This window comes from Schistocerca serialis, chromosome 4 (genome assembly GCF_023864345.2).
Source record: "Schistocerca serialis cubense isolate TAMUIC-IGC-003099 chromosome 4, iqSchSeri2.2, whole genome shotgun sequence".
Classification (NCBI taxonomy): domain Eukaryota; kingdom Metazoa; phylum Arthropoda; class Insecta; order Orthoptera; family Acrididae; genus Schistocerca; species Schistocerca serialis.
The window spans coordinates 862,986,163-863,130,341 of record NC_064641.1 but is presented as its reverse complement, the minus strand read 5'-3'; the positions used below and the strand labels follow the sequence as shown (position 1 = coordinate 863,130,341).

At 40.1% G+C, this 144,179-nt stretch overlaps 1 protein-coding gene across 1 annotated transcript; it reads left to right on the top strand.

The window, feature by feature from the left end:
• The first annotated feature begins 58,096 nt into the window (after nucleotides 1-58,096).
• Nucleotides 58,097-128,579, top strand: LOC126473515 (eukaryotic translation initiation factor 3 subunit A). The gene is made up of 18 exons (XM_050100617.1): nucleotides 58,097-58,473; nucleotides 62,921-63,117; nucleotides 72,306-72,454; nucleotides 80,285-80,435; nucleotides 84,889-85,085; nucleotides 87,242-87,454; nucleotides 88,072-88,243; nucleotides 88,443-88,757; nucleotides 89,460-89,645; nucleotides 89,965-90,312; nucleotides 93,105-93,281; nucleotides 93,518-93,682; nucleotides 95,255-95,487; nucleotides 98,473-98,726; nucleotides 101,006-101,481; nucleotides 125,723-125,799; nucleotides 126,540-126,715; nucleotides 127,476-128,579. The coding sequence occupies exons 1-18, from the start codon at nucleotides 58,425-58,427 to the stop codon at nucleotides 127,556-127,558; spliced, it is 3,618 nt and encodes a 1,205-aa protein (XP_049956574.1). The 5' UTR covers nucleotides 58,097-58,424; the 3' UTR covers nucleotides 127,559-128,579.
• The last annotated feature ends 15,600 nt before the right edge of the window (nucleotides 128,580-144,179 follow it).

The window sequence follows — 144,179 nt, the reverse complement described above, 5'->3', positions numbered from 1 at the left end:
GTTGCATCCTCCAACGACACACAAAGTATTGGATATGCAGTATCTTCCGTTCTGTTGAACTCTGCTACATATGCAGACGGTTACTTCTTTAAATCTTGGAAATCGACAAGCAAGGCTCTTGGTAGATGAATTTCATTTACGTGTGAAATAGGAGCCTCGGCCCCTTGTCAGTCTCTCTTCTAGTTCCTTTCTTCTTCATTTCTTCGCGGATTCCTTTGCGGATCCGGGCCGCGACCTTCAGAAATACGCGCGCCCTCTCGCCATTGACCATCGCGTCCTCTGTGATCTCTTCCGTAGTTGGTTCAATACGACTGCACTCACGAATTGCGCTGATGATTTCTATTCCACTTGCTATCGTTCTTTCTGAGCGGGTCTCGGCCAATGTTGTGGCGAACCGTAGCGCTTTTGCACAAAGTGCACTGGTTCTCCGTCCTCGTTTTCCGGATTGTAGCCAAGTTCACCAAGCAAAAACAAGAATGCACTTGTATCAACCGTATCACGAACTGCCTTCGTCTCAAAGCGGTGTGTCCAGAAATCCGATTCACTTAACCATTTCTTTGCAGTAGTGCGCTGGACTTCGAAACTGTGAGCTCACTTAGAGCGTCATCATTTAAATGCCTAATTTGACACATTCCTGTTTCTCCTTTGCCCAGATTCGTGCTTAAATGTGTCTGTAAATTCCTCAAAGTTTTGCACTTCGGCGCAATCACTTCTTCGCGTAATTGTGCATTAAAGAAATTGATGTTGTAACCTTCACGCTAGAAACTGAGCTTTACTTCTTGGAGCTGCTCAGTCCAAATGTTGGGATGTAGACTATTCGATCTGTCTGGAAACAGCGCAGAACTTTAAACTAAGATGCGCTGATAATGTATGCCTACGATTCCATGTTCACTGGAGGTGGTACTAAATCCGACAGTCTATCAGTTAAATCCTGCAATTCTTGTTCTTCAGCTAAATCCTGCAATTCTTGATCTTCCTTGCACCTGCTTTCTTCGCTCATTAATATTTCCCCGATTCACGTACTGATAGCCTATCCACTGTTTCGCTAACTGCTTAAATAACTTCACCAATGCTTCACGATTGCCACGATTCGCATCGGCTTGAACTTCCTTCAGTTGGAACATAACTTTAATTTCTCCTCGATCTTTTAGACTAACTGGAATGTTTCCACCTGAACCTGTGCCATTCTGCCTGCTCCTTAACTTGTGTAACATAGGCTGAGACGTTCCATTCCTTCCTGCTGTCAACATTCTTACGTAACTCCCTTGTTGCTTCATTACCTCTCGAGTTGCTGTGCTATATTTTTTCTCGCAACTGTAAAACTGATGCTCAATGACCGATTTCGTCCTCTCTTCCGATTTCTTAACTGCTTCCCCGATCTTTTTGTTTGGTTTTTCCATCCGTTCGACACACCTTTCCACATGAACAGTAACCTGTTGTTCTAAACTCTTAACGTTATCACTGTATTCCTTATATTGATCTCCAATATTTTTAAAACGAGCCTCATTTTTCTTGTCTGCTTTCCTGTCTCACGCAACCACCTTTCTGTCTATCCCATCCAACCTTGCAAGTAATAATGACAGCATGTCATCGAGTTATTCTGTAAGTTATCTGATTCGCGGTTTGTCGTTAATGACTCGTCAGTATTACTATCCTGACTTCTATTACCTCATAACTCTACAAACTGCTTTGTTCGATATAAATGTTAAGTTCGAGATATACAGAATCACTCGTTTCCTCTCTATCTACTGAGCTCATTTTTCCTAAACTGTGTGCACACGCACGCATTAACGTTGGCGTTACCAAATGTTGACATGGAGATCACACTCTTTTCTCCAAATAACCAAAATTCTACCCTACACTTCACAAAACACAATGCAGTTCCTAACCATAAACATAAACATATAAAGCTATTTCCCTCAGAATTTCAACGATGAGAACTCAGGACAACGGTGGACTTTTACTCATCGGCATTTCGTTGTCAGGTGGGAGGAAATCCAAATTAGTAAACGTGCATGCGTATAAAATTAACCTGCCAGGTTAGCTGAGGGCGCCAATGCACTGCAGTTTTATTTACAAAACAAATATGAACACCATAAGATTGCCAAAATGTGCCTTGAGAACATCAAGGTCGATGTGTGACTTTAACATTGCGTATTCAGCTCCTGAAAGGCATTAACTAACTTCACATACGAACGACGACTTCATGTGCAATAATCACTCATCTTACCAAAATTTGCAGAGCGTGAACAAAGTAGATAGCTGCTACAGTAATTGGAGAATATAGTTTCTATTCTATCTTTGTACTTAGTGCTTAAGTACAGACTCCTTCTTGTGGTAGCAATATTTGTAACTCTCTGGAAATCTAATGTGAAGTCATTACTCTACAAAATACTTGCAACCAGAAACTCGGTGGCCAGTGTTGGCAAAGATTGCGAGTGCTTGCCAGTAGAACTCCAGCGAAGATGTTAAACAGTTCCCACTTTCGTATATTTTCTCTGTGTTGAACCAACAGTGTGGAGGAAGGCAGAAAATCGCTCCCATTCATTGGCACAGTGCTATAAAACGCTGCCAAATCTCTCCATGTAAGCAAAACGAAAAAGCGCGGTCTCTTCCAGATTTAAAAGTGTAACCTGTTCAGAGAGCTGGATACTGAAAGCTTAAACCGAATGTTATACCGAGACGTCTCAACGAAAATTCGAACAGCCTGACGGAAATATCTGGCTAAAGGTCTTTATCTTACTAAAAAGTCAACTGTGAAGAATCCCATGTTCCTTTCAACAGAAAAAGGTATGTTCTGTAATCCTCCTGGAGAGCGAGCCAGGGAATGGGGGGGGGGGGGGGGGGGGGGAGAGGGGGGGGGAGGGACGACGACAAAGAATGGGAATGCCAATCTGGCCACCTGTGGCAGCGTTTCCGCCCAGAGCTCAATGTTTTCATGTGGGCAGTCTCCTCTTGAAACAATTCCTGCCTTGTGCATCCAGCTGTAAGCTTTCAAGTCTTCGAAACCTCCACCAAACTACATAGTGAAAGCAGAAAAAAACAATCAGTGAAATGAAAACAGCATCTCAGCACACTAATCTGTATTAGTGTCTGCAGTCACAGAGCAGTGTAATTGAACTACTACGTGATGAGGGGAATTTGTATATCATCCTCCGAAATATGGTAGTGGACAGTTTCAGAGAAAAATGGACGTGTTACATCACACCCTTGTCGGGAATGAAATTGAACGTTGATGAATTTGTGCTAAAGCTCACCTGTAGCAGAACATCGTGAAAGACATTTTCAAACCGTTTTGGGGTTGATGACCTCTGTAACGACGAGCATGCAGGACAGAAGGGTACGGCGGCGGCCATAACCTGATCAAGTGCCCATACATTCCTTGGAGTGGGGTGTCACCTTGAGTGGAGCAGTCATCCCTTGGAGTGGGGAAAAACTGGTGATTCCAGTGGCTCATCTCTACCTGGTTCTAGCACGTGTTGGCTAAGGAAAAGTCTTTCCAGACTAAGGAGGGGCTAGAGCCAGCCCATAGTGTGCCCAACGAAATTATCTCAGCAGGGCGTCCTCCACCACTTTCTCAGAGCTGCATGCTTCCATTCCCATTAGCTTTCGCTGACCCAACTCAAGCCTCTAGTCTCCGTGTCCTCGCGTTGGGTACAATCGCCTTTGAAGAGTTGTGCAACTTAATATTAGATATACAGTATACAAAGTTTAAATAAACCCGTTGCACAGAAAAACCATGTGCTCTCAATCCTAGCAAACAAATTGGCTGTGATGCTAATAATGGCTCTGTGGCCAGCACTGAATTTTACATTTGAATAAGAATTCAGGAAAAGATAATTTTAATCACAAGTGTGAACAACAGTGCCAATTATGGTTAGGTGGCCTCAAAACCCACAAAACTTAAAAATAAAAAAGTACTTTGGCGATAAAACTCGGAAGTTGCTTTGGCTCTATGGCCTATGAATAATCTAACAATTGACAAAGTATCTACAGCACAACTCTGGGTTCCATAGCCTTGCAAGAGCTTCTAATCATAAACAGATTTGGAAATGCAGTTCAGTTGATGGCTTCGTGGCTTGAATAGTGGCTGGGGGGTGGGGGTAAAATGTAATATATAATGGAAAACTGATTGCTGCTTAAATAATTAAAAGGGATTTCTTAAGAATAATTGAAAGAGGGAGACACTCAAGACAGAGCCTTGTGGGACTTGGGAGGAAATATGGCAGGAACCAACTAGCATGTGGAAGGAACGAAGCAACAGAAAAGTTTGAATGAAAATTGGGAGTGGGCCCGAAGACCCCACCCATGAAGTGTGGTGAGGATGTGATGTCGCCATGTGGTAACGTATGCCTTCAACATGTCAAAAAAGATGGCAACCAAATGCTAATGGTGGGCAAATGCTGTATGGATGGCAGACTCCAGGCAAACCACATTATCAGTGGCAGAGTGGTCCTTACGGAGTCCACCCTCAGACGGAATCAGAAGGCCCCGAGACTCAAGTAGCCAACTCAACCTCCTTCTCACCATGTGTTTGAGCAACTTGTACAGAACGTTGGTGAAGCTAATGGGGCGGTAGCTGTCCACCTCCAGTGGGTTCTTGCTAGGCTTCAACACTGGTGCGGTAGTTCTTTCCTGCCACTGAGACAGGAACTCACCCTCAACCCGGATACAGTTGAAAAGGTCTACGAGGCGTCGCTGGCAGTTCACTGAGAGGTGTTTGAGCATCTGATAGTGGATGTGATCTGGCCTGGGAGCTGTATCAGGACAAGCAGCTAGGGCACTTTGGAATTCCCACTCACTGAATGGAGCATTGTTTGATTCAGGGTGGCATGTGTGGAAGGAAAGACTCTGATGTTCCAATCACTCTTTGAGGGAGTGGAAGGCCATCGGGTAATTCATAGAAGCAGAACTCTGAGCATAATGCTCCACTGAGAGTTTTGCAATTGCACGCTGATGGGGGTCCAATAGCCATAGAGGCGCCTAATCTTGGCCCAAACCTGCAATGGAGAGGTACGGAGGCCAATGGTAGAGACATACCTTTCCCAGCACTCCTGCTTGCGTTGGTGAATAAGGCAGCGGGCTCAGGCATGGAGCCATTTAAAGGCGATGAGATATTCCAATGATGGGTGCCACTTATGATGTTGGAGGGCCCGCCTTCGATCTCTAATTGCCTCAGCGCTCTTGGGTGACCATCAAGGCACAGTCCACCGCCGAAGGGACCCAGAAGAACGGAATTGCAGATTCCGCAGCAGAAACGATGCTGATGGTGATAGTGTGAACCATTACATCAATAGCGTCATTAGGAAGAGGCTCAATAGTGACAATGGATGCGATCAAGCCCAAGTCAGCCTTATTCATAGCCCATTTGGAGGGGCGCACAGAAGAGTGACGCTGTGGTAGTGACAGAAAGATCGGAAAGTGGTCATACAGCACAATTCATCATGCACCCTCCATTGGACAGATGGTAGAAGGCTAGGGCTGCAGACAGAAAGGTTGATGGCTGAGTACATGCCATGTGTCACACTGAAACGTGTGGAGGCACCATTATTTAAGAGGGAAAGTTCGAGCTGTGCCAACACTTGCTCAACAACAGTGCCTTGACCTGTTGCCACAAAGCCACCCCACAAAGGGTTATGGGCGTTAAAATCGCCCAGTAACAGAAAAGGTGTCAGCAGTTGGTCTACCAGCACAACCAATACATGCTGTGGGACATCACCATCTGGTGGAAGATAGATACTGCAGACAGTAATAGCCCAAGCCATCCACACCCGAACAGCGACAGCCTCTAAAGCTGTTTGAAGAGGTACACACTCGCTGTAAAGAGAGTTAAGGATGTACAGGGTGTTACATAAAGGTACGACCAAACTTTCAGGAAACATTCCTCACACACAAAGAAAGAAAATATGTTATGTGGACATGTGTCCGGAAACGCTTACTTTCCATGTTAGAGCACATTTTGTTACTTCTCTTCAAATCACATTATTCATGGAATGGAAACACACAGCAACAGAACGTACCAGCGTGACTTCACTTTGTTAGAGGAAATGTTCAAAATGTCCTCCGTTAGCAAGGATACATGCATCCACCCTCTGTCGCATGGAATCCCTGATGCGCTGATGCAGCCCTGGAGAATGGCGTATTGTATCACAGCCGTCCACAATACGAGCACGAAGAGTCTCTACATTTGGTACTGGGGTTGCGTAGACAAGAGCCTTCAAATGCCCCTATAAATGAAAGTCAAGAGGGTTGAGGTCAGGAGAGCGTGGAGGCCATGGAATTGGTCCGTCTCTACCAATCCGTCGGTCACCGAATCTGTTGTTGAGAAGCGTACGAACACTTCGACTGAAATGTGTGGGAGCTCCATCGCGCTTGAACCACATGTTGTGTCGTACTTGTAAAGGCACATGTTCTAGCAGCACAGGTAGAGTATCCCGTATGAAATCACGATAACGGGCTCCATTGAGTGTAGGTGGACGAAACTAAAATGAGCTCTAACATGGAAGTTAAGCATTTCCGGACACATGTCCACATAACATCTTTTCTTTATTTGCGTGTGAGGAATGTTTCCTGAAAGTTTGGCCGTACCTTTTTGTAACACCCTGTAGATGCTGCCCAATTCTTATAATGACTATGATAGCCATGGAGGACGGGGGTTCGCATCGCCAGAAATCAAGTTTTCTGGAGAGCAATGCAGAAGAAAGGATGAAGTCTGAGAAGTAGTTGGAGCTCAGCAAAGTGGTGGAAAAAACCCCTGCAATTCCACGGGAGAATGACATTGTCCGTGGCCGAAAAAGGCGTGAAGGGACCAAGGAGGCAGATTACGCTGCTGGGTCACCTGCTGCCACCAACTTAGGATGCGTGCAATCGACATCCATTGTGTCTGAGGGTCCGGCGAGATCTAGGTCCTCAGAAGACGCCACAATCTCCACCTCATCCTCAGATGCAGAGCCTGTAGCGAGTGGTGGGGTGGGTGCCACTGCAAGTTCCTTGATCTTAGAGGTCTTCTTCTTGGACTTGTCTCCCTGCTCCTTGGGTTTCACTGGATGGGAGGGCTTCACTGATTCAGTCTCCGTGATGGAGGAGGATGGTGAAGCTCTACGACCAGCTGCTTGTGGGCACTTCAGCCACTGGTGGGTGTCATCTTTCCCACTGGTAGAAACCTGAGAAGGGAGGAATACAAGGGGCCACTTGCAAGCGAGAGGAGCCAAAGAAGTTGGACCCTTCTCCGGCTTAGAAGTGGGGATGGATGTTCCCGATGGGAGGGGTGGAGTTGCTCCCGAAGTAGGTGGCGCAGGAGCAACAGGGAAGGGTAGAACCCCCCCCACGAGCAAGGGGGCAGATCTAGTCTTCTAGCTCTGAGAGGTGACTGTTATAGGTGGAGCTGATGGGGCTAGAACAGTGATAGCGGCAGCATAAGAGGAGATCGTATGAACAGGATGGAGGACTTCAAACTTCCACTTAGCCTTGGTGTAGTTCAGTCGGTCCAGAGTTTTATATTCCATTATTTTCCGCTTTTTCTGTAAAATTCTGCAGTCTGGTGAGCAAGGTGAATGATGCTCTCCACAGTTCACACAGACGGGAGGCGGGGCACATGGAGTATTGGGATGTGATGGGCATCCGCAATCTCGTTATGTGGGGCTGGAAGTACAGCGGAAAGACATATGGCCAAACTTCCGACACTTTAAAGCACCGCATCAGGGGAAGGATATATGGCTTGACGTCACAGCGGTACACCATCACTTTGACCTTCTCATGCAATGTATCACCCTTGAAGGCCAAGATGAAGGCACTGGTGGCAATCTAATTATCCCTCGGACCTCGATGAACGCCCGGACGAAATGAACGCCTCGCAGCTCCAAAAAAATGGTTCAAATGGCTCTGAGCACTATGCGACTCAACTGCTGAGGTCATCAGTCGCCTAGAACTTAGAACTAATTAAACCTAACTAACCTAAGGACAGCACACAACACCCAGCCATCACGAGGCAGAGAAAATCCCTGACCCCGCCGGGAATCGAATCCGGGAACCCGGGCGTGGGAAGCGAGAACGTTACCGCACGACCACGAGATGCGGGCTCGCAGCTCCAAATTGGCGTGCACCACGTCATCAGACTGCAAAAGATGGTCCCTGGGGACTATAATACTCTAGACCATTTTTAAACTCTTATGGGGCGTGATGGTGGCAGAAACATCCCACCAACTTGTCACAGGCGAGTAATGCCTATGACTGGGCAGAGGATGCTGTTTTTATTAAGCCTGACCTAGAGCGCATTTTGGACAAGCCCTCCACCTCCCCAAACTTGTCTTCTAAATGCTCGACAATGAACTGAAGCTTCATCGTCGTGAAGGACTCCCCGTCAGCTCTCGTACGTACTAGGTACTGGGGTGAATCAGCTTCACTGCCAACCTTAGCCTATCGATCCTCCCATGGTGTGGCCAGGGAGAGGAACGATTTGGGGTCATACGTGTTTGCATTAAATTGAGCCCTCGAACGCTTAGAGACTGCTGGTGGAGAGCGACCAGCAAGATATAATGCACCACGCTTCATTGCATGTCATCTTCCGTGATGTCACCCACTCTGACCAAGGACCCTTCCCATAGGCGCCACCCAGCCGCAGCAAGGACCACCTGGCAGGATGGCCATTGCCGGGAGTCCCAATGCCCCAGTGAGATAGGCGTCTACTCCTTGGCATACGTGGGGAGTTAACGGCGCAGGCATCAGGACAGCAATCCCCGTGTTGTCAGGGGGCTACAACCAACAGGGTACATGGCGGCCCCACCACAACAGACTGGCTACAGAAGTACGTGGCGCAAAGAAGTACGTGGTCTTCGTCGGCGCAGAAACCGACACTGCATAGTACACGGCTTATCCTCGCTCAAGAGATGGAGAATGGGCGGGACTGCAATGTGACGACGAGAAAGGGGGCTAAAGATCTGAATACACGATGGACACAATGCACCAAGTAAGGCGCCCTTCCCCAATTGGCTCGCTCTTCGGAATAACTTTGAAGGTCAAACCCGAGAGGGGACCATCACATAAGTGCCGAAACATCTGAGACTCCTTTTAGTCGCCTCTTACGACAGGCAGGAATACCGTGGGCCAATACTAACCTCTGAACTCGCAAGGGGGTTTGTAGAGTTATGAGGTAATGGGAAGATGGGGTAGTAATATTGATGAGTTATTAGCGACAAACCGCGAATCAGATAACTTACAGAATAACTTAGAACATGCAGTAACAGATGGATTAAGTGGAGAGAACGTCACAGTGTCACAGGCAACGGTTGATTCCGTATCTGCTGACCTTGAAAACGTCCGCCCCAGTAGCTGCATGGTCAGCGTGACGGATTGCCGTCCTCTGGGCCCGGGTTCGATTCCCGGCTGGGTCGGAGATTTTCTCCGCTCAGGGACTGGGTGTTGTGTTGTGTTCATCATCATTTCATCCCCATCCGGCGTGCAGGTCGCCCAATGTGGCGCCGAATGTAATAAGACCTGCGATGTGGCGGCCGGACCTGCCCCGCGAGGGGCCTCCCGGCCAACGACGCCAAACGCTCATCATCATCATCACCTTGAAAACGTTACACAAGGTGTCGTGACAGCGTTCCAAAGTCATCTTCACTGGCACTCGACGACATACTGCCATTATTTCTTGCAGAGTCGGATGAGACGGGCAAAAAGGTGGATGAGTGAGACAAGAAGACAGACTTGAAAAATGTGACGCACTTTAAAAATATTGAAGATCAATTTAAGAATACAGTGATCAGCATAAGAGACTAGAACAACAGTTTAGCGGTCATGTGCAAGAGTGTGCTGAACGGATGGAAAAACTAGAGAAAAAGATCGGGGAAGAAATCAGAAGACGGGGAGAAACGGGCCTTTGAGGATCAGGTTAGCTGTTGCGGGGATAAATTAAGCATGGCAACTCTAGAGGTGAAGAAACGACCGTTGAGTTACTTATGCAGGTTGACAGCATTAAAGAACGAAAGGATGTAGTCATATGTTTCACAAGTTAAGAAGCAGGTAGAAGAGTAGTCATCATGTGATAATGCGAGTTCAGATGGATTCCAGTTAGTCTAAAAGATTAAGGAGAAATTGAAATTCTGTTCCAATTCAAAGAAATTCAAGCCGACTTCAACCGCCGTAATCGTGAGGCGTTGGTGGAATTATTTTAGCAGATTCAGTGTAACAGTGGTTCGGTCAACAGTGCGTATATCGGAGAAACATTAATGAGCGAAGAAAACAGGTCCAAAGAGGAACAAGTGTTTCCGGATTTAACTGAGAAGCTCTGTCGCACTTGCAATGATCCGGTACCAAGTCCAGTGAACATGGAAACATCGGCAACCATATGCATAAATTATCGGGACATGTACGAGTATGGAATACAAAAGCTTTTCGTCTTAGTTCAGAATTATGGATTGTTCCCAGACTGATCGAATAGTCTACATCCCAAAATTTGAACTGAACAGTTCCAAGAAGTTCTGCCAAGATCCTGGTGTGAAGGTTACATCAATTTCACTTGCGCACACTTACGCAAAGAAGTAGCTGCGACTACGTTCGTGATTGCGCCGAATTGCAAAACGTTTGAGAAATTTACAGACGCGTGTAAATATGCTTTTATGGTCATAGATCCCAAGTCATATTTGAGCATAATTTAAACAAAGTGATATTTAAAAGCCTAAGAATCCCATTTCTTAATATATTGTAAATTGTTGAAGTATGTAATGTATCATATTATTATTATTATTTTTCTTTTCTCTCTCGTTCTTTTGAACCATAGATAAAATGGGCATAGAAACAAAACAAGTAGAGATATGCTCTTCAATTTTTAATATTCATCTGTTCGTCCCTATAACTGACAGCGAGCCGTCGTATGAAGTGTTCTGCCGCATTAATATTGTTCAAAAATGTGTATTCTCGTCGGATATTAACGAAGTGTTTTGTTCATCATTCCAGGACGCACCGAGAATCCTGCTTCAAGAGGATCGAAGCAAACAAGAGGAATTTGCGTGAGCAGCGGAGGGGTAATCGTCATAACCAGCTCTATGCACAATCGCGGTAACGAGAAATACGTAAATTTAAATGGTGAATGTTGATCTTAAATGGATTGAATATTGAAGGTCTGATGATTTTTTCCTGTACCATAGCTCCACTGGCATTGTGGTTGCTGAACGGCAGCTACAGGGCGCTATCCACAAGGCGCAGTCTTGGGCCATCACACACAGGTTCCAGTTCTCAGCCACCAAGGCCTGCATCGTGCATTTCTGCTGGTATCACACTGTTCACTCTGAGCCACGGCTTCATCTTGGCAGTGAACCTCTTGCTGTAGTGTAGATGCACCGTTTTTTGGGCTTGCTTTTTGATACCCGGTTGACTTGGCTCGGCAGCTTAAACAAACGTGATGACGCCATCTTAACACTCTTCGGTGCTTGAGTCACACCAGCTGGGGTGCCAATCAGTCTACCCTTCTACAACTGTATCAGGCGTTGATTCAGTCCCGTCTCATTATCTGGAGCTTTCCACACAAGCCCTGTAAACAGCAAACTTGTGGAGGCTGGTGTCCCTCCATTGCGGATCCAGCGCCTACATCTACTGGCCGTTCATGCTGCACATGTTTGTAGCTTGCCCGGGCATCCAAATTACTGTCTCCTGTTCCCCAACTCGGTCGTCCATCTTACAGATCGGCGCCCCAGGTCAGGGTGAATGATCGTGGTTCGTGTCCGGGCTCTTCTCTCTGGGCTTGAGTTTTTCCCTCTCCCACCTCTTTTCCGGGCCCATATACATATACCCTCATGGTGTGTGCCCTACCCATGCCTTTGGCTGGACTTGGCACAGGGCCCGAAGGACTCAGTCCCTCCTGAGTCCCTGAGGCCCTCCGTTGACGCTTTCTTTCCATCCTTGCCGCGTTTCATGGCTCTGACGTGGCCAATACCGACGGTTCGATGGTTGCTGGTCGAGTTGGTTATGCTATTACTCTTGGGGATCATTCCAAACAACGCTCATTGCCGACTGGCTGCAGTGTATTCACCGCAGAGCTTGTCGCCATCTCTCGCGCCCTAGAGTATATCCGTTCCTGCTCTGGTGAGTCCTTCGTTATCTGTAGTAACTCCCTGAGTGGTTTACGAGCTATCGACCAGTGTTTCCCTCAGTCTCGTCTGGTGATGGCTATCAAGGAGTACCTCCCTACTCTTTCCTGTTGCGGCTGCTCCGTGGTCTTTGTGTGGACCCCAGGTCATGTTGGCATCCTGGGTAATGAACGTGTTGACACACTGGCCAAACAGGCTGTCGGTGCACTGGCCTTGGAGATTGGCTTTTCGGAGTGTGATATCCAATAAGTTTTGTGGCAGAAGGTACTTGGCACCTGGGGTGATAAATGGCACACCCTGCCTTCACCCAACCAACTTCAGGTCGTCAAGCAGACTACAGGTCGCCTTGCGAGCCTCCCGCAAGGACTCAGTTGTTCTCTGTCAGTTATGTATTGGCCACACCTGGCTGACACACAGTCATCTCTTGCACCTTGAGAACCAACCTCTCTGTTGCTGTGGATCAATGTTGACAGTGGTCCACATCAATGCAATACCTACAATAATTAACCTACCAAATAACCACACCTGTAGCTGAAGGGAAAACCATAAAGGTGTGATAATAATTCATCAAAAGCAATAACAGTGTTTCCTAACACAGAAGAAAGCAGTTCCACAACTGTTGCCATATTTGAGCAACAGGCAGAGGAATCTTAAACACATTCGCTTTTTAAACCAAAAATAATTCTCTTTATAGGAATATTAGAAAGTCGAGTGAAGTGTAAGAATGACCAAATCAATGTGTTACATATCATTATGAGAACAGATAACAACATGTATATACAGCTTCTCATGCATTAGATATGTTTACATTCTCTTCCTTTCACTAGAGCAATCTGCAATTATACACACATATGAAACTATTTCTTCATGAATAATTTGTAGCTTATATCACAGAATCAGTGAGATTCGGCATTTTTACATTTATTTCACGATAACTCATACCTCTTAGTACTTTAATAATAATCCATGGAACGCAAAAATATAATAATTATTTCGTTAATTAAGTAGAAAAGTAATTAAAAACAAACATTATCTTTGTAATGCATGTGACTGTGCTTTCTCAAGCTTCATGCGCTAGTGTCTCTCCATCTGTCTAATGGTAACAACTTTTGTGGCAGAGAGTGTCACAACTACATGTGTGAGACCGTGCACAACTGCTTCTCATGAGTCACCCCATGCTCACTGCTGCAAATCCACAAGGGTGCAACTATCCCACCCCTGGATAGCTTCTAATTGTGGTCACTGCTACGATCGCAACAGTCCGGACGATCAATGATCCTTTACTAACACCAGAATAAAAATTTTAAGTACAGTCATGAAAGTGCATTGGAACCTCTGTACCTCTTCAACATAAGGTTTCCCCAAAATAAGAAAAAATGTGCACAAAAGTTTAGTTAGACTGTAGATCCTCACAGTTTATATTTACCATTGCACTCATTCATACAAGAGATATATGATAAAACATTTCTCTGTCAAATGAAATGTGGCAATAAAATACAAATGAACAAGTGACCGTGAAAAAATAATGGAGCCAAGGTACATGGTGGACCAACAATGAACATGCGAATAAATTACTATCACAACAAATATGTGTTATAAGTGTGAAGATACATTTTATCAGAAAAAAGAATACTTTTAACTGTATGGCAACAGTGAGAAGATATGAAATTCGCAGATAATCTGAAACAGACAGAAATGTGTGTAACATGTGTGAAGGTACCTAAAATGAACAAACATAAAAATAATTTTAAATGTGTGGCAACAGGGACAAGATATGAAACTTATTAATTCTTTGGTCCCCAAGGCCAGTCAGAAACCACAAGAATATAAAATAATTTATCACAAAAGTGTCTTGTATGCAGATTCTGTGTGGACAAAATGTAAACATAAAAATGTATCATGTGTCAGATGAGTTACCAAATATGAAAACTTACTTAGTGTTCATTGAAAGAAGAGTGACATATAAAGACAAATTGCTACATAATCACAAATAGTATTATACACAACTGAAACAAGAAAAATCAAGAGGCGTTCATTGGATTTGTTGACTTGGAAAAAACGTTTGATAATTTCAAATGGTTCACGATGTTCGAAATTCTGAGAAAAATAGGGGTAAGCTATAGGGAGAGACAAGCAATATAGAATATGTGCGAGAGCCAAGAGGAAATAATAAGAGTGAATGACCAAGAACGAAGTGCTCAGATTAAAAATGGTATAAGACAGGGCTGTAGTCTTTCACCCTTCCCATTCAATCTATACACTGAAGAAGCAATGATGGCAGTAAAAGACATGTTCAAGAGTGGAATTAAAATTCAAGGTGAAAGAATATCAATGCTAAGGTGTGCTGATGAGATTGCTATCCTCAGTGAAAGTGAAGAAGAATTACAGAATCTGCTGAACGGAATGAACAGTCTAATGAGCACAGAATACAGATTAAGAGTAAATCGAAGAAAGACAAAACTAATGAGAAAAGGCAGAAATGAGAATAGTGAGAAAATTAACATCAGGCTTGATGATCATGAAGTAGATGAATTAAGGTATTCTGCTACTTAAGCAGCAAAATAACTCATGATGGCCAGAGCAAGGAGGACATCAAAAGCAAACTAACACTGGCAAAAAGTCCATGCATTACCAAGAAGTCTACTAGTATCATACATAGGCCTTAATTTGAGGAAGAAATTTCCAATAATGTGTGTTTGGAGCACAGTATTGTATGATAGTGAAACATGGACGGTGGGAAAATCGGGAAAGAAGAGAATGGAAGCATTTGAAATGTGGCGCTGCAAAAGAATATTAAAAATTAGATAGACTAGTAAGGTAAGGAATAAGGAGGTTCTACAGAAAATCAGCGAAGAAAGGAACATGATACTGAGCACCTGGTGGACAGCAGGGGTTGCATGACTCATAGGCTATTTGGAAGTGATGTTGTTAATGAGGGCAACCTTGACTCTGGTTTTACATAGCAATATTGTTGCCCAGCTGTCTGGAGACAGTGAGATGTGTGTGGCTTTATTATGAGGAAGTGGAGGTGGAAAATGGAATAGCACAACTGGTCTGTTGTTACCATCAACAGGCTGATTGAAGATCAGGTAATGTTGATCAATATTGTGATTATGGACAACAGCGGATTGGCATTTTCAGGAGGAGAAGAAAAAGAGGTAAATTTGATAGATGACTCCACAGTAAAAGACTGTATGGCAACAGTCAGGCCAAATGGTCGAGTAATGTGAACTCGAGAATCAAGAAGGTATTACAGTACATTGTAAAGTGTCACTTGTAATGTGACAACATGCCGTCTAGTGAATGCCAGGCATAGTCAAGGCGCAACAGTAGGGAAAGTGGACCCTTATGCCATTTGTGGGCCAGAATCAAAGGCAAAGACTGGGTGTTGCGTGATGTCCTTAGGTTAGTTAGGTTTAAGTAGTTCTAGGGGACTGATGACCATAGATGTTAAGTCCCATAGTGCTCAGAGCCATCAAAGGCAAAGCGGAAGTGCTTCCGCCTGGTGGCAGCTAAATTAAAGAACACTATGTGGGAGACAGTGTCTGGCTTGTGCTTCACTCTGACAGCGAAATAACAAAAGAATTAAACTAAATAATATTGTTACGTGTAATAAAAATATAAATGTAATATTACTTTAATATATGAAAATGACTGTAATTGAATATTGTAATGCTATGGTATGTTTATAAATGTAATATTACTTTAATATATGAAAATGACTGTAATTGAATATTGTAATGCTATGGTATGTTTAATTGTAAATAGAGAACTTGGCATAATGTAAAATAACGTTTTCGTGTGGGGGGAATCCCCGAGAATGAGAACAGTGTACAGGCTGGCACGTAATATTGTCAGTAGAAGTAAGTTGGCATACCTCTGAGACAGAACAAGTGGTAAGTGGCGTAAAAGTGTTGCTAACAGACCATTTAGAAGTGAGCTGAAAACAGATATGGACTTCGTTTATCGTATGGCTACAAGCTAAATGGACACTAAGGCTTGTAAGACGCGGTATTTCGTCGGAGATGGGCTGTGAGCGGCAAAATAGTACGGTTTCCCGATATGAGGTACATGGCATGGCATGGTGCAATGTTGTGTTAATTGCGACGAGTTGCTTGTGCCAACGGTGTGGTCTGAAGGGACCAGTAGCCGCTTCCAACGGCGTATTGTGATCTTAATAACTGATGAGGTCCATTGGTAAGCTCATTTCGGTAGCAACAAACTAGAAGTTATCTTACAAGAGTATTATTATGAACAGTGGTTTTTACACCGACGCCATGACTAGTACATTTATATTTTGTGACTCAATTTGTGTAATAGTCAAACCAAGTTCTCTACAGTGTGTAAAGTTTGGCGGCAATAATAATTTTGTGGTTTAAATTGCATTCCCTGAGTGTAATCAATTATTTAAAGGAAATAGCTCATTATTACCCCACATCCAGTGATATCTATGTGCTGCAACATCAGTGAAAAGTCATGGTGCTTGAGAATCGGCGTAGCTTTATTACAAGAAAAAATAATCGGAATTAACGGTGAAATAACTTCAGAAGAAATTTTTGCGAACTGCTTTCAGTTTCGTTACTGTCATTAGACGTTTGATTTTCTTTCTGTGTTAGTATTTTGTTATATTCTCATTTGTTGTTGATTAATACTGTCAATAATAGTAGTTACTTCCCTTGTAGAGCAAGTTTGTCATTATTGTAGTCAGTTTTTAACATCTTCTTATTGTAGTAGCGGAACTTAGATAAAGTTGTTTTCTTGTTTCAATAATTGTAAAATTTTACCATGAGTGAGAAGTGTGGGCTTTGCCGTAGGTTCGTGAGTAGTGGATTGCGGTGTGAGACTTGTTCGAAGTATTTTCACTGGGGGGAATGCAGTGGGGAAGCCAGTGGGCATTCTGGTGAGATCCTCTCCTGGAACTGCAGGTTATGTAGCAAGAGTAAGTTGATAGAGGAGCAGGAGCGTAAGATCTGTGCCCTTCAGGTGCAGTTGAAAAACGCACAGGAGGAGCTAGATAGGATGAGGAGGGAGAAGGGGGTTGGGGAATGGGAGCTGGCTGTTGGCAAGAGATCTGCTAGGAGAAGGAGATTTTCAGATAGTTTTACTATTGGTGTTTGTAATAGATATGACCAACTGTCAGAGTCTAGTGGAGAGGAATCTCTAGTAGCTGTAGATGTAGGAAGTATGCAGCAGACCTCAGCAGTTACGGTGGCTAGGACAGTTGCAAAGTCTAAGAGAAAGAAGAAGGTTCTGCTGTTAGGTAGTTCTCATGGTAGAGGTGTAGGCCAGCAGTTGCAGGAAGTTTTGGGGAGTGAGTACCAGGTCACCAGCATTGTGAAGCCTAATGCAGGATTGGCTCAGGTGACTTTTAACATAGGGGGGTTATGTAGGGATTTTACTAAAGAGGATCAGGTAGTGATTGTGGGTGGGGCTGGTAATAGTATTGATAGGGATGGGGAGTATGACATAGATGGTGACCTGGAAAAGATAGCCACTCAGACTGGCAACACGAATGTGCATTTCGTGGAACTGTTTCAGCGTCACGATCGGCCTCATCTTAATACAGCCGTCAGGCGTAATAACATGAGACTTGGGGGTGCGCTGATGACAGAAGGCATGAGTCACATTTCAGTGGTGTCGGTGGAGTCTATCAGTAGGACGGGTTTCACTAGACATGGCCTGCACCTCAACAGGTATGGGAAGGGGAGGTTGGCAAAACTTATAGGTGACAGCATAGGTGGGGGTGGTGGGATCACTCATGGGAAAATTCCGGTAGTTGTGGGTGTTAGAGCTGTACCTTTTTTAGATTGAAGTCAGCTGATAGGTATTCCTGCTTAAGGGAAGTCTCTCTAACAAAGAAACCACTCTCTACAAAGCTTGGGTATCCGATTAATGAGGGAATTAGTATATTTCATCAAAATATACAAGGTATTAGAGATAAAGTTAGTGAACTGCTTATAGATGTTGACTCTGAAATTATTGGTATATCTGAACACTTCTTAAATAAGGAGATAATTCAGAGGCTTCCTTTACCAGGATACAGGTTGGCTGGCAGCTTTTCTAGGAGCTCTTTGCGGTGTGGGGGAGTAGCCATGTATGTGAAAAACGGTATCCCATTTGAGTCAATTGATGTTTCAAAGTACTGCACTGAAAAGGTGTTTGAATGTTGTGCAGGTGTGGTTAAATTTAGTGGAGCTAAACTTCTTACTGTTGTTATTTATAGATCCCCAGACTCCGATTTCACAACATTTTTGCTAAAGCTAGAGGAGGTTCTTGGTTCACTTTATAGGAAATACAAAAAGTTAGTTATATGTGGTGACTTCAATATTAATTGTATAAGTGATTGTGCAAGGAAAAGGATGCTGGTAGACCTCCTTAATTCATATAATCTTATGCAAACCGTATTCTTTCCAACGAGAGTGCAAGGGAACAGTAGAACAACCATAGACAATATTTTTGTTCATTCGTCATTATTAGAAGGGCATTCTGTTAGCAAAAAGGTGAATGGCCTTTCAGATCATGATGCACAAATTTTAAGTCTAAAAGTTTTTTGTGCTGCAACACATGTTAAATATAGTTACCAACGTTTTAGGAAAGCTGATCCAGTTGCTGTACAGACTTTTGTAAACCTTATCAAGGAACAAGAGTGGCAAGATGTTTATAGTGCTGATACAGTAGACGATAAATATAATGCTTTCCTCAAGACTTTTCTCGTGCTCTTTGAAAGTTGCTTTCCGTTAGAACGTTCAAAACAGGGTACTAGCACAAACAGGCAGCCTGGGTGGCTGACTAAAGGGATAAGAATATCTTGTAGAACAAAGTGGCAATTATATCAAAACGTTAGAATCAGTCAAAATCTAAATGCAGCAGCCCATTACAAACAGTATTGTAAGGTGCTTAAAAAAGTTATTAGGAAGGCAAAAAGTATGTGGTATGCAGATAGAATAGCTAAGTCTCAGGATAAAATTAAAACCATATGGTCAGTCGTAAAGGAAGTGGCTGGTCTGCAGAGACAGGTCGAGAATATAGAATCAGTGCGTAGTGGGGATGTCCGTGTTACTGATAAGTCGCATATATGTACAGTACTTAATAATCACTTTCTGAATATAGCAGGTGAACTAAATAGAAACCTAGTCCCAACAGGGAATCATATAGCGCTCTTAGAAAAAAGTGTTCCGAGACTGTTACCTGAAATGCTCCTCCATGATACTGACAAGAGGGAGATTGAGTTAATAATTAAATCACTTAAGACCAAGAACTCTCATGGATATGACGGGGTATCTAGCAGAATACTGAAGTATTGTTCCACGTATGTTAGCTCAGTACTTAGCCATATCTGTAACTTTTCCTTTAGGAGTGGTCGGTTTCCTGACCGATTAAAGTACTCGGTAGTGAAGCCACTTTATAAAAAGGGAGACAGGGATAATGTTGACAATTATAGACCTATTTCTATGCCATCAGTGTTTGCTAAAGTTATTGAGAGGGTTGTATATACAAGGTTACTGCAGCATTTAAATTCACATAATTTGCTGTCAAATGTACAGTTTGGTTTTAGAAACGGTTTAACAACTGAGAATGCTATAGTCTCTTTTCTCTGTGAGGTTTTGGACGGATTAAATAAAAGGTTGCGAACGTTAGGTGTTTTCTTTGATTTAACGAAGGCTTTTGACTGTGTTGACCACAAAATATTACTGCAGAAGTTGGAACATTATGGAGTAAGGGGAGTAGCTTACAATTGGTTCGCCTCCTACTTTAAGAACAGAAAGCAGAAGGTAATCCTCCGCAATATTGAGAGTGGTAATGATGTTCAGTCCCAATGGGGCACTGTTAAATGGGGCGTTCCCCAAGGGTCGGTGCTGGGGCCACTGCTGTTCCTTATTTATGTAAATGATATGCCTTCTAGTATTACAGGTGATTCAAAAATATTTCTGTTTGCTGATGACACCACCTTGGTAGTGAAGGATCTTGTGTGTAATATTGAAACATTATCAAATAATGTAGTTCATGATATAAGTTCGTGGCTTGTGGAAAATAATTTGATGCTAAATCACAGTAAGACTCAGTTTTTACAGTTTCTAACCCACAATTCAACAAGAACTGACATTTTAATCAGACAGGATGGGCATGTTATAAGCGAGACGGAACAGTTCAAGTTCCTAGGCGTACAGATAGATAGTAAGCTGTTGTGGAAAGCCCATGTTCAGGATCTTGTTCAGAAACTAAATGCCGCTTTATTTACCATTAGAACAGTATCTGAAATAAGTGACATTTCAACACGAAAAGTAGTATACTTCGCATATTTTCATACGCTTATGTCATATGGTATTATTTTTTGGGGTAATTCTTCTGATTCAAAAAGGGTATTTTTGGCTCAAAAACGGGCTGTTCGAGCTATGTATGGTGTAAGTTCGAAAACCTCTTGTCGACCCCTATTCAATAGTCTGGGAATTTTGACATTGCCCTCACAGTATGTATTTTCTTTAATGTCGTTTGTTGTTAGCAATATTAGCTTATTCCCAAGAGTTAGCAGCTTTCACTCAGTTAATACTCGGCAGAAATCAAATCTGCATGTGGAATGCACTTCCTTGACTCTTGTGCAGAAAGGAGTGCAGTATTCTGCTGCATCCATTTTCAATAAGCTACCACAAGAACTCAAAAATCTTAGCAGTAGCCCAAACACTTTTAAGTCTAAACTGAAGAGTTTCCTCATGGTTCACTCCTTCTATTCTGTCGAGGAGCTCCTGGAAGAGATACAAAATTAAGCAAATTCCAGTGTACATTTTTGATTTTCTTTATTTAAACTAACGACTTGTCGCCTGAATATGTTTCTTATATTTCATTTTATCTGTTTCTACAATCGTGTTATAATTTCATGTATTGACTCGTTCCATGACCATGGAGACTTCTCCTAAATGTGGTCCCACGGAACAATAAATAAATAAATAAAAAAAAAAAAAAAAAAATTGCCAGCAGACGCCGCTTCATGCAACGGATGGAAGATGCCAGGTACTGTGCCACCTTTATTACTAACCAGGTCGATGTGGTGGCTTTTCAGTACATTGCCATAGTCAAAAATTACTTGGTTCCGTCCGAGCAACGTGATTCTCAATTAGTGTTTTCAGTAACTATGTTGACAAGCAGATCTATATTGTTCTTTAATTAAGCGTTCAAGGAAATTACTGCCACCACAGTACACATTGTGCCTTCAGCACAATGCAAGCTCAATAACATTAAATTCAGTTATTACAGTTTGTGTAGTTTACATTAACCTAAAACAAGTTCAAGTGTTTATCATGTGTGTTTCTGTATTGTGAAACGATTCCAGGCTGTGGTATTACTTTAAATGAATAATGTCCTCCTGCTAGGCAATATCAAAGATACAGAATTAAGTGCTTCCTGTTCCGTCACCTCAAAGAGATTATCAGTGCTACTAATAATCAAATATAGACGTAAAAATAAGTTTGTTACGCGCCATTGTCATTATTTATTCCAAAAATTCCGTGTAGTAGTTGGATCACCATAGAGTGTCTAATCAAACCGATTACACGCGAGAGCCGCTTGGAAAAAGTGCCCCCAGAGGACTGTTACTGGTAGCTAATATCAAAGAGGAGTCAAACCTCGTTTGTATTTCCTACTTGCTGGTGAAGCTTGGAGTGGCGCATTGAATCAGCACCCGTCCAGATGTCAGGCTATCTGCCGCCTTTCATGTTTACAAACACCCAGTCGCCATGTCTTGATGTTCTCCATCATTTGATCATTCCTATGTGAAACCAGCCAGGTCGGCGAGCCCCCACCCCAGGGGACTCCCGCTGATCCGACGGTTTCCGTAACCCAATTAGAATGCAGGTCGTCAGCTCTCCATATGCCTCATATGTGCCAAATCAATGATCGTCCAAAACTTTGTACAAGAGGCACATGAAGTACGGTAAGATAACAACACACAAAATCGACATGAACAAAAACATATTTGATAATATACATAGATACAAGTCACTCTACAAAGATTTCCTGTGTTATGTGAATATCATTTCAAAAGTCCTGGACTGTGCGTGTGCTACCATTATAGTGGCATGACCATGTAGAAATTCATGTCAGTTCTGAGAGAGACTTTAAGGGTGATGGTCATAAATGTGTTTTCCAGTTTGCCTTGCTGTGGCGTGAGTAATTCAGTTTTTAGATGGAAGCTGAAATCGAGTCAGGTCGGATTATATGTAGTGACCAGCGTTCATACATCAGAATCAAATCCCTATGAGTAAAGAACACAAAAGAAATTTTCAATGCTTTGAGAGAGGTTTGTGGAAATAGTGAAGTGGGTTGTAGCACAGTATTACAGTGGTCTGCTCGTTTTTGTGATGGTTGGGTAAGAGCTAAGAACAACTGAAGAAGTGGAATGCCATCAACTGTAACAGACTCCACCTCTCAGATGAAACTGATGATGATATTTGCATATGACATGAGTGGAGTCATAGCTACAAATAAAGTGTCCAGTTGGCATCTGTAACACGTGCATAATACAAGCTGTTTCTGCTACCGAAGATTCGTCAAAGATGACCTAACCTGCTTGTAGCTGGAGTCCTAATTTCGCACGGTAATGCAAGGCCGCATACTGCACTCACAGTGACAGAAAGCTTGATAATAGTGGATGGAAAATACAACCCCACCCACCATACAGTCCCAATATGAGCCTACCACACTATAATTTGTTTCCTAAATTGAAGAAAGGACTCTGTGGAAAACGGTTTAATGAAGCTTCTAGTGAGGTGACCAAGCAATCAGACAGCTTAACAATGAAGGTACCCTATCCGGAATACAGAAGTGCCAAACCGGTGGGAAGCAGTCATAGGTAGGAACGAAGACTATATTGACAGTCTGTAAAGGTATCTTGTAAAATAAATCTTTTTTTTTTTCAGTTTTATCTTACAGTGCACAGAACTTTTGAAATGATCCTCGTATGTAACGCATATTGATTGCTACATGTAATCTGTGGCCACACGATCAAAGAAAGTATGCATATTAAGTGTGTCAGTTAGTGTGTGACATGTTACTGTAAGTCAATATCTTAACAAACGCAAATAATCCTACTGGGTCAAACTACTGTCTTTGAAGCAGCGTTTATACATGCTCGCAAAGTACCTTATGTTTAATTACAACCATTACCTCCAAAGAGAACATAGCATGCTATGTTATTACCACTTAAAGAAAACATGGTTTAGCCTAATAGTGCTCTGATAAGATCTCCTTAATGCTGTAACTGGTGCCAGCATCATGATACCATGGGGCACGTCATTCATAATAGCACAGAAATATCTCAAGAAAATATCTAACACAGTGTGCTACTTTGCACAGTATATTCTACATAAATACCCTAGTTCTTTCAGTATTCACTCTGCTCTTCGAGGACGGCTGACGTGAGGCTATGTACATAAGTTCTGCGCTGCGCCTCTTCGATGTAGCCTTCTGTCTCTCTGAACGAAATTGAGGATTGTTCTCTGAAATCATGTTATCCACGTATTCTACTTGTGGCAAGAAGTCCTTGCGTAAAACTCTTGACACAGTCAAAGCCGTGGCCTCCTTCAGCGGCACGAGAGTGAGGAATTTAGATGTTAGCTCCTCAACTACTATCATGTAGCAGAATCCTCTGGGTGTGCATGGGAGACGTTCCATTAAGTCAGTCATGGCTAATTGTTTTAGTTTCTTGTGTACAATGGTACTTGTAGTGTTATTCGTCGAATGATTCACCTTCTGGCAGGATTTACAAACAGAAAAGATCTCTGAATTATTCTCTCCATATTATTAAAATAACTAAGCCTCCTGAGCTTTAAGAAAGTTTCTGGGTCTGAAACGACCATAACTAAGATGTGTGTACCAGATGACTTTGTTCAGCAGATCTTCAGCTATACACAGGTGCAAAGATGAATCTTCACATAGCTCCAGTGCAATAAAATTCCTTTGTGCAATAGATAAAACTGCCTAATGGCTACTTTGCTTCAGTCTTTCCACTCAAGCTTTAATGCAAGAATTGCTGCATCCCTGTCCCTCTCTTGACCAATTTCTTCCACACTGGTGGTCACATAATTTTCAAACATGGCCTTATTCGTATAAAATAGGCTGAAATGATTCCTCACAATCTCTTCATTTACATCCTCTACCAATCTGACAAGATATCTGCTATGTTAGTATTTGCTGATATAAGTGTGATAGTAAGCTCAAATTCATGTAGGTACCCAGCTGAGTAATGTCTTATGTGTCAATTTTGCTGTTAATGGGATCTGCAGTGCTTTATGTTCTATGAATGTCGTCATCTTTCTACCAAACAAAAAAAAAACTAGACTTCTGAAACCCCCAGACCACAGTCAGAGCCTCCAGCTCGGTGAATGAATAGTTCTTCCCACACTCAGTTAAAACTCGGGTACCCAAAGAAATCTTTTATCTATCATGCTTCCATTTTCTTCATACTCTTGAAAGATCATAACACGCAAACCAGTATAGGCACTGCAGTATATATGTTCATAATCCAGAATGTTGATTATACTCATCCCAATTACTGTCACAGGTGTATTATGACCCTTACCTGCATCTACATTCTGTCAATTGCAAGAAGGGCTATCATTGCATCACTCCCTCGTTGAATTTGGTGGCTGAATCTCTCCGATTTCTGCCAGTTGATTGCTCCTGTCAGGTTCTCACCAGTGGCCTTCAAATCGACGATTGTAGTTTTTCCTGTGAAAATTGTTAAAGTGGCTTGTCCTCTCTGACTGCGGTCGGACGTGGTTATACGCTCCCGGTGGCCCATTCCTGTCATTCCATCTGCCATTATTTCTGCGTGACGGTTCGCGAAAGTTTTCTTCATCTTTCTCCCCTTCTTTCTCGCATTATGTGACACATGCGCGAACTGTGACTCATGGAGAACACACTACAAAGCTTCTACTTTCTCCCCATCTGCCTGCGATTACCTCTTGGTGGTTAATGGGTAGCTTCTTACAGCAAAACCTGATAATTTCACTTGCGCTACACAGTGCGTCCAGGAACTTATTCTTCTTAACCAAAGACTCGAGAAGTTTCACTGGGCTTCTGAATCCTGACGATTCCAAATCTCTACACATCATAATTTCTCGTTTAATTCGATCCTGCATCTCACACAACCAATAGCTGTTGAGGAAAACTACTAGGAACACATTGTGTGACTTGGAGGCGACCACAATACTTCCCATCTTCTCCGCTACCGACCCTTCCTTGCATCTGCAAATAAATTCCCAGGATGCTGGTACTGATCTAACAAATCGGGTGATTCAAGCCTTTGGATGTAGTGTATTCCCACTATCCCGCGAATTTTGGAAGTTCTGCACTGATATAAATTGTTCGTCGTCGAATGCCATGTCCTCTCTTGCACTCGTTCTCATTCCTATTTCGGATGCTCTTGTGTTCTCCAGGTGATGTGCAACCTTGTGACTTGGGTTGCTACAACATTATCCTGCATTATTTTCGTAGCTGACATGCCTGTCACATCGTCTGACAGTGAGTGATACACAATTGTGCGACCGGTTCGCAGCTTGTGGAGCGCTGTCATGTGGGAGACACGAATATATAGTCCGACCTACCAGAAACCCTACCTTTGCAACTGCTCTATTATATCGGGCTGCGATACTCTCTTTCTTGTCTCCTGCTCCGTTCGCTTCAGTCGGGCGTCATTCTCTTTGGATCTTTTTCCTATTTCACCTTACACTTACTCTACTCGACCTCTCGTTTCTATAACATTGTTATGTGCTTCTGCTTGTTGTGTATCTATCTTGTCTACACTCTCCGAGTTGTTTGATGTTTCTTCCAGATTTTTTCTTCCACTATCTTCTGACCCCATTCTTGCAATATGGCTATAACTTTCTTAGTCCGACTTGCAGCACTGTCAGATCGCTTTGCATGTTTCGCTACTTGTTTCGCCTCAGCTGACATCATCTTAACTTTCGTTACCTTAACTTGCATCATCTCTCCTTTGATTTTGTTCATGTCTTGTGTCAATCTTCCTATGACTTCTTTAAATTATCTTTGCCTGATACTTTCTACCACTTCTTTCTGTCAGCCTCGTTTCGAAGTCCTTAGTTTCTTTTATGACCACGACTAGAACATTTGAAAAACTAGATCCAACACAAAGGCTTACTGACAATCATTCTTCCCATGCGCCATTCGCGAGTGGAAAAGGGCAGGGGAGATCGACTAGCGGTACCAGAAATTCTCTCTGTTGCACACCATTAGGTGGCTTGCAGGGTATGATGTAGATGTTCTGAGGCCTTAGCTTCTTTCTGCCTCCTTTAAACGCTTAAAGAATACATGGACAGTGCCCTTCTGAGTGTTTCCCCCGGTAGTCCATTCTGGTGACAAGGTACATGAATGCTCTGTGGAACAGCACTCAGGTATCGTGACCAACCCATCGTAATCCACTGCTGAAACGTTTCGTAATTTTTACCACAGGATCAACGTTTCAGAAATCGACTGCCGATCCTGACACAGTTATATCAAACAGACATGGAACAGACTGCACGAAACCAGAGGAAGAATTCAGAAATAAATGTACGTATTAGTTATGATCCACAAGGCCTCTTACTACAACTATTGCAGATCTAAAACGAAACCTTTAATGTTTTTAAAATATTAATTAATATTGTGGCAAATCAGAAGGTTTCGATTGGTGAACAATCCTGGCACGTGGTCTGCCAATATACACTCCTGGAAATTGAAATAAGAACACCGTGAATTCATTGTCCCAGGAAGGGGAAACTTTATTGACACATTCCTGGGGTCAGATACATCACATGATCACACTGCCAGAACCACAGGCACATAGACACAGGCAACAGAGCATGCACAATGTCGGCACTAGTACAGTGTATATCCACCTTTCGCAGCAATGCAGGCTGCTATTCTCCCATGGAGACGATCGTAGAGATGCTGGATGTAGTCCTGTGGAACAGCTTGCCATGCCATTTCCACCTGGCGCCTCAGTTGGACCAGCGTTCGTGCTGGACGTGCAGACCGCGTGAGGCGACGCTTCATCCAGTCCCAAACATGCTCAATGGGGGACAGATCCGGAGATCTTGCTGGCCAGGGTAGTTGACTTACACCTTCTAGAGCACGTTGGGTGGCACGGGATACATGTGGACGTGCATTGTCCTGTTGGAACAGCAAGTTCCCTTGCCGGTCTAGGAATGGTAGAACGATGGGTTCGATGACGGTTTGGATGTACCGTGCACTATTCAGTGTCCCCTCGACGATCACCAGTGGTGTACAGCCAGTGTAGGAGATCGCTCCCCACACCATGATGCCGGGTGTTGGCCCTGTGTGCCTCGGTCGTATGCAGTCCTGATTGTGGCGCTCACCTGCACGGCGCCAAACACGCATACGACCATCATTGGCACCAAGGCAGAAGCGACTCTCATCGCTGAAGACGACACGTCTCCATTCGTCCCTCCATTCACGTCTGTCGCGACACCACTGGAGGCGGGCTGCACGATGTTGGGGCGTGAGCGGAAGACGGCCTAACGGTGTGCGGGACCGTAGCCCAGCTTCATGGAGACGGTTGCGAATGGTCCTCGCCGATACCCCAGGAGCAACAGTGTCCCTAATTTGCTGGGAAGTGGCGGTGCGGTCCCTTACGGCACTGCGTAGGATCCTACGGTCTTGGCGTGCATCCGTGCGTCGCTGCGGTCCGGTCCCAGATCGACGGGCACGTGCACCTTCCGCCGACCACTGGCGACAACATCGATGTACTGTGGAGACCTCACGCCCCACGTGTTGAGCAATTCGGCGGTACGTCCACCCGGCCTCCCGCATGCCCACTATACGCCCTCGCTCAAAGTCCGTCAACTGCACATACGGTTCACGTCCACGCTGTCGCGGCATGCTACCAGTGTTAAAGACTGCAATGGAGCTCCGTATGCCACGGCAAACTGGCTGACACTGACGGCGGCGGTGCACAAATGCTGCGCAGCTAGCGCCATTCGACGGCCAACACCGCGGTTCCTGGTGTGTCCGCTGTGCCGTGCGTGTGATCATTGCTTGTACAGCCCTCTCGCAGTGTCCGGAGCAAGTATGGTGGGTCTGACACACCGGTGTCAATGTGTTCTTTTTTCCATTTCCAGGAGTGTATATAAGATGCCCAGTCCTATGGTAATCACCTGTGATTAATCCCTGCCCTGGAATGACCCTCAACCCAGAACCCCCCCCCCCCCCCCCGAAAAAAAACACTACTCTAATACGTGTACAATGAATTATATTATCTCAAATAAACAAATGTATGGCCCTAGCACCGAATCTTAAGTTCAGAAACTTGTGGTAAAACAATAAATAACACCTAATATCTCACAGAAAAAAGACTAAAATTTGTATACTAATTGACACAAAATGAAATTTTATTTGTTATCGAAATGGATTTATTGAATAAATCATGGACGTAACTTGACATTTAAACACAACAACAAAAAAGCAATGTGGAGTTGAAACACCTGTGTATTCATATAAGTGCCAATGAGGTCGACCAAGTTGGCCCGCACAACACCTTCCCATTTTTGAGTATCAATGTTAACTCTATCGTATTGTATCTATATTTAGCTGTAAGTGTGTAGTACATGCGCTAACTAACTGGCTGCTGCTGCAGGTGGAATGTACATGCTGCACAGTGTAATAGAACAACTGGAAAATTCCCAGCATGCTAGGCTGCAACGAAGCTCACCGTACACAACTGCCCCTCATTAGTAGTCCCATGCTCGCCACGCAAATTGGCAAGTGTGTGACTAGCGTGTGCCTGGACACATTTGAACGATGGAGCCCACAGCGATCGCTGCACCCTGGGTGACTGCTGTAAATTTCGATCCTCTCTCCACGCCATCCTCAGTCGAACTCCTCTGATTGGCATCCCCATACAAACTCCCCAAAATTCTCTCGGAAAAACCTACTCACCCAAAATACGCTCCAAGTGGATCACCACGGCATAGGCACACTACCAATAGACACACGGCAGGCCCTCTCTGCGCCAGTCACAGAAACATGTTCCGATGCACAGCCTCCCTCCATGAAACAGGCAGAATCACTCCCCCAACAGAGTTACTTGCCACCAAATATTACAGACGCTCACAGTACGTCTTCTGATATCACCGTCTGATTTCCGATCATGACATCTAGAAAATTGCTTTGTGTGGGAAACTAAGGAGATCCAAAAATACACAGGTATACTGGCAACACAGTGTCGGGCAACCAGTATTACACACTCTGAGAAGAAACGTCTGAAGATTCTGAAGAAGTTCTTTCTGTTGGGCTGATGTGCGTCAGGGACTGAAAGTGGTAAAAAATAAAGCGCTGTGGCTATCACTGGGAACAATGCACTATAGTGTATTAATGGCAGGACGTTCCTCACAGGCTGACTGACTCCCCGTCAGCATGGATCTTCTGCTAGCCACACCCATGATGTGAAATCAGTGACCGGCTCCTGCACTAATCCTGACACTGCATCTGCATTCTAGCACTTCCGTATTCCCAGAACTGCGGCCCGCTGAGACATCCTTGCGGTGACTCACCGAGTAGCGTTTTCTCTTCACACAGTGCAGCAAGAGCAGTTATCAAGATTACTCGACAGAAAGAAAGAACCATAATCTCTAATTACCCAGAGTACCTACATGCCGAGGCAAGCACTACATAATCACTGTCGAGCTACTTCTTTAAATGTCATACTGTCCAAGTGTCTTTCTAGTTAGTTATTTGTGCATTAAATACATATGAACTCGTGAGTGAATTAACCCTTCATGACTTACCCTCTTTCACAGGTATTGGATAGCACAGGAGATACATCTACATCTACATCTACATCCATACTCCGTGACGGTGTGAGGCTAAGGGTTCTTTAAGTACCTCTATCGGTTCTCCCTTCTATTCCAGTCTCGTATTGTTCGTGGAAAGAAAGATTGTCGGTATGCCTCTGTGTGAGCTCTAATCTCTCTGATTTTATCCTTATGGTCTCTTCACAAGATATACATAGGAGGGAGCAATATACTGCTTGACTCCTCGGTGAAGCTATGTTCTCGAAACTTCAATAAAAGCCCGTACCGAGCTACTGAGCGTCTCTCTTGCAGAGTCTTCCACTTGAGTTTATCTATCATCTTCGCAACACTTTCGCGATTACTAAATGATCCTGTAACGAAGCACGCTGCTCTCCGTTGGATCTTCTCTATCTCTTCTATCAACCCTATCTGGTACATATCCCACACCACTGAGCAGTATTCAAGCAGTGGGCGAACAAGTGTACTGTCACCTACTTCCTTTGTTAAGAAACTTCCTGGCAGATTAAAACTGTGTGCCGGACAGAGACTCGAACTCGGGACCTTTGCCTTGTGCGCGCAAGTGCTCTACCATCTGAGCTACCTAAGCACGACTCACGTCCCGTCCTCACAGCTTTACTTCGGCCAGTATCTCGCCTCCTACTTCCTTTGTTTTAGGATTGCATTTCCCAGGCCCCCACAACCGCACGAGTGGTCGACTGTGAAGAGCGGACAAATTGAATAGCTGGGCGGCGGCCATTAGAGTGGTAAACTGACGCGCGGAGTTCCAGTGTTTATACATCGCTTTTGGTTATAAAATGCCTTACCTAGAGTTAGGTCGCAAACACCATGCCTCATTTAAATACGTTACTACAATACACTTCTTAATTTATGAACAAACAGCAACTAGTCACTGTTTATGAATTTATCTTACATACTACATGGAATCTGCCGTAGCTAAAAGTTATGTACTGGACCCTAGCATTTTTCGTAGTTCATTTACGATAGATGTACGCAAAATGCGTCAAACTACTCGAAGATTTGCCCACTATATTAATAGATATTTTCTGACTCTACCTTGCTTTAGATTTTATAACGAGAAGTGCGTTATATATGGCATAGTGCTTTGGCAACTGACGACCAAATTATCAAGTTTCAACCTAATCTAGACCATGAAAACACTATCGATCAGCGAACTTTCTTCAAAATGATCAGAACATATAAAATGGTATTCTGTCGGTCGGAAATCTTGCCTCCTGACAGCGTGTAACCATTTTTGTAACAGCTGTCGTTTTGAGAAAGGAAACCTGCAACTAGATGCACAGCCATTATGCTAATACCGTGTTACAAAAACATTTATTAAGCAAGTGCACTGACATACAAAACAACTTAAAATATTCACATACCTGTGAAATGTAATATTCGTTCCTTTCTCGAATTTAATTGTACAATTAATCGCTGCACAACTCTTCACCATTGTACTTCTTTTGATTGGAACGCACAGACAGTAGAATTACGAGTAACAAATACTGTATGTACGCCCCAACAAATATACGACATTGAATCAGAGTCTTCATAAACAACAATATTAGACAACACATCAGACTACAACCACTATAATGGCGTCCAGCAGAAGGTTCAAATTATCCGGCGACTGCCGCGCCATCAGTGAGTCTAGTTATTTTTTACAAGGTCTTTGGCATTTCCTTAGGATTCTCCCAATGAATCTCAGTCTGGCATCTGCTATACCGACGATTAATTTTATATGGTCATTCCATTTTAAATCACTCCTAATGCCTACTCCCAGATAATTTATGGAATTGACTGCTTCCAGTTGCTGACCTGCTATACTGTAGCACATTACACTTGTCTGCATTGAGATTCAATTGCCATTCCCTGCACCATGCGTCAATTCGTTGTAGATCCTCCTGCATTTGAGTACAATTTTTCCATTGTTACAACTTCTCGATATACTACAGCATCATCCACAAGCCGCAGTGAACTTCCGATCTTATCCACAAGGTCATTTATATAGATAACATTATATAGATATTATATAGATAACATTCTATGGTGCGCTATATCCTTCAGTGTACATGTCCTTCAATTGATGTTGACAACAAGAAGCTCACCCTACTTACAATCCCTCAAGTTTTTTATGCTTTTGACAGACATAGTGTTACAATGCAAGTAAACTGCTAATACAATGTAACTCGGACATTACAACTATGTACATCAGTAATGAAGCTTATTTCCTCTAAGCTGTGTTTGCAGTAATGTAAAACATACTGCTGGTTTTTCCATAAAGGACTGCTCTTAAATATCTGCATTAAGTTAAAACCACAGTGTCTAGAAACAGGTCTTATTTAAGTGTTGCTCAAAAGAGAAAGCTAACACCTAATGAGATGAAGAAGTTGAAAGGACAATCAAGACATACACAATCTTGCAGCGATCAGCTACATGTCCAAAACAGACATGTGCTAAACTTAGTCATGTAATTGAAGTTGGAGAAAGTCTGACAATTTAAAAGTTGAAACTGGAAGTCAGTAAAGTTGCAAAAACGAAACAGGGGAAGTTTGTAACATATTGTATGTTTGTAGAGGACAAGATATCAGCTATGAAAATTAATTGGGTGTGAAATCTGTTGATGCGCAATTTGAAAATGGACCATCAGCAATAGATGCCGATAGACCACAAACAGGGTGTTCTTCTCATCTACTAGATAATCAGTAAAATGCACCTTTTAGCACTGATTATTTCAAGGAAAACTGATTGAGAGATTAAATTAAAAATTATAAGTAGCAGGTCCTACAAGCTACAGGGTCCTTTCCCTAGAGACACTAATAGCAAAAGATCGTTTAACTGCGATTATTATTATAATTGTTCCAAAAGGATCAGAAAGCTGGGGCAATGAAATTCCCTTCTTTAAAGCCAATGTGATGTGTAGTGTGTTGGTTATTCAGAGATGGAAAAAACGATTGGCGTGATGGACAAATTAATGAGTACATCAATACATGAGCTTGTTAGGCTTTTAACCTGATTTATGGCATGTGAATTGTAATGTTTTTATATTTGTTCTTTGAAGGTGTATTAGTGAACAAGAGCCCCAAAATTTATTTGCAGAGTGGGAGGGGGCAAAATCTTAGTTATGCCACTGCTTTGACTCATTTTAGCACTAACATAGCTCTTGCAACGTTCTAAAGTCTATCCTCACACCCTCTCTGTGTGACAAAGAGATTAACTAAATGTGCAACCTGTTACTAAAATTCGTTGGCTTTATATGAGTCTATGGGATGTCCACACACCTACATATTGAGCTGTTTTTATTCCGTTAACTTCCGATAAATTTAGAGAGTTGTAGACATTTCTCAGGCACTCTAATTATAAATCATATGTAATGATATCATTTTATTCAATGAACTTTTAATTACATTTAGCAGCTTCTGAATGAGCAAGAAGATATCGAATCACATAGCGATCATATATCAACAAGCAGGATAAAAAAGGTAATATAATACACAGCTGCCATCGAGAAGGATAGAAGCAGACTCTAAAAAATTACTATCACAGATTTAAACTGCAACCCCTGACACTCCTCCACTATTCAAATAACTCTCGACCTGCTCTGATAACATTTAGAATATCTTATGACTTTCCAGATTGTGGACCATTTTCAAATTGTAATCCCTGACAAAACTGCATTTAATATACATTTGTTTCATACCCCAGTGCTCCCATCTTCCATGTAAATGAATCTCAAAAACGGCATCTTCAAGAATCCTTACTGGGTAACTGACCTTGAGACGTATGCCTGTCAACAGTTGAGCTAACCACAGAAGTTCTGCTGCTGCTGTGCCCAAGACTACATATTCAGCGTCAGTTAAAGATAAGGAAACCCAACTTTGACACTGTCATTCAACAGACAGTAGTAGTGACTCGAGAATTTCGGTGTAAATTCTAGAGACACTCGGCCTTCCACCGTCTCGAACACCTGGTATCTTACAAGTAAGTAAAAGATCGGAAATGTATCTACTGCGTCGCCGGCTTCTGTGTGCAGGTTGGAAGTTTGTAATGAGAAGACGATAAACGGGGCCGTCGAACGACGCCGACAAGTGTTTGCCACAAGAGCCACAGATGCTGTGTGAGAGGACACGCAGTAATTAAATGCTATTCTTTGTTGTGTTAGTCAATGTGATTGTGGAAAAAAAGAAAAACGAACATTTGATTATAGACTTTTAACTTACTTCAAGTCTTAGCTCTGAACGAAGCAAGATGTGTGGGACGTCTACAAATTATTTGGTTTTTAAAACGAGTCAATTGTGATTATATTTAATTGTATTTAATGAGTATCGGTGTAGTTGACTTGCAAGAGTTTGTATGACTATATGAAACATGTGGAAAGGAAAATACACCTGAGCTGAATTGGAAGTACGAGAGTACCGAGTTATTTCAAGTGAGAGAGGTAGTAATTTTTTGGTTCCTCTAACCAGCATTATTTCTTCGGAAAAGACGTTATGGAGATCGACACAGCCACATATCCAGAGAAGAGGATCGGCTAAACGTTTCAAGTAAGGCAACTGTAATAAGAGAAGTGAGAAGTTCGCAATCCAGTTTTGCACCGCTTCTCTTGTCGCCAAAACCGTTAAAACGTGGCGACCGAAATGATCAGGACTCAAAGAAAGAGGAATTTTCGAACGAAATCAAGATAAAAAGATACTGTGAGTTGCAATAGCAACCAGTAGTAACAAAGTAGGGAAATTGTTTCGCAGAGTTGGATTCTGGATAAACGGTAAAAAAGGAGTGAAAATGAGTAAATATCATACAAGACGCAAGGAAAATCTCAACAGTTTAGACTAAGAAGAGTTACAACGAGATCTATTCGACAATGAAGATCCAATGTGGAGAGTAAGAAGCCCTCACACATATCACGGGGGCGTGGACCCTGCAACCAGAAACCAACGCCACTGACGCCAGCTGCTGCTCAGCGGTGGTGACTACAAATCCGTTCACGAACACCGACGCTGAAACCAACCTTTGATGCTGCTGGCGCCCGTGCTGTTCACTGGCGCTGATTCCACAGCTGCTCACCGACGCAGCCTAAAACTCTATGCCGGATGAGCGAAAGACAGTTAATTGAGTGTGAAGTTAAGGAAACTGTTCAATAATAACTGTTAGTATAGTTATTATACTCAGAGCTGAATTTTTTTAATGATTACTCCATATAAAAGTAAGAAAAATATGGATAAATACTCAAGAAACTGAGGAAACATCGTCGGCCTTTGTGGCCGAGCGGTTCTAGGCGCTTCAGTCCGGAAATGCGCGACTGATACGGTCGCAGGTTAGAATCCTGCCTCGGGCATGGATGTGTGTAATGTCCTTAGGTTAGTTAGGTTTAAGTGGTTCTAAGTTCTAGGGGACTGATGACCTCAGATGTTAAGTTCCACAATGCTCAGAGCCATTTGAACCATTTTGAGGAAAAATCAGAACCAGCCATGGCCATGACAGTGACAAAAGAAAGGCCAGAGTGGACAGAAGTAGCAAATTTAATTAAATCGCTATGTCTTAAATTAGACTAAGTGGATACTCAACTAAATATTAGATTAGATGACCAAAGTGTAGTTGCAAATGCTCAAATCGCAAGTTTAAGTGAAAAATTAGAGGCGCAGAGTGCAAATTCACCTACTTTAAGACAAGAACTAAGTCTTAAGTTAGATTCAGTAAATACTCAGATAAATGAGAGATTAGATGAACAGAAGGCGGATTCAGTTGCTATAAGAAAGGAACTAAGTGGTACTTTAAGTGAAAAATTAGAATCCCAGGATGAGGTTTTAAATGCTAAGTTCAGTACCTTAAATGATAAAGTGGAGAGTTTGCAATTAGATTTAAAGAATGAATTAAGTAATTCCCTGACTGTCCATGTAAACCAACTGTTCACTGACTTTAGTCAGACTCAGAGTAACCAATTTCAGGACTTAGCTAGGAAACTAGAATTTGATGTTGAAGATAAATGTAATAATATAGAATCTGAATTTAGTGAAAAATTAGGATCATTTCAAAGTATATGTTATGTTACATTTGATGCGGGAAACCAGAGCCTACACACTTTAAAGGAATGTGTCGAGAAACAGGATAAGCTAATTCCTATAGTCCAATCGCAAACTGCAGGCATTAACACTCACGTTGATGACGTGGAAAGGAATTTTAAAGAGAAACTAGCAACATCAGACACAATAAATATAAGCAGTCTGGAGGCACAAGTAGAAGAGATGATAGACAGGAAAGTGGCAACGAGAGTATCCTCCGACAGTGTGTCTCCAATTTTATCTTCTGAACTTAATAATACCAAGAGAAATGTAGGTGAACTGTGGAAAGAATTCAAACTTATGCAGGACAAAGTAGATAATAGAGTGACTTCTCCCAACGTAGCATTAACTAGTGAAGTAATGACAGATTTACAATGGGGAGCAAATTCATGGTTATCTAGACAGTTCCCTAAGTTTAAGCCAGATGCGGAAGTACATCCTACTCATTTTTTGCAAAGATTCAATCAAGCCTTGCCCAAGACTTGGGAAGAAAAAAGATTGAATTTGCGGTGGGGATACCTTTTAGGAGCATCTTCAGAGTGTGGCACAGTGAACATAGAGAATTTTCCGTCTTGGGCAGACTTCCAGAAAAAGTTTAAGAAGAAGTATTGGTCAGCAAGAGCCCAGGAAAAACTAATATCCGATCTGCAGGACCCAGAGTATTACAACAGTTTGTGGGGTACGATGGGAAGATATTTCGATTGGCATTTAACGAGAGCGAAGTACCTAGATAAGCCCATGGAGGAAGAAGGGTTGGTGCGAATTTTAAATAAGACGTATATCCATATATGCAAGGAATTATATATTATGTAGTGGGTGAAAACCGTAGAAGAATTATTATCCTTTGTAGACGCATTTGATGCTTTAAACAAAGACCGAAATGAGAACGTACATCAAAATGAAAATCAGAATTTCAGAAGAGGTAGTAATAACTGTAATAGCAGTTTTACGAGACATGAGGCCAACTTAGCTAGAGTACACCAGTGTAACCAGAATAAGGGTAACGGAGATTACCAGAAGAAGCATCCTCCCAGAATTTAGATCCAGTTACTTCGCAAGAATTTGTACCAAGTAGTAATAGAGGACAAAATGGTAATGTAATACCTCGATTTGGCAACCAACCAGTGATCAGTAATAATGAGGAAAACTTAGTGTGATCTGGATCCAGGGGTGGGGCCCAGGTCTTAGAAATACATTAGGTGACCTGGCTTATAATAGGTATGTTAATTTCATGCATAAAATACCAACCAAAGAATGGTTGTTACTGGAAGAACCGAGCTTAACTACCCTTAATTCACAACCACTAATAATAGGAAAAGTGGAGGATTCTGAAGTTAACATATTTATAGATTCCGGGAGTAAGTGTCACTTATTTCTAGCACTTTCTTTAACACATTACGAACGAAATATCACTTACCGATATTACCAAAAACAGGGGTGTACATAGTCGATACCTGAACAAAGAGCAAAGTTGTAAAACACGAGACCCAGGTGAACTGCAACATTGGGAATATCCCATTTTGTCAGACACTTTTAATTGTGGAAAATATCAATAGGGATGTATTATTTGGCATAGACTGGATATCAGAATTTAACGTCATATTGAATTTTGAGGAGAGTTTTCTTTATTTTGGAAAAGGTGACTTATAATATTGCGTAAAGTTTGTGACAGACAGCTATATTGGTAAAGAAACAACTAAGAGTCGGTGTCTGAGATTAGCTGCTACAGCGAGATTGTCACCAAGAGTAAATATCTCTGAAGTGAGCATTGTGTTCTGCGAATGTTGTCAACATTAAACCGGGACTGTCACGTGTTTTCGGGACTTCGCTGTGCGTGTGTGCTTTCTGCAGCGTTTGAAGTTTATAATATCAAGAGTTTTTGTTGTGTTTCACCGTTTGTTGATAGTGTAACAGCGATGGTGAATTACTGTTGTTGCTACGGATGCAAAGAAAAATATGTGAATGGAGGGATAGTAACTTTTCATGGGTACATACCATGTAGCTCTAATTATAGTTATCATATTAGTAAGAGACACTGTATATGTTTAAAAATTTCGAGACGCATTATAATTAAGGCTTGATTCTGTAGACCTATTTTTCTACGATTTTATGACTATATAATAGACATTACGGCTCGTACAAAAGCTTAAAAACAATCGCTTCCTCTCGTAAATTTGCTATTGGAACAGGAAAGGGAATGGTTAGTTGTTTCAGCAAATACTATCCTCCATGCGTTTATCAGTGACTTGTTGATTATGTATATAGATTACTCAGTCTACTCTTTATTTAATAAACTGGGAACAAGTACGTAAAATGGGTTAAATAAATACTTCAAAGTATTACCAGTAAGAAAAATTGTGCTTTAGATCGCAAAAACGAGAAAATAAATACGCAGAAATAGCAGAAAAAAGGATGACTTAGCAGGGATATAATCGCTAATGTGTGGCAAATTCGGTGTTTTTCGGACACTTGCAAAAGTACTAGCGTACTGTCAAGTCGTTTTGCAAGTCTATCACTGCAAAAATGTACGTCAGGCTCTGTAATACTACAAAGTGCCGTATCATACCGGAAACTATCAAAAATCGAGTGCATCTGAACTGTGACACCTATCGCAAAGAAGCAGGACGTAATATCGCTTGCCCTTAAAAGTTACGTAGCTCGTTTATTCCCGGTATCAAATAGATGCTGTTAAAATGTCTGCGCAACATTTATAAATAATCCACGACACGTACGAAAAGAATCCGTCTGTACTAGGGATGTAGTGACATTCTAAACATACAGGGCGCTATACGGACAAACACACGACGTCCCGAGATCATGTGACCAGGCTGGCAATGTATGTTGACAATACAAAATCTATTCTGCGCATGTGAATGCTCACTCCAGGGATATTTAATCTATGATTGTCACCAGCGATTGATAACGTAAGTCACGTATCACACGGCGCTGACATAGAAAATAAAGTAAACGCATCTCCAATATTAACCAATGACCAAAAATTAGATTTATCTAATATTCTGCTGGTATATAAAATGGTATTTTCTGATCGTCCAGGTAGTATTAGTGACTATGTACGTAAATTTAAAATCAAAGATAGTACTCCATTTTTCTGTAAGCAGTTAAGGAAGAAATTGAGAAAATGATTGTCAATAACATAATAGAACGTAACTCTAGCGTCATGAATAACACCTTGGTAACAATAAAAAAAGGCTACATGACGTGTGCAGTTAGTACTGGACGCGTGTACTTTGAATAAGCATATAGAGATGGAACGAGACAGACGATGAAAAATATTATTTTAAAGGCAAGAAAGTCCACTTTTCACATAACCTGTCATAACAACATTGCCATTGACTTGTTTTCGAACACAGACATAATTATAACTAAAATTAGTACTGTAGCCTCTGCAGGCAATGGCTCTCACAGAGAACAGATTAGCACTTGCATCAGGGACGTACAAAACATTGTCCATTCTAGCACTGTACCATTTATTGTTTCGTCGAATTCCTTGTTCCTTGACCGTACACACACATTTTGACATCTTGTTTCCCCAATGAAATTACTTGAGGAGCATCAAATTCACTATACGAAACGAAATACTGTTTGTTGGGAGTGATATGATTTGTAGCGCCACTTTTCTTCATGTTTTGCTAATTCATCTTTCAGGTCCACAAATAACTTTTGCAGTTTGGCCACATGTGCACTAATATCTTCCATTTCATCACGTTTAACACGGAAAAATGTTTCAATCAACATATTCAAACGCTGAGTACTGTTACGTTCAAATCGGGCGCGTAATTTGTCCCAGATTTCTTTAGCATTCTTACATGTTAAGACGACTTCTGCAGGTTTACTTAGCGCACTTGTTATAAGACTTGCTGCCTTTGCGTCGTCCTTGTGCCATTCCACATACGCTTCTTTTTTTTCACTTGTCGCATCTTGTGGCAACTCTACACGTTCACGCATACCGTTAATAATATCTCCTAGTCCATATGAACGCAGCACCATAGAAATATGCCATTTCCATTTGGCCCAGTCCTCAGGTCCTTCAAGCTTATCAATGCTGACCTTATAATCGCCGCTACCAATCATGTTTCTTTATAGACATAGGCTCATTTCGAAATTTTTTAAACTATGTTGTTTGCCTTTACACGTGTACTGGGCCCATAACCTGATGAAAAATAAAATTTTAGGGGCAAGGAAACGTTTTATTAACTTTAGAATTACATCCTGGATACGAAAAAACATTTACTGAAAAAAAACACAGAAGTTACACAAAAGCCAAGAATAAAGGTATTGACAGCAGAGTCATGGAGCACAGACATAAGCATAAACCTCAAGGAATTTTTTATTTTCTTTTAACAAGACACATTAACATCAATGAATTATTGTCAAAATTTGAGAAAGCACAGTATTTTAGTACGATGGACCTGACTGCTGAATTTTGGCAAATTCGGTTACATCCTGATTCAAAGAAATATACAGCGTTTCTATTTGATGGGAAATTGTATCATTTTAATGTGTTACTGTTCGGACTAAATATCTCAGTATCCGTGTTTAAACGTGCACTGGACAAGGCATTAGGAAGAGAATTGTTAAAGGACTTAAAAATATATGTAGATGATATACTAGTAGTCTCATCTACCTGGGAAGAGCATTGCCTGACCTTGAGTAAAACTCTGAAAAGCTTTAAAGAAAAAGGTATTACAGTAAAATTGTCTAAATCGCATTTTGCGAGGCAAGAGTTTAAATTTTTAGGGCATAGCGTAGGAGTGCAAGGAATCAGACCAGATCCAGAACGTATAAAGGCCATTAAGGAGTGTCCATCCCCTAAAACCATAAGACAATTGAAGGGATTTATTGGAATGGCCGGATACTGTAGATGATATATACAAGGAAGGGAATACTGTGAGTTTTGGGACCAAGAGGCCAATGATGTGTTTGAAAATATAAATAGAGCACTGGTCGAATCACCCATATTACACCATCTGATTATGGGTGAGCCATTCAAAATTTTAACAGATGCATCCAACTATGGTATAGCATCAGAACTTAACCAAGGAGAATGGGATCTGCAATGTACAAATCACAGATCTGTAGCTTTTGCTACCGGGGGCCTCAACAAACATAAATTAAACTATACAGCCACAGAAAAAGAACTATTAGCAATAGTATGGGGTATCCAAAAATTCCAAACACTAGTATGGAGGTCAGAAATACACATATATACGGATCACCAAGCTCTATCTTTTTAATGAATAGTCGGTTATTACATAGTAGATTAATGCAGTGAATGTTGTTCCTACAGGAATATGACATTAGAATACAGTATATAAAAGGTTCTGAAAATATTGTACCTGACGCTTTGTCTAGGTTACCTGTAGGCATGAAAGAGTTAAAACGTATGGAAGGGCCAGGCGTGATTTTTGCGATTAACTTTTTGACAGTAGGATATCCACATAACAGATTACAAGAAATGTCTCGAAGAATAACCAAAAACATCCATCATGAACACTAGTTTTCAGAAATATTTGCTATGTGTATTAGAATGTCTGTACCACCTAATCAAGCAGAGAAATGGAAGGTTGTAGGGAATAATTTGTTTTGGAGAGAGAGTATAACATCCCAACATTGGCGTTTATGCATCCCGAAGTTAATGGAGAATGAGATTGGGCGGTATGTTCATACTGGATATGGACATTTCAGGATAAACAAATATATAGCTCATATGAATAAGTTCTATTATTTTATGAAGCTAGGACATAAGGTAGCATCTTTAATTAGGACTTGTGAAATCCGTCAGAAGGTGAAAGAGAGTAACACTCATATTAAATACAAAATGTCTTCAGTCATTCCTAAGACATTACACGATCTTACAACAGCGGATTTCTTTGGACCCCTTCCGAAAGGAAAGGGAGGAGTGTTGCACATATTTGTCCTCATGGAGTGTTGGTCGAAGTATGTTAAGTTGATCCTATTAGCAAATGTACCAACCATGATACACTGTCTGCAACAATACTTTCTCGAGGTAGGTAAATCAAAACGATTTCTCTCCTATAATGGCCCACAATTTGTCAGTAATGAATTTAAAGAATTTCTAGCATGGGAGTATATTCGTCAAGTATTAATATCCAACAATAACCCATAGTCAAACCCATGTCAACAAGTAATGAAAGAGATTGGGAAATTATGCTGCCCCTTCGGCACGAAAAACATACAACGGGCAATGAAGATCAAAGACTTTGAACTTATTTTAAATGAACTACCACATTTATCAACTGGATCAACACCTTTATAAGCAGTAGGCAAACCTTTTATAGGGGAACCTATTATTAAACGTTTCATTTGGACTGAACAACCTACTGACAATTACCAACTTAAACAGGACATAGCCTCAAATAATCTAGTTGACAAGGAACAACAACGAGTGAGTGGACATAATGAAAGGCCATCGAACCTCAGTACAAGGTCGATACCTAGTTCTTGTAAAACAGCATCCTCAAAGCTCTACCCTGAAGATGGAGACACATAAATTTTTCCAGAAGTTTGAAGGACCTTACCGAGTACAAGCGGTAATGCATCCCAAAGCCTTATTTTTAGTAAATCCTATAATAGGATCAAAAAAAGGAAAACACAGTGTTAAGGACATAAAATTGTATATCTCCCAGGGACGTTAACATTCTGTTTAATGGGCAGAATGACGACCGTCTGATCCCTAGTTGTTTCCGGTGTTACTTCTGCAATAAAATTTTCCTGCACCAAATTCCTCCAACTTCTTACACTATCCCCCTACTTCTTACGCTATCACTCTACTTCTTATACTATCCTATCATCCACCATTAGGAGAAGTCCTCCTCGGTTGTTAGAGGATTGTGTCTGTTACGAGGTGCATTCAAGTTCTAAGGTCTCCGATTTTTTTTCTAATTAACTATTCACCCGAAATCGATTAAACTGGCGTTACTTCTCGACGTAATCGCCCTGCAGACGTACACATTTTTCACAACACTGACGCCATGATTCTATGACAGCGGCGAAGGCTTCTTTAGGAGTCTGTTTTGACCACTGGAAAATCGCTGAGACAATAGCAGCACAGCTGGTGAATCTGCGGCCACGGAGAGTGCCTTTCATTGTTGGAAAAAGCCAAAAGTCACTAGGAGCCAGGTCAGGTGAGTAGGGAGCATGAGGAATCACTTCAAAGTTGTTATCACGAAGAAACTGTTGCGTAACGTTAGCTCGATGTGCGGGTGCGTTGTCTTGGTGAAACAGCACACGTGCAGCCCTTCCCGGACGTTTTTGTTGCAGTGCAGGAAGGAATTTGTTCTTCAAAACATTTTCGTAGGATGCACCTGTTACCGTAGTGCCCTTTGGAACGCAATGGGTAAGGATTACGCCCTCGCTGTCCCAGAACATGGACACCATCATTTTTTCAGCAGTGGCGGTTACCTGAAATTTTTTTGGTGGCGGTGAATCTGTGTGCTTCCATTGAGCTGACTGGCGCTTTGTTTCTGGATTGAAAAATGGTATCCACGTCTCATCCATTGTCACAACCGACGAAAAGAAAATCCCATTCATGCTGTCATTGCGCGTCAACATTGCTTCGCAACATGCCACATGGGCAGCCATGTGGTCGTCCGTCAGCATTCGTGGCACCCACCTGGATGACACTTTTCGCATTTTCAGGTCGTCATGCAGGATTGTGTGCACAGAACCCACAGATATGCCAAATCTTGAGGCGATTTGTTCAACAGTCATTCGGCGATCCCTCAAAACAATTCTCTCCACTTCCTCGATCATGTTGTCAGACCGGCTTGTGCGAGCCCGAGGTTGTTTCGGTTTGTTGTCACACAATGTTCTGCCTTCATTAAACTGTCGCACCCACGAACGCACTTTCGACACATCCATAACTCCATCACCACATGTCTCTTTCAACTGTCGATGAATTTCATTTGGTTTCACACCACGCAAATTCAGAAAACGAATGATTGCACGCTGTTCAAGTAAGGAAAACGTCGCCATTTTAAGTATTTAAAACAGTTCTCATTCTCGCCGCTGGCGGTAAAATTCCATCTGCCGTACGGCGCTGGCATCTCTGGGACGTATTGACAATGAACGCGGCCTCATTTTAAAACAATGCGCATGTTTCTATCTCTTTCCAGTTCGGAGAAAAAAAATCGGAGGCCTTAGAACTTGAATGCACCTCGTAAGTCGCCATCACGCTCCACTCTAGTCAGCGGTGGTCTCAATTGTAATGTCGACAGCAGCCGATTCTCTTCATGTATAGTTAGCTGTTATTTTTGCCTAGCCAGGTAATCTCTCCCACCATTTGCATATAGTTAGGTCTAATTTTTTCCTAGCCAGCCAGTCTCTCCCGCCATCCACGAATAGTTAAGTCTTACTTTTGCCCAAGTTATTCTTCGGAAGTAATCTCTTATCCAGCTGGTCTATGCAAACCAGGGTGCAGATTAATAAACTGCAGAGAATATTAGATTAATAGAAAATATGATTTTGTATGAGTCATTAACTAATTGTGATAATATGATACATAATTTTATATGTAATGCAGAATGTTTTTTATCTTTTATGAGATTTGATGTATACTGGACGCTTTATATTAGTTATTGGAGGGGTGGGTAGTGTAAGCACAAACATGGCAAACAGAGAACACACACCACACCTCCCAAACGACCCTTGCAAACAAGTGTGACTGATTCTTCACCATTTGCCGTTCCATAGGTGTTGCTAAGATTTTTCTTTGGGGACTTCAAATGTGACAGTGAGAATGTCTGTTCTGTTAGAGACGATTAACACCATACCTCCTCCAGCTTCTCACTCAAATTCCGGCGAGGTAGGGATCCTGGGGTAGGGGGGCAGGAAGGTTTTCCTGTCTTTGGGGCTAGCTTCTTCCTCTTCTTCGATCTTAGCAACCATTTCTACTTTTTCCTTTCTTACTTCTCATTTGAGTACCTGTCTATCTTTCCCTCTTTACATATTTATATACTTCTATCGCAGAAGTCCTTCTCATTTCCTGTGTTTTCCAGTAACCTTCAACTCCATACCGCCTATGTGCATAAGAATAGAAGAACTATGTTAATTTTACATCAAGTATACATAAGAAGGAAGTGTGAGTAATTAAGGAGAGCATAAGCCAAGGAGGAACTAATGAGCATAAGCCAGGGAGGAACTAATTGTGATAATGATGCAGGAATGTCAGTCGAAAATCTGTTCTGATGATTTGTAGGATAGTGGGACAAGTATAGCATAAGTAAATTATGATATATTGAATAGTGTATATAAATGTGGTGTCTACTGGAAGCATAGAAGTGGAAGAATAGTGAAGGACTCTAGGGGATTAAGTGAAGATTTAGGAAGTGAGTGATAAGTGTGAAATAGATTTTCTTTTCCAGAGGATATTTAATTATAGTCTACATAAAGATGTATACGTGGGGAATGAACCATGAGTCCTACTCAGAAAGGATAAGCGGGGACGCATCCTGCATTTAATGGATATAAAGGGCAGATAGGAAGACCTGAGAAAGGCTGACCTATACTGTGCAGACAGGGGCACCAAGAAAGAGATTGACCTGTGCCATAGTAAAATAGAAATTAAGAGGGGCATATCTACTGAAACAGAAGGAGGAAGTGCACTCATAGAGTCAACCCATATGTAAGGTATAGGTACTGTTCCTAAACAGAAACAGACAGTATCCTGGCAGAAGTCACACATTTTGTAGGAATTATTCTGGTAAATTTGATTTCTATATTCCACTAGCATTATTATGTTTTATGTCTATGAATGTCAGAAAGAACAATTTCATTTGCCCAAAGTTCCTCCAGACTGCAAGTTACTGTAGGTAATGAAACTATTATGTACTAAAGAAAAACTAGTACAGAGAATTAGAATGAAGAAAGAAGTAATTAAATGTCTATGACACCTGGAGTTTGTGACTGGAAATCAAGAACGTTGTCTGCACGATACCTAGATATAAAAGTACTAACTCCAACATTAGGTGAAATATTCATAGTTATTATCAAACCGCAAAAAGAAGTGCTAGATATTAAGTACATGATTACTAAAAGAAATGTAATGTATACTGATTAAAATATAAATTAGCGCTATGTGAGATATTAAAGTACTTAATGAATATGTATAAAATATCGAGTGTCCGGGTTAAGGGGAGGGATATGCAGTGACTCGAGAATTTCGATACAAATTCTAGAGACACTTGGCCTTCCACCGTCTCGAACACCAGATATTTAAAAAGCAAGTAAGACAGCGGGAACGTATCTAGTGCGCCGCCGGTTTCTGTGCGCAGGTTGGAAGTTTGTAGCGAGAAGACGATAAGCAGGGCAGTCAAATGACGCCGACAAGTGTTTACCACAAGAGCCACAGACGCTGTGTGAAAGGACACAGAGTAATTAAATACTATTTTTTGTTGTGTTAGTGAATGTGATTGTGGAAAAAAAGAAAAACGAACATTTGACTATAGACTGTTAACTTACTTCAAGTCTTAGCTCTGAACGAAGCAAGAGGTGTGGGACATCTATAAATTATTTGGTTGTTAAAACCAGGCAATTGTGATTACATGTAATTGTATGTAATGGGTATCGGTGCAGCTGACTTGCAAGAGTTTGTGTGCTTATATGAAACTTGTGGAAAGGAAAATACACCTGAGTTAAAACGGAAGTATGACAGTACCGAGTTATTTCAAGTGAGAGAGATGGTAATGTTTTGGTTCCTCTAACTAGCATTATTTATTTGGAGAAAAGTTATAGAGATCGACGCAGCCCACATATCCAGAGAATAGGATCGGCTAAACGTTTCAGGTAAGTCAACTGTGGTAAGAGAAGTGTGAAGTTCACAATCCAGTTTTGCACCACTTCTCTTGTCGCCAAACCGTTAAACAGTATTTTCAGGCATTTGCAAAAGGAATCCTATTATAGACTTCCTATCTTCTCCACTGCCAAAAACGTACATTTGTGTAGTACGAGTAGAAAGCCATCTACACTCCTCCTCTTCAACAATGCAAATCAAAATCTAGCATTTCTTTAATTAATATTTAATGAATCTTAGTTATATTAAAGTCCCTTCCAATAGTGCTTTGTTGGTTCTGACTGGTATCTGGTGAAATAACTTACTACTATACACAGTTCCACTTTTTTTGTGAACATAGCATACATCAAACAAGCTGTCAATTGACAAAACGGTTTGGATTTGCCTATTTATACCTGATCGTTATTCAGCTGTGCTTTGCTCTCCCTTGTGTTTGTTCGGTCCTGGTGTCTTAACTGGGTCGCAGCTGTTCGTGTTTAGCATTTTAGTATTTTTTTGCAAGTATATACCTTGACTTATAATCATTCCATCATTCGACCTTTTGAAATAAATGCCAAGAAATTTTGTAACTTCTCTCATATTTTTCATGAAAAATTGATTTTTCGAGGCCCTTTATATCTTAGTGGATCTCATCAAAGCTAGTTGAAGCAGTTATATCATCATCCTCATATAATAGAAGATAGACTCTAATGTCTTCCAAATTGCATAAATGCAAGTATGTGTCCATGTTTGACTGCCAGAGCCCAATACTTTTGATAAAACTATCAAATGTTCATTCTACATATGAGGAACCTGTTTCAGTCCATACAATGCTGTTTTTAATTCAAAGATTTGATTCTTTTGATCTGCATCACTTGAGGGGTTTTCATGCAGACATCTTCATGTAGTTCCCCATGCAGAAAAGCATTTTTGATATCCATTTGGCATGTACAGGGTGACAGTTATTGAACTATATGAAAAAAAAAACGCGAATTAGTTACAAACTGTGGGGTGCACAGACTTTATTCAACATGTAAACTCAACACAGATATTTGGGTTTAGGTTATGACATATTAAATATGCCTGCCATCATTGTCGATGATGTGGCATAGACGAATAGCGAAATTCTGCATGACCTGCTGAAGTGTCAAAACATCAATGCTGTCGATGACCACCTGAATGGCTGTTTTCAGCTCAGCAATGGTTTTGGGGTTATTGCTGTACACCTTGTCTTTAATATAGCCCCACAAAAAGGAGTCACATGTGTTCAGATCCGGAGGATATGGCAGCCAATCGAGACCCATGCCAGTGGCCTCTGGGTACGACCCAGAATGCGGTTCTCCAGGACATCAAATACTCTCCTGCTTCTATGGGGTCGAGCTCCATCTTGCATGAACTACATCTTGTCGAAATCAGGGTCACTTTGGATAGTGGGGATGAAATCATTTTCCGAAACCGTGCCATCAAGGAATATCGCACCTATTGTTCCATGACTGGACACTGCACATCACACAGTTACCCTTTGAGGGTGAAGAGACTTCTCGATCGAGAAATACAGATTCTCAGTTCCCCAAATGTGCCAGTTTTGCTTATTGACCAACCCATCCAAATGTAAGTGGTATTGGTCGCTGAACCAAACCATACTAATTCCCATCATGCCCTGTGGGCACCATACAGTTTGAACGTCCTACTGCAAACCAATAGGAAGTTATGACGATTTTATTTCATAGATGTCTATAAATGTCACCCTATATATGGATCATCTTCAATGATTATTGCTACCAGCGTTCTCAGCACAATTGTGCAACAGGAGTGTGCATTTCATCTTCATCATAACACTTTCTCTGGGCACAACGTTTCATTACAAGCCTCGCCTTATATCTCTCAATTTCTCCATCATCATTATGTTTAATACTGAAGACTCGTTTTCCATCAATTGGTTTCTCTTCTGGGCAGCATTCAGTCAACTGCTATGTCTCATTAAGTTCCAATTACTTTATTTCTTCGTTGATTACTTCCCTCGATTCATGTTCGTCTCGCCCTTGTATACCTTCATAACACTCAGGAACTTTATCACCAAATGATGCAGCATGCAAGGCCAGTACTGCAGAATTGACTAATAATGCAGGTATTCTTCATTCCCTGTCGCTTTATCGAAGAGTTTGTACCTTTTCAGGCTTCCTGGCCAATTTTCTTGAATTTGCTGTTTTCTTTCCTGCTGTCTTGATTTCATCTGTCTTGTATTCGTCTACGCTGTTTTCTTCTACTTCTTGAAAACATTGTTCGCTAGTTGTCCTATCGAGAGTTAATTTCTTTTCTTCTAAAATTTCCTGAACCTATTTTCTTCATGTCTGGACCCAAAATCTGTATCCATTTGGCAATCAGCGATTAAAAATACATTTAAGTGAGTGAGAATAAAACTGTCCAACTACAAGTTCCATTGGAATTGTTAAAAAGGTTATACAACCAAAATCCTAACCTGCTCCAAGTTGAGCCGTTGGAACTTTTCCCCTCAGGCTGTAGTTGGACTCCTTTTTGTGATATAGACTGCAATGAACGCTGCTTCTGTCCACAAACTCTTGTCAAGTTTGCCATTTTAGATGCATACAACACATGTTATTGAAAACAGTCCTATTTACACATTCAAAAACTCCATTCTGCTGTGGTGTGTATCACATTGTGAACACAATCTGAATGCCCACGTCTTCACAGATAGTCTTCAGCTCGTTTGATACATACTCTTGTGGGTGTTGGAGAAAACAATTCCTTTATTCCCACATATATTTAGCAATAACTTAACACTACACACATGAATGAATTGTGTAGACATGAACAGCATGGAATAACTAACAAAAGCTAAGTTAAAGAATAACTATATCACTGCACGTAAATTAACACTTCACGGAATGTTTATGAAGCACTGTACACTTGTAGGCATCGATTGTCAGAAATAGGTCACTACACTCTCATCCAGTTCTAGAACAAAGGTGACTTCATTTCCAAATTAAACTGAACTGTAGACATTGCTTCAAAAATTTTGAATAACTTTGGCACATCTGACTTTGTTACTGGAAAATATGCCCAAGAAAAAACATAAAATCATCACTAAATATTAAAACATACATTTTATTATCACTTATTAACTTGAAGTAATTGGTTCAATTACATAAATTTCCCTGTGACGTCAGTTTCCCTTCAAAACATGTATGACAAGTATTATAGTCTGACTTGCTAGATCTGAGGTTCATTCCATCAGTTTGAATCAGCAACTTACGAGTGTTATCGTGGCTCATGTGAACCAACCTTATGTAGCACACTTCAGTCATCTCTGTTGGTGAAGTTTCATGACAATGAAGTTCCTTAAGCATAAAATTTAGTGTGTATATGTTTGCCTCATTTCTCTGTACAACAGCAAGATTTATGTTGTTTTTGAATAATAGCTTTACTGTTCTCAAAAACTACTCCGAAACCTTTTGATTTTAGTTTACCTACTGACAGCAGGTTATCGCTGAGACCTGGAATCTAAGTACATCTACACTCAAAACAGTAATTTTCGCGGCACTTACACAAGTTCGGTTTCACCAACACATTTAGCGAATAGAAATGTTTGAGACTTGACAACATCAATTACCACTGATAATCTTTTCACGGTTTTAACTGTATATTACTATTTATAAAATAGTCTGTAGCTCTGGAATCCAAATGCCATTTAACTCCAGTTGACATATCCTAATTTTCATCACTATGTGGAATGATACAGTAATTATTCTCTTTTCCATCTTGATCATCAGAGGCTGCACCTACAGATTGTGTTTTGGTTTCTGTGCTGAGATTTTTTTTTTTTTGTTTTTGTTTTCGTCAGTCTGACATTTTATGATCTTTCATCCCACAGTTATAACACTGAAAAATAAAACAATTAGTACCTCTGTTATTTGATTTAATGATGCTATCATACTTCGATTTCTGTCCTGATTGTGACAAAGAAAACTGCTGATGGCTTAATTTGATCGTTCTTTGACAAAATATTTCTTCTTCATCTTTCCATCGAAACTTCGACTCTTCACGAAATCTAAAGTTACTGTATCTAGTGCTGTGACTAGGTTATCATAATCAGGCTGCATTGTCCATGACAGATGGAACACATCAGTTTCTTCTATTCTTGCTTCAGATGATTGTACCTCTCGAATTAATTTCTCTAACTGCAGAAGATGATCAATAAACAAGTTATTTAGGGAGTCAAATTTCACCATTAGCGAAGTTTTCCGAATTAACAACTGACTCACCATTCCTCCTCACTTGAAACCATCACACAACTACAACCACAGATCAAAGAAGATAATTTTGTCTTTAGCGTTCCCCAGGTGATTATCTTCAATTCTCTGTATGATTTGAGAATTTCATTTGTTGTCATGTTTCTTGGAAGTTAATAATTTTATGTCTTTCTTTGAACATAATTCTACCATACCATTTTTCCTTAGTCGCTTAAGAATATTTCATTCTAATAATTTCCAGCAGATCTACTTCATTTACAAAATCTTATAAGAACCTCAATCGCAAATTTCCATTTACCGATATTGTTTACACTGAACATCACAGTATTATATTTCTCTTCCTCATCAGCCATGATCAGTAGAGAGATTGCGTCAAATATACATAGGAAGAGAGAGAGAGAGAGACAGAGAGAGAGAGAGGGACTCAAATTACACGTCCTGTAAACCTACACTGCTTTGTGCACATAATCTAATAAATTTAGAGAGACGTGAGCATTCCTCAAGCACAAAAATTACAAATCACTTGTATTTATAACAACTTATTTAACATGCTGAATGCCACCTCATACTGATAGATGTTTCACTCCCAGGTCAGGGCATGAACCACGTATCAACAAATAGAATAAAAAGAAAATATATTACATTAAAAAGCAAATGAACATAGTGAAAAAATTTTGTTGAGAGATCTGCAATACAATCCTCAATATTTGTTTATTTTAGCGATTTATTTTGATATAAATTTCTTAAATTTTTGACAGGATTTATTTTCTGTAACATAGTTTTCAAGCTACTGCAGGCTCAAATACAGGAATTACAGGAACATTATCTGGACCATATGCAGCTAAGCTAGAAGCTATGGTCGTGTTTCTGGTGGAAATAACAGAACTTTAGTTATCGATAACGCAAAATTTATGAACTAAAAGGTTGTTACAGTTTGGGTGCTCGCAGTATGTTGCCCCTGAATACTGTCAGTATCATGACCATGGCATCCAGCTACACATCGTCCAGATGTAGACTAAAAATGTCTCTGGAGTGGACATTCAGATGCACAGAACAGATTTTCTGTTGTCACCATAGACAGCCACCCTGATCACGTTATCTTGGGACGCTATAGGTTTGTCTACAAATCGCCTTGTATATTTAGAATGTCACTACATCGCTAGTACAAACAGATTCTCTTTGTGCGTGCTGTGGATTTGGTATAGACACTTCGTAAACATCATAACAATTTTCATTTGACACCTAAAATAAAGTGGACCCTCTATCTCTGAAGAGAAAAATGAAGAGGTATGTTTGCTTCTTTGCAACAAGTGTCACAGACCAAGTGCAATCATGTTTTGGTATATGGAACAGTCATCACTATCTTTGGGTTTTTTATGGAACTTTATCATAACATTCCAAAACGGCTTAGTAGCAAGCCAGTGCCTTTGAAAGTGTCCCAAAAAATACTGAATTTGCCACACATTAGCGATTTTACCATCTACCTTTTGTCGGTTTTTCTCCAGTTTTTGTATATTTATTTTCTTCTTTCCTGTAGGCTAGAGCACACTTTTGCTTACTGGTAACAATTTCACATATTTTTTACTGCCTTTAATGCATATACTCCCCCTACATCGTAGACTAAATAGAACTGAAAAAAATGTTCCATCGTTGGTTAAATGTACTACAAAGCCAAATGTATCCCAAATATTAAAAATATATATGACACGTTTCTCGTCCCACCCCTCTCAATGCATTGAATATTGCATGAATTTACAATAGAGTTGCCTCCAAAACATTCATTTTATCTCATTGGTGTCATCTGTTGAAGCATAGATCATGTAACAGGACGAATGGAAGTGGACAGTGACACACATGAAGGAGTTTGATGGTCTCTTATGTACTAACATTTTATACCTGTTAATTAAATGGTAAAGACAATAACTAGAAATTAATTTCAAAAAGGCATCTGAATTTTTACTTTGAAACATTTGAGGATGCCAGCCTTGTGAGTTCTGCACAAGATCTGTGCAAAAAATATATTTAAGATAAATAGTGAAATCTCACTCAGTACAGATCGTCATACCTTCCAGCTTTCATATAATTCATAAATCATCATTTCATGTTCCTATTGGTACATATTTAACCTCTTGGTTACTTTCAATTCTCTCTCTCTCACACACACACACACACAAACACATACACTTACTGTATATATGTATAGGATGAAGAAAAATTCGCACTCTCGGATTTTGCAGTGTGATTCCTCACATACTAGCGACTCAAAAATGTTTCTCACAAAATTTGGTCCTGCAGATATTTCCTCCAGTAAAATGGACATCAAAGATTGGTAATTTGGCAACACTGTAATTACATGTATGTTATCTACCTCCATCAGGACAGAACAGCAGTTCTGCGAAGTTTGTGCAGTAGATAGCATTTTGCATTATCATGCAAGATGTTGAGGCTGCAATCCTGGGTCTGTTTTTATTTGCTACATGTAGTCTGCGTGGTACAGTACCTGGTATCTTAATCGTCATACACCCATTAGCTGATCTTCAACAAAACATTTGCACTGACGTGCTGTGGGAAGTACAGTCGTTTTTACTGGTCAGCTTTTAAAGCACCTACTAGACTCGAAACCTGTTTTTTGTATGTCCTCCCCAAATGGTCCTATCGATTAGTACCAACTATTATTCTTGCCACGTTCAGGCTATTGCATTTCGTTGGGATCTTACATCACCTGTAGGGCTAGCAACATGCTTTGCAAGTAATTTTTAAACTCAGTTACCATTTGTATGTATTATTATCATGGAACCATTAATTATGCCTTTCAACATTGAGACTGATAAGTACATGCTGTTTAATAATTGTCTCCAAGTATTATTATTATTATTTCTTTACTTTCTCAGACGTTAAGTCTGGTTAAAAATGGGATGTGACGCGGACCTTGATCAAGCGTCACTTCCTTTTAACTGTACGGTATATGTTATATTGCATTTAGGAACTTTCGGGTAATTGAACATGTATCAATAATTACGGATTTCTGTAATTGTATATATAAGTTTGGATGTAGCTGTATTGTATTGATGTAATGGTGGATATTGTGTGGTATGACTCCTGTAGTTGACAGTATGATTGGTATGATGTCAACTTTATTCTGATGCCACATGTCCTTGACTTCCTCAGCCAGTTGGATGTATTTTTCAATTTTTTCTCCTGTTTTCTTTTGTATATTTGTTGTATTGGGTATAGATATTTCGATTAGTTGTGTTAATTTCTTCTTTTTATTGGTGAGTATGATGTCAGGTTTGTTATGTGGTGTTGTTTTATCTGTTATAATGGTTCTGTTCCAGTATAATTTGTATTCATCATTCTCCAGTACATTTTGTGGTGCATACTTGTATGTGGGAACATGTTGTTTTATTAGTTCATGTTGTATGGCAAGTTGTTGATGTATTATTTTTGCTACATTGTCATGTCTTCTGGGGTATTCTGTATTTGCTAGTATTGTACATCCGCTTGTTATGTGATCTACTGTTTCTATTTGTTGTTTGCAAAGTCTGCATTTATCTGTTGTGGTATTGGGATCTTTAATAATATGCTTGCTGTAATATCTGGTGTTTATTGTTTGATCCTGTATTGCAATTATGAATCCTTCCGTCTCACTGTATATATTGCCTTTTCTTAGCCATGTGTTGGATGCGTCTTGATCGATGTGTGGCTGTGTTAGATGATACGGGTGCTTGCCATGTAGTGTTTTCTTTTTCCAATTTACTTTCTTCGTATCTGTTGATGTTACATGATCTAAAGGGTTGTAAAGGTGGTTATGAAATTGCAGTGGTGTAGCCGATGTATTTATATGAGTGATTGCTTTGTGTATTTTGCTAGTTTCTGCTCGTTCTAGAAAGAATTTTCTTAAATTGTCTACCTGTCCATAATGTAGGTTTTTTATGTCGATGAATCCCCGTCCTCCTTCCTTTCTGCTTAATGTGAATCTTTCTGTTGCTGAATGTATGTGATGTATTCTATATTTGTGGCATTGTGAACGTGTAAGTGTATTGAGTGCTTCTAGGTCTGTGTTACTCCATTTCACTACTCCAAATGAGTAGGTCAATATTGGTATAGCATAAGTATTTATAGCTTTTGTCTTGTTTCTTGCTGTCAATTCTGTTTTCAGTATTTTTGTTAGCCTTTGTCTATATTTTTCTTTTAGTTCTTCTTTAATATTATTATTATTATTATTATTATTATTATTATTATCATCATCGATGGAAATGTGGAAACATCACGTCCATTACCGTTAGGGAAACTGTTCGAACATGAACATCTCACAATTAGTAGTGTCGGGATGAATCATGAAGAGCAAAAGCTGTAAGACAGGTAATGTGTGTGAGATGGAACAGTCATCTACAACTAATGATGAGTTGATATTGTATTAGCTATTCATCAGACAGGAAATCGTTGCTAGCGGAGTAATGCGCCCACAACAGACTCGATGTACATTTGCACATATATCGTATTTTCTTCTTGGGTTATCCTGCACCAATGTTGCAGATGTATGTCATATACAAACGATGTGTATGTGGATCTACTTCTGGTCGTTGGTGCATCTGATAACGAGGCTGGTGTTGCTGCTCATGCTAGATATCCTGGTTGATGTAATCCATATAAAAATATGTTCCATCATGTGAAGTTTTGCCTTCGAGAGGCAGGTTCTCGTCTTTCACCACTGCATGACAAAGGTCGTCCACGCACTCACTGTACTACAGTGACTTCACAGGCATTGTACTATGGTCCGATGAAACAGCGTTCACTTATAAGGGTGTCTGCAACATGCATAATGCCCATTATTGGATGTTAACTCACACATCACTGGCAACAATGGATATCAAGTTTACTTTGGCATCAACGTCTGTATCAGAATATACCATGGATATCAAGTTTACTGTGGCAACAAAGTCTGGGTTGGAATATTTGGAGACCTGTTGACTGCACGAAGGTATCATTCATTCCTCTCAAACTATTTGGCTAACACATTGGAAGCTGTCCAACTTCATGTTTGGCAGAGGTTATGGTTCCAATATGATTGAGTGCCTGTACACTTTAGAATTAATATATGATGGTATTTAGACAGAACATTTCCAGAGAGATGGTTCAGATGGAGGGATCCAGTTGTATAGCCTCTACATTCACCTGACCTAACTCACCTGGGTTTCTTCCTGTGGAGACACTTGAAGGAGTACATGTATTCCTCTCCACCGACACATGTGGAAGAACAGATAGCATGTATTCATGCTGATTTTGTAACTGTGAATGCAGTCATGTCGCAAAGAGTCCAGAGCTGTATGATACAGAGGGTCGCACATCTGGACATGCTTTGAGCATCTGATCTGAGGACTACCTTTTTTTTTTTTGGAACGTCATGTGATCAATAATATGGAAATGTTTGTTGTCATTGGTTGCTAATGTGTTATATCTGAGCGGACATACTGCATGTAGTATAAATGACTAGTAGTTGTTATTTATCTATGCAGTCATCTGTAGCATCTCGAAATGCACTTGCCATTTGCTTCAGATGTCTGATTTTTCTGACCATGCTTTTGTTGTTTGCCGTTAAAAAACGCTGTATTATGTAAATATCGGATACATATGGCTTAAGAAATGGTGTATACTACCTTATTATATAGCAGAATGAAATTGGCAATTAAAAACAAATACGCCTCGACCCAGAATCGAACCCTCGACCTCCTGGATGCTAAATGAAAACGCTATCCATTCTACCAACTGCACAGCAGTACTTGTCTCTGCTATTAGAGGTATTTACGGTACATGTGACTACAGTGTTGTCAGTTTGCCAATCTTTAACCATCATTTACTGCTGGTAATATGTGTAGGGCGAAATTTTATGACAGACATTTTCGTATTGCTGGTATGTGAGGAATCGCACTACAAAGTTCGAATGCGCGAATTTTTCTTCGTCATGTGTGTGTGTGTATTTTCATCTCTGTTCTGCAAAACAACCTATCCAACCACGAGTGGAATATTTCAAGAACATTTTGATTTTTAATAACACGTGAAACTGTCTCTCCTTGTTACATAGTACCCCATGGGAAATATGTTTCAGTTTAAAACAAACTGACCAAAAATTATGCAGGTGTGATCTATCAGACGTGTATAAAAAGGAAAAAAGCTTAACTTCTACCAGTCTTTTTTGAGATTCACCACCATCAGAAAAAGGCCATTTTCCGAGCAGTTGAGTTTTTTTCATTTTATGTGTACGAATACCAAGAAATTACTGCTGCTGATGACCAAATAGTTTTCTCAACAGTCCTACACATTTTGGAAATATAATAATACATTTAAAACATTTATTCAAAATGCAACCAAAACAGCACAGTATTGCTCAGCATGTCAAAATATTGTTGTAGTTTATGCAGATTAGCGCAGTTAATGATACGTAACGACTATTTAAGGGAAAAAATAAACTTATGCCTTATTCGCAGAACACATATTAACACATGTGACTACCAAATTGTATTACGTTACCCCATCAAGAAACACGAAAAATGTGTATTCCACAGAGTTTAATGCACTCTGCACATCGTATCTTGTGCGCCACTATGCGCTGGATAATGTTTGTTCACACATCCCCAAGTATTCATACAATGCCAACTTTTTCTTCTTTCACGTATTCCTCTTTGTACCTGTAGCAACTACGGTAATTCTTCATTGCTTCTACGAATAAACAAATGGTAGTAACATTCGGTTGGTCCCCACTGCACGAATTGTCTAAGTAGATATGATCTGCGTCCACAGATTTGCAGAAACCTCCAAGACCAGCTTCCAGGATTGCTCACATCTCACAGCGGCACATCACGCATATCTACTGCCCACACGCTATGATCTGTCTGCACACAGCGCACATATCATGTACACGGATCGCTGAATAGTTAACTGAGGTGTCTCCGTCCGTCTCTGGCGATGTGCGACTCTACTTCAACACATTATCTTCTTTGATTAAATATGAAATTCTAAAGATCATCAACTCCGTACCGGAAGACAAACCACTCGTGTGATACATAGCTAATGATTACACGTAATAGTTGTGCATGTAGTTTTGGTGTCATTGTTCAGTCACAGACATACAAATTTTCGCGTATTTTATAATAATCCGGTTTCCCATAAGAGTCAAATCAAACCTTTTTAGAAATCAGTACTGCAAAACAGATACTAATAGCGCTTTCGTGACGTCACGTGGTTTTGGCTCCCTTCCTCTCCTGTGTAGGTCAACGTGTGGTTGGGTTGTGGTGTATGACGGGTTTTTGCTTTAAATTGCACGTTTTTACGAATTTAGTTTGTTAATTCCTATGTAAAAAGAAGATTACTAATCTTCGAAAATGGCACGATACGTGCAAAGACCTGAGAACGCTCTTAAACGAGCTAATGGTAAGTGAATTTTTCGCAATATGGATGGCATGCCTTCTTTAAGTTCTTCGGCTGATTATGTTTAGAATGAACAATATTTCAAGACTTTGTTTTATTCCTTGTTTAAATATTCGTTCAATTCTATAATGATGCGGATGGAAGTATAGGAAGAAGTGAACAGCTGTCGTCAACAAGTATTTGACATTGCATGCCGCCGTTCTTATTAAAACGCTCATTTCCGAACTATATAAATCTGCGTTATTGATATTTTTCTTTTGTATTCGTGACTAGATATATCTCCCCTCGAACCGCTTTTTTTCACTGAGAGCGTTATATGTCTATCTCTTTTGTGAGCGTTTTTCCAGCAGATGGATGAGCTTCAGCAAATTTCGAAGAAATGGCATAATATTATGGATAGATCACAGCCTAATTTATTGGGATCAACCCGATTTAGACACAACTGCCATACTTTCAGTGACACGAATACAAGCAGTTTTTTTTTTTTATGATGCTAATGTGTGAATGAGATAGGTATTGCACCATCCAAAAATGTCATTTTTTAGAAAATAATTCAGCTATTTGCGCTCTACATCACTGTCTTCCAGTGCCTCATCATGTAACACAGATCCGTAAATAGTTGCAAATTCCTTTGAATCTTGTCGATATGGTTAAAGGTATTGTGGAAGTTTTTCTTTACAAAATATATGGATGTTTCTGTTTGGTAGGCAATTTGTTCATGCCCAGATTTCTCAGGAACATAAAAACTTCGGTCTCTAACTAAAGGCAGGGAACTTTCACATATGACCTTTCTTGTTAGTACATTTTTTTAAAAATTTTAAAGTATATTTCAAATGTACTGCATAACCTGTCAGACACAGTAATGTGCATTTCTAGTAGGAGTTTTGAAAGTTTTTAATTCCTGCCATTGCCTGTGTAATGAAGGAAGATTAGTGTTTAACATGCCACTGACATCGAGGTCATTAGAGACGGCGGTGCAGTTAAAGAACAGAAATTTATAGCAAGGCAGAGTTATGGAGAATGTTCATTCCATAGTATTGTTTCTCTTGCTATATTTTTAAAAATAAGATTGAACACGTGGATGCCTTCCTAAAATTAGTTAAGTTTCATTTTCTTCTTATTTACTGCTTCGTTTTAGTTACAGCTATATTTTTTTCGTTGTCTAATTATTCTTCCTGGCTCATTTGGAAGTACAGTTAGCCTACTAGAAACAGTTCTGAAATTGAACAATATTTATAAGTAAGTGTTTAATGTATAGACTTCTTACTGTGTGCAAAAAGTATAGGCAAGTGCCCAGTTATCTATATCGTAATTGATATGAAAGGTAGGATATATATTGAGAATGGAATACTAAATGAAACAAATATTTATCCAGATCGCGAAAGAAAGTGAAATATTTGAGAAGTAGAAAAGAATCTTTAAATTTCACACATGTTAATGTATATTTACTTTGAAAGTGAACCCGTACTAAAGGGTCACTTTTGCTAATGAGGTCATCTTAGGAACAGTACATTTTTATGATGTTGCTGAAGTAAGAAAAGTACTGGCCTTCATTGTTGTTGAGCAACATAATTGATGAAATTTTTGTGTTTACCCTACCTGTATAACTGCTTATCTGATGGCTTCCAGGGGAGCAACAGAAATTTGTTTTTCAGTATTTCGTATAATTATTGATTGAATTTGAAATGAGGTTTAACACAGTTAAAAAAAAAAATATTAGAATTAGTGTACATGTCTTAGAGCAGTATAACTGACTATACACAATTTCTGTAGGTTAATTTCATCCACTATTTTAGAATGAGAGCACTTGGTGACTTGCAACAAACTTGCAAATTTTTATTAATCTTATTTCTTGTTGAACAGGGAAAAAGTTTCATTTATTGTATTTTCACTGTTCATCCAGTAAAATTGCCACATCAAGCATGACATTTTAATTTAATACTTTTTACAACTTACTCTTTTTGCAGACAATATCCACATATACTCTTGAATGTAGCTGCAAAATTGTATCATTGTACAACACACAGTTCAGGAAACATATCACAAACATTGAGATGAGTGAAAAACTAACATTTGTGTAAAACAGAGTGCAAATTACCCAGACTGTACACATCCAGTGTTTGATAGAGCACTTACTGACTTCGAACAAAGTTTAAACACAATTTCAAAGCTTTTTTTTTTACACTTTTCCTCATTTGTATGCTTAACTTCAGATATTCAACACATTAATTTGTTTATGAAGTAATCAGAAATTTGGTGGTCTTTTGTACATGGGAATTAGATTCCTTAAAGATTATGTGATTTACTGTTGTTAATAGAAATCAGCATGTGTATATCAGCAGTGTGCACTGGACCTCACGTGTTTTATTTTTGGTGCTAAATCATTGAATATGTTGTGAGGGGATGGGGGCATGTTATCGACAAAAATCTGCGCAGTGTTACAAAGAGCTTGCTTTTAGGAGGGCACCTATTTGAATCCTATTTCGACCATTTTGGTTTTGCAGGTTCCCCAAAATCATTTCAGACAAATGCCAGACTGGTTCCCTCAAAAAGGACATATGATTGATTTCTTGCCTCAATCCGTATAGTGAGCCATCTCTAACAGTTTCATCATCAACGAGTTATAAGTCCTGACTGTATGTTATGCAGAAGAAAAAAATTGACTGCTTCAGTATCAAATAAGATATTGACTCTTGTTATATATTGCTCACATCCATCATTTGTCATATATTTCAAAAGTTACCAATATGGGGATTACGGAAGTATCAGATTCCAGCCATCTGCTTTGACCCATGATGTCATCAGTATGGTGGAAGTGGCTATTCTAAGCGTCTCCAATATGGCACCTATGATGCAACTACATACACACGGCAACAAACACAAAAATACATATAAGTGAGACAATAACATATCCCTCCAAAAATACAATCAAACTAAAGAGGCAGCTGCTGGAAATTGGGGGGGTTTTAGGGAGGGGCCAAGCTAAATACAACAGTAAAAAAAAAGACACCACAATCCCAAAACACAAAATGACGAACAAAAAACTTACAAAATCTACAGGAATCGGACACTTCTCTTGATCTATATAGGTCAACCGCTGCTGCTGATACCAAAACACCAACATCTACAGCAAATACTACAAAAATTGGAATCGGGCATTTCCCTTGACCACAGCTGATGATACCAAATCACCAATACCTACATAGAAAACTACGAAAATTGGAATCAGTCATTTCCCTTGACCTATATAGGTCAACCATAACTATTGATATGAAAAACCACCACCTACAACTACAAAAAACAAAAACAAAACTCCTCAAAAATTAGATAGAGGGGGGGGGGGGAGGCAATCACGAGAAGACGTCTACAAATACAACCAACTCAAACTTTGCGTTGTAATGACGTCACATGCCTCGACACCCTTACGTCATGGGTCAAAGCAGACGGTGGAACCGGACACTTCCGTTGACACCAAATGTGTCAGCAATACAAGCTGTCAGCTTTGACTAGTGATGTGAGAAATGTAGGAGCTGTCAGTGTGGTTCTATTGATTCACTACTTGAACTCGTCACTAACTGCTTTTTGATATCTTACATGTTGATGTTCCCACCCCAAAATAAATATATTGGCTTGAAGCCTAACCTAGACCTGACCAACCCTACAGGTAAGTCGCCACTGTGACTTAATTCCAACCGAGTGAGGTGGCGCAGTGGTTAGCACACTGGACTCGCATTCGGGAGGACGACGGTTCAATCCCGTCTCCAGCCATCCTGATTTAGGTTTTCCGTGATTTCTCTAAATCGTTTCAGGCAAATGCCGGGATGGTTCCTTTGAAAGGGCACGGCCGATTTCCTTCCCAATCCTTCCGTAACCCGAGCTTGCGCTCCGTCTAATGACCTCGTTGTCGGCGGGACGTTAAACACTAACCACCACCACCACCACCACTTAATTCTAAATATGTGCTGCCAAAATTAATGTGCCATTCAAAGCCAAACAGTCAACATCACAAATCCTATTGACCAGTTTCATGTGTGAAAATAGTTGAGCCACTTTCTAGTACATGAAAGTTAACCCAACTGCAGGAAAGACAAGGCAGCAGTTGTCTGTAGGCAAAGTAAAGAGTGAGCAGTTGTAGTTTTTGAAAAGGGGGAGGGGAGGAGGAGGAGGGCAGCTTTCCTGGAAGTATGCCCAGCAGGATGACTGAGAATCAGTTTCCCATCTAGAAGTGCAGTGCTGAATGGGGAAATTTACATAGATTCAGATTACATTTATTTCTGAACATTAGTTATGTTAATAATTCTTGTGTTGCATGTGATATTAACACATTTGGTGAAAAATACTCTCCTTAAGTGTCTCTGTGCACTGTGTAGTTGAGGTTCCCTCCATATTGATAATGCATAAAACTTCGTATTAGTAAAAAAAAGTATTGTAAAATTCTCTTTTTTTACAGAATTTATTGAAGTGGGAAAGCCAGCAAGGGCGCTAGATACTTTATATGAAGTTTTTCGCAATAAAAAATGGGCATACAATTGGAGCGAGAGTGTCCTGGAACCAATCATGTTCAAATATTTGGACCTGTGTGTCGAGCTGAAGAAATCGCACATTGCAAAGGAAGGGTTATTCCAGTACCGAAACATGTTCCAGTCGGTAAGTGTTGTGTTCTCTAATAGCTTTTATATACTTATGTGTATGGTAATGAAATACAACTCAGAATTTACTGTATTTCAGTCCCGTTCTGCCATCCCAAATCCCACTGTACTCGAGGAGGAATTAATGGTTCTAGAAATTTATTCCTCCTCGCATCCAGCAGGACATACACGCCCCACTTCAAATAATTTTTTTTTACTGGGGATTAGGATTTGTAAAAAGAAGAAAGTACCTTTATTATGTGAACAAATTTATTTATTCACAGCTTAACAAATGTATGAATTTTTTTTCAAAACGTAGCTGAATACATAGTTGTATATAAAAACAAAGATGAGGTGACTTACCGAACAAAAGCGCTGGCAGGTTGATAGACACACAAACAAACACAAACATACACACAAAATTCAAGCTTTCGCAACAAACTGTTGCCTCATCAGGAAAGAGGGAAGGAGAGGGGAAGACGAAAGGAAGTGGGTTTTAAGGGAGAGGGTAAGGAGTCATTCCAATCCCGGGAGCGGAAAGACTTACCTTAGGGGGAAAAAAGGACAGGTATACACTTGCACACACGCACATATCCATCCACACATACAGACACAAGCAGACATATTTAAAGACAAAGAGTTTGGGCAGAGATATCAGTCGAGGCAGAAGTGTAGAGGCAAAGAAGTTGTTGAAAGACAGGTGAGGTATGAGTGGCGGCAACTTGAAATTAGCGGAGATTGAGGCCTGGCGGATGACGAGAAGAGAGGATATACTGAAGGGCAAGTTCCCATCTCCGGAGTTCGGATAGGTTGGTGTTGGTGGGAAGTATCCAGATAACCCGGACGGTGTAACACTGTGCCAAGATGTGCTGGCTGTGCACCAAGGCATGTTTAGCCACAGGGTGATCCTCATTACCAACAAACACTGTCTGCCTGTGTCCATTCATGCGAATGGACAGTTTGTTGCTGGTCATTCCCACATAGAATGCATCACAGTGTAGGCAGGTCAGTTGGTAAATCACGTAGGTGCTTTCACACGTGGCTCTGCCTTTGATCGTGTACACCTTCCGGGTTACAGGACTGGAGTAGGTGGTGGTGGGAGGGTGCATGGGACAGGTTTTGCATCGGGGGCGGTTACAAGGATAGGAGCCAGAGGGTAGGGAAGGTGGTTTGGGGATTTCATAGGGATGAACTAACAGGTTACGAAGGTTAGGTGGACGGCGAAAAGACACTCTTGGCGGAGTGGGGAGGATTTCATGAAGGATGGATCTCATTTCAGGGCAGGATTTGAGGAAGTCGTATCCCTGCTGGAGAGCCACATTCAGAGTCTGGTCCAGTCCCGGAAAGTATCCTGTCACAAGTGGGGCACTTTTGTGGTTCTTCTGTGGGGGATTCTGGGTTTGAGGGGACGAGGAAGTGGCTCTGGTTATTTGCTTCTGTACCAGGTCGGGAGGGTAGTTGCGGGATGCGAAAGCTGTTTTCAGGTTGTTGGTGTAATGATTCAGGGATTCCGGACTGGAGCAGATTCGTTTGCCACGAAGACCTAGGCTGTAGGGAAGGGACCGTTTGATGTGGAATGGGTGGCAGCTGTCATAATGGAGGTACTGTTGCTTGTTGGTGGGTTTGATGTGGACGGACGTGTGAAGTTGGCCATTGGACAGGTGGAGGTCAACGTCAAGGAAAGTGGCATGGGATTTGGAGTAGGACCAGGTGAAACTGATGGAACCAAAGGAGTTGAGGTTGGAGAGGAAATTCTTTCAACAACTTCTTTGCCTCTACACTTCTGCCTCGACTGATATCTCTGCCCAAACTCTTTGTCTTTAAATATGTCTGCTTGTGTCTGTATGTGTGGATGGATATGTGCGTGTGTGCAAGTGTATACCTGTCCTTTTTTCCCCCTAAGGTAAGTCTTTCCGCTCCCGGGATTGGAATGACTCCTTACCCTCTCCCTTAAAACCCACTTCCTTTCGTCTTCCCCTCTCCTTCCCTCTTTCCTGATGAGGCAACAGTTTGTTGCGAAAGCTTGAATTTTGTGTGTATGTTTGTGTTTGTTTGTGTGTCTATCGACCTGCCAGCGCTTTTGTTCGGTAAGTCACCTCATCTTTGTTTTTATATATAATTTTTCCCACGTGGAATGTTTCCTTCCATTATATTGAATACATAGTTGTTTATAGCAGCTGCATATGAAATTAATCCATATCTCTTGCTTCCGTGTTCTGCATTGCTTCCTGTGCTCCTCACTGAAAACTGTTTTCTGAGTGTGTCTCAATGCACATCATCATCCAAATAGAAGAGTGTGTATCAACAGTAAAATGTTGTTGTTGTTGTTGTTGTTGTTGTTGTGGTCTTCAGTCCTGAGACTGGTTTGGTGCAGCTCTCCATGCTAATCTATCCTGTGCAAGCTCCTTCATCTCCCATTACCTACTGCAACCTACATCCTTCTGAATCTGCTTAGTGTATTCATCTCTTCGTCTCCCTCTACGATTTTTACCCTCCACGTTGCCCTCCAATACTAAATTTGTGATCCCTTGATGCCTCAGGACATGTCCTACCAACCGATCTCTTCTTCTAGTCAAGTTGTGCCACAAACTTCTCTTCACCCTAATCATATTCAATACCTCCTCATTAGTTACATGATCTACCCACCTTACCTTCAACATTTTTCTGTAGCACCACATTTCGAAAGCTTCTATTCTCTTCCTGTCCAAACTATTTATTGTCCATGTTTCACTTCCATACATGGCTACACTCCATACAAATACTTTCAGAACGACTTCCTGACACTTAAATCTATACTCGATGTTAACAAATTTCTCTTCTTCAGAAACGCTTTCCTTGCCATTGCCAGTCTACATATTATATCCTCTCTACTTCGACCATCATCAGTTATTTTGCTCCCCAAATAGCAAAACTCCTTCACTACTTTAAGTGTCTCATTTCCTAATCTAATTCCCTCAGCATCATCCGACTTAATTCGACTACATTCCATTATCCTTGTTTTACTTTTGTTGATATTCATCTTATACCCTCCTTTCAAGACACTGTCCATTCCAGTCAACTGCTCTTCCAAGTCCTTTGCTGTCTCTGACAGAATTACAATGTCATCGGCGAACCTCAAAGTATTTATTTCTTCTCCCTAGATTTTAGTACCTACTCCAAATTTTTCTTTTGTTTCTTTTACTGCTTGCTCAATATACAGATTGAATAACATCGGGGAGAGGCTACAACCCCGTCTCACTCCCTTCCCAACCACTGCTTCCCTTTCATGACCCTCAACTCTTGTAACTGCCATCTGGTTTCTGTACAAATTGTAAATAGCCTTTCGCTCCCTGTGTTTTACCCCTGCCACCTTTAGAATTTGAAAGAGAGTATTCCAGTCAACATTGTCAAAAACTTTCTCTAAGTCTACAAATCCTAGAAACGTAGGTTTGCCTTTCCTTAATCTTTCTTCTAAGATAAGTCGTAAGGCCAGTATTGCCTCACGTGTTCCAACATTTCTACGGAATCCAAACTGATCTTCCCCGAGGTTGGCTTCTACCAGTTTTTCCATTCGTCTGTAAATAATTCGCGTTAGTATTTTGCAGCTGTGGCTTATTAAACTGATAGTTTGGTAATTTTCTCGTCTGTCAACACCTGCTTTTTTTGGGATTGGAATTATTATATTCTTCTTGAAGTCTGAGGGTATTTCGCCTGTCTCGTACATCTTGCTCACCAGATGGTAGAGTTTTGTCAGGACTGGCTCTCCCAAGGCCGTCAGTAGTTCTAATGGAATGTTGTCTACTCCTGGGGCCTTGTTTTGACTTAGGTCTTTCAGTGCTCTGTCAAACTCATCACGCAGTATCGTATCTCCCATTTCATCTTCATCTACATCCTCTTCCATTTCCATAGTATTGTCCTCAAGTACATCGCCCTTGTATAGACCCCCTATATACTCCTTCCACCTTTCTGCTTTCCCCTCTTTGCTTAGAACTGGGTTTCCGTCTGAGCTCTTGATATTCATACAAGTGGCTCTCCTTTCTCCAAAGGTCTCTTCAATTTTCCTGTAGGCTGTATCTATCTTACTCCTAGTGAGATAAGCCTCTACATCCTAAAATTTTCCTCTAGCCATGCCTGCTTAGCCATTTTGCACTTCCTGTCAATCTCATTTTTGAGAAGTTTGTATTCCTTTTTGCCTGCTTCATTTACTGCATTTTTATATTTTCGCCTTCCATCCATTAAATTCAATATTTCTTCTATTACCCAAGGATTTCTACCAGCCCTCATCTTTTTACCTACTTGATCCTCTGCTGCTTTCACTACTTCATCCCTCAGAGCTACCCATTCGTCTTTTACTGTATTTCTTTCCCCCATTCCTGTCAATTGTTCACTTATGGTGTCCCTGAAACTCTGTACAACCTCTGGTTCTTTCAGTTTATCCAGGTCCCATCTCCTTAAATTCCCACCTTTTTGCAACTTCTTCAGTTTTAATCTACAGTTCATAACTAATAGATTGTGGTCAGTCCACATCTGCCCCTGGAAATGTCTTACAATTTAAAACCTGGTTCCTAAATCTCTGTCTTACCATTATATAATCTATCTGATACCTTTTAGTATCTCCAGGATTCTTCCATGTGTACAACCGTCTTTTATGATTCTTGAACCAAGTGTTCGCTATGATTAAGTTATGCTCTGTGCAAAATTTTACCAGGCGGCTTCCTCTTTCATTTCTTAGCCCCAATCCATATTCACCTACTATGTTCCCTTCTCTCCCTTTTCCTACTGTCGAATTCCAGTCACCCATGACTATTAAATTTTCATCTCCCTTCACTACCTGAATAATTTCTTTTATCTCATCATACATTTCTTCAATTTCTTCGTCATCTGCAGAGCTAGTTGGCATATAAACTTGTACTGCTGTAGTAGGCATGGGCTTCGTGTCTATCTTGGCCACAATAATGCTTTCACTATGCTGTTGGTAGTATCTTACCCGCACTCCTATTTTTTATTCATTATTAAACCTACTCCTGCATTACCCCTACCATAGCGCACTGGTCAGTAAAATGGCAAGATAATAAGCCACTTACAGTTTTGTCAGCTGTTCACCACCCAAAGATATGAGATCAATCACAAGGAAAATACTGGTGGTACATAATCAGGTAGATCCTGCCCAACATCCATAGCAGAGTACACATCTACACTGGTTTGATCAATAGCAGTGGAGGAAAATGTAACCAGCTTTCTTTTCACCTTAATGGTGTAAGGCAGCTTTTCACTTGGAGAAATAGAGGAGGACAAGTCGAGAACTCTTCAGGAAAAGCAAACCACGAATTTTCCCATTTCATATCAAATAAAGAAAAAAATAATAAGATTACAGAACTGAATGAAATAAATAAATGTAACAATGTAGACACAAGTATGAACAAATGGCGCATAGAAATTCTCTACACACATTGGTTATAAGGCAAAATCTCTAAACGAATTTAAAAGCCTTTTTTTCTATGGATATGTGCACAAATCTGTACATTTGTAGCAAACAATGTAAAAAAGACCACAAGTACCTTTACTGAGTTTATCAATTGCAGACAGGGAAGAAGTACATAAGACTGCCAAAACATAAGACAGTTAATGCGCAACTGATATGATTAAACAATATCTTGTGAATTAGGTGCCAAACAGTGAGCCTGTTGGTTCCAAACTGCTGATACCTTCAACACTAGATTGCACCACATTACAGATCTGTCATTCATATCCTTGTGAACCTAGGGAAAGAAATTTGTATGTGGGACACACATAGCGCACTGGTCAAGAAATGGCTAAGTCTAGCCTGCTGAGCGGTGACATAGTGTTACAGGAGATAGAAGTGATCTACCTGTATTATTTAACAAATATAAGTTCTGACCTCAGTTGTTATGTTGTAATTGGTAGTTTCGTCCAAATTAAATCATCTCCATACCTAAAACCAAAATACAAGATGATGGTTGCTGCAATCAATGTCAAATGGTGCACCTCTTTACAACCAGTGATGTGCATCAGCCAACACTGGTAATAGCTAATTATCAGCCTTTTAGTTTTTGATTTGGAGATGGGATAATTTCGTCAAATCCAATAATTACAGCTAAATAAAAACATAATTGAGGCTGTTTTGTTCATAGAATATGACAAGCATGTTCTGTGGTCAGAGTCTACAGTTACTGTAATAGGTGTAAGTCAGATGAATAAGTGTGCTAGGAATGATATAAACCATTGTGTGGAGTAATTAAGGTAGATAACAAACAAAGTTAAAGTATATTGAAAGGGAGGAACTGTCAAATTTTATGGCCCAAGATAGGAAAAATGAAAATATAGCCATGCTTTCTCTGTACAGAACTCTAAATTGTGACATTTTAATGTGGTTTAGGATCCAATTCTACATCACAAAACTGTCATTTGTAAAAGTCTGCTGGGATTCGTTATACTTCTGTTGAGTCTTGTACGTTAAACTATTCTTGCAGATTCCGTAGTTAAAGGAAACATCTCATGTGTAAAAAGACCCTTATTTACTGAAGAATGTACCCAGTTTGCGACCTACTTCCCAATTGGGGTTACCACTATAGTAGTCAGCAGTGTAGTTTACTGTTATGGAACCCATAAGCTATATTCTCAGTTGAAACCCACCTAGCCTCATGAAGCCAAGAGAGAGTTGTGTGAGTAAATGAGCAATTCAACAGACTGTTTCTCTTTAGCAGTGTCTCAGATAGTTTGCATTATTTTATCCATTGGTAAATAACATGATTTTGACTTAAAAGGTTAATTCTATTTCATTTGGAATTCCACATCATGTGTGTGGCTTTCAACACTAAAAAAAATGGGATGTCAAACTCCATCAGTGTCTGTAGTACTTTATCAGTCTGTGCGACTTCCATTGTCTCACAGCAGTGCTTAGCAATCCTTCGTGGAATTCACAGGAACATGATCCACAAATACAGGGTGAGGCAGGGAAGTACGCTTGCTTTCGAAATGACGTTGTGAAGGGAGGGAAGGTATTGGCAGAGTTGAGATGGTCCCTAACGATGCAATAGCAGCGGAAGTTTTCCCTTAGTGCCATTGCAGTTGCAAACCTGGCTTGGTTGAATGAACCATATGCTTTTGCTGTCGAAATGTCCTTTTCCCCAAAACCAGTCTATTGTCTCAATGCAGCATGCAGTGCATACTCATCATGTCTGTTGTTTGTGGTGTAGTGACTAGCGTTGTTGCCTCTTGATCACAGGTTTGACTACTGACAGGGTTGGGGATTTTCTCCACCTGGGTCTGGGAGTTTGTGTTGTCCTCATCATTCCATCATCATTCGTGAAAGTGGAGAGACTGGACTGTGTAAAGATTGGGAATTTGTACGGGCACCGATAACTGCGCAGTTGAGTGCCTCACAGACCGAACGTCGCCATCATACTCGTCATCAAATTCCCCCCTTGAAATGCTTTTAGGAGGTTGATTTGGCAATCTCCAAAGCATTCTGCTTTCAAGCAAGTATCCACCTAGCACTTTCTAATTGTACTGTGTATCAGATTTTCCACGAAGACCTTCACTTCAACACGTACAAGATGGTCATTGTTCAGGAACTATCACAATGATACTGACAAAATTGATTACAGGCTTGTGAAATGTTGATTCCAAACTTTGCTCAAGATGCCCATGATTTTTGTGATGAATTGCACTTCCATGTTTTTGGGTGTGTTAACAAGCAGAATATGCATCATTGGAGTGGTGAGAACCCTAGGGCAATTCACAAGGGCACTCTACACGGTGAGGAAATGAGTTTGGTGTGCAATCAGTGGTGAAAACATCATTGGGTCTTACTTTTTGATGACAATGACCGTGCTTCACCATCCATTCTGAGTGTTATGTCAACATAATCCAACAATTTGTTTGAACCACCATTTCAGCAGATGGATTTGGGACTAATGTCGTTTCAGCAGGATGGTGCCATGGTGCACACTGTTAGAAATTCTATTACTGTGTTGAGGAAAATCTGCCCTGGTTGCTTTCTCTCTCCATATGGTGACATTCCATTCCATGGTCTGCACCGCTCACCATGTTTAACTTCATATGACTATTTTTTATGGGGCTACCTCGAGAGAGATTTATAAACGTCAACCCAGGTCCCTACGGATCTCGAAGCATGCAATATGCCTTGAAGTAGGCCTCATTCCGAAATCATTGCTTTAAAAAGTTACTTGGAACTTCAGAAACTGGCTGCATCAGTGCATTAACAGTGAGGTACATAATTTGCAAGGCCTGTTGTTTGACACCTCACAAAATTCATTTATAGTTGTACCCTACTGATTTCAATGTATAATTTTGCTCCATAATGGCTTTTTATTAATTAATACACTGCCCCAACCTGTATATTGATGAAGTGTGTATTTTGCTTGATTCTAATTCTAATCGCATAAAGACTTCCTTTTGCCAGTGTTCTACTCACTTCTTTTATATCTGGCTTTACCTAGAGAGAACACCTTAAAAAGCTGTGAGTTGTGATAACTAGCTCTAAATTTTCTATACTTACCTTTAATTACAGTTGTGGGGTTAATAAATGTAAAGAGAATAGCAATATCAGTGGTTTTACTTGTTGTGATGTATCTGCTGATCTTTAGCTTGAATAATTTTCTGCAGTATCTAGTTTGCAAATACGTTATTGACTTAAGTTTTCTAGTTCTCCTCTCGCATGTCTTACACCAAGATAGCTGTGAAAGTGTGCATAAAAGTTTTTGTGCTTTGTTAATCCTTTTCACAGTTTGTAATTATTGGCGTAATTACTGTGACAGCTATGATATTATGTTTTATAACTGTTGCTTGGGACTGTAGGAGTAATATTTATTTCTGCAATCTCTTGTGAGTTCCATGAAGTTGTAGTGTACTCAGTCCTAGCTAGTCTTTCATTCCTTATTCACAATTTTGATGAAACTCTTTACTTCATAGCAACCCATAAGCCACCTCTGTACCCACAAAGGTGGGGCAGTGGCTAAAGTACTGGACTCTCATCTGAGAGGAACAGGGTTCCAATCCCCTTTCAGCCTTGTAGATGAAGGCTTTCTGTAGTTTCCCTTTGAATGCCGAGATGGGTCCTCTGAAAAGGACATTGCCAATTTTTCTTTCGTGCAGTGTCCTTCTGCAGTTGGAGCTCATGTTCTGGCTGTAATGACCTCATTGATGTGCTGTAAATTTGTGCTTACTGTAATATTTTCTTTTCAGGTAAATGTTTCTTCACTAGAGAATGTGATTCGCGGATATTTGAGAACAGCTGAGGAGAGAACAGAATCAGCTCGTGAGCAGTCACAACAAGCTGTGGTAGACATTGATGATCTTGATATGTTGGCTACACCGGAGAGCATACTCCTAAGGTAATACTACTTTGTGAATCTGTAGCCACAAAATGAATATTTTTTTTCATTAACTGCCTGTTCCATAGACCACTTTCATGCTAAGTATTAAGATGTAAATTCACCTGTAAAATAAGAGGGTTGATTCAAAAGTAGGGTAGGGTTCCCAAAGCGGTAGATCCTCTAGGAGAGGTGTTTGGCAAAACCCAGCAACAGTGCCGTGCACAGCAACTGGCCACACTCTCCATCCCTACCTTCCTTGCTTCTCTCCGCCATTCACTATTTGCCTAGCAATCGTCTGCAGTGAGAATTTTTATTGTCACTACTGCCGAGTGTGGAAGCTGTGCAGTTAACAGGTTTTTAAACATATTCAACTGTGCGAAGTTTATGCCAAAAAGTGTGTGGGCATTCAACATGTCTGCAAATGGTGTAGGGTGTGCATTACCGGCCACGTGGACTTCCACAATTATGATTTGAGTGGAAGACCATTCATTTCAGACGAGACCACTGAAAAGGTCGAGAGAAAAATGCTCGAAAATTGAAGGGTAACGATCTATCGAGCTTAGTTGAGAGAATTTTGTCTGAAAAGTTGGCATATCACAAGGTTTGCATGTGATGCATCCAACAAATGCTTGCAGAAGACCTCAAGCAGCAATGTGTTGACTGTGTCAGACAGTTTCTCAAACAATTTGGAGACGAGGGCAGAATTGTTGGAATCTGTCGTTATGGGCACCAAAATGTAGCTGTTTCATTTCACACCCGAAACTTAACAACAGCGTGGTTCCACCCATAATCACATAAGCTGAAAAATTTTAAACAAAAGCAGTCTGCTGGCAGAGTGATAGCTATTGTGTTTTGGGACTGTAAGGGATATTGCTGAATGACTTCATCTCCTGGAATGATGATAAGCTGAGACAGGTGTGTGATGTGCCAAGAGAACTCTGATGTGTGATTCAGAGCCACTATAGAGGAAAATTGAACAAAGCATTGATGCTGCCTCATAACACCACTCAAACCTTCATCTGTAATCAAACTCAGGATCTCCTGATAAGTTTTGGCTGGACCGTCATTCTCCCCCACCCCTCCTCATACAGTGTGGACGCAGCCCCTAGTGATTATCACTTAATCCTGAAATTCATGAAACATTTGGGTGGGCTACACTTCCAAGTCAAATGGGTTGCAGGCAAGTTTTGCAACATGTTGATAAAATAGTTGGAGCACTGTCTCCAAAAATGAGTGAATAGAAACGGCTATTATATAGAGAAATATATTAATGTTTAAGCATTAAATCAATGTAAATGGTTCTGAAAATAACCAGTGCTTTCTGTTTTTAAAAAAATAGGGAAACCCTACCTTTAAATTGACACTCATATTTACGTGGCTATATATTTTATATGCCATTATGTGCCGTCATTTACAGTTACGTAATTAGGTACTAACGACTCTTCTACAAATGTGATAAACAAGTAAAAGTTATTTAACTTTTGTATTTCAAGAGTGGGTAAGTGAAGAATAGATGTTTGCTCTTAAGTGGTTTTGTGGAGAAATATTGGTGCCAGTCCCTGTGATTGCAAGAATATGCGCCAATAGCTGGTTGTAAGTAACCAGTGAGGGACAGCTGAATGTAAAGGAGTATCTGGTAGCAGCAATATGAAGCAGTTCTATTGAATTCTGATGATGAAGTACACCTTGAATGTGTGATGTATTTGCAAAACAGTAGTCAGTAATGTGCAGCAGCTACTGCATTAGTGTGAAAAACAATTGTGGTGGCATTAGTTTAATGTAAACTCTTTTGTCTGATTCTAACCATAACCTTGGGCTATGTGGTGACTTCAGTCTGTGGTAGGAATAACTGTTGTGATAAACAAAGTGGTAACAGATGATGATGGAAAGAGAAATAGCAAAGAGAAGGCTAAGAGACAGATGGCTAAAGGAGTGGAAGAAACATTTGGGAAAGACCCTGCCAGTGATGGGAAACTTTACATAATGAAATGAAGATGAGGACGATGATGCAACTTCATTTATTGGGATTGTAAACTGTGGGAGCGGCTAACATGTTAAGGTAACTGTCATACATTCCGTCACAATGGTTTGTACTGTTGAATGAGCTTCTAATTGCTGACCAAACGCCCTTATGATATAAACAGCTATGTAGATTTTAAATGTAACTGTGTTTTGCAACGCCCATACATGTAAAACCAGGTAAGACCAGAAACGCGCTGAAATTATTATTTTGCGTGGATAAATGTGTCTTTATAATGATAAGAAGTATGACTTTCCCAGTGAGGTAAAACCAGAAAAAGTATTTTTAATTATCCTACCCTTGTGCCTCAGAACACCCATCTCCGTGCCACTTTGTTGCCTCAGGCAAACCTCCTTTTTTCTTCAAGTTATGACTCTCCTCTAAATGGCCATTTCCACTGAATTTCATTTGTATACAAACATCTATACTAAGTTGGCTCCAGTTAACATCATTAGGTTTCCATATAAATCTCTTTTGTAGCTAAAAACCATTCCTGCTCCTGTACGCCGAGAGGTTATCATCTTTGTAATGTTTACCATCCTTATTTTGCTGCTAGAAAATCACACCCTCTTCCGTGCAGAATTCTTTGAATAATATTCGCTTTTAGTATCTTCATATTGTGCAATTGGTAACATTCGTGCTAACATAGAGACTCATGTCTTCATATCCCTTTCCACATTTCTGCTCCTTTGTAATCAATACATGCAGCAAACACCAATATGTTATGTTGTTTTTCAGCTATAGATCACTTCAAAAGCTCCATTTCATCATATTATTGGTGGCAATAAAATGTTTCACTTTTCTCATCTCTCATTAAGTACTTAGGCCTACAACCATTGTTCTGTTACATATGTCAGTATTGTGTTCAACATAGCACCTGAATATGAATATTCAAATATGAATAATTATTTTGTTGCCATTTTGCTTCTCTATTCTTGCACAGCATTCTCCTTCCCATGCTGTATTTGTATCTGTATTTCTCAGGCTCTCAGTGCATCTCAGCAATTTTAGAACTATATAATCATTTTAATGACTTCATTTGTCAATGTTTTTGTTTCACTGTTTTGTTTCTTTTATGTTCTATTGTGTCCTTTTTGAGCTGTCAACTGTTTTGATATTCTGGCATTTGAGTATGTTATGTTAATTCATCACAGCCTTTAATTTAAAACTTATTTTAATTCAGTAGGACAGTTTTGGTAGAATGTAATTAATTTAGGAGTAAAGGACACCATTTGGTGATTATCACTAGCATTGAATTGTTGACAGGCGCACACAAAAGAGAAAGAACTTGCTGGTTTTTGGGATAAATCCTTTGTTGAGCCGCCCCCCTCCCTTTTTGCCTCCACACACACACCACACACACACACACACACACACACACACACACACACACACACACAACCTCCTTGTTCCCCTACATTGTGCCATCTGGGTACACAGTGACGAGCTTGCATTTCAGCAGGTCGACTATGCTGGGATGGATAGGAGGATAGAGAGGTAAGAGGCAGGAAGACTTGTTAGGTTGGGTAGGTAGTGGTGTGGAAGGAGGCAGTGGGTTTGCTGGGTAAGAATGCCTGGGGGATGGGGTAGCAGATGCACAGGCTACCGTATTTACTCGAATCTAAGTCTCACCTGAAAAAATGAGACTCGAAATAAAGGAAAACAAAAATTCCCGAATCTAAGCCGCACTTGAAATTTGAGAGAGAAATTGAATTCAAGGGGAGAGAAGGTTTTAGGCCGCACCTCCAAATCGAAACAAAGTTCGTCCATTGTAATATGAGACACAATTTAGGTTGAATGAACGACGATACAGCTACAGTAGTTTGGTTCGAGTCGTAAGCTTAGCAGTTTACAGAATGAGATTTTCACTCTGCAGCGGAGTGTGCGCTTATATGAAACTTCCTGGCAGATTAAAACTGTGTGCCCGACCGAGACTCGAACTCGGGACCTTTGCCTTTCGCGTTTGGAAGGTAGGAGACGAGGTACTGGCAGAAGTAAAGCTGTGAGTACCGGGCGTGAGTCGTGCTTCGGTAGCTCAGTTGGTAGAGCACTTGCCCACGAAAGGCAAAGGTCCCGAGTTCGAGTCTCGGTCAGGCACACAGTTTTAATCTGCCAGGAAGTTTCTTAGCAGTTTAGCTTTACCAGGTAGCCATTGCTATGCGTCAGGCGCTCTGTCCTTATTTATACGGGTACCCTTCCTTTTTCACAAGCTTCGTCTGGTTTGAATCAATTGCTTATTTTGCTTTGATCTGATAAGTGTGTTTTCTTTGTTATAGGTGTTTATGTCACTCTAAGCTGAAAATGCATTACTGTTCTGTGTCATGCATTGGTTGTCGCATTCTGATAGTGCATGTTCACGGCCTGTCGCCGCTCGCGGCATGGCTTGCTTTTGTGCACGCTACTGCCGCTTACAATTAAAAAAAAAAGAGGGATCATCTCATTAGCGAAACAATGGCAAGAGACTGCTATTTGTTGTTACTTACGCTGCTGCTTTCTTTGATAATGATCAACAAGAACCAAATAATAGACTGCGTATAATTGAACATGTTCTGAACGAGAGTTAGGCGAAAATTTTTCTCCGTTTGAAAATCTTTGCGGCCGCTTGTTTAGTACAACAAATTCTGCACAGAAATTAGTCATCTTAGATTTAAAAATCTAGTCAGTTGCCGTGCTTCGTTTCTGACTGTGTCACTATTAGGCATAAGAATAATACGAATATAAACATGACACGATACGTATATTCTTCCGCGTTTGCTGTTGTCTCACTCTAGTTTTGTAGTTTATTAGGCAATAGGATTTAAATGAGATAGTAGCAAACACGAAAGAATACATGGCAAAATGTTTATATTTGTATTGTTCTTATGGTGAAGAGAATACTGCATGTGATTCACATTTCATCAGGTTCCGATTAGCAACCATGTCTTCTCACAGGTAGAAAAAAATTCAGAACATAGAGTTGGCCATATTGACAAACATCCCAAACAATCTTGCCAGTCGGATTTTCGTAGTATATTGAAATTCTGCTACATTCAAAGATGAACAACACGGAATTTGTATTTACTTCGTTGGATAATGTATGAAAATGCAGTGGTCGAAACTCGGGGCGGAGGAAAAAAAGCTCGTCTTCCACCTTTTTTTTTTAAATTTATTTACTGACGCGGAGGTTTTGGCGCCAGTATTTACCTTTGTGCCTACAAAGCATGCCTGTGTAGTGCTACATATATTCGACGGCAGAAGTTAGTTCTGGAGGCACCTACCTACATTTTTCAGAACTTCCACTTGCTTTGCACTCGATTCTAAGCCGCAGGCGGTTTTTTGGATTACAAAAACCAGAAAAAAAGTGCGGCTTAGATTTGAGTAAATACGGTAGGTGTGTGATGCACGTGTACCAGAGCTGGGGGGGGGGGGGGGGTGGTTCACTATGGAGGTGCTGTGGATAAGTGGATTGGGATGGAGTAACAAGACGGGGGAAGGGGAAAACTGTTGGGTGGAGGGTTAGGGAGCAGTGGGTTAACAGAGACTGAGGCCGGGAGGGTCATGGAAGAAAAGGATGTATTGCTGTCATTTGTGTGGTTCAGAAAAGCTGGTGGTTGAGGGTTAGATCCGACTGGCATGAGTTATGAGATAGCCATTGAAGTTGAATATGTTGTGCCCAGCTGTATGTTGCACCATTCTGTAGTCAACTTTGTCCTTGGTCACTGTTTGGTGATGGCATTCATTCTGATGGACAGCTGGTTCACTCTCATACTGACAAAAAGCTGTGCAGTGATTGCAGCAGAGTTGGTATATGATATGGCTGCTTTCATGGCCAAGTATAAGCCTGCAACAAGACTAGAATGGGAAATTCATCTTACCCAACACAACGCGCACTCCACCCTAGTCCATTGCTGACTGCAGTCCCGGGACTGTGTGTGTGTGTGTGTGTGTGTGTGTGTGTGTGTGTGTGTGTGTGTGTGTGCGCGCGCGCGCGCGTGCATGCGGTTAGCTCTAGGTAGGATTTATTGCAAAAGCTAGCAAGTTTTCACTGTATTTCGTGTGTATCTGTTAATGACTCAATGCTTCTGCTATTCAGTTACTGCTCTTCGTTACTTCTATATTTACATTTTTGTCCTGATCCTTTATCTTTTGTTGACTTATATTTTCTCTTTCTGTAGTAACTACAGGGAAATTACTATAATTTGCAACACTACTGTGTCTAGTGATTATGGCATGTACCTACCAATCCTGAGTCATGTTGTCTGATTCTCAAGCAGTTATTTGTAACATAAAAGCCTTCTTCTTCTTCTTTTAAATCTGGTTAAAGATCAAATAGTTTTATAATTTATCTTCTGTGCCTTTCTCCAGGTATTGATTTCATCAGTTGTTAGCTAGATTCTTCTTGCTCTGCGGATAAAAATATTTTTAATGTGTGATATTGTTGAATGTTATGGTTGTGAATTATTATTTTCTTGGCCATCTAGAGTGCAGTAGATGTTGAAGATCATGTTTATTTCTCATCTCTCTCTTTTTCGTTGATATTGCTACTGCACTGTTGCAGTTAGTTGATAGTTAATATCGCCAAAGCTAAATGTATTTTGACTCCTCTTACTTTTCTAATAATTAAAATGAATGTTTACAAGATATGTACATATCTCACATGGCTTGTGATTTCATTGACTAAAATATTATTGCTCTGCTTGCCACATCAGATTTGAGTAGCAACTTGAGCCTTTTGTGACTACATAATCGTGGGAGGCAACTGGCCACGTGCCTTTCAAATATTCCACATGTAGTAAATGGAAAAAAATGTATATCAGAAGTTGCTCCAGGATGCTGATATGTTAAACTATAAGTGACCTAGTAGTTGTTCTACTTTTGTGAACAAATAAAAACTTTTTTCCTCATGTTAAGCTACTACTGTTTCCACCATTTGTTATAGTTTGTTAAAAGTCTTGGATTTTATATCATGTGTAAGACTTGTTATGATGTGTGTTGCAATGAAAATAACCTAAATCTCCTGGTAGGATGTGAGAGAGGTCTGATGTCTGTAATCCAGGGTGGATACATAAGTAAATGACTTCCTGGGCCACTTGGTTACTGAGAGGAATACAAGGGTACACTATTTCCAATAGTACCAGCTTGGAACAAACCTTAAAACTGAAAACAGTTCTACCTTACCTCAGTAGGAGAAATAAATTGTTTAGTTACAAGCTCTAGAGTATTGAATGTGTGTGAGAAGGCCACGAGTGGCACTTGTCCCTTATCCCTCGTTCCAGACGCGGCTCAGTTTTATGTCAGCAAGCATGCATTGTCGCAGTGTACAAGCCGAGAAGCACATGGCTTACCATGTGGCTAAGGAAATGTGGCGACTAGCTATGTAACATGTGCAAGGTGTATCACTGAGCAAAGGATGTAGCACATTTCACACAAGCACCACATGGCCATAAGTGTCAAACATTGGGCTGTATCATTAGGCAAGGTAGTATCAATTATCTTTGGCAACTTGTAGTGACGTTTAATGTGTGCACCGCACAGGCACGCCCGCACGCACACACACACACACACACACACACACACACACACACACACACACACACGCGCGCGCGCGTGCGCTCACCTCCAGCAACTTTCCTTGTAAGTACTTGATTGCTCTCAACTTTTGTGTGTTATTTCCAACTTGTAATTGCTTCAATTTTTGTAATAGGTATAATGTGTGAAATGGTAGAAGTTTCATTATAAATTAATAAGTATTTTGGTTTGAGAATGATGTGAACTGGGAACAAAACTCAACGAAAATGTTGTGATTAAATGAAGAACTGTTTATTAGATTCAACTTCTTTCTTTTTCAGTGCTGTCAGTGGAGAAGATGCCCAAGATCGCAGTGACCGGACAATTCTGACTCCTTGGGTTAAGTTCTTGTGGGAATCGTACTGTCAATGTTTGGAACTGCTTCGAACAAATGCCCATGTGGAGACATTGTACCACGATATTGCTCGCATGGTATTGTTGTTCATTCACTATGTAAAATAGTTATATATAAGTTGTTTGTGGTCTAGTATCAGAGGGAGCTATTCCATAAGTATGGAAAAAAATATGTTTTCATGTGTCTGAATAACTCTTACGGTACGTTAACAGTTGTTAAAATCACTAGTAAGTAGTATATCCCACCACCCATCTACAGCCATTAATACAAAGCCACTGATTTCCACTTGCTAATACTCACAATGCCAGGTGGAGTTACACCACATCTAAAGATCAGTGGATTGTAAACATGATTGCTGCCAAGATGTTTTCTGTTATTTATGTTCAATTCTGCGGTGCTAAGGTGTACACATTATGTTATGTGGATTTCATTATTTTAGAACCTTATAATATGAAACTAATATAATCTCATTTTTAAATATACAAAGGTGTCTTGTAAATTTCCGTGACTGAATGGAACGTTTTTGTTGTGCCTTCAGGGTAGGTAAGCTTGATTATTCCAAGGGTCATAAAAAGAATTTCTGTAATGTATGGGGTACATGTTATTGCTGACAACGATCTGAATTGGTCAGTGCGCCTGCTGTGATTGAAAATGGAGAATAGTTTACATGGACTGTGAACCATAGACTACTTACTTTTGGATGAATTAATTTAAATGTGACCGGACAAGCATCAAAGATGAAGTGTACTCTCCCCATCCAGTTGAGGTCACCACTTAGGAAACTGTCGACAAAATCCATGACACGGCGATGCCAGACCAGCAAGTAAAAATTTGGTTGATTGCTGAGACTGCAGGCATCTCAACTGAGTGAGTGCATAATATAAGGGGCATTCAAAAAGAAACAAATGGGAGGCATAATTACAGAAATCGGTACCTGTGTATTAGAAGTATTGACCCTGGCTGTTGAAGACACTTGTTCCACTGCAACACAAAGGCGGTGAATGGCTGTCTCGTAAAATTCCCAGGGCTGTGATGTTAACCAGTTCCACACGTACAGCTGGACGTCGTCATCTGAGGTGAATTGTTCACCCCCCAGAGACTTTTTAAGGGTACCAAAAATGGCGTAATCACAGGGGGAGAGGTCCGGACTGTATAGAGGGTGGCCGAAAACCTCCCCATTTGAATTTCTGCAGGAGTGCCGCAGCTGTGTTGACCATATGAGGCATTGCATTGTCGTGGAGCAGGATGACCTCATGGGTGACACTGCATGGTTGTTTTGATTTGATCGCTTGGCGAAGTGTGTTCAAGGTTTGGGAGTAATGCTGGGCGTTCACTATTGTTCCGTGCTGCAGGAAGTGAATCAGAAGGGGGCCATCTTGGTCAAAGAAGAATGTCAGCATAGGAGCAAACAATTCACCTCGGACGACGACATCCACTTGTACGTGTGAAACTGGTTAACATTGCAGCCCCGGGAATTTTATGAGACAGCCATTCATCGCTTTGTGTTGCAGTGGGACAAGTGTCTCCACAGCCATGGTCAATACCTCTAACATACAGATGCTGGTTTCTGTAATTATGCCTCCAGTTCATTTCTTTTTGAACACTCCTTATATCTTGCACAGAGAGTTGGCTATGAAGAAGCTGTGTTTGAAGTGGGTGCCATGGTTGCTCATAGTTGACCAAAAGCTCATCTGGCACACCATTTCAGCACAATGTGTGGCAATATGTGATCGCAATCTACAAGACTTTTTTCGCCAGTTTGCGACTGTTGAAACGTGGATCCATCATTACACACCAGAGTCAACATGGTAATCAAAACAAGTGCATTGAAGAAAGCAGAGACAGTTTTCTCAGCTGGTGTGGTGATGTTCACTGCCTTTTTTTTCCCCCAAAGAAATAATCCTCATAGTTTACTTGGAAAAAGGCAGAACCATAACTGGACCCTAATAGGCTTTTTTATTGGGTTGTTTGAAAAGTGCATTGGCAGGAAAAAGACCAAGGTTGAAAAAGTGCTGCTTCACCAGGATAATACACCATTCTGCACATTAGCAGTTAGTGGCACAAGTGCATGAATTGGGTTTTGAATTGGTTCCTCATCCAACCTATTCATCAGACTTAGCCCCAAGTGACTTTTTGATGTTTCCTAACTTGAAACTTTGGTTTGCTGGGAAGAAATCATCAAATGAGGAAGTGATAGTTGCAGTCAGTGAATATTTTGCCTCAAAGAAGACTATGTTGAGAAGTGAGGTGAGTTGTTTATGGAAAAAAAAACATTTCTTTCTCACTTTTTTACCAGAGTTAGCAAACGACCCTTGTATTAATGAAAGTTAAAATATTCAGACTCTGAAAACTGTGACATTTACCATCAGATGAATGCAGTGTGAAGGTAATTGCTGAAGCTAGTGTCTGAAAGTAACAAAAAAAGATGAAGTAATAGTGAAGATTATGTAAGCCTTGTAACAGCTAAATAATTTTCGTGCTCACAAGCAAGATGGTGTTTGAATGTTTGAGATTCCTGCAGCCAAAGTTAACCCCAAAATCATGGTTTATGCTTCATTGGATGTCTCAATAATAGCACTTTTCATAGTTTTTACAAATTAAACTGTTATAACATCCAGAATTCATTTTTTTAAATTAATTCCGGAGATAGAGTATTCTTGTGATAATAAATGTTACTGAAAGGGCTATCTGTAATATGATGGAAGTACTGTTTTGGCCATAGCGTGAAATTATAAATGATAAATACAGAAGAGTTCACATGAAAGCTTGTAAGACTTTTAGGCATTTGGAAACACTTCCCATGGCAAGATGGCATAGCCCTGTAAGGCTGTAAGGCTGTGTGAAAATGAGAGGGGTTGGGGATGATGATCATGGCAATCAGTAAGGAGGAAACTTTACTCCAGATCAGAGAGGTAGGCATCTAATAATGTCTAACAAAAATGGTGAAAGTGTGTTGGTGTCTATTAGAGGTTATGTAAAAAAATTTCCAAATGACTTAAGTGATTATACTTGCTGTGACAGTCCTAACAAGCTATATATTAATACAGTAAATTATGTAACTTGTAACATACAGAAGAATATGAAGAGGTGTGAATCCTGCATCACAGTATATATGTTCTAATGACTTTAAAACCTTCAACAGTTCATTAAAATTACCGGTCTGATATATGCTGTTCAGATGGCCAAGGGAAAAGCTTAAGAGTTGGCATCCAAAGGGTATTTATGATGAATAATAAGGACTGACTTAGGTAAAAGCATACTATGATTCAGTACTTGGTATACACAGGGCACACATAGGGAAGGTATTCAGACTTCCAACAGCTTTGAGGAGAGAACCTGTTCCAGAATCCACACTGTGCCCCATGTGACATTCTTTCCACATTTCCTATTGGTGTCTTGCTGCTGCCAAAACCTGCTAGAGTGCATCACCGGCAATATCCCACCATGTGAACTATGTGTGGCTAGCAATATGAGCTGTTTCTGGAGCTCGAGTCGTGAGAGCAGTCCTTTTTGAACACACACACCTTCTAACATGAAAGAAGGAAAAGAAAATTTTACTATTCAGTGTTACTAATAAATCATTGCCAATGTCCTTAAATTATTCCCGAACTCCCTCAAATGACAAATGAGTGGCCACCTGCACAGTGCAAAACATGTTATGAGTGGGTTGTGTCATCCTAGGCTGTGAGAAGTCATCAGCCCAAAGGTGATGCAGCTTATGCTTTACTGAGAGCCAAATTGGGTTCAAAAAGTTAAGAGTGTAGTTCCTGTTTGTTAATGTGTGTCGTGGAACAGCCATTGCTTAGTCCAAATCTGCCAGTGGAATCAATCTAAAATATTACATAGCTTTATGTATAAAAACTTGACATTTATAAATATGATAAGGAGTTTTCTGGCAGAATGTAAATATTTGTAATAGGATTGCATTTTGGCTGGTGTACAATTATGAGGTAGCTGGGGGGGGGGGGGGGGGTGAGAAGCAGGAAGTGGGATGGGTGATTGGAGACTTGGAAAGAGGCAGCAGGTTTGGTGGATAGGAATGTGAGATGGACAGATGGCAGGTGCATGGTGTAGGCATGTGATACAAGGGTACCAGAGTCAGTGAGGCGTGACACACGATGTACGTGACGTGGAGGCACGGTTGGGAGAGGATGACAGGACAGATGAAGGGGAAACTGTTGGGTGGAGATTGTGGAAACAGTGGGTCAGCAGAGATTGAGGTCAGGGACCAAAGAATGTGTTGCAAGGATAACTCCCATCCGTGTAGTTCAGAAAAGATGGAAGGATTCAGATGACCTGGGCTGTGAAGCACCCATTGAGTTCAAGCGTGTTGTTCTCTGCTGCACTGGGAGGGTAGCAATTTTCTTGGCCCAGTTACAGACCTGCTTAGAATATAAAGATGTAATTGGTGCACGCGCGCCCACACACACACACACACACACACACACACACACGAAATTAGATTGATATTTGCTGTAATGTTGTCTGATTACATGCTCTCTCATATTGTTGTAATACTGTCTGTTACAGGCTTTCTCATTTTGTTTGAAATATAATCGTAAGACTGAGTTTCGAAAGCTTTGTGATAAGCTTCGCAAGCACTTAGAAGATATCAGTAAGCTCCCTCCACAGACTGCAAATGTCAGTATTCAGAAACCGGAGACCCAGCAGCTCAACCTTGATACCCGCCTTGTGCAGCTTGATTCAGCAATACAAATGGAACTCTGGTTTGTATGATACCTCAAATGTTAATTTAGATACTGATAAATAAATCCATTACTAGCTACCCTGCCATTTTGATCAGGTCATCTTTGCTACTTTTTTAATTTAAAAATGCTTCATGTGTAGTAAACTCTTATAAATTGTTTCTTACAAATAGTATGCTATAAATTTCATACCTGTCATATAAGTATTCAACAAATGAATTAATTTATTCCTTAAAGTACGAGGGCAGTTCAATAAGTAATGCAACACATTTTTTTTCTGAAACAGGGGTTGTTTTATTCAGCATTGAAATACACCAGGTCCCCAATCTTTTAGCTACACAACACTATTTTTCAACGTAATCTCCATTCAATGTTACGGCCTTACGCCACCTTGAAATGAGGGCCTGTATGCCTGCACAGTACCATTCCACTGGTCGATGTCGGAGCCAACGTCGTACTGCATCAATAACTTCATCATCATCCGCTTAGTGCCTCCCACGGATTGCGTCCTTCATTGGGCCAAACATATGGAAATCCGACGGTGCAAGATCGGGGCTGTAGGGTGCATGAGGAAGAACAGTCCACTGAAGTTTTGTGAGCTCCTCTTGGGTGCGAAGACTTGTGTGAGGTCTTGCGTTGTCATGAAGAAGGAGAAGTTCGTTCAGATTTTTGTGCCTACGAACACGCTGAAGTCGTTTCTTCAATTTCTGAAGAGTAGCACAATACACTTCAGAGTTGATCGTTTGACCATGGGGAAGGACATCGAACAGAATAACCCCTTCAGCGTCCCAGAAGACTGTAATCATGACTTTACTGGCTGAGGGTATGGCTTTAAACTTTTTCTTGGTAGGGGAGTGGGTGTGGCGCCACTCCATTGATTGCCGTTTTGTTTCAGGTTCGAAGTGATGAACCCATGTTTCATCGCCTGTAACAATCTTTGACAAGAAATTGTCACCCTCAGCCACATGACGAGCAAGCACTTCCGCACAGATGGTTCTCCTTTGCTCTTTATGGTGTTCGGTTAGACAACGAGGGACCCAGCGGGAACAAACCTTTGAATATCCCAACTGGTGAACAATTGTGACAGCACTACCAACAGAGATGTCAAGTTGAGCACTGAGTTGTTTGATGGTGATCCGTCGATCATCTCGAACGAGTGTGTTCGCACGCTCCGCCATTGCAGGAGTCACAGCTGTGCACGGCCGGTCCGCACGCGGGAGATCAGACAGTCTTGCTTGACCTTGCGGCGATGATGACACACGCTTTGCCCAACGACTCACTGTGCTTTTGTCCACTGCCAGGTCACCGTAGACATTCTGCAAGCGCCTATGAATATCTGAGATGCCCTGGTTTTCCGCCAAAAGAAACTCGATCACTGCCCGTTGTTTGCAACGCACATCCGTTACAGACGCCATTTTAACAGCTCCGTACAGTGCTGCCACCTGTCGGAAGTCAATGAAACTATACGAGACGAAGCGGGAATGTTTGAAAATATTCCACAAGAAATTTCCCTTTTTTTCAACCAAAATTGGCCGAGAAAAAAAATGTGTTGCATTACTTATTGAACTGCCCTCGTATGTTGACTGTAGTTGCTTGTAGGCATGGGAAGATGTGACATCTCTACCGTTGCATAGTTACTTCTTGCCTTGCCTACATATTGCGGTTGCTTACTTGGAATCTTGCCTACATAAGGGTCTGATTTCTTACCGACAGTCATGTTTTCAAAAGCTATAGCCTTAACAGTACTAAAAGGGAAAATGTTCTATCAGTGATGATGCAGTGGTGAGTTTTTGTGTATCCCTTTCAATGAGTTGGATTAAAAAGGCATTTCATTACACAAGTTTTACTGTGTATAGTGAGTTGATACTTCTGATGTATTGCAGTCCACTTAATTGTACCTGACCCTCCATATTGATTTCAGTCTTTATGAATGTCTATGTGAGAACAGATCACTATATCAGATAGAAAAGGTGGTGAGAAAAAGCATTTAGAAAATACAAAAAAATTAAGTATTTGGACAAATCCCCTCCCCCGTGTGTGTGTGTGTGCGTGTGTGTGTGTGTGTGTGTGTGTGTGTGAGGTGCGCAGTGCACAGATGTAGATTGTTGTCAATGAATTATGCAAATAACTGTTAATTTTTCTTTTAATATTAGCAAGTTAATGTTTTAATTTGGCAGGCAAGAGGCTTATAAAGCTATTGAGGATATTCATGGCCTGATGAATTTATCAAAGAAGCCTCCTGTACCAAAGACAATGGCAAATTATTATCAGAAACTTGCCATGGTTTTCTGGAAAGCTGGAAACCATCTCTTTCATGCTGCTGCTCATTTTAAGCTCTTCCAACTGTCCAAAGAAATGAAGAAAAACATAACACCAGAGGATCTTCAGAGGTAATTATATTTATAGTATAAGGTAGTATTTTAACTGTTATGTAGTTTCTCATCTTTCAACACAGTGGCAGCCACATTCATTACTGATCAGATATTATTTGTCCACAGACATAATTTAAAATTTGATAAACTGTCCTTCATGGGATTAATGATGAACAGTTGAGTTGCTGCGGATATCTGAATAGTCTGTTGACCCCATAACTCTCTGAGATCCCGTGAAGTGTTACATTGCCTCTTCTCTTTTAATTTGCCTTATTATGTGACATGGTCATATTTGGAGACAAGCAGTCTGTTGTGTTAAAGCTGTGGATTCAAAAAAATCTCTTAATAGTCAAGGTGGCAAATGTGATTTTGTTGATTACTAGTTTCAAGTTATTTACAAGTGATATTCAGATCTGTAATACAGGAAATTGCTTCTTAGAACTACAGAAATGTTAATTGTTAATATAAAAGTTCCCTCACTCAGTACATATCATTACAGAATACATTGATCAGTGTTCCGTCCTGGCCATCAAAAGCTAAAATGTGAATCAAGATAAATGTAAATCTAGATAAGTGAATTTGGTTGTAGTAGATCTAAAGCAGATAATTAAACAATGATATATATATGATTCTAGAATGGCATGTCGCTTGCTTCTGGCAACACTTGCAATTCCGTTGCCGTCAGCTCACCCTGAGTTTGATCGCTTTATTGAAACGGATAAGAGTCCATTGGAAAAGGCGCAACGCCTGGCAATTCTTCTTGGATTGCCACAGCCTCCTACCCGCCAGTCACTACTCAGGGATATAGTAAGTAATTTTTGGACCACGAAGTAATTTTCAGAAAATTGGGAGACCAGTGTAACTCATTTCCTTGCTAGTGTGTTCTTAATATATTTATGATTCTGTGGTCTTAAAACATTGAATCACCACCTTTCATCCAAAAGTTAAGTAATGATTTTGTAATTGCTGAAGATATAAAATATTTAATTTGTGCTTACATTCTTAGGTTCGATTCAATGTGGTTGGGCTGGCATCACCACAATTGCAAGAGCTTTACATGTACCTGGAGGTGGAGTTTCATCCACTCCAATTATGTGCTCGTGTGGAAGCCCTTGTAAAAGAATTGCAAGCAGATGAAAGTTCGCCACTATTCCAGTATATTTCTGCACTGCAAGATGTAACTCTTGTACGACTTGTGCGGCAAATAGCACAAGTCTACCAGACGATAGAGTTCTCTCGTCTTCTTGAACTTGCACGTTTTGCGTCACCATTTCACCTTGAGAGGCTATTGGTTGACTGTGTTCGTCACAATGACATGCAGGTTTGTTCCTATAATTTGTTATGCAATCAGAATTAAAATTATATTTTCTTCTTTCCTTGTCCATAGTCTTTTAACAGTTACTGATTTTTGTTCATCATTGCAGCATCGGCAGATTAGTGGTTTTTTCCCCAATCTGACCATTTTAGTTGTAAAGGGAAAGAGTAGCTACAATTCCATAAGAAAAATGAGAAAACTTCATGGCTACTGTGTTTAATAATTTCTTTGATAGTTGACCTAAGAATATTTCATTCTCTTTAATGCAGATTATGTAAATAGCCACAGTGGGCGGGAGGGAGGGGGGGGGGGGGGATGATAAAATGTGTAACTGGTAACATTATTAAGGATTACTAACTTTGGCATTCAGACAGACTGTGCTTTTTGTAGAGCAAATGGGAAATGGGTGCAAGATTAATAATGACTCCCCTTTCAGGAAAAAAGAAAATTACCCCAAAAATCCCAAAAAATGGCAGAAGGAAATAAAACAAAAGAAAATATTTCAAATTGAAACACCAGAGTACATAGCTGGTGCTAATTATGAATGAGTTCTTTAAAAATAGATCTTGATGTAAGGTAAAAGCTTATGTAAAAACTAAGAGGAAACACACAGGATTGCATTTGTTGTTTGTATTTCATTCTTTTCAATAAGTTACTGAAGAATCAAAGATATGTTCAGTAAAATAAGTTTGTAATTGTATTTTTCAGATACGCATTGATCATGCAAAACAGTGTGTACATTTTGGTATGGATCTTTCGGAATCACAGCGTGAAGATATTCCTGAAGGTCCAACATTACAAAATATGCCCAGTGAGCAAGTGAGAAATCAGTTGGTCAATATGGCAACTGTTTTACATCGTGCAATGAACACAATAAACCCACATCACAAGAAGGTTAGTATGACATGTTTTAATTGCTTTATTTGGTTGCTTATTATAATGTTACAAAATCTAAAAGCTTTTAACAGATGCTTCATTTGATGTAAAGAATTACAGATGCGTTCATTGGGCATTTTACATTTAGATAGATTGAGGTTATCACATTTGACAAACTAAAAACGTTATTGATATTTGTTGATAATTGTGATGGACATGGCGGTTTCAAGCTTCTGCAATTTATGAATAGCATCAGTACGTAATAAAGTGATATTCATTTAGAAAAGTGTGCTTTTGTATTATTTTTGCTGTCATTTATTGTTTTATTACTGTACAGATGGAGCGTGAGAAAGTACGCCAAGCATTAGTGCAACATTATGAGGAAACAAGAGTGAGGGAACATCAGCGCATCCTTGCTCGCCACAAGATCATTGAAGACAGAAAAGAGTACCTGGAGCGTCTTAACAGTGCTCGTGAAGAGGAAGAAATGCGGCGGCAGGAAGAGGCAGCACGAGCTGCAGCTTTAGCTGAGCAGCGTCGTCTGGAGCAGGAGCGTGAAGAGCGTGAACGCAGAAGGCAGCAGTCTGAAATACAACAGATACGTGACCGTAACCTTAAAGAGAAGATGCAGCAAATATCCCAGACTTCGCATGGCCAGAAAATACTCAAGAAGCTTGATGAAGATGTTAGTTCAATCACATTTTATGTTTATGATAGGCTTCCAGTATTATTTTTTGCAGTAGTATAACTGTATTGCAAGAGAGGGAGTAGCCAGAGAAACTACTTATTCTATAGTTTTACCTGCAGTTATTAGAACAATCATTGTTCTGTGAAAATATTTTGTCACATTATAAAATTAATATACAGTGAAACCTCTATATAACGCTTTTCAAGGGACCACAAATTCTGAACACTGTATAGAGGAAAACACTATACAGAGGAAGGCTTCCAAATAATAATTATAGGGCATTACTGAAGATCAGGATACCACTAATCAGCTTTGACAAATAGATGACGTTTTAAATTTTCATAACATATGATATTCATTGCAAATTATCAATGTATCAACTGATTAGTTTTTTTAATTAAAACATGGGGCTCGGTAGGTGGATGGGTGAAAGTAAATTGATCAGTTTGTACAGTAAAAAGTTACAACAGATTCTTAAGATTGACATCATTCTCCAAAGCTGACAGGTGGTATCCCATTTTTCAGTTGACCCAATTATAGAATATGAGCCAAATTTTGTTTATGATATACTGAACATATTACATAAAAACACAGTAAATGGGACAGATTAAAACAGAATTAGATACAAAAAAATTACTTCAATAATTGAATTATCAAATGGAACTTAAATTTGCACAAAACTCTAGGAACCTAAGCAATCTGAAAATAACATACCTATGATTTTTTAAAATATTCAAGCAGGCTTGCTTGTTTTCTGTTTCTCCTAGACTCTATGACAATCATTTCTTGCTCCAAATGAGCAAGTTGAACTACTGTTCTGTCCTCAAGTCTATGGGCCATCATGTACCTCCTGAATGTTTCAAAGGCTTCAGCTGCCTTAGTATATGAGGGCACAGGGCCATCTTCCTTGTCACTGTCACTTTCACTACCACTATTACTCTCCAAACTTCTCTCTGCAGTCAGCTCCTCAATACTTTGTACTCCTGTGGTTGCCACGTTGTCATCCACAGCCACAAAGTCCTCAAAGGTGACAGAATCACTGCCTATTAATTGGTGAAACTCTTGCAAATCACTTGCAACTTCTTCCACAGGAGCTGCCATCTCATTCTCACAGAATCCCGCTTTTGTGAAACAGTTTTTAATAGTTTCAGCATTTACTTCCCTCCACGAGTACATAATTAAATTTATTGCCTGTAAAATGTTCAGTTTCAGTTGTGAGCTTTGCTGGCTTCCCGGTTTCCTTTGATCCATCAAATTCAAGGCCTTTTTTACAAGGGCTGTCCTATATTTAACCTTAAGGGCGTGTATTATGCCCAAGTCCAAAGGTTGCAGACGGCTGGTGCAGTTGGGTGGCAGGAAAATTACTTTAACATTTCTCAGAAAGGGTACGTCTGGTGGATGTGCCGCACATCTATCCACAAACAGCAGCACTTTTCTTGCAGCACTCCCCATTTTGGTGTCAAATTCTCTTAGAAAACGTAAAAATATTTCACTCGTCATCCATGCCTTGGCATTGTTTGTATATTTGCACGGAAACGTGGAAATGTTTTTGAAGCACCTCGGATTTTTTGGCTTCCCGATAACCAAAGGTTTCAGTTTTTCACTGCCATCAGCGTTTGTACACAACAAAACGGTAAGACGTTCCTTGCTCTTCTTACCGCCATGGCAATTTTCCCCACGAAAAGTAAATGTCTTATCCGGCATTAAATTGAAAAACATGCCGGTTTCGTCAGCGTTATAAATGTCACACAGTTTGTAGCCCTGTATTAGATTAGGGAGATTCTGTATCCACTGAGCTACAGTTGGTTCGTCCACACTTTTACTTTCTCCACATTCCGATTTGTACACAACACCATGACGCTGTCGAAATTTATCAATCCATCCATTGGACGCCTTAAAATTGTCCATTCCTAGCTGAAGTGATATTTGAAGCGCCTTCTCCTTCAAAATAGTTCCGTTTATAGGAATGTTTGCAGCAAGTGCTTGCTGAAACCAAGTTAATAAAACTTTCTCCATTTCGTCGTAAGTGGATTGTTTCAAACGTGTACGTTTCGAATTTCCACAATTCTCAAACCCTTCTATTATCGACGATCTGTTTTTCATGATAGTGTTGAGTGTTGAAGGGGCTAGTCCCAATTGCTTCGCTAGCTCCACGCGACTCACGCCAGGAGATGCCTCCACTTTTTTAATAATAGAAACCTTCTCTTCCAGAGAAATATTCTTCCGCTTTTCACCCATGTCCACTGATGAAAGCTTTAAAAAAACGTTATACCGAAGACACACGCTACTAAGTACTAATACAAAGCATCGACTGAAATGGCGCCAAAAAGATCGCAAGCAGAATGTGCGTCACATGTCACTTGACCGGGTTTTGCCACTGACATATACGCTGAGCGCGGGCTTCCCGAGCCAGTGCAAAAAACCACATAACGAAAAACGATGCGTCTACATCCAGTCACTTAAACGTTATAAGGAGGTAAATAATTGACCAGGGTTCCAAAAATATGAGCGTTACATGGAGGAAACTGTAATATAGAAGAAACGCAGTAAAGAGGAAAATTTAACATTGTTTATATGGGCTTTTAGTCGGGACCGAAAAAAACGGACGTAACATAGAGAAAAACATTATATGGAGGAACGTTATAAAGAGGTTTCACTGTATTAGTAAACAAATTTAGTGATTAATTCATATTGACAAACAAGAAATTGACAAAATTTTTTAAAGAATGTTGTGTATTGTTAAAACTATACTTTTTCACAGCTAAAGTTAATTTTACCAATTTTTGCAGGATATAAAGAAACTTGATGCAGAGCAAATAGCTGCACGGGAAGCAGAAGAATTGATGAAAGAACGTAGAGAGATGCAGCAAAAATTGAAGTCACAGGAGAAGAAAGTCGACTATTTTGAAAGAGCTAAACGAATTGAGGAAATACCACTGTTTGAGAAAGCATTCAAGGAAAAGCAGGTATGTTATGTTTTTAATTATTGTTGGTGTAGAATGAAGAATGAAGGGGACCAGTAGAGGGACAGGGGTGTGGCCGGGGGTGGGGGATGGAGTTTGGAAACAGAATTTAAAAATGTTCGAACTTAAGAATAGTTATCTAAATGAAAATCAGTTTTGTGTAATTTAATTTGAAGTATCTTAAAGTTTCCTTTTAGATATGACTGATGTTATTTAATGTATTAAATTATTTAATACAGATCCAAGACCGTAAGACATGGGAAGAACAAGAACAGGAACGTATCAACCAGCTGATTGCAGAACGTGAAATAGCTGTACAGCATCGTGAGCGTCTCAAGAGAATGCATGCAGACCGTGATGCATTCCTTGAAAAACTAAAAGCAGAACGTCGCACTGTATATCTTGTAAGTTTGAGGTGTTTGTGGACACTTTGTAATATTGTACTGAAACTAACATATATATCCTTTAGTTTTAAGTAATATAGTGTGTGTTAAAATTTGTGTCCAATTGTTGATGTAGTACATGTTAAACATTATAGTTCATTTTGTTTGATCTTGCTTGTTGTCAATATTTTTATTGTCTGTGATTTCGAGTATTTCTGTGACAGTCACTGAAAATCTTCACTCTTCAGTACACACATTTAAAAATAAAATAGATTTTAACATCTTTAGTTCCTTTCTCGTGAAGGAGAGGGGGACAGGTTTTGGAAAGGATAGATGCTGAGACTCCAGGTTGAGAGAAAGGGGATGAAAAGAAATAGAGGAAGCATCAATAGTGTACTCATTGCCTGCTTGAGTCCAGAGATGATTGGACAGACAGAGACATAAAGATGGACTCAAGGGAAGAGAAATAAAAAATGAAATGAATAGTGCAATTAAAATCTTAGAGGATAACAAACTGTCCTGTGATGCCTGGACTTGAAGCTAACACCATGTTTACGAATGTGTTACATTTAGCCTTATGTTCTCTTTGGCACCTCCCCATTCATCTTCAAAACAATTGGGTCCCTCTCAACTTGCAGTCAGTGTGAACTACCCTTCCTTCCCAAACTCTGTAACTCTTTCTCCCTGAGGAATTACCTAGTTCTGAAAGCTAGAAATAGTTGTTTCACATTTAAATGTCTGTTAGTGCAACTGAAATATCAGCTCCTGGACGTGACTCATGGACAGGTATTGTCGTCTTGTAATTTTTATAAGCTCCAATTTCTTTATAAAAAGATATTTTTGATGAGCCATTTAAAGCAGGGTTTGATTTGAGACTTAATGCATTCGAGTCCCGGTCGGGGCACATATTTTCATCCGTCCCCGTTGACGTATGTCAATGCCTGTAAGCAGCTAAGGGTGTTCATTTCATTGTAATTTCATTCTAACGAGCTACATGGTCACCGATGGTATCTGTTCTTTCAGACATGTCCGAAAGAACAGATACCATCTTAGTATATATTAATGCATCCCATAAAAATGTCAGTTGATGGTCAACTACCTCCATTGAATTTATATTATTCTGGAGGTACTAATAGAGCAAACTGAAGAGAGAGCAGAATTACTCCAACTATGCGTTTTTCTTATTCTGTGGTGTAGAAAAAACATTTGTTTCCAATGGTATTGAATTTGATGTTTCATAGTAGTCTTAGTTTTAAAGTGACCCATAAATTAGAAATGTATGCTCACCTTGTCTACCTATTAAAGTTTCCATACTCATATTTGTTAGTGAGCAGATCAGCTATTAAAATAAAAGCTTATTTCATTTATCCATTTGGAATGAGACTTTATATAGCCTTAGAAATTGATGTCATAAGAGTATTGTTTACATAAATTCAGTCTTACTTTGTAGTGATGCAAATGCTGTGGTTGAAAGTTTTGTATGCAGGTCTTAACAGGAAAACTAATAAATTTGAAGAATGCTGTTCTCCCCCCCCCCCCCCCCCCCCCCCCTCTCTTTTTCCTGTTGTAAAATTTAAATTTTTTTCAATGTAGGAAAAATATAAGGAATTTGAGAAAAAGCTAGATGAAGAGCGTAAGAAACGTCTAGAGGAGCGCAAAGCAAAACGACGTGAAGACAGGCGGCTGAAATGGGAGCGTGAACGTGAAGAAGAAGAAAGACGCAAGAAAGAAGAGGAGCAACGGCAGCGTGAAGAAGAAGAGAGAAGACGTAAGGAAGAGGAGGAGGAAAAACGCAGACAAAAACTGGCAGAAGAGGAGGAAGCCAGGTTAGATTAAAAATAAAATTTATTAGATAAATTCTTGTTTTCAGTGTTTGAGATAACTATCATCAGAATCAGCAGGGAACATTTATTTACCTCTTGGTGTGTAGTGAAGTGTTCTTATGCTGAAATCTGTTCAGCTGTTATGTCTGCTCCTATCCTTTGGATACTGTACTTACGAGCAAATATTAATTTTGTAAAGTGTATTTTAACTTCCCAGTTTATAGAAACATTTCAGTTAGATTCCTAGTATTACCTGACCACCAATGAACTGACACTTATATTAGCAGTCTACATTATCAATACACTAATAAATTAAGAATGAAAGCTCTTAGATAGCAGATACGTCACTCGTCTGGATCCAATGTTGAGTCAGCAGTGCTCTGGAATGGTTTAAATGTTAGTCCCATTTGTGTCATCGACTCATTTTGCTACCTTACATTTGCTCTATATTTTATTTTTTATTTTCTTTTTTCATAGGAGCAGTTGTAATACAAAGCAAAACACACACACACACACACACACACACACACACACACACACACACACACACGGGCAGTGCCTCCGAACAGTGGGGCAAGGCTGTCCCAGCACACAGACAGAGGTTTTGTGTGTGTGTGTGTGTGTGTGTGTGTGTGTGTGTGTGTGTGTGTGTGTGTGTTTCGAAAAAAGGCCTTTTTTTAACAGTATTTTCCATTGTGCTTGTCTGCGACTCAGTGTCTCCTCTGTGTGGTAACAAATTATCCTTCCCATATTTTTATTCCGTCCTGGACACTCTATCTAGAGTTTCATTGTTGTTATGCAGTAGTATAAACATTCAAACAGTTTATTGTGTGTGTGTGGTACACTGAAGCATTTGTCTACTTGAAGAGCAATTTCACGTATGCAAAACAGATTTCTAAACACAGCCCTTTATTATAGTAGACCCTGCATCTTTTGTAGGAAGTGGTTTGTCTTCTCAGTGAGAGGTGTTTTTGTTGGAAAATGTCCCCAGTTGCTGCTATGAAACCATAGTGGATTTTCTGCTTTGCTTTCCTGTCCCTTGTGTATCACATATAGCTTCAGTGGAAGAATCACATTCTTAAAGAGCTGCTCTGCCATATTAAGCTAGAACTGTGTGGACTTCTTCCTCTTTGATGCTGGTTCAAATGTGTTAGATGATGCCTGCACTCAGCATTGTCATATTTTGTGGGTAACAATTTTATTTTGTTAAATCCTGTGATATATTCTCTTAACATGATATAAAGATAGGAACTGGCTGTACATGTCAACACATCAAAGAAATTGTTGATTAATGCAAATGTTATTTCCCATACATCATGCTAGTTCCACTGAACCACATTTAAATATTTTTCCTCTTGGGCCCTACTGTACTGATGGCATGAGTACTACCGTCTAGCAGTTCTCTGTGCAAGTTGAGAGAATTGTTTCAATTGTCTGTGTAAGTAGTTGTACACTCCTGCTCACATACTTCGAGCCTAATCTTTTCACTCACTGAAGATTTAACAGGCAAATCACTATTTTCTTTCTCCTTTCCAGATGTTTATTTCCGGATTATAATAGTATCAATTTTGTGAAGATGATTACTTTAAATTTGCGCTATATCTGGCTGTGTTTGATGGGTCATACAGAACATCTGGATACCTACCTCCAAAATTTAATCAAACATTCATTAATACTGGCATTTTTGCCTGGAGCAAAAATTGTCCAAAATTTATCAAGCAGTTGTAAAATGACTGAACATAGGTTCCTCAGTTCATTACCTGCATTTATAATTAATGTGCTGACATTGCTTCAGCCAGTACCAGTTAGTTATTTTTAATTTGGCCGCTTATCCTGTATGGAATGTATCCTTGTTTCTGACATAAGGAGGGGAAAAAAATAGTGCACTTTCAATTCATTTATTGTTACAAGAATCTAGCATATGTTTTCATTGCATGAATCACTAGTCAGTGCTTTGACTTCTTAAGTTTTCCCTTGAAAAGAAGTCACTGTGGTGTTAGAAATTAATTTTAAGATTTAACAATTTATAGGACTATTTTTCCCCACACATTGCATTACTGTGGCTTCTATTTGTGGTGTCGCAGTGTGAATACCATTTTTAGGATGGTGAATAACATTGTAACTGAGACCATCATTCGTCTTTGAACAGTCTGCAGTACACTTTGTCGTTGCTTCTGTACACTTTTCTTGTGTCAGCTTGTTTACTTGTGTATATGCAGTTTACCCATCATCCGAAGTTCTATTTTTATTCAATGTTTTTTACATCATTTGCCTTTTCATTCTTCACCATTCCTTTATTTAAGAAACAATAATAATAATCTCATAGCTTCTGATTTGTAGGGGTCAGGCACGCTGTCACTGAGCTCATGAAACACAGATTAAATGCTTGTAAGTTTGAATTGTGGATTAAATTTCACAAATGTACCACTATTGTGATCTTCCAGTACGACTACAGTAATATCAAAAAGTCAAGAAATGTAAAAAGAAGAATGAGCTTAGTAAACAAGGCTAAACTATTATGTTCACCTTATGTGTGACATCTTTCTGCTGAAAAATAGTTCGAGCTCATAGTTAAGTGAGTGCAGGAAGATCCTCGGCAGCTATTAGCACTATTGCTAGCTGTCAGCTGTGAAGCACAAATGGCTGCAGGAGATAACAGCAGCCATCGATGGTTCTGTGACAACACTGAGGCATTGCAATAGAGACGTTTACAATATTGCGTTAACATGATCATTTGAGGTAGGCACGCAGGGGTGCCGTGTCCAGACCACTGCAACTGTCAGGGATTTTCTTATACTGACTCGACTATACTTATCTTTTTAACTTAAAAGTTTTTTAGTGCAAACGTAATACCAGTAGACTGCACATTTTTATATAAGATTAATGTATGTTTTATTTGAAAACATCACATACTTGTAGTCTTAATTGTTTGTATGTAGTGTTTCCTTAAATGAATAAATGTAATTAAAAGAAAAAAAATTCAAATAGGAGGAAAAAGCTTGAAGCTGAAAGACGTGAAGCGGAACAACAAGCGGACTGGCGGGCCCGTGAAAGAGAGAGGGAAAGGGAAAGGGAAGCGGAACGTTCAACGTGGCGTCGACCTGTTACTTCTACTCCAATTAATGATGTCAGTGATGGCCCACCTAGAAGGGATATGCCTACTGATTGGCGTAAAGGTGGCAGTAGTGGGACGCCTTTAGCTGCAGCATCAACTCCATCAAAACCAGAAGTCTGGAGGTCTTGTAAGTATCTGAATTGAGGCAGAACATCCTATTAGTAAATCTTCTGGAAGAAATAACAGACCAATTATTCCACCTGATGTACATCTTGCTTTTTCTGTTCCTGATTTTGACACCACCTTCTCCAGATAAAGCAATTTTTAAAAGTTCTGTGGCCTGTAGGTTATATTATCTAGGATTATACCCAATTAATTATCACATAGAAGGCATTTCTTACAATATCTTCTTTAATAAAATACTTTCAGACTTTGTTGAAAAAAGAGAAGATATGCTTCTTTTGATTCTGTAGATTGAATATAAAGAAACTGCTATTTAGCATTTGGGGATAGTTTGTAACTAACTTCAAGAAAATCTGCAATTTTTTCACTGAAAGATTGTTGTGATTTTATTTTCATTATGATGTGCAGTGTCTTGTTAGAAATGTGTCTGAAGTGTCAAGATAACTCACAAAATCTGTGGATTGTCGTCTGTTGTTTGGTACACTACATAGTACAAGGCTGCAAAGAACGACTCTTAATTTTTTATTCAAAAATACTTATTACAGAAAAAATCTCCAATACCAACTATGGCCTTACATTAACAGGTGCATATTGGTTTTATTTACTATTTACATTTCTTTAAATTTCAACATAATGTCATTTAGACTATTATTTTTATGCTTTCATTTCTTATGAGTACTTTATGAATTGCACTTAAATACTAAAATATTCATAGCAACCTTAGTGTATTTTGTTATTAAAATTAGTCTTAATTAGTTTAAGTGTTTCTAATTGCTATATCGGCTTCAACTGGATAAACATTTTCAATAGCCTGTAGGATGAGTCTTCACCTGAAGCCTTTTTTATGCAATACATGTCAATATCTGCAAACCACTTTGATATGCACAGCTGGGAGTACCAGCATGTTAGGGTACCCTCCGGTTCCAAACGCATATTGAGTGAGTGTGGGAAGAATGGCTGCATCAATGCTTCTGTGTGTGCTGTAATTAGTCTTGTCTTCACGGCCCCTACAGCAGTGATATGTTGGGAGCTGAAATACATCTTTGGATTCATCACTTAATACTTTTTCTTGAAATTTTGGAAATACTTTTGAAGGATAATTTGCTCACACCTTCAAGAGTCTGCAAATTAATGTTTTTCAAAAATTAATCTACAGAAAAGTGCGAGGTGAGTTCTTAACCAATTTCTCATGTAACTGTGTTTTGTATGGAAAAGTCATACAGTCTGGCATGCAGATAAGTTTGTCACAACCAGTGCAATACCAACTTGTTTCTTTCCTGCTTGCTTTGCCAGTTGGCTTCTCTGAACAAATTTTACAGACCCAAGATTCATCTTCGCAGTTGCAGGAATTTAATTAGGTAAGTATTGTCCTGTAATCCTATTGCTGGTAGTCACACTAGGAACAGTTTCTTGAGCCAGTATTGTGCCTTTCTTGTAGGGTGGTTCACTAATTTCTTTAAACTTCTCCACTCAGATATTTCTCCTTCTGATCCAGACTCATTCTGCTCTTCCTCTAGAGCTTCCAGAATTTCTTACTCGCTTAAAAAATGACACACATTTGTAGCATAATTGAAGCAAACAGCAAAGTCTAACATATACATGCACAAATCTCACAACTCCAGCATAAAATAGCTCAATTAGTCGTGACAGCATCTATTAGTTCACTACTGTTTCTCTCAAAGTAATTAAAGAAGCTGACAACACCTGCTCAGGGTTTGGTTGCATGACGTTCATACTTTATTCTCATACAAAACGAGTCCAGGTTTCAACTAATAGTTGACTCACACACCTTGTAAAACATCACAGTCCAAGGTATACATGGGCACAGTCCTTTGAATGCAATGTTATGGCCCAAGTTATGCTTTGGCTTGGTTGGCAGTGTCAGACAAATCTACATGATGGCTCGCCATGTGCTGTGACAGCCTTAGACCAAGACTCATTCCTCGGGTTATTGAAAATCACTATCCAGGTGAAACAATGTAGACACAGAAATATCATAAAAAAGTTAGTGCTGAGAAGTGTGCTTTCTTTTGTTCTCTTCCTAACATGTCATGTGTGAACTTGATAAACTTTTGTTCTGGCTTGTTGTAATTTATCATTGTTAAATTTCAAAAGTTAGTATGGTTAGTATATTTTTTGCTGACAGGTGTTATATCAGTTTTGTATTGTCATTAGATTCAAGTTTCATGAAAATGGTGATTTTTTGTAGAAAAAGAAAAAAATTTACTATTGTGAAAAGCTTGTTTATTAAAAAGAAATTCTTAAACTATGTTTATTTTCTAGCACGACTGCGAGGAGAAATGGAAGGAAGCAGCTGGCGACGTGCAGAGCCTGTTGAAAATAGAGATGGACCAGACCGCTTTGGCAGCAGGGATGGAGAGCGCTTCGGTGACCGTTTCGGGGACCGAAGTCGTGATGGGGAACGTTTTGGAGATCGTGGACGAGACACCGATGACCGCTTTGATCGAAGTCGTGATGAACGTTTCGGAGATCGTGGCAGGGATAGTGATCGTTTTGGAGACCGCAGCCGTGACAGTGAAAGATTTCCTGATCGTGGGCGTAGTAGAGATGAAATATTTGGTGATCGTGGGCGTGAAAGTGATCGCTTTCCTGACAGAGATCGTGATGGATTTGGTGGTAGTGCACGTGACAAATTTGGTAGTGATAGAGATCGCTTCAGTAGTGATAGAGATAGATTTGGAGAAAGAGGATCAGCACTTGATCGATCACGTGATAGACCGCTGGAAAGAACACCAATGGTGAGTGTAATATTGCTTTTATTAACAACAATTTAGCAGATTTTGGCAGTTTATCATTAAGTAGCTTCTAAATTAGGACAAACTAAATGATTACTATGTGTCATTACGCTGTAGTATCTTTGTTGCAGAACTTCAGGGTTAATTACTTGCATCTTCAGAGAGCTCAATGAGTCAATTTTGAATCTGAAACTTCAATTTTAAGACATCAGTAGCTAATTACTTTGTTTGTATGCATACTAAAATATTAATAACTCCATGAAATAAATCTAAAGAGTGAATAACTTACTAGTTGTGATGCAGTAGTATTTTCTTGAAGAGACAGACAGCGTACTGTATTTGTGAAATTAGCCCTCCAGTCACTGTTGGTTGATAGATAGATTCTCTCTCTCTCATCTCAGAGTTGTTATGAATATAATTTTTTTCATTTTTTCTTATTTTTGCTATTAATTTTTCTCTTGGTGGTTTTATATACTTTGTCACCACCACCACCACCACCACCACTACCACCACCTCCAGTGCACCCCTTTCTCCAGCTTCTTACTTCTTTTCCCTGTCTGCATCCTTTTGTCTGGCATTGATTTGTATGCTGCTTTCCATATCTGCTTCCTACAACTCTCTTTCATGATCTGTCATTATAACACTAGCAACACCAAGAAGGTATGAGGAAAATGACTTCTGAAGTTTAAGACAGCCTTCAGTATCTTCTTGCACAGCCTTCAGAGCATTCTTTCCCAGCTGGAAAGTGCATTTGTGTCCTCTTCTTATCATACTATTTCCCACTACTTCTCTCTATGGTTTTCAGTTAAATCTGTAATCTTCTTTCATTTTCCCATCTTGTTAAAGAGTAGCATGGAAAGGCAGCAAACACAGATAAGAAATCAACCAAGTTCTGTTAGTCAAACCTTGTACCTTCTGATTCTTTGTTTAAGACAATTTTTTGATCTTCATGACAACAAGCTTAATTACTGGAACTGGATGTTACAAAAATGTACTGCCGTGTGAGTTCTGCAGGCTTACTATGTTACTATTTTTACTGAATATATGCAAAGCTTTGTTGTGTAGAGAATGTAGGGAATCAAATTTTTTACACAAATGTTGGAGTGGACCTAAAACAAGACTTTCTAGAAATTAAACAGTGGATTTTTGTCTGTGTTTTAATAGTCAAACATAGTGGAAAATGGACAATTGGCTATAAAATTGACCAGCATGAGTTATAATTTTGAAAAGTTTAATTGCTTGAAAGTAGTAAAGGTAATTAAGAAAAACTTAATCATTGATTTGAGAGAAAAGTGAAATTTTTTGCAAACAGAATAATAATCAAATATATTTCGTGTTTTCTGACCAGAAATTAAGAAGAAAGAAATGTCTAAGTGTTTTGTGAAATGATTTGCTAAAATGAAAGAAATATAATAAATTAGAGAAACACTTGACATGCCATTGAATAATGCTCAATATCATATACAGGAAGTAAGGTGCTGATTGAGAATTTAAATTCCAGTGTTTAACTTAGAATCCTATAATGTTAAAAGAGTACTGGAGGATATTTGTCTAGTGGAATTCCACTCAGTGGTCTCCCTACTACACTATCACAGTGACAATGACATTAGTGCATTCTACCAACAGCCAACCCTTTCAATCAGTATGCCTATACATCTCGCTGCCCAAACATTCAGAGTTTGGACGACAGTCAGCAGATTTCAAATCAGTTGTTTTCTTTCAGTGAGCAGAACACTACTCCCCCAAGCAAAACATGGATTGTGATAAATTTTTAAGTGTAGTACAAGAAAGCAGAATTCTGTGGCATCCTATGAATGAGAAACATAACAACCAGGAAACATCGTAGAATATATGGTCTGAAATTGCTGCTTTATTGGAAACAAGTTTTTCAAAACTTAAAAATTTAACAATAATTAACTGAATGTTACATTATGCATGTTCTGTGGCTTTGTAGCCATTTCATCCGCAAACTATTCTTAAAATGCAATACGTCATGCGGGCAAAATCTTATCGGAAATACTAGATTATAAGTTCAGAAACTGTAAGTTCAAAAACTGTGTGTTCAAGTGACGAAAGTGGTGTATGTCAGTTTTGATGCTTAGTTGCTGAAGTGGAACTTTTTTGGGTTGTGGCAGGTGGGGATTAGCTGTCTACAAATTATTTTTATTACTGGTGTTTTTGTGCAAGTAGGTTGGTGTTTCTGTTATATGAGGTACTTTGCAAATATGGTGTATGTGTTTCCACTTTGCAGTGCTTTGCCTGTTCAAAGTATCTTATTGTAAAATTTACATCGTCTTTCACATTTCTGCGTAATGACTGTCATTGAAGGACTGTCAGCATGTCTTTTATGCTGAATTTATTTGAAGTTGGCCGAGTGTTCATAATCGTGCGTTTCAGTGCCACCACAAATCATCTAGAGTATATAACAAAAATTTTCTCTCTTCATCTCTTATATTTGTTGAATGTTGTCCATTAACTGAGAAAAGTATGTACAGCATCGCCACATTAGAACAGACTCCAACCTCCTTGATAGTGAATCCTGCCCCCCTTGATCCCACCAAAAGCTTACGGAGGTCATATACACTGTGACAGAGCTGTTTGCCAATGTTATTGGGCAACCTCAGGTGACAGCATCTGCGGACTGTTTTCAGTGCCACTGTGACCACAAGCTAACATAAGAGTATCTAAGCTACTGTACATGATTTCAAGCATCGTTCAAAGGTGTCAAAAGTTTCTATAATGTATTTTATTTCCTACTCTTAGATAAATCATTTCACAAAATATCAGACCATTTTCAAACTTTTTTCCCCGTTTTATTAAGGGATGTTCAGTACCAGATTCAATACAGTGTTGGGTATTAACACCAGTGCATAAAATTTCATTAACATACTGATAATATTGGAACAAAAGTGTTGAGTCCAACAGTATGACAAAGTATCCATTGTGTTTTGTGCGTTGTTAATCTTCCCTTTAACAGAAAAGAAATCATTTAGAATATAAGGTGAACTATAATTGTGCGGTCCTCATGAACCATCTTGAACTGAAAATCAAATAAAAATGTAAGGATTAAAGGAAAAACACTCCAGTTGCAAACAAAATATTGGCCTTGACATAACTTTGATGGAACATACGTGTACCATATATTACATACCATCTTTACAATATTTTCCTTAAGACAAAAAGCACTAATTTTTAATACTGACAGAATAATGTTGCTGTCGGAGTGTTCTCTTTATCTCTGTGTCTTTCTGTCACTGTCTCCTGTTCCTCAGCCAGTCTCCTTTTCTCTGTTCTTCTACTACTACTACTACTACTACTACAGTCTCCTCTCACTGTCACAACCTCCCTCTTGCTCTGTAGCTACTATCCCATTCATTCATTCCCACTGCTGCGCTCTCTCTCTCTCTCTCTCTCTCTCTCTCTCTCTCTCTCTCTCTCTCACACACACACACACACACACACACACACACACACACTCTTCCACTTTCTCCTTCTCTTTGTTCCTTGCCCAGCTGGCACTGACTCCCTCACTCTTTTCCTAGGACTATTCTGTCACTGTCAGCTATGTTCCACTGCTACTGTGCCCCTCCCTTCCTCTCACACTGTTGTCGCCTCTTTTGCTCGTTCTATACCACCACCGTCTGCTATATTTTACTATTTATAACTTTTCTGTGTCTTTCTCACTGCTACCATCTCCTCTCTCAGCATATAAAAGGTGCTGAAAAAGGTAAACTGAGGCAGCCGGTACCCCACTTTTCAGTCAGTATTTTTAAAACAGGAGGACATTTTCGAGTTTTGTATTTTGCATGCACTTCAGTACTACAACATGAGGTTCATGAAAGCCTTCTGGTGATAACAGAGGCACTTTACAGCAAATTTCTCCATGCTACATAACTTTATAAACACGCTTTCACATTGCATAAGATATTGTGAGTGTGTTTTACACGTGGTTGTAGTAGGATAACTTTGATCATTGTATCTCAGAAACTGATAAAGATATCCAGAATATTTCAGGATTGCTTGATATAGAGGTCTTAAGAATATATCGTAAAAATTTCAGCTGTTTTTGGTGCGTAGCCATCCTGGAATGTACGGCTTTGTCGTGGTACCCAAAACTGTTTTTCAGGTTTTCGCAGGAACTACTCATGAATTAAAAGATGTCTCCATCTCCATAGGCCCCTCAAGATGCATCATTGACCACATGCAATGCAAAAAGAACCAATGGATTTGCTCCTTTTCCGTAAGCTGGAGGAAGAGTGCAATATTCAACTGCGACTCTGTGCTGGAGGATTGTTATAGTAAGACATGCCTTCTGTTGGATGCACAAATGGTCCCTAGCCCAAGGGCTATCCAAAATGCTTGACCCTACCTTTCTATCACCAGTAGAATTTGAGGTATGAACCCCATAAAAATCCTGTGTTTACATCCGGCATTTTGGAACATGTGAAGTAGCTCATGCTGTTGTGTGCATACCAACAAGGTAAAATGTGGGATTAATGCAATGTTTGCATGGTCCAACACAAATATTTGAGCCACTTTCACGAGATAGTAAGTACAAACCTAATATTACTGGTACATGTTGCTGAACTCTGGTATGTTTTTTCATATCTTATACATGATACAAAATTTTTATTACTGAATTTTGTTCCCTTCATACTACATGGGTATTGCATTCGGGTCAATCCAAACTAAGTGGTCCAATAAAAATTAAGTTGGTTGCTTGACCATTTTTAAATACAGGGTGATTCAAAAAGAATACCACAACTTTAAAAATGTGTATTTAATGAAAGAAACATAATATAACCTTCTGTTATACATCATTACAAAGAGTATTTAAAAAGGTTTTTTTTTTTTTTTTTTTTCACTCAAAAACAAGTTCAGAGATGTTCAATATGGCCCCCTCCAGACGCTCGAGCAATATCAACCCGATACTCCACACTCTCTGTAGCATATCTGGCGTAACAGTTTGGATAGCTGCTGTTATTTCTCGTTTCAAATCGTCAATGGTGGCTGGGAGAGACGGCCGAAACACCATATCCTTAACATACCGCCATAAGAAAAAATCATAGGGGGTAAGATCAGGGCTTCTTTGGAGGCCAGTGTTGAAGTGCTCTGTCACGGGCTGCCTGGCGGCCGATCCATCGCCTCGGGTAGTTGACGATAAGGTTTCATAACTAACCTTTTTCTTAGGACTCTCCATACAGTTGATTGTGGAATTTGCAGCTCTCTGCTAGCTCTGCGAGTCGATTTTCCTGGGCTGCGAACAAATGCTTGCTGGATGCGTGCTACATTTTCATCACTCGTTCTTGGCCGTCCAGAACTTTTCCCTTTACACAAACACCCATTCTCTGTAAACTGTTTATACCAACGTTTAATACACCACCTATCAGGAGGTTTAACACCATACTTCGTTCGAAATGCACGCTGAACAACTGTCGTCGATTCATTTCTGCCGTACTCAATAACACAAAAAGCTTTCTGTTGAGCGGTCGCCATCTTAGCATCAACTGACGCTGACGCCTAGTCAACAGCGCCTCAAGCGAACAAATGTACAACTAAATGAAACTTTATAGCTCCCTTAATTCGCCGACAGATAGTGCTTAGCTCTGCCTTTTGTCGTTGCAGAGTTTTAAATTCCTAAAGTTGTTGTATTCTTTTTGAATCACCCTGTATTTTAATTTTTGTATATGTGATTATTCTATAATTAAGAAGTTCAAAAGAGTTTTTTAAAAAAATTTACCTTTCACTTTTACTGAATGGCGGCCATTTTCTTTTGTAAGCGAGCGACGATGTTTCAGTTCAGAGACATTAGCAAAAATGTGAATATCTCTGCCCTGGGTTACTTGCAACATTGCAATTGACATGATTGTTTTTAGAAGAACGTCTTCTACAACATCCTCTATTACGCAAAATACCCTAAATTCAAAAATAACAAGTCAAAATGATCTCCAAAGTTTGGTATCCAAATTTTCAAAAATCCACTTTTTAGGCCCAAAAATAACAAATAAGAAGTGATTTATGAGAGTCTATTTTTTTCCTATAGTTAGATACCATACACTGCTGGCCTCATATAGAGCAAGAACACTTACAAATGTTTCTTTAATTTTTTTATGAATTTTTGAAATTTGAAAATTTTTCATTTTTGTGGAATTTTGGATTATCTCAGGTGAGACTGAATATAAAAATAAGATTTTTGTCTAGTTTGTACATCTATATGATAGCACCGTACTGTAAAAATTTCAACATTGATATCTGACTGTGAACAAAGTTATGAATTTTCGAAAATGAGAAGATAATTCACATTACTCTACAACTGATCTTACGGTTGTTGCCTATTCATGTGTGATATTGGCGGGATACAACCAATTATTATTGAAGGAAGGTACTGAATTATATACAAAAAGTGGAAACATTGCAAATTAACATTTATATTATTTTGACCCACTTAAAATAAATATTTTCAGTTAACATCCTTTGAGATGCGACTGTTCCTAAACCTTGTGGTGAATGTTAAGAACACTCATTTCTTCAGACAGCTTCTGTGATATAGAATAAGACCTCCCAGTTGCTGTGGTAAGTTCATGCACTGAAAGTTTCCTTAAAACATTTTTCATTGGTATCCAAACTTTGTCACTAGTAGATTTCTTGAATGATGTTCTTGGGCCAGCAGGGTGGTAAAAATGCACAAAAACATCATTGTTTTCCAAACTTATTCTTTCAACCTCTCAACCTCTACAAGCCACCACTGTCCATCATAAGCATATGCCACTATGTCATTCAACGTTAAAGACAGAGATGTAATTTTACTGATACAATGATCCTCATAAATTTCGGTTTCTGATGTTACATAGCATCGAACTAAGTTTTCTGCAATGCCAAGGAATTTGTGAAAATGCCGTGTTCATTTTATTGCTATACAGTTTTCAAATCTGGTTTGAAGTGTTGTTTTCATATGCAGAGCCACTTCTTTCTTGATCAGAAAATAAGTGATGCCTCTAATATTATCCTCGCAAAAGACATACATGTCCTGTACTGTAAGAATTTGGTCTGTGGTTGGTCTTTGTAGGCTGGCTTTACTTACTTCACGTTTTGTTGTACCTCGTACTCCATCACATGCATTTTTACCACAGCAAGATGCAAAAAATGTGCCATTCAGCCTCCAACCCAAAGTCTACTTTGTGGTTGCACAGATTTGAAAAATTCTTTTTGTTCTTATACTGACTACCACTTCCATCTGAAAAGTATATCAATACCAGAGAAGGAAAGTTGCTACTCACCACATAACGGAGATGCTGAGTCGCTATAGGCACAATAAAAAGATACAATTAAAGCTTTTGGCCATTAAGGCCTTTGTCAGCAGTACACACACACACACACACACACACACACACACACACACACACACTGTGTGGTCTCAGCTCTCTGAGACTGCAGATGTGTGTGTTCAAGTTGCGTTTGTGTGTGTGTGTGTGTGTGTGTGTGTGTGTGTGTGTGTGTGTGTGTGTGTGTACTGCTGACAAAGGCCTTAATGACCAAAAGCTTTAATTGTGTGAATCTTTTTATTGTGCCAATCGTGACTCAGCATCTCCGCCATATGGCAAATAGCAGCTTTCCTTCTCTGGTATTGTTACATTCCATCCTGGATTTTCCATTGTTTGAAAAGTATATCAGCTTCTCAACCTTTGTAATTTATTACATACTTTTGAAACATATGTACAGCCAAAGTGCTGTGCTCCAAGTAGTCGCTTAGAATGCAAATGGAAGAACTGCAAACTTCATCTTTCTCATTTTTAAAGTAGAGAATAAATGGATGCACTGTTGCCTGGTCATTGACCCAGTGGTACTCTTGCATTGCATCCTGAATCACAAATGTAACATGTTCTGCAAAATCAGCTAACACTATGCATTCAGTTTCTTGAAGTTGTGCTTTATTGTCCTTCAGAAACTTACTTTGGGTTTTAGAAACATAGTGATGACTTTTGAGTTTTAGTAAGTTATCAATTAGATTCCAAGTACTCTCCTTAGATTTAACCACTGTTATCATTTCTGCCCTGTCAGTTGTGACCCACTGTTTGAAGGTAATACTCTCTGGCATTTCCTCATCATATTCGTGAAACAGTTCAATAATAGTTTCTTTACCAGGGCATTTATTACACAAACAGTTGTAGAGTAAAGTGAATTATTTCCTCCTTTTCAAAAATTCATATCTTTGTTCAGTCAGATATCGGTGTTGAAATTTTTACAGTACGTTACTATCATATAGGTGTACAAACTATGCAAAAATTATATTTTTATTTTCAGTCCCACCTGAGATAACTAACCCAAAATTTCACGAAAAATGAAAAATTTCAAATTTCAAAAATTCATAAAAAATTAAGGAAACATTTGTTCTTGCTCTGTATGAGGCTAGTAGTGTATGGTATCTAACTATAGGAAAAAATACTCTCATAAATCACTTCTTGTTTGTTATTTTTGGGCCTAAAAAGTGGATTTTTGAAAATTTGGATACCAAACTTTGGAGATCAGTTTGACTGGTTATTTTTGAATTTAGGGTATTTTGTGTAATAGACAAGGTTATGGAGAACACTTTTCTAAAAACAATCATGGTATATTCAAATTTTCGCTAATGTCTCAAGACTGAAAAATCATCGCGCGTCTACAAATAAAAATTGCCACCATCTGGTAAAGGTGCAAGATAAATTAGTTTTAAAAAAATTTGAACTTCTCTTATATAGGGCAACCACATATAAAAAATTAAAGTATTAAAAAATGGTCAAGCAACCATCACTGGACCACTTCATATGGATTGACCCATTGATTTTGTCACTAAACTAATAGTGAAAGGTTCTTCTCCCCAATATTTCCAATATCAGTACCCTCAATATTTCTGTATGGTGTTAGGAAATTATTGAATACTTGGTATCTGTACTGATACCATATGTATTGAGAGGAAAATATTGATACTTACATAAGTAATAGTGTTACACCTTAAGTCCTAGATCACAAAAATGAAGCTATCTGGAATGGAAGTCATGTATAAGCTATGTACAGAGACCAGAAGCTAGGGAACATTAAATGTAGCATCTTTTTTTTGTCAAAGTTACAGCTAAGCTCTTTTTTTTTTTTTATTGATTAGACGTAAAAATCCAAAGGTTGTAACGCTGCATGCGTGATCACGACTTATGAGTGAGTGCTTTAAAATTTACTGTAAAAGATGGGGGGGGGGGGGGGGGGGGGGGGGTCACTGGGAAGCTTTATCATTGTGGAATGTTTGCATTTGCAAAAATGTCAACAGTTTTCTCCTGAAATGATCTTTGCTTGTTTTCTTGTTTGGCTCTGTTGTCAAGGGCAGCATTTTCCCATTGGTGAACAGAATACTCTGAGTTAAGGTGTTTTTAGAGATTTTCTTTTTTCACTCAATTCGATAATTTTACAAAATATGCTGAATATTGATTTCGAGCTTTTATGGGGGATTTACACCGGTGTTATCCATATTTGACAACGCTACAGATAGCACCGACAACAAACTGAGCATGACAGTAGAACCAAAAATAGCTCTATTTGCAAATTAGGCGATGTGAAAGCAATTTCATGGTATAAATGGTAAAATAATTCATCTGGATACAAGTGCTACAAAATAGCATGGATTATACAGTTTTACAGCTTTGCATTTTCAGACAGAATTTGCGTCTACATTCCCATTTAGCACAAATGTGAATTTTTAAGGTCCTTGCCAATAGTCATGTGGTGGTCTTACAAATGGGACATAGCCAATACCAAAAGATTTTGGGTGTTACATTATGCCTTTATAAACACTAGTTTTATATAAATTAAGTTACATTCATTTCTGAAGCTATTATTCAATAAGTGTCTTATTCCCTTACAATAAATTGAAAACAACTGGTTTTGTATTAATGTACTGTCTTTACTATTCAGTCGTTAGTAATCTTTGATGGCAGTGGATTGCAACAGTTCTTGAAGCATGTCTTGCTGTGAATGTTTATCACTACAGCTGTTCAGGGCCTGTGGCGCATTTGTCTGCTGTAATAATTTTGAGACTTACACGTATTTGTCATTTAGCTGTTGCAAAATACATTTACAAATCACATTTAACTGCAGAGCAATTGCTGGATCCTCAGTGCGCCTTATTCCTTGTGCTAAACATCAGTGTTTCTAGTTTTATGTAAGCACTTTTGGCAGACCACCCAAACTTTGTTTACTGTAAATCTGACAAATGTAGATGTACATTACATGATTTTGTTGTCAGTTTGATGTCCTGCTTACAGCAGGATTTCAATACGATCCGTAGGTTGCTAGGACATGTCAGTGTACATTCTGGTTTCTATCCAATCTGTGTTTTTGCATTTTGTTGTGAGACTGTAGTGTTGTTATAGACTCCAGTAAATAGTGTAAGTAAGGTATTTAAATATTTAACTGCCATAGTACCTGTCCAAAGCCCAGAACTAAATTAAAACTGGGGAATGATAAATGTGACAATGCAGCAATCAAGACGTGGTGTGTAGTAAACGAAGGGTTATTCTGTTGAATGAAACTTAACGTATTAAAAATTGGCAGATAAGTAATGTATTGGTTGTCAGTCTTCATTGTTCACATTTGCAGTGTTTCAAAAGTTGTAATCCATCACACTTAACTTCCAATGCAACGTGGACAATAGGTGCTTTACAGTTATTGCAATTTATCTATTGTGTAGCCACATGCCAAATTTGGCCAGCAGGTAGCGATGGCTTCTGAAGTTCAAAGAGAATGCTATTTCTTTCCATTCTGCTGTTAAGAGATTTTATACTTCACAGATACACTGCGCTGTACCCAGAAGTTTTGAGCATGCCTTGCTGAATTTATTAATGTCGCACATTTCTCATTCACATACATTTGCAAAGTTCTGCTGCTCTAACAGTAGACTCAATTTTGATGGGAGTTTGTTTAGAGAAAAAGATTCACAGACACTTTTACCACTACACCAGTCATTATATCCTCTCTGCAGCACAAACATTTTCACCAAAGACATCAAGAATAATTTCTTTAATTATGTGCCACACTGTGCATCATTTACTGATTTACTTCCCGCTGCTTGAAGTGAAGTGTGGCTGTTATCTGTATCGGCAGTAGCAGAAAGCAGCCACATGCAAATGAGAAAAATTTTTCTCGCGCACCACAGCTGCCAGATTCGTGAATGCGCAGAGTTCTCTGAGTTGTAGTGGGGAGGGGGTTAGTCTCCACCTAACGCCTGTTTGCGTTAAGTGATTTCGCTATTTTCTCTTCGTTTACATCTCCCACGTCAAATGAAAACGAAACGGATTTCTGCGGCCGGGAGCTATTGAGTGAATTATAATACATTCACATAATTATGGAGGGCAAAAATATATTATTAGTTTGTTTTCTGATTTTATTTTATTCCCAAATTATTAGCAGTCAAGCATTAATCGCCTTGTAGAACAATGAAGTTGTACTACAAGAAAATTTATATCCCAAAAACCACACTGAAAAGCTTAATATCAGATGGGACCTACTTCATTGTGAATCTGGAAAAACCAACGTGCACTTCAAGCCGAATTATGGATTTTAGTGTGGTTTACGAAATTCCAATACTTTCAGAGTATCCTCTGATGTCCTGTTTCTTTTATGGCGTAATGTAAGCTCCCGTAGTGCTTTAGACATACGAACATTCGGGCTTCCTACACCACTGTAGCTTCACATGCACAGTAAGGCCTGTATTCTGGCGCTCTCTGGCAACTGCTAAATCGAATCCATTTCTAACAGACGGTAGTTCGAAAAGTGTTACTTTCAAAGTAAATTTCTTTTTACGCAATATGATTATGTGTGAGAAAGTGGGATGAATTTCTTGAATCACAGTGCGTTTAAAATTGAACACTTTGAGGACCAGTCACTTACAAGAATTTCGAGCCTAGAAGACCAGACATTTATGTCATTATTTTAAATTTACTGGCACATTCGTGTGATGTATCTTACACGCAATATAGAACAGTATTACATGTGAAAGCTTAGCTTCTCTTGTAGCTTATTAATCATCGAGACCTATATTATATGTGAAAGCTTAGCTGTTCTTGTGGCTATACTATGTATATTAATGTAAACCATTAACTTTTCCTCTTTGTGTGTTCGCGCTGTGTAACAGTGAGCTTGATATTGGCTGACTGCATCACGTGTCCTATGCTCTGAATATCTGCTGTCGTCGGCTGGCAAGATCACGTGGCATGAGATATGATTGGCTTACAAAAGGACATTGCAATCTCGATTCCAACGCTCCGGAAACTAACGTGCTGTGTTTGGTGCAATTCGAATTTATACTTTCGTAATACGAAAATATCCAGCGTATGTGTTGCTACACATCAAAGGTCTTTCCAAAACTTCTCTCCCTTTTTTTTCATCAAAAGTCTCTCCAAAACTTCTCTCCCCCATTTCTTTTTTTCCGGGGAGTCCTTTGCTAGTGTATAAAACGTTAACCTTTCAGAGCAGTGATAAGTTGTACAGTTCCAAAGGAAAAATCTACAGAAAACCTAATGTCACTTAGCATGGATAAAGTGTATTTTTGCCCAAGAAAAAGTATATTTTTTAAATGGAATATCTGGGAATAATCTGGGAATTTTTTTTCCTTGTCCACGTATACACCCTGTACATTATCTTAATCAATCTGTGTATCTCAGCAAAAAGTATTCCTCCTGTTTCACAGTAAACTGTGGGTTACACAGTTTTTGCTTCATCTTTGATAATAGATAAATACACCGAATAATGCAGTACTCTCATTTGAGCAACCATTTACCAAACTTTTGATTATTGTTTTTGAATATTTTATACTTCAGTGCATTAAACTACTAATTGTTGTTGTATGGTCCCTTGTGCTACACAGAACAAAATGTATCCAGTAATAATAGTATCAGCCACCAACATTATAACATGAGAAAGCGATGAAAAAATTGACACTATTTTCCAGAGCAATTAGGATTGATCTTGATCGAATCATGATTTAGTTTGTGTATGTCTTGACAAGTGTACCTCTCTATGTATACAAGTGGACATTTGCTAGGAGGAATGAATACGTCCCGTAAGTAGCTACACAATTGTTGCAGGTAATTGCATTCTACTCTTAATTTCCATTCCATTTTACTGTGTTGCTGCGAGAAAATATTGTAGTCTCGTTTAAAAATAAAAGAAACCAATTATTTTCTTTCCCCTCCATGTAATGTGAAGAAATGGAATCCCTAGTTCTGAACACCTGATTTTCAATTAAGGTCTTTGAAGGATGGCTTGCTACACAATCTTTCCTGAGTGCTTAGATAATTTTTGTGAATGCATTGGCCATTTTTCATTGGTATTGATTTAAATTTATGAATGATCTTCCCTGAACAAGACAACATATTTTTATGTTAGTGAAAAGATATAATCTTACTGAGTTCTCTCAAATATAACAAAACTAGCTGACCCAGCGAACTGTGTTCCGCCTTAAAGCCAATAAATAATCAGATTTTGGATGTTAAGTTCAATTTTTTATCAGGACAAATAAAAATTAAGTATTTTAATGATTCTTTATATTTTTTGGTGCATAGCTTGTGATACACGACATTTTTTGTTTTATTATCAGGCGCAAGAACAAACAACGCATATGGTCTTCCGACCCGTGAACATGCCACATATAATTGACCATTTGAAAAATATGGATATTCCAGATTTAAACCACAAACTTTCAAGGATTGGCCTTGTGATTTGTTAATGGTCATGGCGAATGCAAGACGGATCGGAAATTGAAGTTTTTTAAACTCAAACGGCACATCGGTTGGGACCATCGGGATCCTCTGAATGAGAACTTCCTCACCCTCGAATTTTCCTTTGAGTATCGTCACGTAAATAACATTGGTCATCAATTTACTTACCTCAAAATGTTTACCGTTGCACAGTTTTGGTTGGTTTATGTTTCGAAGCATGATTACTACGGAGCCAACTTTTAGGTGTAAATTGTGCGGTGGTATGTCAGGCACATCCTGAGAGTTTAAAAATTCAATTGGATAGTTGGTGGCTTCATCTTCATTTGTTACACAGTCAATAGATTTGAATGAATGCATTTTACCAATCATCTCATTCTGAATTATGTAGTTTAGGTCATCTACATCTTTATTCTTAGCCGCTAAAATTGCTCGCTCACTCAACCATTCATTACTTTTGTAGTTAGTAATGATGTTTGGGAATACTTTGTTGATAAGTTCGTCTTTCGATGAGACAAAGTTACAGAAATTATGAGGAAATGAAATCAATCCGCTCGATTCTTCGACAGGTACTCGACCATTACCGATAGTCAGCAATTGCTCAAAGAAATCTTCAGCAGATGTATCATTAAGCAATGCAACTCTCATGTTTGTTGTCAGTTAAAGTTTCTTCACAAAGCGCCATAGATTCGATGATTTGAGGCAAGCATTTATTTCATCTGCAGCCATTGATCTTGGAACTACTGGCAGTGTTTGGCGGAATTCGCCAGACAGTAAAATCATTGCTCCTCCAAAACATCTCGAGTCATTGCGTAGATCTTTCAATGTTCGGTTAAGTGCCTCTAATGCACGTTTATGAGCCGTTGTGCATTCGTCCCAGATCTTGGATGCTGATAAAACTTCGGCCACTGCTGAGTTTTTTGTAATATTACATGTTGGTTATTCAATAGCTTGAAGTTTTAACGGTAATTGTAATGCTGACTGAGCCGTACGGCACCTTTCTAACAATGTGTCTGCTATTCCGGAAGAACCAACTGCAACCGCAATGTTGGATCTCGCACGAACAGTGGCTAAAACTACTGACATGAGGAATGTCTTGCCAGTTCCACCAGGGGCATCCAGGAAATATAAACCACTATTTCCATCATCAATTGCCTTCATTAATATATCATAAACTTCCTTTTGTTGGGGGTTCAACAGGGGTACATTCGTTTGAACTACTAAATCTAATTTGCGTTTTGTTATTCCACGCCAGATGCGTTTCTGTTATACTACGTTTTATAGCGGTCGAACGGGATAAAAAGTATCCTATGCCCGTCTCCTGGTTCTAAGCTACCTCTCCACCAATTTTCAGCGAAATCGGTCCAGCCGTTCTTCAGTTATAAATAGTGTAACTAACACGACTTTCTTTTATATATATAGATTAAGTATTCATTACACATTTCTGAACGCACGCGTAATATTTTTCAATCTTTTTTTAAAAAAAATACACATAATAGTTTATTCATCCATTTTAAATAGTTTATGAACGCATGCATAAATGTCAATCATTACTTACAGATTTTGACAAAAAAATTTGACAGCTCCGAAACTAAAGAACTTTTAGGGAAAATAACACATTTTTCAAGTATTCGTCAATTTTTCATTATTTTTAAGATGTATTCTGCTATTCGGGGCGGAGACAAATCCAACAAATCAAAAACCATGAAAATTGGTCCAGCAGATCTCGAGTTATAAGTGTTGTAACAAACCCGACTTTGTTTTATATATATAGATATAGAAACAATGGACCAGAAAACAATTTACGGAAGATTAATTAGTGAAAAAGTGATTTTGAAGTGCCCAAAATGGAAGACTATGTGGGTTGTGGGTGCAGAGATTGGGCCAGCTACAAAATATTGAAGTGCTTTTAGTCTTAGCTTCACAGACTTTCCAGTGCAATAAGAAAATATGATTTCCACCTGTGACGACCAGTTCTCCACTAAAAATGTTGAAAAAAGTTAGGAGTTGCTAATTATGTTGTGCAGTATTAGCTGTGAAATACAAAACTATCAACAATATATATTAAAAAGAAAACACTTGAATTTACCACGTGAAGTCTATGTATATTCCACTGGTCACCGTTCAGTAATTGTAAGACAGGACTTTATACCATTACCAATTTCTCTTTTGTTCCACTTACGTGACAAAAGTCAAAAAACAAATGCCCTTTCTGTATACACGCTCAATTTTCTCTCATCCCATTCTTATACCTAATACTTCATTTTGACAGTAAAAGTCTGAAGTAAGTTTTCTTAAAAAAATTTTATCCCCACCCCCCAAAAAAAGAAAAAAAAAGAAAACAGTAGATGCAGGTGAATAAGATAAGTAGATACCATTTTTTTAGGCATTTGACATTGTGTAACATTGTCCACTGATACCCCAGATTATCGTATGAAGTATCTTGGTTGATATGCAACTGGCTGAGTAAAATTTTAATTAACATAATTAACAAAACCCAGTACATCATAATGGACATCAGAAGTTCAACAAAAAATAAGGAAAAAGGCATGTGTACTCAAAATAAGCATAATAGGATCTGTAGTGCTCTTGTAGACATAAGTGAGTTATCCGATAGTGTCAGCGGTTTTATCACATTGTTAGCTGAAATTGCTGTTGTCAACTGGAAAGTGTCATTGTTGGAAGTTTGTAAGAAAAATGCAGAATGACCTTGATAAATTTCTACAGTACCTGATGATGAGTGGCAGCTCTTTTTAAATGTGGACAAATGGAATATAATACGTGTTACATTATTGTACGATTACACGATTGCAGAATAATGACTGGAAAGTGTCATATCTGTTAAATATATGAGTATAAAAATGTAGGTAGATTACAGACAAACACCCTTTTGCTTGCTGTACATGAAATTTTCATTTCCTGTGTGCGCAGACACGTTTAGTTGTTATAACAAGGAATCTTCAATGGGTGACAGTAAAGTGTTCAATTCACTGTTTGAAACAAAGCAAACCTGTTTAAAATTGGTTGAACATCTCCATGTGTCCTGCAATAACTGTGATTTTGTAACAACATTCAGCCCTGAGCTTAGATTTTGTTAATGAAAAATTTGTATTTGTGGCCAATGCATTGTTCTTACACAAAGCAAGATTGAAATACTTATGTTACGAAACCCCACTGACTGGAAATTTTCGCCTGGTTTTCCACATGAAGGAAAACTTCATGGTTTTCTAATAATGGATATTATACCAACTGAAGGTGCCTTGTAAAAAAGCTGAAACACATCTTGGTTCTTAAATAAAATGAAAAATTGCTATGCAGCACGCAAAAAGGCATTTTCTTGTAAACTGCTGCAATTTTTATATATATCTCGTGAAAAATAACCAGTCATCAACTTCTTACGTAGCAGTATGCTCCCTCCCCTCTCCACCGTTCCCCCTCTCCGCCATTTCTACCCAGGGGTTTAGAATAGGCCCGAGGTATTCCTGCCTTTCGTAAGAGGCGACTAAAAGGAGTCTCTCACCTTTTGGCCTTTATATGATTGTCTCCTGTAGGGTTTGACCTCCATTTTTCAAAATTTTCCCAAAGAGTGAGCCATTTGCGAAAGGGCACCTTACATGGTGCATTGTGTCCTTCGTGCATTGAAATCTTTTGCCCACTTTCTCGTCGTGGCATTGCAATCCCTCTCATCCTCCATCTCTTGAGTGAGGATACCTTCCTGGGAGCGTTTTCCTCCATCCACTATGCAGTGTTGTTTTCTGTGCCGATGAGGACCATGGAATTCTTTGCATCTCATATCCAGCACGGTAGCCAGTCCATTGCGGTGGGGCCACCATGTACCCTGTTGGTTGTAGCTCCCTGACTACGCAGGGATCGCTCTGCTGATGCCTGCGCCGTTAACTGCCCACGTATGCCAAGGAGTACATGCCCGTCACCCTGGGGCATTCGGACTCCCAGCAATTGCCATCCTGCCAGGTGGCCTTTGCTGCGGCTGGGTGGCGCCCGTGGGGAGGGCCCCTGGTCGGAGTGGGTGGCATCAGGGTTGATACGTACGATGAAGCTTACCTCGTCATCACTTGATGGTGATCAAACACTAGCAGTCTCAAAATGTTCCAATTCTCAGTACATTGCAAGGAAGTATGATCCTAAATTGTTCGCCTCGCTGCGATGTCAAGCCATATATCCCTCCCCCAATGCAGTGCTTTAAGTTCTGGAAGTTCGGCCATTATATCTTCCCGCTGTACTTTCAGCATCACATATCGAGATTGTGGACGTCCATCCCATCCCAATACTCCATGTGTCCTGCCTCCCATCTGTGTCAACTGCAGAGAGCATCATTCCCCTTGCTCACCAGACTGCAGGATTTTACAGCGAGAAAGGAAAATCATGGAATACAAGACCCTGGATCGACTGGCCAAGAGGAAATTTGAGCGGCTACACCCTGCGGCTATGACTGCCGCTTCGAGAACAATAGTAGCCCCATCAGTTCCGCGAGTTCTAGTCGGCTCTCAGAGCCGGAAGACTACACCTGCCCCCTTGTTGGTGGGAGACACTTCCTTCCCTGTTGCTCTCGCACCACCGACCTCGGGAGCACTGTCCCCCCAACCATCGCGGACACCAGTCCCCACTTCTCAGCCGGAGAAGCTTAAGTCTTCTTTGGCTCCTCTGCTAGGAGGGGGTCCCTTGGGTCACACCCTTCCCAGGTTTCTGCTAGTGGGAAAGATGATGCCCACCACTGACTGAAATGCCCAAAAGCAGCTGGTCGTAGGGCTTCACGATCATCGTCAGTCCCGGTTGCCGAATCAGTGAAGCTCTCCCAGCCAGAGAAACCCAAGGATCAGTGAGAGAAATCCAAAAATTAGACCCCGAAGACCTGCTTTCTGCATTGCTCTCCAGGAAACATGGCTCCCGGCAATGCGGACCCGTGCCCTTCGCAGCTACAGGGTATATTACAAGAAACATAGTGAATATAATAGTTTGTCAGGTGGAGTTTGCATTTGCCCTGAACTCGGTGTGTATTGAACCTATGCCCCTTCAAACTCCTCTCGAAGCTGTGGCTGTCAGGATATGGACTATGCAGGAAATAACATATATCTCCCTCCAGATGGTGTGGTACCCCTGAACATATTGGCTGCACTGATTGATCAACTCCCTAAACCTTTCCTACTTTTGGGAGATTTTAACGCCCATAACCCCCTTGTGGGGTGGCACCGCGCTTACTGGCCGAGGCAGAGATTTCGAAAATTTGCTGTCCCAACTCAATGTCTGCCTCTTAAATACTGGGGCCGCCACACATTTCAGTGTGGCTCATGGTAGTTACTTGGCCATTGATTTATTAATTTGCAGCCCAGGACTCCTGCCATCTATCCACTTCCCCATCTTCCTGTCACTCCCGTGGCATCGTGCCCTCGGACACCTACCCAGATGGGCTTTAAACAAGGCAGAGTGGGTAGCCTACACCTATGCTGTCACCGTTGAATCTCCCCCACGGGGTGTCATCAATGTTGTGATTGAGCAGGTCACTACAACGATAATTTCTGTGGCGGAAAATGCGATCCCTCATTCTTTAGGGTGATCCCAGCGAAAGACAGTCCCTTGGTGGTCGGCAAGCTCTACAGCGACATAAGCGGCACCCATCACTAGAGCACCTAATAGCCTTTAACGGCTCTGTGTCCGTGTTCACTTGCTTATGAAACGACGGAAACGGGAGTGTTGGGAGAGGTACACGTCGACCATTGGGTGTCATGTGTCACCTTCCCAAGTATGGACAAAGATCAGATGTCTTTTTGGGTACCAGACCCCACCCGCTGTCCCTGGCGTTAACATCAATGGCGTGCTCTCTACTGACGCAAATGCGATTGCCGAGCACTTTGCTGAGCACTATGCTTGAGCCTCTGCATCAGAGAACTACCCCTCCAGCCTTTCGCACCCTCAAACAGCGGATAGAAAGGAAAGTCCTCTTGTTCACTACAAGCCACAGTGAACCGTCTAACGCTGCATTTATATAGTGGGAGCTCCTCAGCACCCTTGCACATTGCCCTGACAGAGCTCCTGGGCCGGATCGGTTCCACAGTCAAATGATTAAACATCTATCGTCTGACTGCAAGTGATATTTCCTCGTCATCTTCAACCAGATCTGGTGTGATGGCGTCTTTCCATTGCAGCAGTGAGAGAGCACCATCATTCCGTTTCTAAAACCCAGTAAAAATCCTCTTGATGTGGATAGCTATGTGCCCATCAGCCTCACCAACGTTCTCTGTAAGCTGCTGGAATGTATGGTGTGTTGGTGGTTGGGTTGGACCCTGCAGTCATGTGGCCTACTGGTTCCAAGTCGGGGCGGCTTCCGCCAGGGGTCACTCTACCACAGATAATCTTGTGTCCGTCGAGTCTGCCATCCAAACAACCTTTTCCAGACGCCAACATCTGATTGCTGTCTTTTTTTTTACTAACGTCAAGCATATGACACGACCTTTCGACATCATATCCTTGCCACATTGTATGAGTGGGGTCTCTGGGGCCCACTCCAGATTTTTATCCAAAATTTTCTGTCGCTCCGTACTTTCCATGTCAAAGTTGGTGCTTCCCATAGTCCCCCCCCCCCCCCCCCCCCCTCCGCCTATCCAGGAGAATGGTGTTCTGTAGGGCTCCGTATTGTGTGTATCTCTATTTTTAGTGGCCATTAACGGCCAAGCAGCAGCTGTAGGGCCTTCAGTCGCCCCTTCTATGTAGGTGGATGACTTATGCATTTCGTACTGCTCCTCCAGTACTGGTGTTGCTGAGTGGTGCCTACAGGGAGCCATTCACGAGGTGCAGTCATGGGCTCTAGCCCACGGCTTCCAGTTTTGAGCCGCAAAGTTGTGTGTCGCCGTCGTACGACTTGGCTACCTCACCTTTGTCAGCTTAAGCAGGACTGCTGGCAGCCCCTCAATGCCCTCTGCTGCCTGAGCAACACCAACTAGGTTGCAGATCGCTCTACGCTGCTGCAGCTCTACAGAGCCCTTGTTCAATCCCACCTTGACTATGGGAGTCCGGTTTACGGTTCGGCGGCGCCCTCAGCATTGCGTTTCTTCAACCCAGTGCACCACTGTGGCATTCACCTAGCAACAGGAGCTTCTAGAACAAGTCCGATAACATGTCCTGCTGGAAGCCGGAGCCTCTCCATTGCGGGTCCAATGTACACAACTGCTCACCAGTTATGTTGCACACATTCGTAGTTCTCCTGAGCATCCGTATTACTGTCTCCTCTTCCCACCCACGGCAGTTCATCTCCCGCATCGGCGGCCCAGGTCAGGACTCACAATTGCAGTTCGCGTGCGATCCCTTCTCTCTGAACTGGACTCCTTCCCCTCTACTTGAAGTCCATTCACGTACACCTCCATGGTGTACACCTCAGCCGAAGCTTCGTCTGGACCTTTTGCATGACCCTAAGGACTCCATTAACTTCACCGCTCTCCGCTGTCGCTTCCTCTCAATTCTTGATGTGTTCCAGGGCTCTGAAGTTGTTTACACTGATGGCTTGATGGCTGACGGTAATGTTGTCTTTGCCTATGTCCACAGAGGCCATATTGAACAGCATTCCTTGCCTTCTGGCTGCAGTGTATTCACTGCAGAGCTTGTGGCCATATCTCATGCACTTAAATACATCCGTTCCTGTTCTGTTGAATTGTATCTCCTCTGTTCTGACTCCGTGAGCAGCTTACAAGCTATTGAACAGTGCTACCCTCGCCATCCTTTGTTAGTGAACAGCCAGGAGCCCATCTCTGCCCTGGAATGGTCCAGTCATTCAGTGGTGTTTTTGTGGACTCCAGGACATGCCAGAATTCCAGGCAATGAACATGCTGACAGGCGGGGGCTGTCTATGTGTGGAAGTCTTCCCTGCAGGCTTCTCGCAGGGAATCCGCATTGGCCAAATGTGACTCTCACATGGTTACCTCCTACGTCGTGAGGACCCACCTCAGTGTCGCTGTGGCTTCCAAATGATGGTTGTCCACCTCTTGCTGGACTGCCCACTTTTAGCTGCTCTGTGGCAGACTTTTAACTTTCCCAGCACCCTACCTTTGGTGTTGGGTGACAATGCCTCAACAGTAGGTTTAGTTTTACGTTTTATTTGTGATGGTGGATTTTATCGTTTGATCTGAGTTTTAGCGCATGTCCTTTGTCCCCATGTGTCCTCCACCCTAGGGCTTTTAAGTTGGAGGTTTCTTATGTGTTGCAGTGTGACTGGCTTCTTTTTTTAATCTCATCGTCAGCCAGCCACGGTAATCTGCTTTCTTGTTTTTATTCTCCTCTCCTGTTTCTTTCATCTCTCTGTGGTTTTCTTGTCCTGTTTTGTCCATTGTAGTGTTGTCCTCCTATCATTCTTCTGGTTCTTCCTTTCTCCTGTTGTGCCATATGTCTTCTTTGTTTTCTTCTTTCCCTTGGGTAATTGTTCTACTGGGAACGGGGGACCAATGACCTCACAGTTTGGTCACTTCCCCACACCCCTTTTAAACCAACAACCGCCCCCCCCCCCCCTGGCCCTCCCCCTCTCCTCCTCTTTTTGTCATCACTGTATTCGTGCTGGTACATAAAGCTGTACATCACCATAAATCAAACGCGCATTTCTGACAATGTTCCACGTTTCTCGTGTTGGATGGCATGCCAAAGTAATTAGAGAGTTTCACAATAGGCCTTTGAATTCATTGTTTCTCCTCTTGGTTTGAACTCCGCGTGGATCAAAACCTTTCAGTCCCAGGAAACTGTTGCCATCGCTTTTCTGATGTTGAGATTTCTGATTGTTGTGAGGGAGTTTGAAAGATGCTGCTCCATAGACTGATGTTTGCCCTCCGTAGTTCTGTAAGAAACATAAGTTGTTAAGATATTCATCACTAACATTGACATGTCTTACTAACATCTTTCAGAATCTTAGGCACTCACCATGCACACATTTTTTGTAGCCAAGATGCAGTGTCATTATTTTATGTAGAAGCAGTCGTGAAATTTGTGGAAAGTCTCATGTGATGTGCTTAAAGTAAAAGGCCGCTTTTCCTGAATTTTGTTGTCCACAGTTGCTTTCAAGTCATTCATAATTACTGATGGCCTTAAACTCCAATGTTCATTGTGCACACTGATTCTTCTCTGATAAAACATAATGCACCATCTCCTCACTGAAGACTCGTTCATTGCACTATCACCATAAACCTTCTTTGTTTGTTTATAAATTTCAATTTGCCAAACATTTTGTGGCTGTGTGCTCACATATGGTGGGATTTTCAATGGGTGCCACTATTTCGAAAACCGAGCGAGGTGGCGCAGTCGTTAGCTCACTGGACTCGCATTCGGGAGGACGACGGTTCAATCCCGTCTCCAACCATCCTGATTTAGGTTTTCCGTGATTTCCCTAAATCGTTTCAGGCAAATGCCGGGATGGTTCCTTTGAAAGGGCACGGCCGATTTCCTTCCCAATCCTTCCCTAACCCGAGCTTGGGCTCCGTCTCTAATGACCTCGTTGTCGACGGGACGTTAAACACTAACCACCACCTACTATTTCGTAAGGTCGCAGACCAAAGAGGCATGACCATTTGCCAGCAAAACTCAGCTTACAGAGGTGTGGGAAGGAGCTAACTAGCAAGTTTTCAACTGTGGTGGTGGGGGATCAACACTGGGAGTGGCACACAGTCATTACTTTTCTTGGCGATCTTCGTCATTACTTTTGCTTCACCCTCTGAATTTTGTGATCAACAGATATATATTGTTTTTACTAGCTTTTCATCTAAAATCTATGTAGATTTCTTATTTTATGTTAAAATATTAGGCAAAGTTTTATGTAGATTTCTGAAAGAATAAAGTTTGATATTTTGAGGGGTGCTTTTCCACACCCACACCCCCATCCTTCCGAAGATAGTCAGCTGTCAATAGGACAAAGATCTGCAGCGCTGCTATAATGCTGCTATGCATATACTTTTTTGGAAGCTGTACACTAAAAGTGAACGTAACGATTAGTTCACTTGTCTTCTGCATAATGTTCCCCTGCTAGAAAATAGTCAAGCAATTTGATTTCCATCAGTTCTATCTACTATAGAAAATGTAGATCTCCATCGTTCAAAGAATTCGTGCTGTATTTTAAAGTTATGAAGGAGTACTAAAATTTTCTTGAAGCAATTAAAAACAAATCAAAACAGTATTACATCTACCAAAGAGACTTGTGGTGCCTTTTAGGTGCTGGTTTGAACATTTACTTGCTTTGGAGGTTTCAAATGCAATTTTGTTGCTCCAGCCCCTCTCCCTAATACGTGCTCTTCCTGCATTACTCCCTACTGTAATGTGTCAGTCGATACATTTTAAAAATGGAATTTAAGTCTTTTCTGTAGGAATTATACATTTCGTTTCCGTGTTTTACTCCATGCAGTGATAGACGTAAAGTGGTTCTATTTAATGAAAGAAATGTGCTACATAGACGTTAAAGTAGATTTCAGTTTCTATGAAGCTGCAAATATTTAGCACATATTGTTATTTGTGTTCAATTTCTCCAGGCTACTGGAAGCTGGAGGGCAGCTCAGAGACCTGTTGAACCAGAGGCCAATGATGATGATCGTCGCTCGGCAGCAAGGTAGCAGCGTTTTGGTTTGCAATTTGTAGTGTTACTATATATTACACCTTTATTAAATATTCATTAAATAAATAGTATCTCTCTGTGGTGTGTAAATGAAGCTTTATCGGTTTCTCTACTTCATGACCAAAGATATCTTACCACAATTATTATGTTCTAAACTTTATGGTTATAAACAACTATGTGTATCTTTCTGTAACATAAATTATAATCAATACAAGATACGTCATTCATTTATTTTCATGTAATGTACACTGACAGGCGACAGAAATCTTCTTTCCTTTTAGAATAACTTTTTCTTTGCATTCTTCTGTAAATCAGTGACTAGGTTATTAATTGACATAGTCAGCACCAGACTATTTTAAAATTCACTATTTATTTAAACAAAACTGTTACAAAAACATGACTGTGCCCCTCTTTGCATGTGCTCAGTTTAACAACCACAGAGAGAAGACAAATTACACCTGCATCACACTTTTCGTTTATTTTTAAAACAACTGAAAATGGGACAACAGCAGGGGTAAAATTGCTCAACTGAGCACCTAATCAATAGTGGAGGATAGCTGATGAGAAAATTAAAGATTGAAATGCTACGTGAATCCATGAAACTTAAACTGAAAGAGTTGTGTCAGAGCTGTTGGAGATGTGATATATTATGTGGGGAAAATTATAAAAGTACTTCCCACAGACAAAGCTCACACACAGTATTTCTATTAAACAAATTTTTTGCATTACTTCAGGCGACCTCTTCCTCTGTCTGCTGGCCCTCGGAAAGATACAATGCCAATGAGTGACTGGCGGTCGGGTGGTAGCAAGGACAATGACCTGAGGAGTGGGCCAACTTCTGCCACGCCAGATGGCCGTCGGGCGCCAGCTGGTCCTGATAGAAGAGGTGATCCACTACGTGAAAACAGACGTGAGTGTAAATCTGTCAGTCTTATGTTCTAGATAAAAGGAATTTTTGACTTAAGTTTGAGCTTGGAAAAATAAGATTAATTTATGATAGCTCTCTGTGTGTCTCAGTCATTCCTTAAATCTCAAAACTGCAATAAATGTGTTAAAAGTATCCCTGTGTTCATCATGATTTAATTGTCTTTCACTACGGCAGTCAGTAATATTCCCTAGACTGTGATAGCTGTTGTAGTTTTTTGACATCTTTTTATCTATGTGATTTGAAAAAATCATTTCCATCCGTTACCTGCTTCAAGATTTTTACTGCATTTCAGGCACATCTTTATGAATTGTATAGATTGTTATTTCATCCTCAATTTTTAGTTGTTTAACAGCAGTTTATATCTACATGTTACAAACTTGTTCCGGGTTTAGTTTTGCTGAAGGGACTACTTCCATGGATGCTCTGTGTTGAGACTTCAGATTCTTTGAATTTTGTCACCATATTTGTTTTTTATTTAGAGACATGTAAAATGAGGTGAAAGGTCAACAGAAACATAATTGTGGTGGTCAAGGCAATAGGGGATTTATGTGGATGCTAGTAACAAATGAGAGTGGTAATTTACACAAACTGGACTGGAAGATTTGGGTATAATGGAGACAAAAAATTACTAATTATTTACAAAGATTGTATTGATAATTTCATATAGAATTGAAATGGTTTCTCTTTTTTTTTTTTTAGTAGTTCTTTGTCCATAAATTCATAGTCCTCAAATTTTTTGTAGCCCGTCCTGGTGAACAACAGCCTCCACCCATTGGAGTTGAAGATGGAGATGATGGAAATTGGCAAAAGGTTGGACGCCGTTAATATTAGTGATCATAGCTCTCCAGCGCCACGTCCAACTACAGAGGACTGGTTCTCTCCAAGACGTGTTCTTAAATGTTATTGTGCATGATTGAATGTAAACTTGTTTGATCATGTAAGATTCCTGCAAGTTGTCTCAACTAAAGCAGCTTTCAGGTTTGAAAGCAAAACACAGTAGCACTTCCAGAGTTCAGAAGGGTGTTTAGTATAATTATTTTTAACAGTATATTATAACAACTTGATATTTCTATTGGATATGGTAATTGTATCTGATAAAATGATACACATCTAATAAAGTGTGCGATAACTGTTAGCTCTGTTGGTGTCAGAAAGGAAGGTTAACTAAAAGGTTGCCTTTATTTCTCTCTGTATGTATCCCTCTTTCTAATTAAGAACAGTTTTTTTGCTTGTCCTTAAAGCTGATTGTCAGCTTATTTTTCTTTGTGGTGTATTATTTACACTGTTTTTATATGTAACTTTTTCATTACTTTATTTCAGTAGTTTGTAATCCTGCACATATTTTGTTTGCAAATTGCACTTAATTCAACCAGACCGCTTTGCACCATGAAATAATAAATAAAATTATTGTCTGAGTTTGTCCAACATAGGCGTGTGTTTTTCACAATGCTCAGATATAAGTAATTCAAGACTGTTTCATCATTAGGTGTTCATACTCATTTTGTCACATTTATTTATCATTGTTGCTTCCCTTAAAGTAAAAGTGGATAGGCCTAAAGTACCAATTAGCTTTCATAAAGATTTGTTCTGTTTTATGGTCTGGTACAATGTGTTTTTATAACTGTATCAGTTGGTATGCAATGATTAACAATCATGTTCATTATATTACTTGTAATTAAGCAATTTTCTGTATTTACTATATGTGGCTGAATTAATTTTGTGGAAGTCTCTTTCCTCCTGGCTTCGTTGTATATTTTTCAGATTCTGATGTTCAGTCAATATTGTGAAGCAAATTGTTCCGCTCTTGAAATAAATGTCAAGGTTCGGAAATGCACAGTCAAAATTATATTTGTAGACTCATTATTCCTCTCAGTCAACCACTACCCTGCCCATCTATATTTCCCTCTTTCCCTGTTTTTTTAGTAGATAATTGTCACTGATTCTTTGTACTAAATGCAACTCTAATTTCTAATGAATATTGATGTCAAACTTGACTCCACTATTTGATTTACCTCCAGTTTGCATGCTCTCTCAGCCAATTGTTAATTGATGGCCTTTCCTTGTCTGTTATCTTTTCTTAGCTCATTCCTGTATCTGCAGCACTGCTTTATGTGATTTACTCCATGCCTTTTTGAGTTAAGGTAACATACGAGGTGCATTCAAGTTCTAAGGCCTCCGATTTTTTTTCTCCAGACTGGAAAGAGATAGAAACATGCGCATTGTTTTAAAATGAGGCCCCGTTCATTGTCAATACGTCCCAGAGATGGCAGCACCGTACGGCAGATGGAATTTTACCGCCAGCGGCGAGAATGAGAACTGTTTTAAATACTTAAAATGGCGACGTTTTCCTTACTTGAACAGCGTGCAATCATTCGTTTTCTGAATTTGAGTGGTGTGAAACCAATTGAAATTCATCGACAGTTGAAGGAGATGTGTGGTGATGGAGTTATGGATGTGTCGAAAGTGCGTTCGTGGGTGCGACAGTTTAATGAAGGCAGAACATCGTGTGACAACAAACCGAAACAACCTCGGGCTCGCATAAGCCGGTCTGACGACATGATCGAGAAAGTGGAGAGAATTGTTTTGGGGGATCGCCGAATGACTGTTGAACAGATCGCCTCCAGAGTTGGCATTTCTGTGAGTTCTGTACACACAATCCTGCATGACGACCTGAAAATGCGAAAAGTGTCGTCCAGGTGGGTGCCACGAATGCTGACGGACGACCACATGGCTGCCCATGTGGCATGTTGCGAAGCAATGTTGACGTGCAACGACAGCATGAATGGGACTTTCTTTTCGTCGGTTGTGACAATGGATGAGACGTGGATGCCATTTTTCAATCCAGAAACAAAGCGCCAGTCAGCTCAATGGAAGCACACAGATTCACCGCCACCAAAAAAATTTCGGGTAACCGCCAGTGCTGAAAAAATGATGGTGTCCATGTTCTGGGACAGCGAGGGTGTAATCCTTACCCATTGCGTTCCAAAGGGCACTACGGTAACAGGTGCGTCCTACGAAAATGTTTTGAAGAACAAATTCCTTCCTGCACTGCAACAAAAACGTCCGGGAAGGGCTGCGCGTGTGCTGTTTCACCAATACAACGCACCCGCACATCGAGCTAACTTTACGCAACAGTTTCTTCGTGATAACAACTTTGAAGTGATTCCTCATGCTCCCTACTCACCTGACCTGGCTCCTAGTGACTTTTGGCTTTTTCCAACAATGAAAGACACTCTCCGTGGCCGCACATTCACCAGCCATGCTGCCATTGCCGCAGCGATTTTCCAGTGGTCAAAACAGACTCCTAAAGAAGCCTTCGCCGCTGCCATGGAATCATGGCGTCAGCGTTGTGAAAAATGTGTACGTCTGCAGGGCGATTACGTCGAGAAGTAATGCCAGTTTCATCGATTTCGGGTGAGTAGTTAATTAGAAAAAAAATCGGAGGCCTTAGAACTTGAATTCACCTCGTATTGGCCTAATGCGTACTGAAGAAAGAAGTTTTTCCTGTATCACTTGATGTGTCAAAATAAAAGTGGCTACGCATCAGATATCAAAGTCCCTGTTGGTATAATAGTTACCAAAAATTGCACTTTGATCCACAGGTAATGTCATTCTGGTGTAACTATTGATGATTATGGGAAAAAGAATGAATAATGACACATTTAGAGCTTGTTAATGTCATTAGTTCTCTTGTGTAGTTGGATACAGCTGAGGTGTTTCAATAGTTAGAAAGACCAGCATTCACATGTTTGTAACCATATTTACTTTGCTACCCAAATAAAGTAGGGAGTTATTTCACACACCATGTTAGTTACTTACAATTTTTCTAATGTGTTTCTATCTAAGACTGCCATGCCTTCATTGTTGCAATATATTCTTGAATCGAGGAAGTCGATAAACTGATTCTTTTTTCTTTGTCGTTGTAGATTGAGTTAATTGACAATGGTGATCATCAGAATAATTGTGTCACTCGGTCATTCTGGATAATTTTATTGGTAGTATACGTAAAAGATGATATAATGTGCTCAGCATACTAGAAAATGAAGCAGTTAACAATTCTAAGGGAAAAGACATATTAATGTGGACCCTTTTAACAGTGATCACTTGTGAAAGGTATAATGGTTTGGTGGTATCAGGATCAGCACCGAACACACTAAAAGACTTTTATTCTACCAGATTCACATATTATCATCTTAAATTCATTTGTGTTTGGATCCTCGTTTCTGGACTACCATACCCCAATCAAAATAAGTCTGTGTACCAAAGCTAGCACTTCTAATTGGTTTTTAGTGTATTCTTTATTTTCGTAATTCTATGCACTCTTGTATGTCAAGAACTGTCAAAACAGTAGTGCTATAGCTATATTAATGAAACCAAAGGAAGTAATTTGCTTGTACTGCAGAATCATGTAATTTAATTTGAGCAATGTCAATTTATATACGAAATGACATAAACACTGATAATGTCACAATGGCAATAACTTCCAACATTTTTCTGATAGATTGCTATTTAACATTATCAGTAAATGTGACTATAACAGAGCTGCCATACAACATTAAAGGCAGATAGTCTTGTACCGAAACGAAGTAAGGGAGAGGATGTTGTTATGGGTGGCAGGTATCCACTTTTTATAGCACACATGCATTAATAAGGTTCTTTATTTACATGAACTGGAAACTTTACTCAACTCGAAGAGAGTCCATGTGTTGTGCTACAAGCTCATTAGTAATAGTCATCTTGCAGACCGATGTAAAGTACAGTTTTGGCTGATGTAAACTAGTTCCGCTATAGTCACTAATCTGCTGGCTATGTACTGTTGTAGCCTGTGACAAACTAAACCCACTTTGCGAATAAACTGACAGATGCCAAACTGGATGAGTGAGGGAGGCTCTCCGGTCAGCAGCGGCGGTGGCCTAAATACATGCTGTCGAGAAAGATTTGGTGTGTGTGTGTGTGTGTGTGTGTGTGTGTGTGTGTGTGTGTGTGTGTGTGTGGTGGGGGGGGGGGGGGGGGGCGGCGGCGCCTTGTGATAGGCGTGCACCTACTAATCTACTAATCGATCTTCACACAGTCATCTTTGCCAACTGTAGTGCTGGCGACAGCTTACGCCAGCACACTCCCCCCTCCCGCCCCCCAAAATGCTGCACCATTGTCATGTAGGCAGGATAGGTTGCGAATGACAACAAGGAGGGAGGCAGGATGCTGGATGTAGAGATGAGCCGGAATCCTTGACTAGGGGGGAGGCGTACTCCCGACCTTACCCTGCTATCTGGCTTGGGGGAAACTGCTGCCTGGGCACACGTCCAGGCCTGAGGGCATGTCCTGGGCTGATGACGGGTCCATGGCCATTGGGCCCACGAGTGGGGATGTTGGGGGTGAGGACACATCATCCGTCTGCTCCTTGTGGGGTGCTCTGGTGGCTGCAAAGGCTATGCGGTCCCGTGATCCTGTGAATCTTGAGGGAACAAAAGCAGCAGAATCACAGGGCAAATGATACACACCAATTTGGTTTTGGTGGCAGCGATGCAAACCATCGGGACCTACAATCAAGTACATAAAAGAGCCAATGTGTTTATGGAGCACACCTCTTTGCCAGCTCCCATGGTTGCCATAAATCCTAGAAAGAACAAGATCGTGTTGCGCAAAGAGATACTTGGAGGCCATTGGTGGCACCGGATGCTGTGGTGGGTGGAACAAGTGAAGCAGCGTCCGATGGCGGCAGCCATGCAGAAGCTCTGCCGGTGATGGTCCATCTCGTGGATGGAAGCACTGGAGATGAGAAAGAGTTGCAGTGCCTGTTCCCATGTGTGGGTTGTGTGAAGCTTGGCCATCTGCTGTTTAAAAGTGCGCATGAAAGATTCTGCTTCTCCGTTGGACTGTGGGTGAAATGAAGCACTTGTTAGGTGATGAATGCCATTTTGTTGTGAAGTGAACTGAGGTCTGTCGTTCGAGACAAGTACTGCTGGCAAACCTTCTATGGAAAATATGGAGGCGAATGCTTGAATGGTTCTACGTGATTTGGTAGAAGCCATAGGCACCGCCAATGGGAACTTGCTAAAAGAATCTACACTATGAGCCAACAAGTGTTCCATAATGGTTGTGTAAAGTCTATGTGCACTCATTGCCATGGGGATTGAGTCTTAGGCTAGGCTGTGAATGTCTGTGGAGGAGCTGATAGGATGTACATGCATGCATGACACTGTGATGTCATCTGTTCAATATGGGCATTCATGCCCTGCCTAGCACGTTGCCGTTGTGCTAACAGTTTAGTTTGAAAAATTCCCCAATGTCCTTGGTGGAGCAATTGCAACACTTTGGGAATAAGCATAAGCATTTGTCAAGTATCATTTTGAACTAGAATCACACCCTACTGAACTGAAAGGTTACGTCGACATGCAAAATATTGGTGCACATCTGAGTTCTGGATACTGTTCAATGAACGAGGCCAAGACATGCAAATGTAATGCAACAAAATCTTGAGTTCTGGGTCTGCTTCTGTGGTCTGCAATTTTTCTGTAGTGCATGGGACAAGATTCCAGCAATTCAGAGTCCTGCGCATCGATATGGCAACAAGGTGCGACAGATATATCAAAATCAAGAGACTAGGCCAATCGGAAGATGAGACAGGGTGTCTACATTGGCATGTTTTGCGAAAGGTCTGTAAACAATTTCATACCGATACTGTGAAAGCAACAAAGCTCGATGTTGCAATTTTTGAGCAGTGCATGTAGAAACTGATGTCTACAGATGAAGCAGGAAGTACAAAGGCTTGTGATATGTCACTAAAAAGAACTTGCGACCACACAAATAGTGATGTAATTTGGTCACACCATACACAGTAGCGAGAGCCTCTTTTTGTATTTCAGAATAATTGCATTGAATTTGAATTGACCCTCTAACGGTGAGGTGGGGTTGGATCAGACCCCACCATCCAAATATCGATTTTTCGGGGTAAAATAAAAAATGAATAATGGGAAAAAGTTTTATTATCAATTAAACATATAATATTTGTTATAACAAAAAGTTTTTTTTATTTTTATAGTCAATAAGTAAGAATATAAAGTACGTTGGAAAAAAATAGGAACTTGATTACAAAAAAATACCTTAATAGAAATATTCTCTATAAAATTATTGAAAACATGGTAAAAATCAATAAATTCAGTCAACAACTAGGAACTTGAGTGCTTTAAAAATTCTAAAGATAGGATCTAAACGAGAAACATCTCTTAATAATTGTAGAAAATAATTATAGTGTCAGCAGCAGTTTTGATATATAAAGTTCTCAATAATAAATGTATAACGTTATCCTGGAAACGATCACATACAGCCCTGAAAATACATATTCGGCACAATTTATCACATCTCAGTTTCTTTACAGCCAGGGCATAATAACTTTATGCTCCCCACATATGGAACGATTACACTTACTACAAAAAGCATTCCCCTTCCTATCTTATTTTCTTTAGTGACTGTGCTTGGATAGGCTTGTCTAATTCGATTGGTTCTTTTTCTAGAAGTTTTCCAATAGACGAACGGAGCTCACGGGGAAGATGTGTGTTGTTCAAACTATTTTCCATAAGAGGTTTTGTCAAAGAGAGCGCAAGATTTTTGAGAAATTATATTCTCATGTCCTTTGAAAAGCTGTCCATTTAGCTATTGCTTTTGTAAATATTAAAACTATTTATAGCAGCGATGTCTAAAATAGCATAAAAGTACCGCATGGGCCATCTCGATTTTCTTTTTGTGGTCCTGCTGTGGCAAAGCATATCTAATACATTGACCCCTCCTTTAGTTAGATTGTAGAACTCCACAATTTCAGGCTTATTTGATTTTTCATTTATCTCTCCAGAGAAGTGCATAGACGATATCATTAAAACATTTTTATTTTTCTTTGGGGTAAATGACACCAAACTTTTGTCGTCCTGATACATAAATGTTGAAGAGCCTACTGGAGCGGAAAGCAGCATTGCTGGTGGTATTTGCGGTTTATTCCTCCTCAATGTACCTACAAATGTGAGTTTCTTTTGGAGGAGGGCGTCAGTCACCTTCAGTGAGGAGAACCAATTGTCCGCTGTAATGTTTCTATTAGAACCCCTGATAGATTCCGTTAGGCGCGAAACATACTGGGCAGGTAAAGGCAAATCTCCAGGTCTCCTCTTTATTCTGTTATCCTTGCCAGTGTATGGAATGCCACGCAAAAAATAGAATGTCCTTGTGTCGCATAGTGACATTATTTTCAACCCATATTTGTCGGGTTTTGAATGGACAGGCACCCTGAAACCTCAGTAGTCTCATCTACTGTGATATATTCAGATGGACTATAATTTTTTTTTCACTGTTAGATTCAAACATGTCCCACATTTCTCTGAAAGCCGCAAATTTGTCGTTGATTTTTCTGGCCTCTGGTGGCTTTATCATCGAAGCGGAGGTTTTCTAGAAGAAATGCAAACCTTTTCTTGCACATAGTGCAACAGAATACCGGAGGTCCATAGATTGCTAAGAACATCTCATCTACACTGAGCATAGAATTTTTTAGGACACCACTCATGAAGAGAAGGCCCATCAACCCTTTTATTTCAACACACTCTGGTGGTGAATGAAACCACTGGACCGTATTGTACTTTTGCCTAGATTTCTCGATTTCAAGATTTGTGTACAAAACAATTTTTTCTATAATTTTGGAATCTATAAATAAAAAAAATATTTCCAATTCACTAGTGACCCCCCTTGCTTCCCCACATGGACCAGGGAGATGAGTAATAATATTTGACGCTGGTGTCCTAGAAAATTTTCAATGAATGCGTTTGTTGGTCCATATTGAGCAAGCAGTAAGGGAAACAAAAGAAAAATTCGGAGTAGGTATTAAAATCCATAGAAAAGAAATAAAAACTTCGAGGTTCGCCGATGACATTGTAATTCTGTCAGAGACAGCAAAGGACTTGGAAGAGCAGTTGAACGGAATGGACAGTGTCTTGAAAGGAGGATATATGATGAACATCAACAAAAGCAAAACTAGGATAATGGAATGTAGTCACATTAAGTCGGGTGATGCTGAGGGAGTTAGATTAGGAAATGAGACACTTAAAGTAGTAAAGGAGTTTTGCTATTTGGGGAGCAAAATAACTGATGATGGTCGAAGTAGAGAAGATATAAAATGTAGACTGGCAATGGCAAGGAAAGCGTTTCTGAAGAAGAGAAATTTGTTAACATCGAGTATAAATTTAAGTGTCAGGAAGTCGTTTCTGAAAGTATTTGTATGGAGTGTAGCCATGTATGGAAGTGAAACATGGACGATAAATAGTTCGGACAAGAGGAGAATAGAAGCTTTCGAAATGTGGTGCTACAGAAGAATGCTGAAGATTAGATGGGTAGATCACATAACTAATGAGGAGGTATTGAATAGAATTGGGGAGGAGTTTGTGGCACAACTTGACGAGAAGAAGGGACCGGTTGGTAGGACATGTTCTGAGGCATCAAGGGATCACAAATTTAGCATTGGAGGGCAGCGTGGAGGGTAAAAATCATAGAGGGAGACCAAGAGATGAATACACTAAGCAGATTCAGAAGGATGTAGGTTGCAGTAGGTACTGGGAGATGAAGAAACTTGCACAGGATAGGGTAGCATGGAGAGCTGCATCAAACCAGTCTCAGGACTGAAGACCACAACAACAACATTGTCTCTAAGTCTTTACCTAGCTCAAAATTTCTCTCATCATCTACATCTGACTGAGAATTATCAAACTCTACTGCTCCTGCCGCACAATGAAATACATCATCCTCGTCATCAGTATTAAATAACACATCATCCTCAGTTTCTGAACAGTTTTCTGCATCGATATTGTCGCCATCCTCTGACTCAGCCTCGTGTTGGAGAAATTCGTTGTATATCTTCTCAGGAGTTCTAAGGAGTTGATGTGCCATTTTAGTAAGATACTAGAAGAGAAAGCAAAACTTAGATGTAATATAAACATCAATATTGGGTTGAATTCTCCCCACAAAAGAAACTAATAAGTGTGACGTAAACAGTAAGGTGCGGTCGGATCCAACCCGAGCGCAGGTAATGTAGGTTTCGGATAGAGAGTGTAGCTGCAGGTCACTCACCAGACTGACGTGGCCTCCTCGGCGTTCTTGGGACGACTGGCTGGTAGGGTAGCTGGAACCACAGCGCTCCCAGAAAAGTGAATAGGGAGTTGTAAACAAATCAGACTCACTGGGGTCGGATCCAACCCCAACCTTACCGTTAGAGGGTTAATGACTTTGAGGCAAAAGCAGTGAGTCTGTCTTGAGCACCAATTCTGTGCAAAAGCACAGAACTGATTCCGTAGGAGGAAATGTTGACTTGCAAAACTACTGGCTTGGCAGGGTCAAAACACATGTCACTAAGCAAAACATTTTTGAGTTCCTGAAGAGTGTCTTGACAGTCTTCAGTCCACACAAACGTTATATTTTTGCTGCACAAGTGATGCAATGGAGCAGCGATTTGAGTGGCGTCTGGTATGAACCAAATATAGTACGTCATCTTGCCTAGTATTTACTGCAGTTCTGACACATTGCGAGAAACAGGCAGATCACGGATTGCAAGCAAATGAGATTGGAGGGGGTGCACACCCTGTTTGTCACATGACCTAAGTACTGTAGTTCAGTTTGAAAAAAAGTAACACTTGTTCGAGACAACACGTGAGTGCTACTTTTGACAACATTCAAAAAAAGAGTATGCAAATTGGCAATGTGTTCCTCTAGTGTAAGACCTGAGACGACAATATCATCAAGGTGGTTTGAATAAAATGGCACTTTTGCAGTCAGCTGTTCCAAGTAATGTTGAAAAATGGTGGGTGTGGAAGTACTGCTGAAGGGCAAATCCTAAGTTTGTACTTACAACAAACACTTTCTGTGATTCCTCATCCAATGGAATTTGCAAGCACGTCTACCTTAGAAAAGTAACTACCTGCACCAAGTCTGTTCACGAGTTCCTCAGGGCGAGGTAACGGATAAGTGTCAATTACTGTCTATGGGTTGACTGTAGACTTGAAGTCAACACAAATGGGAATGCAACCAGAAGGGTTGGGCAACAAAACAGGGGAACTTGCCCATTGACTAGCTTGAATGGGACCAATTACTCCATTATCTTTCAATTCACTGGCTACTTTGTTTCCTAGAGCAATTGGAACGGAGCAGGCCCGGAAAAACTTAGGCCGTGCGTTGTCTTTCAATGTAACATGCGCTACAAAGTTATTAGCTTTTCCCATTCCTTCTGAAAATAGTTCAGGAAATTCTTTAACAGGGTGTATATGATCTGGGAAAAACGCGAGAATCTTTTACAATTCCAGGAATTTTTCATTGTTTTAGTTTTCGGTTATATTTTTGTAATTTTAACTGGTAAGAACCAATATCCTAACAAAGGATATTACCGTATCCTGGTACTGCAGAATAATACTGCAAAGGAAATATGCCATATACACAGTGTTCATACAAGTGTATGCCAACAGCAAAATGTCTCAATGGCTTTAGGAAGACTATGCATTGCTTCAGAACAACAAATTGGCTCTGATAAGCATGACACGTCGCAATTGTTTACATTAGATTTGTTTGAGCAGTTGCGAGCGAACTCGTGTGCGTGCACAGTTGAGAAGCGTATGCATAGTACCTTCTTCCACTTCTGACTACACAAGTGTGGCTGTTAGTTGTATAAGCAGCAAGCAGCCTGATGATACCTTGAAAAATTTTACTGGCACGCCCAAGCTGCCAGGTTCACACATGCGCAACAGGCCCAGATCTATGCGGCAGGGACAAATGTGCAGGTGGCAATTTATTCTTGGGGAAAAAACCTTTTTACACAAAAGCGCACGTTGATCTATTGATCATTCATGTGATTTTGAAACACATCCCTCTTGGTGTTTGAACACATTCTAAGTTTATTTCTGAATGCATCATAAGTTGATTTTTGAATGCGTGCTGCTGTACATGATGTGTCTGCCAGGAGAATCCCAGTCGCATCTAGCAATAAACTTTCCTGCAAACAAAAGGGGACAGGGCTATATGAGCTGACCAGAATAAAGCTGAATGGGTGAATGCCAATCGCTCTTCATATATGTGGTTGACTAGGTTTGCGAATGGTCAGCATTGTTATAATTACTAGTGATCCAGACTACCGGAGTGGAAATAAACAACTGACAGATAAGAAAGATTACATGTTATCTTCTCAGTATATCCAAGAAAATGAAATTTTGACAAAGTTTTTGGCCAGACCGCTACACTATTAAGGGCCGGTAGAACAGTCCCCGGCTAGCAGGCGCATAAGTTCTATTGTGGGAGTAGCGCGGAAAACACGTTGTATTAAGACGCAATAACGACTAAAGCTACGTTTTCCTAGCTGCGGGAATTTGTCACAGCATTCTGCGGAATACACTTGTGTCTTCCGCCATGTGATGCGGGTTGCAGGGTGCTGCGTGAAACGTTTTCCTAGGCGCATTGTGCGTCAGAACCTAAAAAATAGAACTCCTTTTTCTTTTTTTAGAATTTGGCAACTGCATCTGACATAGTGATATGAGAACTACCTCTTGACACCTTTTCTTTTTTTAACTCAATGAAAATTTTGTGCTATTGAAATAGATAAATGTCTAAGATTTTAAGAAAAGTTGATTTTTCACACTACTCGATATTTATCATGCCGTATCTCCTAATCTAAGTGTCGTACAACATAACTTTATAGTTGCCTTCAGTAGTATATGTCGATAATGTCCACAAAAGTTCTTGCCAATAGAGTCGGTAATAGTGAAGTAATAGATTCCAATGTATCATCTGACGCAGAACTTTTACCAAATCAATGTCCAAAAATGTGACAAACTTTTTCCCATTACATTTTTTGTGGGGGCGGGTGAAAGCGAGAAAAAGTTTCGGAAAGGTTTAAAATAATTTTTACAGTTTGTTGGAAGTCGGTGGGTGCTACAGTTTCTCCTAGACGAGAGCAGGTTCGTTGGTGGAACGCTGTTTTCTGCGCACTGCAAGGAGCCTTCTGCTAGGCCCAGGGCAGTGCACCGCGACAGTAGCAGTGGAGACAGTGAAGGCCAAACATGCAGCGCACTGCTCAAGCTAAAAACTGTTAATTTTGACACTACAAAAGTACAGGGAAGAGGAGGATGACTGTATGTTATTGGAAAGATTACTCAGGAAGCGCAATGTAGTGAGACAAATGTTCTTGCATCGTGAAGAAGGAGCATATAAAATTTTAGTTACAGAATAGTTTGCTTGACAATGTGGAGAAGTTTATGACACCTTTCAATTTCACACTCAACCAGTTTCATTATTTTCTTTCCTTACTTGAAGACAAACTGAAAAGTAATTCCTGTAACCGAGTGGCAAAATGGACATAATAAAAGACACCTACATCTACACCATACTCCACAAGCCACCTAACGGTGTGTGGCAGAGGGTACTTTTGGTACTACTATCTGATCCCTCCAACCCTGTCCCACTTGCGAATAGTTTTATTCATTTTTTCCGATTTCTGACCAAATTAAGTCTTTTTTTTCATTTGATTTTTCCACTCAGCGTCAGTCATATTCCACAAAATTTGCTTTTCAGAAACCAGTTCGGTAAGTTGCTCATTCTCTGAGGCAGAGATGCGGTCAGCCGTCATTTCTGGTGATTGTTTCTATAATTACTCTGTTAAAAATTGTCTGTTGTTGCCTATGCGCGCGAGAAAAACAGTAAAGCTGTCATTTCGCTGGTGCCCAGTTCGACTACTCCCGCTCCTCCGGCCAAGTAAATCGCTGCGACGTGCAGGACAGACTCCTCCCGAAGCACGCAAGTGTTTCTTGCAGGCGGAGCCCGCTGCAGCGCTGCGTTGTCTGCAACTGAGGAAAACGGTCTCGTATGATTGCATTGTGCGAGTGAGCAGCGGGGTCTCACACGCGTTTTACGCAGCACGCTGCAAGAAATTCCCGCAGCTAGGAAAACGCAGCTTAACCAGAGAATAAGTGCGGGATAACTAAACCGGTGATTGTGGCAGGGTTAGTGAAGTTAACTGGAGAATAAATTTTGACACTGGCAGGAATAGTTACAGAATTACTGACAACAAGATTGATTGTTAGAACGAGGAAGGAGAAGAAATGGGACATCACACAAATTATGGAAGAATATGACAATTCCAAATTTATACAAAAATTTCGTACCAGTACTTTTCTATCTCACAGTTGAGAAGCTGGCGCCTATGAATCAAATGTGAAACTGTTTCCTAACATAAAGCTTTTTGCTTGTAGTAGACTTTGCCATTTGATATTGGTACTTCATGAATTATATGACCATTTGTTCCAAAACAGTCTCGTTTATTTACTGTGAATTACAATTGCTGCAATATTAGACAGGCCTATTTTGTTTTATCTAGCAGACAGTGACAAAATACAGGTAATCAGCTCGAGAAACCACACCAGTCTGGGGTACTAATTGTATTAACAGCTCTTTCAGTATTAGGCAACGACATTTCGTTTTTTCATATAGCAAAACGTTTGACGAACTTTGATGAGGTAGTAGATTCTTCCGTAGAAAGGGAAGCACGTCGCGATAAGCCATAGTTTAGAAAGAAAGAAATGCTAGGACTTACGGATTGAAGAAATGAGCACTGTCTTGTTTGTCTCTTGTTGGTTGATTTGGTGGAAGAGACCTAACAACAAGGTCATCGGATTAGGCAATGAAGTCGGCTGTGCCCTTTCAAAGGAACCATTCCAGCATTTGTCTGAAGCGATTTAGGGAAATCGTGGAAAACCTAAATCAAGATAACTGGACACGGGATTGAACCGTCGTCCTTCCAAATACGAGTCCAGTATGCTAACCACTGCGCCATGGCCATTTGTCTCTTGTCTTTACTGGTTTTATGTGGCCGACTGGGAACAGGAGAGGCACCATGGGACATTTTAATTTCCACTGCCCTAAGTATAGTTTGATGGCATCCATTACAAAATAAACACGTTTGAATTCCACAGAGCGAAATACAGTGACGTGCGATAGAAGAATGCTGTATGAAGAGGCGTGGCACTGCACTTTGGAACACTTAAGACCAAATAACATGGCTTACATTTCCTCGCCCCCCCATGAACCATGGACCTTGCCGTTGGTGGGGAGGCTTGCGTGCCTCAGCGATACAGATGGCCGTACCGTAGGTGCAACCATAACGGAGGGGTATCTGTTGAGAGGCCAGACAAACATGTGGTTCCTGAAGAGGGGCAGCAGCCTTTTCAGTAGTTGCAGGGGCAACAGTCTGGATTATGGACTGATCTGGCCTTATAACATTAACCAAAACGGCCTTGCTGTGCTGGTACTGCGAACGGCTGAAAGCAAGGGGAAACTACAGCCGTAATTTTTCCCGAGGACATGCAGCTTTACTGTATGATTAAATGATGATGGCATCGTCTTGGGTAAAATATTCCGGAGGTAAAATAATCCCCCATTCTGATCTCCGGGCGGGGACTACTCAAGAGGACGTCGTTATCAGGAGAAAGAAAACTGGCATTCTACGGATCGGAGCGTGGAATGTCAGATCCCTTAATCGGGCAGGTAGGTTAGAAAATTTAAAAAGGGAAATGGATAGGTTAAAGTTAGATATAGTGGGAATTAGCGAAGTTCGGTGGCAGGAGGAACAAGACTTTTGGTCGGGTGATTACAGGGTTATAAATACAAAATCAAATAGGGGTAATGCAGGAGAAGGTTTAATAATGAATAAAAATATAGGAGTGCGGGTTAGCTACTACAAACAGCATAGTGAACGCATTATTGTGGCCAAGATAGACACAAAGCCCATGCCTACTACAGTAGTACAAGTTTATATGCCAACTAGCTCTGCAGATGATGAAGAAATTGATGAAATGTATGACGAGATAAAAGAAATTATTCTGGTAGTGAAGGGAGACGAAAATTTAATAGTCATGGGTGACTGGAATTCGTCAGTAGGAAAAGGGAGAGAAGGAAACATAGTAGGTGAATATGGATTGGGGGGAAGAAATGAAAGAGGAAGCCGCCTTGTAGAATTTTGCACAGAGCGTAACTTAATCATAGCTAACACTTGGTTCAAGAATCATGAAAGAAGGTTGTATACCTGGAAGAATCCTGGAGATACTAAAAGGTATCAGATAGATTACATAATGGTAAGACAGAGATCTAGGAACCAGGTTTTAAATTGTAAGACATTTCCAGGGGCAGATGTGGATTCTGACCACAATCTATTGGTTATGAACTGCAGATTGAAACTGAAGAAACTGCAAAAAGGCGGGAATTTAAGGAGATGGGACCTGGATAAACTGAAAGAACCAGAGGTTGTACAGAGTTTCAGGGAGAGCATAAGGGAACAATTGACAGGAATGGGGGAAAGAAATACAGTAGAAGAAGAATGGGTAGCTCTGAGGGATGAAGTAGTGAAGGCAGCAGAGGATCAAGTAGGTAAAAAGAGGAGGGCTAATAGAAATCCTTGGGTAACAGAAGAAATATTGAATTTAATTGATGAAAGGAGAAAATATAAAAATGCAGTAAATGAAGCAGGCAAAAAGGAATACAAACGTCTCAAAAATGAGATCGACAGGAAGTGCAAAATGGCTAAGCAGGGATGGCTAGAGGACAAATGTAAGGATGTAGAGGCTTGTCTTACTAGGGGTAAGATAGATACTGCCTACAGGAAAATTAAAGATACCTTTGGAGAGAAGAGAACCACTTGTATGAATATCAAAAGCTCAGATGGCAACCCAGTTCTAAGCAAAGAAGGGAAGGCAGAAAGGTGGAAGGAGTATATAGAGGGTTTATACAAGGGCGATGTACTTGAGGACAATATTATGGAAATGGAAGAGGATGTAGATGAAGATGAAATGGGAGATAAGATACTGCGTGAAGAGTTTCACAGAGCACTGAAAGACCTGAGTTGAAACAAGGCCCCGGGAGTAGACAACATTCCATTAGAACTACTGATGGCCTTGGGAGGGTCAGTCATGACAAAATTATACTATCTGGTGAGCAAGATGTATGAGACAGGCGAAATACCCACAGACTTCAAGAAGAATATAATAATTCCAATCCCAAAGAAAGCAGGTGTTGACAGATGTGAAAATTACCGAACTATCAGTTTAATAAGTCACAGCTGCAAAATACTAACGCGAATTCTTTACAGACGAATGGAAAAACTGGTAGAAGCGGACCTCAGGGAAGATCAGTTTGGATTCCGTAGAAATGTTGGAACACGTGAGGCAATACTAACCTTACGAGTTATCTTAGAAGAAAGATTAAGAAAAGGCAAACCTACGTTTCTAGCATTTGTAGACTTAGAGAAAGTTTTTGACAACGATAACTGGAATACTCTCTTTCAAATTCTGAAGGTGGCAGGGGTAAAATACAGGGAGCAAAAGGCTATTTACAATTTGTACAGAAACCAGATGGCAGTTATAAGAGTCGAGGGGCATGAAAGGGAAGC

Coding starts and splice junctions, on each gene's coding strand:
- LOC126473515 (XM_050100617.1), top strand. CDS start 58,425: ATGGCACGATACGTGCAAAGACCTGAGAACGCTCTTAAACGAGCTAAT. Junction 85,086..87,241: donor GCAATACAAATGGAACTCTG/GTTTGTATGATA, acceptor TTAATTTGGCAG/GCAAGAGGCTTATAAAGCTA. Junction 101,482..125,722: donor CGCTGGAAAGAACACCAATG/GTGAGTGTAATA, acceptor CAATTTCTCCAG/GCTACTGGAAGCTGGAGGGC.